The sequence below is a fragment of the Zootoca vivipara genome, chromosome 2 (assembly GCF_963506605.1).
Source record: "Zootoca vivipara chromosome 2, rZooViv1.1, whole genome shotgun sequence".
NCBI lineage: Eukaryota > Metazoa > Chordata > Lepidosauria > Squamata > Lacertidae > Zootoca > Zootoca vivipara.
In genome coordinates this window covers 14,973,211-15,114,401 of record NC_083277.1, presented here as the reverse complement: position 1 = coordinate 15,114,401, position 141,191 = coordinate 14,973,211, and the positions used below count along the sequence as shown (strand labels likewise).

At 48.0% G+C, this 141,191-nt stretch overlaps 4 protein-coding genes, 1 long non-coding RNA gene and 1 other non-coding gene across 11 annotated transcripts; 4 read left to right on the top strand and 2 right to left on the bottom strand.

Annotated features, from left to right (window-relative positions):
* The first annotated feature begins 32,265 nt into the window (after positions 1 to 32,265).
* On the top strand, positions 32,266 to 41,691 carry LOC118081427 (uncharacterized). Its single transcript, XR_004692065.2, has 3 exons — positions 32,266 to 33,750; positions 37,270 to 37,439; positions 40,176 to 41,691. It is a non-coding gene; the product is annotated as an uncharacterized LOC118081427 (long non-coding RNA).
* LOC118081646 (small nucleolar RNA SNORA38) lies at positions 38,713 to 38,851 on the top strand. The gene has a single exon (XR_004692113.1). It is a non-coding gene; the product is annotated as a small nucleolar RNA SNORA38 (small nucleolar RNA).
* Positions 41,692 to 43,521: 1,830 nt separating the features above from the next.
* Positions 43,522 to 55,257, top strand: LOC118081303 (nuclear factor 7, brain). Of its 2 annotated transcripts, XR_009557074.1 has the most exons (7): positions 43,525 to 44,149; positions 45,243 to 45,338; positions 47,299 to 47,532; positions 50,223 to 50,245; positions 50,335 to 50,474; positions 50,579 to 50,833; positions 52,865 to 52,985. XR_009557074.1 is itself a non-coding variant. In XM_060271179.1 (6 exons), the coding sequence occupies exons 1-6, from the start codon at positions 43,751 to 43,753 to the stop codon at positions 53,377 to 53,379; spliced, it is 1,407 nt and encodes a 468-aa protein (XP_060127162.1). In that variant the 5' UTR covers positions 43,522 to 43,750; the 3' UTR covers positions 53,380 to 55,257. The 2 variants fall into 2 exon arrangements, 1 of the variants encoding a protein (XP_060127162.1); XM_060271179.1 differs by lacking the exon at positions 50,579 to 50,833 and having other exon boundaries at positions 43,522 to 44,149; positions 52,865 to 55,257.
* A 758-nt stretch (positions 55,258 to 56,015) lies between these two features.
* On the bottom strand, positions 56,016 to 79,275 carry MDC1 (mediator of DNA damage checkpoint 1). 4 transcript variants are annotated; one of them, XM_035107302.2, is made up of 15 exons: positions 79,098 to 79,274; positions 78,615 to 78,754; positions 77,622 to 78,095; positions 74,104 to 74,197; positions 71,230 to 72,698; positions 69,402 to 69,497; positions 68,390 to 68,476; positions 66,049 to 66,516; positions 64,412 to 64,479; positions 63,763 to 64,314; positions 62,708 to 62,842; positions 59,721 to 59,903; positions 57,916 to 58,044; positions 56,485 to 56,595; positions 56,016 to 56,376 (listed from the first exon to the last, which is right to left on the bottom strand). In XM_035107302.2, exons 1-15 carry the CDS (start codon positions 79,139 to 79,141, stop codon positions 56,122 to 56,124), a joined length of 4,305 nt encoding a protein of 1,434 aa, XP_034963193.2. In that variant the 5' UTR covers positions 79,142 to 79,274; the 3' UTR covers positions 56,016 to 56,121. The 4 variants fall into 4 exon arrangements, with proteins under 4 accessions (XP_034963193.2, XP_034963194.2, XP_060127161.1 ...); XM_035107303.2 differs by having other exon boundaries at positions 79,031 to 79,113; XM_060271178.1 differs by lacking the exons at positions 56,016 to 56,376; positions 56,485 to 56,595; positions 57,916 to 58,044 and adding an exon at positions 58,858 to 59,442 and having other exon boundaries at positions 79,098 to 79,275.
* Positions 79,276 to 88,577: 9,302 nt separating this feature from the next.
* Positions 88,578 to 107,580, top strand: TUBB (tubulin beta class I). Its single transcript, XM_035107776.2, has 4 exons — positions 88,578 to 88,830; positions 101,755 to 101,863; positions 103,156 to 103,266; positions 104,502 to 107,580. Exons 1-4 carry the CDS (start codon positions 88,774 to 88,776, stop codon positions 105,557 to 105,559), a joined length of 1,335 nt encoding a protein of 444 aa, XP_034963667.1. The 5' UTR covers positions 88,578 to 88,773; the 3' UTR covers positions 105,560 to 107,580.
* A 6,327-nt stretch (positions 107,581 to 113,907) lies between these two features.
* FLOT1 (flotillin 1) lies at positions 113,908 to 140,607 on the bottom strand. Of its 2 annotated transcripts, none has more exons than XM_035107777.2 (13): positions 140,507 to 140,607; positions 137,958 to 138,018; positions 135,897 to 135,972; positions 132,463 to 132,553; positions 131,418 to 131,561; positions 129,542 to 129,661; positions 127,957 to 128,052; positions 125,058 to 125,210; positions 122,390 to 122,571; positions 119,663 to 119,708; positions 119,427 to 119,564; positions 117,955 to 118,119; positions 113,908 to 117,310 (listed from the first exon to the last, which is right to left on the bottom strand). In XM_035107777.2, exons 2-13 carry the CDS (start codon positions 137,998 to 138,000, stop codon positions 117,275 to 117,277), a joined length of 1,290 nt encoding a protein of 429 aa, XP_034963668.1. In that variant the 5' UTR covers positions 138,001 to 138,018; positions 140,507 to 140,607; the 3' UTR covers positions 113,908 to 117,274. The 2 variants fall into 2 exon arrangements, with proteins under 2 accessions (XP_034963668.1, XP_034963669.1); XM_035107778.2 differs by having other exon boundaries at positions 113,908 to 117,307; positions 140,507 to 140,595.
* Positions 140,608 to 141,191: the final 584 nt, after the last annotated feature.

The window sequence follows — 141,191 nt, the reverse complement described above, 5'->3', positions numbered from 1 at the left end:
TCTCACGTGGCACCCCAAAACACACCTTTGGGGGTGATGTGTGAGATAGTGGCCCCAGAAAAAGCGCTTTTGGGGGGACAACAGCACAACACGAAAGAGTGCAAGAGCATGGTACCCAAAATGGCTACCACAGCCTCAAGCAAAAAAAAAAACACACACAGGGTGCCCCTTTTTTCCAACGCAGTTTCACAGTTATGAAACAGTAACAGTGCTCAAAGCTATCCCCCATCGCTTTTCCAAAAGGAAACAGTAGGGACAGCGATTTTCAAGGTTAGATACTAGAAAACAACAAACTTCCTTGGAGCCAGTGTAGTGGGTCCTAATCAGCCATGGATCTCTCAGCTCCTGGAGAGCCCTGGTGTCCTGCAAGGCCCTCAAAAACAGGATGGAAACTGCCATGCCCCTTGGGAGGAGGGGTTGGGGAGAGCATCTGCAAAGAACGACTCTGAAATATTTCACCCCCAGGTGTGAAATGTTGCAGTATCTCTCTCTTGCCCAAAACATGTAGCCGCTAATCGAATCGCAGAGTTTTGCAGATGGGCCTGTGGCCAGAAGCGACTAAGGAAGGTGATGGGAGAAAGCCTTTGCATGCTGGGTAATGATGGGCAGGCACAAAGTGGTATTGTTCTTCCGCTCCCTCAGGAAGAAGTGTGGTGTCCAGCTGGTAAAAAAAAGTGCTGGGGCTATGAGCTGTGGTTAATCTGAAAACCTTCCTTGCTATTTTTCTTTTTTAAAAAAATGTTTAGGGGTACTCTCCTTTTGACTCAAGAAAATCACCGTTTTATAGTTCAAATCGGGGAAAATAAATAAAGGTAAATGGACAAAAGTACAAAGATTCACAAAATGTGAAGAAGAGGAGGAAGAAGAAGAAGAAGAAGAAGAAGAAGAAGAAGAAGAAGAAGAAGAAGAAGAAGAAGAAGAAGAAGAAGAAGAAGAAGAAGAAGAAGAAGAGTTTGGATTTGATACCCCGCTTTATCACTACCCTAAGGAGTCTCAAAGCGGCTAACATTCTCCTTTCCCTTCCTCCCCCACAACAAACACTCTGTGAGGTGAGTGGGGCTGAGTGTGTGTGACTAGCCCAAGGTCACCCAGCAGCTGCATGTGGAGGTATGTGTACCCCTGCATCCCCCAGGAAAAAAAGCACTGGTCATCTGTAAACCATAGACTGGGAGCGGTCAACAAACCATTTCCTCTCTCTGAAGAACCTGCATCCCTTTCATGGGTTATCAGCAGCCTCGCCACACTAGAATTCCCATAATTCTTTAGGAGAAGCCATGTCAGTTAAACTAGCAATAGTTTGTTGATGCTGTTACCTCCACATCAGAATCTCACCTCAACATCTGCTGGAAGGAGGACCGAAACCACCGCCCAGAATGGCAAGTTTCAGCACATCTTAAATTAGTTGACAATACTCAACGAGGAAGGGTTGGGTGGTAAATCTGAGGCACTCCTTGGTCAATATTCCTGGTCCGCAATATCCCTAATTTCCATAGCTGTCAAGTTTTCCCTTTTCTCATGAGGAATCCTATTCAGCATAAGGGAATTTCCCTTTAAAAAAAGGGAGAACTTGACAGCTATGCTAATTTCCCCACAGGCCAACTGTGACAGGTGAGTGGGACCACCCACCTGCCAATAACCTTACATTATAATGATGTTTGGTCATTCACATCTGCTGATATCTAAAGGAACTCACTCTAACTGTCAATCAGCTGATTGGCAGTTAAAGGGAGCCTCTTTGGAGTCCATCTGGAGGAAGCAGTTTAAATTCAAACCGCTCCCTCCAAGAGGAGCATTTTGCCCTCTGCATATGTCACAGTCCTTTAACATTGATTCGGGGAAAGCAGATAACGAATGAATCAAACCGGCACAGAGAACTCAAAAAACTAACAAATTATTCCATTTTTCATCACACAGAGATCAAGTGGACTCTAATCCACAAAAGCTGAGGTCCGGCTCCGAGGGACTTTTGGCAGTTCCCTCCCCGCGAGAAGCGTGGCTACAGGGAAGCAGGCAGAGGGCCTTCTCGGTAGTGGCACCCGCTCTGTGGAACGCCCTCCCATCAGAGGAAGGAAATAAACAACTATGTAGCTTTTAAAAGACATCTGAAGGCAGCCCTGTTTAGTTTTTAATATTTGATGGGTTTTATCGTTTTTTTAAATATTCTGTGGGGAGCCATCCAGGGTGGCTGGGGAAACCCAGCTAGATGGGCGAATAATAATAATAATAATAATAATAATAACAATAATAATAATACAGTCATATCTCGGGTTGCGTCCGCTGCAGGTTGCGGGTTGCGTACTGTCAGTGTTTACTTCTGGGTTCCGCCGCGCAGGCATGTGCAGAAGCGTTCTGCATACTTCACACGTGCGCAGAAGCGTTCTATTGGTGCTTCGCGCCTGCACGGAAGCGCCGCTCTGGATACGTACTTTCCGGGGTGAGAACGGCACCCCGGAACGGATCAAATACGTATCCAGTGGTACCACTGCAATAAATTATTATTAATGTGTTGTTTTTTAAAGTGCTGCGAGACTCTTTACTGCAAGATGTCCTTACTGCAACAGAGGTTACTAACATGGGTACATGGAAGTGAAATAACGAATATTGCATCTCCATGCATGAGAGAAAAATACGCTGGCCGATCCAGATCGTCACTCATTCTCTTCTTTGGTTTCTTTCTCCCTTCCTTTCCATTGGATTTTCTGCAGTCTCAACATTTTCTGTGGACACTACATTTGCTTTTGGCCCCAAAAGCACACAAAGATTAATAGGAAGCCTGCGTCTGTGATGCAAGGCTGCAGGGCCTTATCTCTTGCTGGGAGAGAGAGAGGGGTCGCTCTTCCAGATGGCATGTTTATTGAGCATTTCACCTTGATTCCCAGGAGCTTTTTCCTCCGCTTGCCCCTCCACCAACAACAACCCAGGTCCTTTTTCAGAAGATGCACTTCCCAAACCCCTCCCCTAATAACATTTTGGGAGCTGCAGCAAACCACAAAATGCCACACATACCCCGACCATAAGAAAAAAGGAATGAGTGAAGATCTACATCAGGAAGGGGGGGGGAGAGATCTACACTTGCAACAAGGAGGCAGTGAAGAGCTACATCGGGAATAGAATCATAGAATCATTGTAGAGTTCAAAGGGACCCCCAAGGGTCATCCAGTCCAACCCCCCTGCAATACAGGAATCTCAACTAAAGCAGCCATGACAGGTGGCCATCTAACCTCTGCTTAAAAAACCTCAAAGGAAGGAGAGGACACAACCTCCCAAGGGAGTCCGTTCCACTGTGAAACCTCCCTTAGTGTCAGTAAGTTCTTCCTGGTGTTTGATCAGAATCTCCTTTATTGTAATTTGAAGCCATTGGTTCAAGTCCTACCCCCAGGAGTGGGAGAAAACAAGCTTGCTCCTACACCATGTGACAGCCCTTTATATATCTGAAGATGGCTACCATATCTCCTCTCAGCTTCCCCTTTCCCAGGCTAGGTAAAGGTAAAGGGACCCCTGACCATTAGGTCCAGTTGCGGACGACTCTGGGGTTGTGGCGCTCATCTAATAACAACAACAACAACAACAACAATTTATTATTTGTACCCCGCCCATCTGGCTGAGTCCCCCCAGCAACTCTGGGCGGCTCCCAATAGAATATTAAAACAGTACAGAATTAAATATTAAAAACTACCCTAAACAGGGCTGCCTTCAAAAGTCTTTTAAAATTAGGATAGCTGCTTATTTCCTTGACATCTGATGGAAGGGCGTTCCACAGGGTGGGTGCCACTACTGAGAAGGCCCTCTGTCTGGTTCCCTGAATAATAATAATTTATTATTTGTAAAGGAAGCTTTACTGGCCAAGGGAGCTGGCGTACAACTTCCAGGTCATGTGTCCAGCATGACTAAGCCGCTTCTGACGAACCAGAGCAGTGCACGGAAACGCCGTTTACCTTCCCGCTGGAGCAGTACCTATTTATCTACTTGCACTTTGACGTGCTTTCGAACTGCTAGGTTGGCAGGAGCTGGGACCGAGCAACGGGAGCTCACCCCGTCACGGGGATTCGAACCGCCCACCTTCTGACCGGCAAGCCCTAGGCTCTGTGGTTTAACCCACAGCGCCACCCCCGTCCCAGGCTAGGCATACCCAATTCTCTCAACCGTTCCTCATAAGGCTTGGTTTCCAGACCCTGGGCCATCTGGTCTGCCATCCTCTGCACAAGTTCCAGCTCGTCAACAAACATCTTAAATTGTGGCGCCCAGAAGTGGACGCAGGGAGGGAATCGGATCAGTCTTGCCGGATGTCGAAGTCGGAATCAAAGGGGGAATCTCTGAATCATGCCGCGAGAGTGCAGACCCCAAGATGTGAATCTCTCTCTGAATCATGCCGAGAGAGTGAAGACCCCAAGGGACCCCAGAGCTCAGCCCAACACAGCATTCCCTCCCCAACAGTGGGAGGAGACCAGCAGCGCCTCCTATTCAGCAAGATGAGGCACGGAGTTGGCAGATCTGGCCTCTAAGGACTGTACCACAGTCACTCCTACAGCAGCAGCGATGGACAATGGAGGCTGGATATCTGCCACCCCTGTGAATCCTGTCGCCTGAGGCAGTCGCCTCACCTTGGCTCCTGGGTGGGCCGGCCCTGCCTAACCACCCAGGTGCCGCCCTCCCTTTCCTAAGGAAGCCAACAGACCTGACTACTAAGTCTCCACAGCCACCTATCAGGAATGGACCGTGGGGATTTGCGGGGGAGAAAGAGATGGCTGAGACATGACCTAATGTGTCTTTTCCAGCAATGACCTTCGCATCTTCAAATGCAAACAAGAAACCAGAGAGAGAGCTAATAATACGCAGCTAGGCTTGCCTGGTGTAAACAGTCCGCTGCCCTGGCTGGGGAAGCAAGGAGCTCGGGTGACACCCGCCTGGAGCCAGCGTGCACAGCCAAGAATGCACCCAGGACGGGGATAATGTTACTGGGCTGCTGCTGTCCTTGTTCCTCCATCCCGAAGACGCACTGAGCAGCGTGCGGACAATTTGCAGCAGGAGAGAGGCGTTGGGGACGAAGTCTGCCCCCAAGTGAGACTATCCCTTTGGAAGCTCTGTCCCTTAAACAAAGGCTTTATAAGGGGATTGGGCAAAGCCCTAGAAGTCGCCTCAGCCAATGGCAAATGCTAAATGGAGACTCCATGTTCAGGAGCAGCGACTGGTGTTCAGATCTCCACATTTCCAAATCAGTTTGCAACTTAGCTGCTTATAAAGTCCTTGTAAAAATTCACCGGCATTTTAATGCAGATCGCTTATTTTATTTTCATTAATTTTCAGTTAAGGTGGTTCATGTACACATTTTTGTCTGCAGCTCTCCCCCAATCTGCACATTTCTGCAAAGCAACCTTTCCTAATTGAACATATTTTATTACACATGTTCTATTTTCACTAATAGTATGCATTTTTGGTCACACTTTCCCCAAATGTATGCATTTTTATACACATTACCTGGCTGGAGAACTGCTTTGCAAGATTCGGAGAAGGGTGTTGTTGTGTATTGAGTCAAAGGATTTTTTTATCTGCATTACTATTGTCTGTATGTGCTTTAGGGTAAAGTAACTGCCTTTTGGTTCCAGAAGGTACAGCTACTATTGGTTCATTTAAGCTGCTATATTTGGATCCTCTGTCTTATTGGTTCCCTCCAAAAGGCAGCACTGTGATTGCCTGATATTGTTCCCTCCAAAATGTATCCCTTTCTAGCTAGTTCCCTGTCCCTATAAATGTAGCCTTCCTGCCCTCAGAGTCAGTCCTGTTTGCTCTGAATAAAGAACTGTTCTATTGAAGATGCATATCTGGACTTCTTAAGCCACGACACAACAGGTGTATCTTGGAGGACGGTTGTGTTTCAGTTCACACATTGTTTCAGAAAGTGCGAAATAGGCAGGTTCTCCATTTTGTGAAAATTGAATCTAATTCTGGGTCCTATTTAAGGTGCTCAAACTAGTGTCTAAAGCACCAAATGACTTCGGCCCCCAAAATCTGAAAGACCGCCTCCTTCCCTCCAGACCCTCCTGAGTGTTAAGATCAGCAGAGGGGGGCCTTCTTGGTATGGTCGTTCTGCGGAAGTTGGGGGGAGAAGAGAGGGCAATACCTGTGATACCCCCCTAAAGTTGTGGAATTCACTCCCTACAAGAGCCCTTCTGGCTTCTTCACTGCTCAGATTTTGGCAAATGCTGAAGACTCACCTCTTTACTCTTCGACAGCTGTGTTTTCAGAGTCGACCCAATTATTGTGCCAGTAAGGGGACGCAGGTGGCGCTATGGGTTAAACCACTGAGCCTAGGGCTTGCCGAACGGAAGGTCGGTGGTTCGAATCCCCGCAACGGGGTGATCCCCCGTTGCTCGGTCCCAGCTCCTGCCAACCTAGCAGTTCGAAAGCACGTCAAAGTGCAAGTAGATTAAAAAGGTACCGCTCCGGCGGGAAGGTAAACGGCGTTTCCGTGCGCTGCTCTGGTTTGCCAGAAGCGGCTTTGTCATGCTGGCCACATGACCTGGAAGCTGTATGCCAGCTCCCTTGGCCAATAACGCGATATGAGCGCCGCAACCCCAGAGTCGGTCACGACTGGACCTAATGGTCAGGGGTCCCTTTACCTTAAATCTGTTTTTAATTCTAAATTTATATTGTCACAACCTGCCTTGTGTTGCTCTTTTTGTTAAAACTGATAGCTCTACATCAGACTGATTGATTCTACAAGATCAAAGCTGAACTCTGCCGCTTGCTTATGCCGTGCCTTGGGAGCTGCTGGTGAAGGGCAGGTAATAAATTTTACAACAATATTTTCTCCTGGTGCCCCCTCACCTTAGGTGTTCCTTTGACCCACTGTTACCACCCACAGCCAGGCCTTCAGGCTTTGCTCCTTGTCTGCCCAAGCGTGATTGGATCACCTTGGCTGAAGCCAGTATTGATATGGAGGGAAATGAAAGCATTGGTTTTTCTGTTGCTATACCTCAAGCTACCCTCCCTGATAACCAAGTCTGTAGCTGGGGTGTCTCTGCTGTCCAGAGTTTCCTGACTGCCGCATGGGCGTAGGCAGGGGGGGCAGGAGGGGGCAGCTGCCCCCCCTAGAAGCAAAAAAATTAATGTATTTTACAGACCATAACCAGCACTTTTCCCCTCCAAAAACTGAAGTGGAAAAGGCTTTGCTTTAGCAAGAGCAGCTAAGTCTCCGCTTGCTGGGGGGGGGGGGACACAGCAGTAACAAAAACACATCAAATAAATAAAGCAAAGTGGCTACCAGTAGTTAAGCAGTTAAGACAATGGAGCATATATCCCCAGGCAAGATTTGATAGCTGACCATTTCACCCTATTGTTCTTAAGTGGGACTTGTTAATGAGCATTCAGGAGCATTAAGAGTTCTATTGGCGATTTAATGAGGGTGCAGACTCAGAGGATTCAATTTGACTAAGGTGGCTCTGCAAGGCTAAAAGGAAGTGAATAAGAAAGGAGGGGGCTGTAGCTTTGACAGACACAGTGATGTTTATAAAAAGCATTGGTGTTCCAGTCTGCCCCTCCTCCTGCATCTGTATACTGTAAATCAGGGGTGGCCACCTCCCAAGAGACTCTGATCTACTCAGAGTTTCAAACTGGGGGTGATCTACCCCCTTTTGGGGGGTTCAGGTCAAAGCTGTTGAGTTTTTTTTTAAAGGAAGGGAAGCCCTGTTTTGGGGGGTTTAGGTCAAACTTGTTGAGCTTCTTTTAGGAGGGAGGGAGGCCCATTTTTGTTTAGGGCTTCAGGTCATAGTTCAATTTTTTTGAGGGAGGAGGAAAATTTTGGGTGAGCTTTTTTTAGGGGTGCCAGTGACCTACCAGTGATCTACCACAGACATCCAGTGATCTACTGGTAGATCACAATCTACCTGTTGGACGTGCCTGCTGTAAATCAAGCAGAGAGAAAGCTGCTTACAAGGCTCCTGTACATGCAGAGTTCCAGCATCACAGCGTCACCCAGAGGCACCCACAAATATGAGTTATCCCTCTCTCTATTTCTTCCTTCCTTCCTTCCCTCCCTCTTCCATCCTTAATAAAATAGGGGGGGGCAGATAAGCCCCACATAGAAAGCCCATCAACATGGGGGGATGACTCTTTCAAATACGGTATTTACCAGTAATTGGGGGGGGGGAGAGGCACCTAGGCCTCTAGGAGTTGGCTGCTATGCCTAGGAGTAGGACAATTCAAGAAAGCAGAACGATGCATATGGTATGGTAATATATCAATAGAATCGTAGAATTGTAGTCGGAAGGGACCACAAGGGTCATCTAGTCCAACCCGCTGCAATGCAGGATTTTTTTCCTAAGGTGGGGCTTGAACCATGGTTGAAATATTATGCTGATATGCAGCAACGCCTCGGAGCTGTCGTAGCTGCGGCCATGCCTTGCCCCGCCCTCGCCCGCCCTTCCACCCCCTCTCGCCTGCCCGACCCTCCTGTCCTCTTGCTGCAGAGTTCCAGCATCACAGCGTCATCCAGAGACACCCACAAATATGAGTTATCTCTCTATTTCTTCCTTCCTTCCCTCCCTCTTCCATCCTTAATAAAATACGGGGGGGCAGATAAGCCCCACATAGAAAGCCCATCAACATGGGGGGATGACTCTTTCAAATACGGTATTTACCAGTAATTGGGGGGGGGGGGCACCTAGGCCTCTAGGAGTTGGATGCTATGCCTAGGAGTAGGACAATTCAAGAAAGCAGAATGATGCATATGCTATGGTAATATATCAATAGAATCATAGAATTGTAGTCGGAAGGGACCACAAGGGTCATCTAGTCCAACCCCCTGCAATGCAGGATTTTTTTCCTAAGGTGGGGCTTGAACCATGGTTGAAATATTATGCTGATATGCAGCAACGCCTCGGAGCCGTCGTGGCTGCGGCCGTGTCTTGCCTCGCCCTCACCCGCCCTGCCACCCCCTCTCACCTGCCCGACCCTCCCGTCCTCTCCAGCCAAGCAGGGTAGCCGCCAACGCTACCAGCCCCAGAAGCACAAGGTGGCCGCTGCTGCCACCGCCACGATGTCATCAGGCCCGTTGGCCCTTTAGCCCCGCCCACTTTGTGGCCCCTCCCCTTCTGTGCCTTGGCCCCGCCCCTGAACGACCATGGCTTGGCCCCCCCCTAGTTTTGATCCTGGCTATGCCCCTGGACTGCCGCTCGATGGATAATGTCCCAGAAATGGACCGATGCTCACAACCCAGCTACTGCAGTGCCTTCCAAGAGGAAGTGGTGGACTTCAGAATATGTGCAAAATATATTACTCCCACCTTTAAGGTTGCATATGTGCCATGCATTTAAAGAACAAGACTTCCCTCGAGGAATCCTGGGAACTTTACCGCTTGCAAAGCTATAATCCCCAGGGTTCTTAGCAAAACTGTTAGCTCTACATCAGACTGATTCTGCAAGATCAAAGCTGAATTCTGCAGCTTGCTTATGTCATGCAAATTCAGCAGGCAAAGACAACATGATTTATTCCACTTCTGGAAATTACAGGGAGAGACCAAAGTGCTGTAAAGGACTGAAACAAAACAGAAATCTCTGACTACAGGGAAACCTTGGCGCGCACAAGGGAGGGAGACTCTCAAATTATCTAAGGAACAGACAAAACAAACTACTGTGTTTCCCCTTTTTTTAAGACACCGTCTTATAACATTTTTTTCTCAAAAAAACACAGGGTGGCTTACTTTTGGTGGGATGTCTTTTTTTTTTATTACCGGTACAGTTTTTACGGTACACAAACACACACCCATGCGTGGGGAGGGAGGGAGGAGAAAGCCAGCCATCTGCCACCGACAAGAGATGGCAAACAAGCTGCCATCTGTGGGCAAACACTCCCCCATATCGGAGCCCAGTGGCTGTCAAGGAAAGGGGGCTTTCCTCTCCCTCACCCCTAGAGATGGTGAGGAAGGAGCAACACCACGCTTCTCCCAGGATGCAGCGACTGGTGGCTCCTTTCGAGGGTGCTTGTGCAGGGGAACTTCACAGGAGTTTTTGCTTCCCGCCCCTCATAGCGCCCATCTCTCAACATGTCGCCTTTACCGGCACCCAAAATCAGTGCCAACGCTTTCCCTCGCATCCAAGCCAGAAATTAAGGAGAGGGTTTTTGCAGTTGCCTTTGCAGCTGCAGACATCTTCTCTGATGTTTCTTGGGCCTCGGGAAACTTTGTTGCCAAGGGAGCTCCCCAACCAAACTCCATGCAACCTTTCCCCTCACCGCCCCCTGACGCCCCTTTCTCTCCAGATCCGTGATCTGAGCACCCCTGACCCCTTCCCCCTCCCCAGGGGAGCGCGCGCCGGGGGTAGGGAGGGAGAAGGGGAAGCGCGAGCCCTTCCTTAGTGCTTCAGCCTTGAGGACTCTCGCTGGGCGCCTCCTTCAGCGGCAGGCTGTGCTCGGGTCTGCCGGGAGCTGGCCCGCCAGGCCCGGACTCATCGAGGCCGCCCTCCGGTGTCGCCCCTTCGCTCCGTGCCTGGCCCCTCCCGCAGGGCTGGAGCTAGCCCTGGGCTTGCCGGGCGGCGCGCTCGCAGTGCTTCTGCAGCAGCGGCAGCAGCGGCTCTTCCTCGCGCTCTTTCCCTGAGGCTCCCGCAGGCAGGATGGTTGCCGTAGCCCCGCAGCCCTCAGCGGGCCGCGGGGCACGTCCGTAGCTGGTGCGGGGTGGTGCCCTTTGCCGCGATCGGGAGCTGGAGGCCCCTCTTCCTCTCACTCTCTATGGACGGGGGAGCGGGGGCGGCCCCGGGGTGCCCGGCTCAGAGAGCCCCAACCGGGCCGTGGAGAGCTCAAGAACATCGAGAACCAGCAGAAACTGCTGGAGACGCAGCGGCTCCGAATCGAGGAGCTGGGCTCACTGCTTCTTCCAGGGAGTCTTTACAGTCTCTTCCTGCGGCAGAGGGGCTGCCTGTCACCGGGACCGCTGCCCTCAGGGAGACAAGAAACAGGGTCCTCTTAAATGGCGTTTTTAAACACCATTTTCTTCCCCGTGCTTGCCGCCTCCGCTGCGTCGGAGTGCTGCAGAACAGCTGACTGGAGCATGGCTTCACAACTGAGCGCGCTCCTGCAGTGCCGGCTGCAAGGAGTGACTCTGTGAGTGGAGGTTCCTGTGGGGGTTGGTTTCCGCGGTGTGGAAGTATGTCTTATTTTGGGGGTATGTCTTATATTTCTCAAATGCTTAAAAACCCTGCCATGGCTTACTTTATGACTACGTCTTAAAAAAGGGGAAACACAGTACTGGATATAACGAGACAAAAAGCCTAAGGCACAAATCACATATTTAAGAGCACAGAGATGCAGTTTGCAGTTTTTAAACAGCCACAAGACAATAAATGGTGCAGTATAATTCAGAAGTGCACTGTGCTGCAGAGGTCTCAACACCTGGAGAAATCTTAGTGCTTTAACATTTTCAGGACACTCCAGTTCTGAGATAACGTGGAGCAGCCTTTCACCCAAAGATCTAGATGAGAAAAGTCTTGTCCTTGTGCATCTCACAAGAAGCATCTCACGACAAGTGTTTTGTTTCCACTGATCCGGAAGAATGACTAAAAGGCTCCAAAAATGTAAAACATGCGCTAACACACAGTAAAAGGGGGGGGGGGTTATCTCAGACAGAAATCTTACAAGTGGGCCCTGACAGAAAATGTTGCCCTTTGAAAGCTCTGTTCGAGATTCCAGACTCTGCAGTCAGTCAACATGTCAGCGGCTGTTGAACACTCCCCCCCCCACTTGTTGCTCCCAGGCAGGAACTTAATATTGCAAGTGGACTGCTAGAAACAGACATATTCTAAGATCAGGGTAAATTTGGGTTGAATGGAGGAGGTGGATACAAGCGAGCATTTTGGTGCCATGACATCAGGTGGAGGTTGAGAGAAAACTTACGTTTCACAGGATGGGAGTCGCTGCTTTGTTTCAGATTTTTTAATTAAGTTGCTTATAATTTTCTTATTGTGTTATACTTTATCCTAATGCCACCTTCTTTTATTTCTTGGTTCAGGAGCTGCCTAGAGAGCTTCTGTTAAGGGCTGTGTGAATCTAGGATGTAGTTTCTCCCCCCCCCCACTTCTCTCCACATTAGCTCTTCAAAATCCCTGTTTCCCAGCAAAACTCTGCTGCCAAGCCTGTTAGCAAACAATGTGGCACTTTTCCCTATTCTTTACTAGTTACCCTTGACTACAGTAGCTGCCTCCTCCTTTTCTTCTTTTTCTGAGGTCCCTGTTTCCATCTTTGGATAAGAGGCCTTTTTTTTTAAGGAGCAGACTTGTACATTAAAGTGCAGCCCAAATATATTTACAGGCATCTCCCGTTTGCATAAAATCACATATATCATCCAAAAAGCCTGTAAACACTCTCTAAACTTCTGGAAGCCCTAGAAAAACCCTTTAGAAAACAAACAAACCAACCAAAAGCACTTACCAGACCGGCATGAACTAAGGCAATGGTGGCACTCGGTTTTCCTTTGCCAAAAATCCACAAAAATCCACCACGATTGCTCCCACCAAGCCTCTTTTCTCAAACTCCCAACTCTCCGCAGACCTCAGGGGTCAGTGCAAATGCTCCTGGGATTGCTAGCTGCTTTTCTGCTCCTTTCATGCCTTTTTTTTTGTCCTTTCCGCAGCTGAAATTGATTTCTTAAATTATTTCCCAGTGCTGCTCGCCCGCCTTCTGCATGTACCAAAGAGGAGAGGGGTTTTAATCCAGACCTACCCCAAGGGCTCCCTCGACTCAGCCGGCCCTGATTCACAGATACTGTGGGTGACAACTGTTTCCACAGCTCCCAGAAAGAGACAACTGTGTGTCCCGGACAGTTGTGAGGTGTGGGCTTTGCCTGCGTGTGGCAACTGCTGCCGAAGGGGAAACAGGTGGGGGACGCTGTGGAGAGGAAGACAGAGGGCAAATCTCTCCTCCACAAGCCAACATGCACAGAAAATCCAAACTTCCACCTTTTTGTGCTAGAATTCCTTTTTCCTCTGTCCCTTCCCTTTCATGCCCCACGGTAGTTTGCTGTCGCTTCTGATTTACACTTCCCAAGGACACCATTTCATACTACATGGCTCAGGGCAGATCTCTTTGTACAATCAGCATGAGAGCCTTTTTGGAGCAGGAGTAGCAGTACATTTGACCTTAGCAATCCCACCCTAAACCAATTGTTATACAGTCATACCTCGGTTTAAGTACGCTTCAGTTTGAGAACTTTCAGTTTAAGTACTCCGTGGACCCGTCTGGAACGGATTAATCCACTTTCCATTACTTTCAATGGGAAAGTTCGCTTCAGGTTAAGTATGCTTCAGGTTAAGTACGGACTACCACAACCAATTACACCCCCAGACTTCGGCCCTCCAGATGTTTTGGACTACAATTCCCATCTTCCCCGACCACTGGTCCTGTTAGCTAGGGATCATGGGAGTTGTAGGCCAAAACATCTGGAGGGCCGCAATTTGGGGATGCCTGAATTACATTCATACTTCGGGTTAAGTACGCTTCAGGTTGAGTACTCCGCGGACCCATCTGGAACGGATTAATCCACTTTCCATTACTTTCAGTGGGAAAGTTCACCCCAGGTTAAGTACGCTTCAGGTTAAGTACAGACTTCCGGAACCAATTGTGTAGTTAAACCAAGGTACCACTGTAGTTTGTTTGGAGGGGGAGGACCCCACTACTAAACTCTAGGGGAAAGTGGGACATTCCGGGATCAAATCAGAAACCGGGACGGCTTCTGTGAATCTGGGGCACTTGGAGGGTTTGTAGAGTAGAAACACTCCATTCACTTTCTAATGAAGGAGCGTCTCCACCCCCATCGTTCTGCCCGGACACTGAGGTCCAGTGCCGAGGGCCTTCTGGCGGTTCCCTCGTTGCGAGAAGCCAAGTTACAGGGAACCAGGCAGAGGGCCTTCTCGGTAGTGGCACCCGCCCTGTGGAACGCCCTCCCACCAGATGTCAAAGAGAAAAACAACTACCAGACTTTTAGAAGACATCTGAAGGCAGCCCTGTTTAGGGAAGCTTTTTAATGTTTAATAGATTGTTGTATTTAAATGTTCTGTTGGAAGCCGCCCAGAGTGGCTGGGGAGGCCCAGCCAGATGGGCCGGGTATAAATAATAAAATGTTGTTGTTGTTGTTGTTGTTGTTATAGTCCATTTCTATGGGTTTCCAGACTTCTCCCAGAATAGGAAGCAGGAAGGAGACTAGAACGCAGAGATGTATACTACAGTGAGTAGCTCAGTTGCCCAGCATAGCAGCAAGCTGGAGGCCCAGGAAACGACAACAGATGTCTTTCTGACTGCAGGTGGTGAGAGTTAGGAGGAACAGGGATGCCACAACATCCTCATGCCACTCCCTACGGCCTGAAATAGGGTTGGTTTGCAGCCGTAGGGGAGTTCCTCACTGGGCAGAGAGGGGGAATCCATGTATGGCTCTCTCTGTACAGCTGCCAAGTTCCTAATGCCTCAAGTGGCCTTGCTTCCATTTCTCTCCTCTCTTCTCCGCAAGCTCCTTCTTCCCGTTTCAGAATATCGGCCCAGGCAGCTTGCCCCCCTTCAGCCAGCCATAGGGCAGCACTTTGCTTTTCGATGGTGGTCTGGTGACCTGCAAAGTAAGGACGTTGCGCTGGACTGCGGGTGGCTGGGTTGCTGTAGCAGAAGATGTCTGCACACTAGGCAATGTTAGCTGTCTTCTGTGTCCTAAACAGGAGGATAGGCAACAGCAGGAGGTGAAAGAAAGCAGGAGGAGGGGAGAGAAAGAAAGGAGAGAAATGTGTGAAAAGGTAATGGGAGAAGATCTTAGCAGGGAGGAAATGGGAACAGGCAGACAGCCGGCATCCGAGGCCTGAGAAAGGTGAGTTATGGGACAGGATGGAAACAGAAAGGATTGAGAAATGCTTCTTGCAGAGCTGCTGTCGGTCAGTGTTGACAATACTGAGCTAGAAGAACCTATGGTCTGGCTTAGTATAAGGCATTTTCCTATTTTCGTAAGAAGCATTGGAGGACAACAGTATTTTTGTTGGGGAAATGGCACGGGGGGGGGGGAGAGTTCCAGTCCTGACCGTACAGCTGCTATTTTTAAAGCAACAACCATCAACATTCTGCAGCCACACATTTCCACATATTGTCCATCCAGGAGGGTGCCCCCAGATTTATTCACACAAACCAGCCGGGACCAAGAGGGAGGCAGTCAGGCGTCCGTGGATTCTGCGTTGACGTTAATGAGATCTTAAACAAGGCCGTTTGCTTGCAAGGTCAGCCGGGTGGGATGTAAATGTCACACCAGCAGCAGCATTCGCCAGGCTCCCAGGGGAAAGATAACACCATGTCTGCCCATCCTGCTTCTAACTATCTACCATCCATCACCCATGTCTCTCGGTCTGCTCAAAACGGCTTGCTACCATGCAGAATCTTTTGTAAGGTGGATGTAGTCGGCGAACCCAGGAGTCCTGAGCCTCCTCCGCCCCCTTTGTTCCGAAACCTGCACCACTTCCTCCTATTTTCAGTTCTCAGTTTTCCAGACAATTGAAAGGGATCTCGCCACCTTCACCTGTTTCAAGACAGACATTGTAGGTTTTTGTGTTGTTCCAAAAACCCGTAGAACCCCATTTGAACAGAAGTGAGGGTGTTGGGGAAACAATGTGTACGAGTACCCTATAGGAAGCAAAAGCTTTTTAAAAACCACTTTTCAGTGCATATCAGTCTCCTGCCTGGAGTGTGTGTGTATTATGCAAAAATGGAACGATAGATTCATAGAACTGTAGAGTTGGAAGGGACCCTGAGATTCATCTAGCCCAACCCTCTGCAATGCACATGTATGCAGCTGTCCTATATGGGAATCGAACCTGAAACCTTGGCTTTATCACCGCCACGTTCTAGTCAACCTAACTATCCAGACAATTGACACTGATACAATAATATCACATCAGTAGTGGATTTATACTGGGACATCCACATATCATTCCACTTTATTCCTTGCTGTGTGATGCTTCCCCAATTTTTTTTTAAAAAATCACATTATTACTATCTGGAGGGGCACCCTTGCGCTACAGCACAACGAAAACAGGGCAAAAAAACCCCCAGAAAAACTCATAACCCAAACTGGAAAATGTGAGTTGTTAAAATTATAGGATTTCAGCAGGAATAATAATAATAATAATAATAATAATAATAATAATAATAATAATAATAATAATTTATTATTTATACCCCACCCATCTGGCTGGGTTTCCCCAGCCACTCTGGGCTGCTTCCAACCGAATATTAAAAACAGTACAGCATCAAACATTAAAAACTTCCCTAAACAGCTGTCTTCTGAAAGTAGAATAGTTACTTATTGCCTTGACATCTGCTGGGAGGGCGTTCCACAGGATGGGTGCCACTACCGAGAAGGCCCTCTGTCTGGTTCCCTGTAACCTCACGTCTCGCAATGGGAACCGCCAGAAGGTCCTCGGAGCTGGACCTCAGTGTTTTGGGATTGGGACTGCAAATGAAACAGGGAGTCTGCCCTTGAAACTATGGCACGTGCAAACAGTATTGAACAGTACTGACCACGTATGACCGCCCTGAGCACAAATCATCATGAATGCACAATAAGGACAAGAGCCCAGGCATCTTTGTGTCCTGGAAGGGGAGCCAGAGACGTCATTAGCAGGAGGAAGATCTACAATCCATTAACCTTGCATTCTCCGGGAGGGTAATATGAGGTGGAGGGCAGCGTCCGGACCTCAGCTGCTGTGAGCCACATGCTGTCCTGCTCTGCGACTTGACCTCTACCAACAAATGCTGATTGATGGGACATCAAGGTCTCATCTAGGACTGCAGGTCATGCATTCTTGGCCATCAGGGTGGGGGCAGAGGAGACCACTGTTTTGCAAGCAAGGGTGGGCGGGTGATGGCAGAAGGGGGGGGAATACAGTGGTACCTCAGGTTACAAGCTTAATTCGTTCTGGAGGTCCGTTCTTAACCCGAAACCATTCTTAAACTGAGGCGAACTTTCGCTAATGGGGCGAACTTTCGCTAATCTTGCAGTCCATGGCACTCTCAAGAGTCTCCTCCAGCACCATAATTCAAAAGCATCAATTCTTCGGCGATCAGCCTTCTTTATGGTCCAGCTCCCACTTCCATACATCACTACTGGGAAAAGTATAGCTTTAACTATACGGACCTTAGTTAGTTCTGCTACATGATTCATTTTGCGATGCTTTCCTGATGCTACTGCGTTATCGCTGTCCAGAGGGGCTACAGAGCAACCAAAGCAGGACACAGAAGTGTGTGTGGGGGGGCCCCTCTGGAACGTTAGCGGTTATGAAAAGTTTCGGGATTTCAGCAGGAAGTTACAGGATAAGCAATGACTGGGAATGAAGCAGCAGCGTGGATAACCCCCCAGGTTTTGGTTTAAAAGGCAAAGCGCCGTCCCAGAACCTGAACTTGGAGGCTCCTGAAGAAACCAGTGCCGTGTAAACTTAACTGGCATCAAATGAAAAAAAAGCTTTTAAGAACTTTTAATAGATCTTAATTTTTAAAAGAAAAAAAATGCTCTAAAAGCAGCCTGCAATTATGAATAAAGCTGTTTTAAGTGCACATCAAAGTCTACTTTACAGAACGTTACCCTGCACGGGGCACGAGGGCCTCTTTTAAAATTATTTTTGAGTTTTGCCTGGGTTCCCAATTTTAATCCACTCAGACCCATTTGCCATCGTCCCAAGGAAAACTATCCCAACCCTGCTGCTGCTTCAAGAACACAGAAGGTCAGAAGGGGCGGGTGTCAAGTCATGGGACAGAAATTCCAGAGAAGCATGAATTAGCATTTGCTATCTGGGCAAGGGAGGGAGCCGTGATGTGAATAAGAAGAAAGGGCCGTGAGAAGCCAAGGAGACATTAAAGAAGTGGGAGGGGGGAAACCCGGCAGGCACCACCACCACCACCCTGTGCCCAAAGCCGTGGCAGGGATCCAAGGAGAGAGAACAAGTTAATAGTTTAACGAGGGCGCAAGCTTTGATGGGGGGGAAATATGTTGCTGAATGGACGGTTGCTATGGAGGCCTGTCTGGAGGTCATTGGGATCACAGGCATTTCGAACAAGGCTGGTTGGCGTTATTGGATTAAATCCATCAGGCAAAATGTTAACGGATATATCGGGGCAAATCGGGCCAGGTGGGTGCTGGCTGGGACCATAAGGCTGCCATTTTTTAAAAAAATTTAATGCCACCTCCTGCTCTTCTGCAGGTCACCTCCATCACACTAAGGAACAGTTCACCAGCTACATATCCACACGGCAGGCTGGTGTATATGGCAATGGAGCAGAACAAGTTCTGTTTTTCTTTTAAAGCGGCAACCCCAGCAGAAGGAAGGATCGCCATGCATGCGTGAGAGCTGCAGGGGAAATGTTGTGACGTGGGATCCAAGTTCCCATGCCCTTTCCCAGAATACTCCGTTCCATTTCGCCCTCCCTCTCCCCTGCCATTTCCACCTTCCCCTCCCCGCATTCTGTGCCCGCTCTGCCTGCTCATTCCTCATTGGGCAGTTTTTGAAGGGGTGGAGTTTCTGTACGTCTAGGCCAGTATTGTGTATTCTGATTGGCAGCAGGGTCTTAGGCAGAAGCTACCTGTCCCCTCCCAACTCTAGCGATAGCCATGATGGCACCTTGGGCCTTCTGCGTATAAGGCATAGGTTCTGCAAGTGCGCAATTTTCCCCTGCCCGTTGCATTTTGGCATGCATCACATTGCTGATGAAAAGGGCAATTGTGTCAAGCAGAGGCAAGTGAACAAGCTTTTTCATACTTGCCAGTTCTCAGGTAGTTCAGGGATTGGGAACAATGTGGCCTTCCATATCTTGCTGCGTTGCAACTCCATAACCATTCAATTGAGGTTTTTAAGCATTGGAGGTTTTCAAGTAGAGGCTGGACACCCATCTGTCATGGATGCTTTAGTTGAGATTCCTGCATTGCAGGGGGTTGGACTAGATGATCCTTGGGGTCCCTTCCAACTCTACAAGTCTATGATTCTATGACTGGTTATTCTGGCTGGGTTGATGTGGGTTAAACAGTGTATGGAGGGTCATTATTATTATTATTAGTAGTAGTAGTAGTACCCCAGCTACTCTAGACAACTTCCAGCATCTAAAAATAAAAATAAAACATTGATTAAACATTAAAAACTTCAACGTGCAGGGTTGTATAAGCTTCCCATCTCTGGTGTAACGGGTATGATAACGGATTTGGAGTAGGGCCAAGACTGAAAAAGAACAGTTCAGCAGTGAAGCTTCCTGGGTGACCTTGGGTAGTGTAGTTAAAAGGTAAAGGTAAAGGGGACCCCTGACAATTAAGCCCAGTCTCAAACGACTCTGGGGTTGCAGTGCTCATCTCACTTTAAAGGCCAAGGGAGACAGCATTTGTCCGCTTCTGCAGACAGTCTTTCCGGGTCATGTGGCCAGCATGACTAAGCCGCTTCTGGCGAAACCAGAGCAGCACACGGAAACGCTGTTTACCTTCCCACCACAGTGGTACCTATTTATCTACTTGCACTGCCGTGCTTTCGAACTGCTAGGTTGGCAGGAGCTGGGACCGAGTAACGGGAGCTCACCCTGTTGCAGGGATTCCAATAACCGACCTTTCGATCGGCGAGCCCAAGCGGCACAGTGGTTTAGCCCACAGCGCCACCCATGTCCCTCGGGGTAGTGTAGTTAACTCTCTCTAAATCTTACTGTCAGAGGGCCTGGTATGGCTACTCTAGAGTAACGACTCCAGCATGGTCTTTTAAGGCTTTTATTAAGTGCTGATTATTTACAGTGTTCAGAGCAGTAAAAATGCATCCTTAAGGTGAGGTGTCAGAACTCCCGAATGGCGATTGGCGCGTTTTCTTCCAGCACCACAGCTTTGGCAGACCCAACCTCTTCCCCCTACGTTTGCGTCGCAATTCGGGAGTTGGGGGGATTGGCCTCCCCCCCGTGCGTCCAACTTCCTGTCCCACCTGCGGCCTGGGCTCCACAACCTTGCCTGAGCCTCGGACACCACTTCCTGACTCTCCGCTGGAGGCAGAGCTCTCCTTACTCTCTCCAGCGCTTGGGGATGGGCTGGAACTTAAGATGGGAGGGACTTCCCTGTATCCCTTGTCCCTCACATCCACCCCCCTCCCAGGCTCCTCTCCCCCCCTCCCTAGTGGCTCTCTGCTTGCTGGGGACGAGTGAAACCCTAAGAAGTCTGTGGCATCCGAGCCTGTGGGTGTAAAAATTTCCCCCCAATCCTGCGATCTTTCTCCTTCCCCCTGAGAAGACGGGAATCCCAAGAAGTCAGTGGCGTCAGAGCTGGTGGGAGTAAAAATGTTCTGCCAGTCCTCTCCTGCCTCTGACGTCGTCGACCTCGGTGAAACCCACACCTCTTCTTCCGTGTCCTCAAATTCCGCTTCCCATCTCCATGGAGAGCTGCTGCCTGCTATCCCTTCCTCCTGCCCCTCCCCCTCTCCCTCCCTTTCCATGTGCCAGGGCTTGGGCCTGTGGGGGAACAGGGCGTGGAACTCTTCCACTAAAAATTCCTCAGGTACTTCCGTGGCCGGTATCCACTCATTGTGGGACGGCGGAGTGTCCTCCCATGCTATCAGGTACTCCAGCCCTCTCACCCCTCTCCTTGAGTCTAAAATCTCAGTTGCCTCATTGAGCTGTCGGGCGTCTCCCGTCTCCCCCCCTCCCTCTGGAGGCTGATCGCTGCCCCTGAACCTGGTACTTTCCCTGTACGGCGACAGCAGTGATCTATGAAACACTGGGTGCACTCTCATGTCCTCCGGCAGTGCTAGCCTGAAGGCTACCGGGTTGACCTGTTGCGTGACCGTGAAGGGGCCCAGCCTCCTGGGTGCTAACTTTTTGCATCGCCCCCTGGTGGGAAGACCTTCCGAGGATAACCAAACCTTGTCCCCCACCCTGATGACCTCTCCCGGTCGCCTGTGGCGATCTGCCCCCTTCTTGTACGCTTCCTTGGCCCTCTCCAAGTGTTCTCTGAGCTGCTGGTGCACCGTCTCCAGGTCCTCTGCCCAATCCTCTGCCTGTGGGCCCTCCTCCTCCTCCTCCCCCTCCCTCTCTGGGAAAGATCTGAGGTCGCGCCCGTAGTTGGCCTTAAAGGGCGACACCCCTGTGGAGACGTGCACCGCATTGTTGTAGGCAAATTCTGCCAGTGGCAGGCGATCCACCCAGTCCGTTTGCCTCTGGCTGACGTAACATCTCAGGTACTGCTGCAGAATGGCGTTGACCCGCTCCGCCTGTCCATTGGTCTGCGGGTGCCGAGCCGTAGACAAACTGACCTCCACCTGCAGGAGGTTCATTAGCCGCCGCCAGAACCTGGAAACAAATTGGCGGCCACGATCCGAAATAACTCTTAAAGGCAATCCATGCAGTCTGAATACGTGGTCAACAAACAGTTTGGCCGTCTCTTCTGCCGAGACCGCCCTGGCACACGGTATAAAGTGGCACATTTTGGACATGAGGTCCACCACCACCAACACTGCGGTCTTGCCCCTGGACGACGGCAGGTCTGTGATGAAGTCCATGGACACTACTTCCCACGGCCTGTGCGGTGTGGCTAATGGCTCCAGCAAACCTGCTGGTGGCGCTCTGACCACCTTTGCTCGCTGGCAGGTGTCACATCCCCTTACATAATCCCGAACATCCTCCCGCACCCCTGGCCACCAGAAGTGTCTCATGACTAGGTGAGTGGTTTTGTCCCTTCCGAAATGACCCGCCGTTGGGTTGTCGTGCATCTGCTTGAGGGCCTTACCTCTCAGCTGTTTGGTTGGCAGGTACAGGGCTCCCCTGTAAAAAAGCAAACCCCTCCTTTCCTCAAAGTCTTTGGCCTGCTCCCTCCCCCCTCTCAGTTCTCTGAAGATGCGGGTGGCAAATTCGTCAGCTGCTGTCAGTGCTGTGAGTTCTGCCTCGCTCACCACTGCTGCTCCGCATGACCATGCTGATGGGGGGAAAATGTGCCTGGGCGCTGGTGGCAACTCCTCCTCCATGTACTCTGGCTTGCGGGAGAGGGCATCCGCCCTGACATTCTGCTCCCCCGGGATGTAGTGGATGGAGAAGTTGAAGTTCGAGAAGAACTCTGCCCACCGTATTTGCCGCTGGTTGAGCACCCTGGCAGTTCTCCAGAACTCCAGGTTCTTGTGGTCTGTGCACACCTGGATGGGGTGCTTGGCGCCCACCAGGAAGTGTCGCCAGTGCTGGAACGCAGCGTGGATCGCGAGAAGTTCTCTATCAAACACTGTGTAGTTGCGTTCTGGCTGGGTCAGCTTCCTGGAGAAGAAGGCACAGGGTCTCCACTCTCTGTTGGCGTCCAGTTGCAACAGAATCGCTCCCAGAGCCTTGTCCGAAGCATCTGTCTCCAGGCGTAGGGGCGCATCCTGCACCACGTGGAACAGGTGCTGGTCTGAAGCGAATACCCTCTTGAGGCTTTCGAACGCTGCTTGCGCCTCTGGTGTCCACCGGAACTTCTGCTTGCCTCTCAGGCAGTCGGTGATAGGAGCCGTGACACGAGAGAAGTTCTTGATGAACTTCCTGTAGAAGTTAGCGAAGCCTAGTAGGCGTTGGGCATCTTTGCGCGTCCTGGGGCTGTGCCAGTCCAGGATGGCCTGCACCTTGTCCTTGTCCATCGCCAGCCCCTTGTCTGACAGCTTGTAGCCCAGGAAGTCCACCTCTTTGGTGTGAAACTTGCACTTCTCCAGCTTCACATACAGGTGGTTGTCCTTCAGGCGCTGCAACACCTCCCTGACATCCTTCACATGCTGCACTGGGTCATTGGAATAGATAAGGATGTCATCTAGGAAGACCAAGCAGTTCTTGAAGAGGAGGGACCCCAGGACGTGGTGCATGAAGGCCTGGAAGCATGCTGGGCCCCCTTGCAACCCGAAGGGCATCACCAGATATTCAAAAGAGCCCAGAGGCGTGAACATCGTGGTTTTCCATTCATCGCCCTCCCGGATCCTGATCAAGTTGTACGCCCCTCTTAGGTCTAGCTTGGTGAAAATCTTGCCCCTGCGTGCCGCTGTCAGGAGATCATCCACTCTGGGCATGGGGAAAGCCACTGGCTCTGTCACTGAATTCAGTCGTCTAAAATCCACCACAAGACGGCGCTGTTGCGTGTCTTTCTTGTCCACCCAGAAGACCGGGCTGCCCCCTGCTGCCTTGCTTTCTCTGATGAACCCCCGCTTGAGGTTCTTGTCGATGAAAGCGCGCAGATCCTCCAGTTCCTGATCTGACATGGCGTACAGCTTGGCTGGGGGTATCGTTGCCCCTGGCACCAGGTTGATCTGGCAGTCAAAAGGCCTGTGTGGGGGTAGGTGGTCGGACTCCGCTTCGCTGAAGACCTCCTGCAGGTCCCAGTACGGCTTGGGTATCGCCTCACCCCCTTTGACATGCATGGTGGCCACCGTGGCTATCGGAGGCCCCTCCCCTGGTTGGTGCTGCATGCAATGTTCCAGACAAAAGTCCGACCCAAACGTGATGCATCTCTGGTGCCAACTTATGGAGGGGTCGTGGCGCGCCAGCCAGCTCATTCCCAAAACGATGGGGGGGTCTGAGATGGTTGTGACGTTGAAAGCCAGTGTCTCTGAGTGCCTTCCCACCGTCATTCTCATGGGGGGGGGTTGATGAGTGATGGCCCCTCCCAGCAACTCTCTGCCATCAATGGTGGCCACGTGCAGGGGAAAGTCCAGCTGCAGAAGCTGGATCTGGTGCTCTTCTGCAAAGTTTCTCGAGAAGAAGTTCGCTGACGCCCCACTGTCAATTAAGGCGAGGACTGTCAAGGGATAGCCATTTGGGAGCGTTAGCGTGACTTCTAGAACCACTCCTGCTCTGGGAGGGGTGGGCTGGCTCTGCTCCTCTCTGTGCAGGTGGGCGGGCTGGGGCTGTTGTCTGCTGACTGTGCCTGGCTGCTGCCCCTTGTCTCCTGCAGCCAGGCTGTCTCGTTTCCCTGTTGTGGTGCTGCGTCAGCGGGGGAAGGTACAACCGTTCCCGCCTTTCCTTGCCACTCTCTGCGATGAGGGCAGTCTCTGACGCGATGCCGGGGGGAGTTGCAGAGAAAGCAATTCCCGCCTCTTCCCTCCTTGCGTCTTGGCGCCGCCGGGGTTTGAAAAGCCCGCGCGCGCGCGCTCCCCCGATCTCCATCGGTTCCGGCTCTGGGCTTGGTCTGGGCGGGTCTGGGGGCGGTCCCTGGGGTGGGGTTTGGTGATGTGGTCTGTCCTGGGAGCGTGGGAACCAAGGTTTTGCTGCGCGCGTCGCTTGTTTGTCATACCATCTGGATTCCTGTCTCACCCCCACCGCTAGCGCCGCTTTGCTTAACTGATCCATAGTCTGCGGTCTAGGACCTCTTGCCAGCTCATCCTTAACGTCTGCGTGCAAACCCAGGTAGAAGGCTGATTTCACTGGCTCACTTTGCAGATCCCACCCCAGTTTGTGCACCAGCATGGTGAATCTCGCCCAGTAGTCCCTAACTGTCGATTTTCCTTGTGTTAAGTTATGAAGCTCCTGTTTGGTGGCCTCCATTTCACTGTCGCTAGCGTACATTATTTTTAAGGCTTCTAGAAATAATTTTGCGTTCTTCATGCAAGGATTTTTTTGCGCGATGAGCGGTCTTACCCATTCCCGGGCGGCCCCCGTCAAATGCTCTATGATAAAGGAGACTCTGTGCGCGTCATCTGGGAATTCTGCTGCATGCAATTCCAGCGCATAATTTATTTCTGTCTCGAATCCTAGGTACTCCCTAGGGTCGCCGCTGAACTTGGTGACTAGGCTCTGTCCCCTTCTCACTTGGACTAGCTGCGGCTGGGGCGCCCCCCCACCTCTAGCGGCTTTCTCCTCTTCCAACTTTTTCTGCAGGTCCAATACCATCACCCTTAGCTGTTTCTCAGTCTCCTCTTTTGTCCTCACCTGGTCCACCAGCTTGTTCAGCTCCTCCTGCGCCCCTCGCGCTTCCTCCTGAGCGGCATGCAATTGCTGCTGTGCGTGCGCTGTGAGGTTCTGCAGCTCCTGCTTCGCTGCTTCGGCCTCCAGCCTCCAATGCTCAGCCTCTTGAGCGCTCATCGCTGCACTCCAAAGTAGCCAAAAAAAAGATTCGGGAGTTGCTGTCACAGGGCCTGGTATGGCTACTCTAGAGTAACGACTCCAGCATGGTCTTTTAAGGCTTTTATTAAGTGCTGATTATTTACAGTGTTCAGAGCAGTAAAAATGCATCCTTAAGGTGAGGTGTCAGAACTCCCGAATGGCGATTGGCGCGTTTTCTTCCAGCACCACAGCTTTGGCAGACCCAACCTCTTCCCCCTACGTTTGCGTCGCAATTCGGGAGTTGGGGGGATTGGCCTCCCCCCCGTGCGTCCAACTTCCTGTCCCACCTGCGGCCTGGGCTCCACAACCTTGCCTGAGCCTCGGACACCACTTCCTGACTCTCCGCTGGAGGCAGAGCTCTCCTTACTCTCTCCAGCGCTTGGGGATGGGCTGGAACTTAAGATGGGAGGGACTTCCCTGTATCCCTTGTCCCTCACACTTACCTTCATCACAGAGCTGACACAAAGATAAAATGGAGGGAGGGAGGGAGGGAGGGACCTTGCCTGCCAACATGCGCTCTTCGGATTAAGAGGCTGGTGAACTTGAGGATGATACCGGGGTGTCCAGATGCAAAAGACAACTGCATTGCAAGGGGCTGGACTAGATGGCCCTTGGGGGTCCCTTCCAAATCTACAATAACAATAATAATAATAATTTATTATTTATACCCCGCCCATCCGGCTGGGTTTCCCCAGACACTCTGGGCGGCTCCCAACCGAGTACAGTGGTGCCTCGCTTAACGAATACCCTGCTTAACGAAATTTCCGCTTAACGAAAGGATTTTTCAAGCGGAGGTTGCCTCGCTAGACGAATTCGTTTTATGAAAAATTTGTCTAGCGAATCGCGGTTTCCCATAGGAATGCATTGAAATTCAATTAATGCGTTCCTATGGGCAAAAAAAAAAAAAAATCGAAAAAAAATCAATGCATTCCTATGGGATTCGCTAGACAAATTTTTCGTTATAAGAAAAGACCCGTGGAACGAATTAAATTCGTCTAGTGAGGCACCACTGTATTAAAAACACGATAAAGCATCAATGTTTCTATGAAAAGAGAACAGGGCTCCCGAACGTTGACTGGCTAATTTGTATGCCTTTCCCCTTTGCTAGATCGTGACTTAACATAAGCATGTGCATTTATGCTATCTATAATTATTTAAAGCATTTTTAGTCCATGCTTCGGGTATTAAAGAAAAGAAGAACAGCTCCCAGAGCCACTTACAAATGTCGGTGATGAGACAGTTGCTGCTCCCAGGCATACAACCAAAAAGGCACAACAAAAAAGGAGGTTGGTAGGAGGACGGGTGGAAAAAAGAAAGCTGGGCACTGTTGTTGTTTTTTTCACTACAAAACTCTTGCAGCGACCTGTTGGAATTGAAAAACGTCCAGGAGAGGAGCCCCCAAAGTTGCCACACTATGCTTCCCCCTCCCTCTCCTATAGCCCGATGGCATGGCTACGCCTAAGAGGCGAGGTAGGAGCAAGTTTTACAGCAGAGCAGATGGAAGGGGCCCTCTCTCCTTCTCCTGCCGCCTGATACAGGTTAGGCTCATCCATCTTTCGCTTTGTTCTCAACTCAGGCGGGCAAGGAAGGCAACGATGCAGGCCGTCTCTCGTGGATAATGAGCTAGGAAAGTTTTGCTGTAACCGTGTGTGTGTACCCCCACCACCACCACAGAATTACCGTGGAGAAACATAAACATGTTCGGGACAGGTTGTTAAAAGGAAAGATATTACACACCAGGGAGCCCTGGCAGAGCGAATCCTTTCTTTCGGGAAGCCAGAAACCGCAGCTGAACTTTCCGCTCGAAAACATGTGACAGCACGCTCTCGGCTGCGAGGGTTCTGCTCCCAGTCTGCCTCCCTTCATCGGATCACAGCCCACCTAGGCCTCTCCAAGACATTTAGAGCACTATGGTAACACTTTGAACACCCAAAGAATTCTGGGAACTGTAGTGTCAAGGGTGCTGAGGGGAATTCGGAGAGCTCGCTATTTGCCTCGCCGACTACAATTCCCGGGGTGATTTAACAATGCACCATTTTTCGCAGGGCGCTCTGGCATTTTGTAGCTCTGTGAGGGGAACAGGAATCTCTTTAACAACTCTCAGCACCCATAAAAAACTATAGCTCCCATAATTCTTTCATTATTATCATTTTTTTTAAAAGAGGGAGAAATATCGCCTTCTTCCCCCACTATCCATAATTCTACAAACATGCAGGCATTGCACTCGTGGTGCTAAGCCCATTTCCATCAAAACAAGTCAATTAGTTACAAGTCCAAAAATGCTAACAGCATGGAAAGGGGGGGGGGCTGTTGCACAAACATCCCCTTTCTCCGGGAAAAGGAAATGGGGGCTTAGCCGATGGCCTTGAGAGCGTGCGCTGAGGGTGCCCACCTGTTCCACGGCGCTGCAGAGAATGCCTCCCACTCTATCCCCATTCTGCCAGTTCCCACCAGTCCAGGCCCCATGACCAAAGAACCATCCTGGCTGGGACAATGTGCTCTTGGCGTCAGGGCTGACCATGAACAGATGCTTCGCCAACGAGCTTGTGGCATCAGCTGGGGAGTGAAATCAGAATTGGTTTCAGTAAGGCTGCAATTGCAGGCTAATCCGGCCTTCCTGGGTCATCCTGGGGACTAGTAGGATAGAGCGGCTCTGGCTGTTATAATAATAACAACAATAACTCATAATAATAATAATAATAATAATAATAATAATAATAATAATAATAACAACAACAACAACAACAACAACAACAACAACAACAACAACAACTCATTATTCAGGGGCTAAAACCGTCTTGAGCAGTGCTGGCTAACATTATGACCATTATGGATAGGATGGTAAAAATCTAAATAAATCAGCAGAATGAAAACAACCACATAATTAAGCATAAATTTCTTTATTGGTTGTAAGGAAGAATAACAAATTCAATGTACGACAAAATAAGACAAGTAGACAAATTCATGGGATATACGAGTTGAAATGGCAGAAGCTTGAATACAGAAATACGAAATGATGATGAAGATATTGATAACAGTGGATCTATGACTCTAAGCGTAAAGAAAGGTGAACTGCATAAGCTTAAAATAAGACTTAAAAAGGCGAGTGAAGGTAGGGTGGAAGCCAATTTTTAATGTTTGTGTCAATAAGAGTGTTATTAATGTTTGTGTCAGTAAGAGTGTTATGTAAATTTTTTTTTTCTTTTGTGTGTGTGTGTGTGTGGATGTGTTGTAGTGGTTGTTCTTGTTCTTCTTTTTCTTATTTCTTTATTTTTTCTGTTTGTTTTTTTCATCTCGAAGTATAAACAAAATGAAAATGTAGTATATCTAAAATGTATTTAAATATTGTTTATTGGATATCTAAATTAAATAAAGATTATTAAAAAAAGAAAAAAAACATTATGACTTGCAGGTGTCTTGGACTACAACCCCCATCAGCCCTTCTCACGGGAAGAACTCAAACTCAGATTACGATTTCTACCCAAACCTTAAAAATAATAAAAACAATAACAATTTATACCCCGCCGATCTGGCTGGGTTTCCCCAGCCACTCTGGGTGGCTCCCAACAGAATATTTAAAAATATGATAAAACATCAGCTGCCTTCAGATGTCTTCTAAATGTCAGATAGTTGTTTATTTCTTTGACATCTGACCGGGAGGGCGTTCCACAGGGAGGGCGCCACTACCGAGAAGGCCCTCTGCCTTGTTCCCTGTAAGCTCACTTCTCACAGTAAGGGAACCGCCAGAAGGCCCTTGGCGATGGGGGTGGAGACAAGGAACTGCTCCATTTCAGACTCCTTATTGTTTTGGAAGGGCCTTTCAGCATGTTGTGGAAGCAGGTGGGATAAAAAAAACAGTTGGGTGAGGCTGGTGGCTCCGATCTGCAAGCAGGACAAAGAAATGGTTTGTGCGGGCAATACCAGGGACGTGATAGCTCGCAAGACCGGCTCAACTTCTGTGTTGAATTTCAAGGGAATAAATATCCAGGGAAATTTACAGTATTTACGCGAATCTAATGCACCGTCAAATCTAATGTGCACTTCAATTTTCAAAACCTTGAAGCCAAAAAAGTATTTGCTGGCGAATGTAAATGTGCCGTCAAATCTAATGCACACCCTAATTTTCACAACGTAATTTGGCCATAAAAGGTGTGCATTACATTTGAGTAAATACATTAGGAGGGGCTTCCCCCTTATGGAATCTTCAGAAGAGACACCCGAAATAAAAAGGCCCTAGGTTGACACCAAGCGGCTAATATATGTTACGACATCAAATTAATGTGTTTCCTCCATGCATGCAAAAGCAATTTACGTTCTCCCTAACAGCCATTCTCTTTCCTTCTCCCTCCCCCCCCCAAAAAAAGTCTTGGTCCACTTCTAAATGACCTGCTCATCATAGCTGCCAAGTTTCCCCTTTTCTCGCGAGGAAGCCTATTCAGCATAAGGGAATTTCCCTTAAAAAAAGGGAGAACTTGGCAGCTATGCTGCTCATTGAAAATTCATCCTGGTTTATTTGTTGGCTATTTACATGAGCATTCATATTGTGATATGTTTGTGGGAAGGTTAGATAAGGAAAGTTCTCCTCGCACATTTTCCACTGGGGCATCTCTGGCGCTTTCCTTATCGCAAAAAAATTAAATAAAAAATTCCAACCACCGGGAAAGTGGATTTGTTGTGCAAGGCAGTGTTTCTCAACCAGTGTGCCTCCAGATGTTTTGGGACTACAACTCCCATCATTCCTGACCACTGGTCTTGCTAGCTAGGGATGATGGGAGTTGTAGTCCCAAAACATCTGGAGGCACACTGGTTGAGAAACACTGGTGCAAGGCCTCCCAATCAACTACTGTATAATTACGCAAGCTGAGAATCTGCTGGGTATGGGATCCCCCTCAAAAATAGCGACAGCCTGGAAGCTCCCACAGAGAACCTGGATGACAACCCCCTGGTGCTCTGCAGACAACACGAGATCACGTCACACGGTGCAAAAGTCCATTTGTGCTAAGAGCGCAGCACAGGGTGGCATATTCAGGGACAAGAAGACAGCTGCACAAGTGCTTAGGATCTCAACACATTTCGAGAATGTCCCTTTATTAAACTTCTCAGGGGAGTTGAAAGAGAAGTCATCTCAAGCAGTTTGAAGTGGAAGGAAAGTCCCTTGACAAGGAGAATTTCGCAAAACGCATCGTGAACATACACTCGCGCAGCTGTCTTGTTGTCGCTTCTCTGTTTCTGGCCTAAAAGGCTGTCTCCCAATTCTATAATTCTGCATTTAAATCAGGGATAGGTGATGCGGTGGCCTCCAGATATCTTGGGCTACAATCTTGGTAGTGATAAAGCGGGATATCAAATCCAAACTCTCTTCTCTATCAGCCTCGTTATAAAGCCTGCGCCAATAATAAATCCTGATTATGCCCATGTCCCTGATTGACATACCTATATCAATTAGCTGTATCTATTAGTTGTCTATATCCAAAATGGTGGCTCTGACCTTCAACATCCTACCGTATGTGGCTTAGGACCAAAATACCTCAAGAAGTGTTGAGGGTTGACTTCCATTCTCTACCTAGGAAGCTTGCGATGCTCCTATGCTGCTGTTTCGTTGCAAAAATAGTATGTACTTTTATTTTTAATGTTGTCTTCAATTGTTAGCTGCTTTGGGAATCCACTTAGGGTTGAAGAATGGAATACAAGTACCTGCAAATAAAACAAACATCTAGAAAGAGAGAGAAGACGGATGGCATTTGGACTCAAATGCAGCAGCAGAAGTTAACAATTGAGTCCTTGATGCAGGAGCACATCACTGAACACAATCACACTGTGAGTTTAGGAAGGTTAAAGAACAGCCTAGGAAATTTGGGGGTTCCTTTCCCTCTCTCTCTCCTCTTTCCCATGCAAACCTATCAGCCTCCAAACAAGCAGAATTGCATTCCAACACTTTCAGCAAAGACTCTGGATTTCAACAGCAAGGAGAGGTGTCAATGACAAGGCTGTGAGGACACAACCCTTCTTCTTCAGAGGGGAAAAACGTGGAAAAGAGGTTCAGACCAGGACTTTTAGCAATTTGAGTGCAATAAAAGCCCATGCCCATATGAGCCTCATTTCTTTCTTTTTTTGTTAAGAATCTCCCTGGAGCAATGTTAAAGCAATATCAAAATCCAGACTAGGTACAGATCTGGGACAAAGGAAATGAAGGCTCAAGAGAAATGGAGTTATTCAAGTAATGAAAGAAATGGGGGGGGGGAGGCCTTGCAAGCAGGAAAAATGCAGAGGGGATGGAACATTGGTTGCTAAGTGATGCCTCGGCAAGCAGCCAATCAGGGAGTCTCATTTCAAAGCCCCCTGGTGTATGCGTGTGTGGTGGAATTTAAGAGAACCCCTTCCCATTTTAGCCAAGGAACTGACAAAGTATCTGACAGTTTGAGGACTGGGATTTGCAAGTCAAATTGGAGGCAAATTGGAGGCAACAACAGTGGTCGTTTAGCCATCCCATGCACGCCAAATTCCATCTGATGATGATAATAATAATAATAATAATTATTATTATTTATTCATACTCTGCCCATCTGGCTGGGTTTCCCCAGCCACTGATACAGTCATAGCTGCCAAGTTTTCCCTTTTCTCACGAGGAAGCCTATTCAGCATAAGAGGAAATCCCTTAAAAAAAGGGATAACTTGGCAGCTATGGATACAGTGCAGAGATTTATTAATAAAATATATATCTTTATTGATAAAATAAACAAATAATTGATAAAATAAACCAATAAACTACATCAGTGTGGCATAGTGGTTAAGTGTTGGACTAGGCACTGGGAGACCAGGGTTCAAATCTCCTCTCAGCCATGTAGCTCACTTCTGGATCTTGGACCAGTAACCGTCTCTCAGCCTACCTCACAGGGTTGTTGAGAGAATAAAATTGGGGTGGGGGGAAATGCAATAATGTTGTTTAGTCGTGTCCGACTCTTCATGACCCCATGGACCAGAGCACGCCAGGCACTCCTGTTTTCCACTGCCTCTCGCAATAATAAAATGTAATATTATTAGTATTAGTATTATTAGTATTATTATTTTTGCAGGCTAGCGAGTCTACCGAATCATACGATTCAGATATACAGGATACACACGCGGCTGGGGGAACTATAAACGTTGGGGTCAGAGGTAAAATAAATTCAGGAAGTGCCTATTATTAGGCAATTAATAGCGCCCATTCCGCAAGGCTCAGAGGTCTTTGCTGCAACAGACCTGCTACGGCTGGTCTGCCACGCAAGTCCGCGCGGCAGCGAGTCCAGTTCAAACACGGATCCAAGTGACGAAAGAGATTCCGACTAAACGTCAGGAAGAACACAGTGAAAAACAACAGGTTTCCTGGGAGGGCGATATAGCCTCGGGAGGTTTTTAAGCAAAGGTTGGGTGGCCACGTGTCGTGCGTGATCTCGTTGAGATTCCTGCATTGCAGGGGGTCAGTCTAGACGACCCTCGGACCCCTGTACAGTTCTATGCTTCTACGGTGCGCACTACTTCGCGGTGAACGCGCTTCGGGCTGCGTCGGGAAGGCTCCCCCCGCACGCGTCCCTAATGCAATGCGGAGAAAGAGGCCATGCGGACCGAGCAGCTCCACCCCCTCCCTCCAGCCCGATTCCCGGATCTGGCAGCCAATGAGAGCGGAGGCGATTGAATTTGGGCAAGCTAAGAGGATCCCCAGCATGCATTGCAGCCCCAGCCATGGAGGCGGAGGAGGAGGAGGAGGAGTACTTTCGGCGCTTAGATCTCCGGCGGGCTTGGCCGGGTGTGTATGTTGGCAAAGGGGGGAATCCATCCCCATCCTTGCGCGGGGGACTTGCCACGGATCGGGTGATGTGCTGGGCGGGCGCACAGTTGGGAATGGTGGGGGCCCGGGGCGCCTCCCAGGAATCCTGCACCGGAGCCTTGTTAGGCTAACTTTAAGCCCCCTTAATTTAGCGGATCGGGTAGGTAAGGTTCCCACCACCGATATGGATCTGCGAGGTTGCTGGGAAAGCTCAAATGCCGAGCGCCACTGCGCAGACCTGCCTCGGTAACCTGCGCCTTGCGGGTGTGCGCTTGCCTATTCCGCCCTGCCTAGCTCGGTGGGGAGAGCACGTGCTTTTTTGTGAAGCACGCGAAAGGTCCCAGGTAAGGGCAGCTCTCCAGGAAAGGGCTAGGAAAGGTTCCTGTTCTGCAACCTTGGAGAGTTTCAGACAGTTAAGGGTAAGACCAGCGTTCCCCAACCACGTGTTCTCCGGATGCTGTCGGATTGCATCTGGCTGCCTGGAGAAGATTGAGAGGAGAGATGATCTAGCCATCTTCAAATACCTATAGGGCTGCCACGTGGAAGATGGAGGAGGATTGTTTTCTCCTGCTCAGGAAGGTAGGACCCAAACCAGTGGATTCAAATGACAGTAAGAGCTGTTTGACAGTGGAACAGACTCCCTCAGGAGGTGGTGGGCTCTCCTCCCTTGGAGGTTCATAAGCAGGGGTTTGGTGGCCATCTTGTTAGGGATACGTTATCTCAGATTCCTGCATCGCAGGGGGTTGGACTAGATGAAACACAGGGTCCCTTTCGAGTATACGATGCTGTGATCTCCCAGGTTGGGAAAAGCTGGTGTAGACCACATCGTCTGGCTCAAAAGAGCTTCGGACTTCTTGACATTCCAAGTTGCATCATTTTCTGGAAAGGTAATTGTGCAGTGTGAAGGTTTATCTGCTGGCTTATAATATTTGAGGGTTGGGTAGGTGCCACCACACTAAAGGCCTTGTTCCTATATCGCATGGAATGGACTTCCTGATAAGAGGGTATCTGGAGGGAGCCCCTTCTGCAGAATGCAGTGATCAGTTGAATATGTAAGGGGTCTTTCCATTATCCTGGACCCAAGCTGAGCCTATAAAACGGGGGTTGAGGGTGTATAGACGGGTAAGAACTGGGAGTAGATTGCAAGGAGTGAAACATAACCGTGAAAAGCGCAGAGGCTGTGCCAAGGTTTTCAACCCTACATTTTCTTGTTAAGTATCCACTAGCAATTAGAAAGTCATGGAATTTTAGTGTTGGTAGGGACCATGAGAGGGTCATTTGGGTACAACCCCCTGCAGTGCAGGAATCTTGCCCAACGTGGGTTCGACCCTGATATTAAGAGTCTCACACTTTACTGACTGAACAGAAAGGGGTTCCTCTTCCTCTACAACCAGCTCAGAAATACAGTACAGGTTTAAGTATGCTTCAGTTTGAGTACTTTCAGTTTAAGTACTCCGTGGACCCGGAAGTGTTTCCTTCCGGGTTTTCGGAGGCGAATGGCACCCTGGAACCAATTACCGTGTTTCCCCTTTTTTAAGACACCGTCTTATAACTTTTTTTCCTCAAAAAAACACACGGTGGCTTATTTTCAGGGGGTGTCTTTTTTTTTTTATTAAGTGCTGGTACAACTGGGTCCCACTGGCTCAGGACACTTGGCGCTCTCTTCCGCGCACATTATAAACACCACACTCTAGCCAACTGAGCTCTCCAGGTTTTACTGTCAACCAGGCTGGCAGCAGCTCTCCAGGATTTCAAACTTGGGGGTACCTGGGGGTTAAACCTGGGATCCTTTTGCATACAGATGCTTCCTCCAGCCTGGATAGATGGAACCAAGAAATGGACACAGCCAGATCATAGCTGTCAAATTCTCCCTTTTCTTAAGGGGAATTCCCTTATGCTGAATAGGCTTCCTCGCGAGAAAAGGGAAAACTTGACAGCTATGATTCCAGCGTAGATTCCAGCGTAGTGCTTAAAGGGTATATATGCCTATACCTTTTGTGTTCTCGTGAGGCTGTTTGCATTGTTCCATCCCTGCAGGTGATACACAATACAAATAATCTCCAACTAGTTGTATAACAGACTCTTGAAGCTGCATTCTCATTGGAACGGCTGAGTCTTTTAAAAATAGCACCCACCTTTGCGAATGCCCCTCTGGTGGTGTCTTCCCCATGGTCCAGTGGTTTGTAATATGTTACAGAACTGAGTTAGGAACTAGGACGTCCACAGCTAAGATAAGGTGCACTGAACTTGAGCTGTTTGTTTGCTGGTGGTAAGGAGTGTGGGGATAGAGGCTTGGGCCATGCCCCTGGCGCGCGCGCAACCCCAACTGACGGACCAACTGAGGGAAGGGAGGGATGAAAGGGGAGGAGGGGGAGGGGAGCAGCTTTGGCCCTCAGTGAGGAGGCCGGGGCGGCTGAATGATGAGCCGAAGCGTAACCTTTTCTCTGTCGGGGGGGGGGGAGACGCGCGCGCAAACACACAGAGACGCACACACACACACAGAGACGCGCGCGCGCACGCACACACCGACACACCGAGAGAGAGAAAGACGCATGGGGGATAGAGAAAGAGGCGCGCGCGCACACACACACACACACAGAGACGGACGCACAGGGAGAGAAAGAAAGAGACGCGCGCACACACAGAGAGAGTGCGGCTGCAGCGCTGACAAAGCACGAAGCAGCGCTGCACTTAGGGGACGATGGCCAGGGAGGGGGGCTGCGGGGTTGAGGCAACGTGTGAAAGGGAGGGATGGCGAGGAAGAAGTGGGGAGTGAACTGATCGGGGCTTTAACATGCCCGCACGCGCAAAAGGGAGGCTCGGAATTTGGAGATCGGTTCTGGCTGCTTCTCTTACAGTGCGCAAGCAACGAGCCGCTCTCTCTTTCCTCCTGCTGCTCGTGCCCTTGGTGCTCCGTGCGGCGCTGCTTCATGCTTTGTCAGCGCTGCAGCCGCCACCGCTTCCGGGCACCGACCCGACCCCGCAGGCTTCCTCCTCCTGCCGCGGCCAGCATTGCAGGAGCTGGGTCCTGCTGGCTGGTGCTCCGTGCGGCATTGCTGCACGCTTTATCGGCACTGCAGCAGCCACCGCCGCTTCCGGGCACTGACCCGACCCGGCAGGCATCCTCCTCCTGTCACGGCCGGCATGCTGGGTCCTGCTAGCTGGTGCGGAAGTATGGCTTATTTTCGGGGTATGTCTAATAGCTCTCAAATGGTTAAAAACCCTGCCATGGCTTACTTTCTGACTACGTATTAAAAAGGGGGAAACACGGTAAGTACTTAACCCAAGGTACCACTGTAGAGTGGTCTGCACGACAAATCACCCTGCCATATTTGTGAGCAGAGAAATCGGGAAAGTGGAACCATTTCGCTGAATTTCTTCAGTGGGAGGAGAAAGCATTCCACCATTTTCTAGGCGACGGCGCTTGCCGTCAGCAATGGCAGCAGTATGAATTATTTCCTTTTTGCTGAGGTTTTGCTGCTGCTGTTATAACTGTGTCGGCGGCCCGGCCGCCATTTTGTAGCTTCCACAACGCCTCAGGCCTAGCATGGTTTTGAGGCATTGTGAGTGTGTGAAGGAGAATGGTGGTCAAACCCCCCCCCCAAAAAAAACATGTTGGAGGATATTCAGAGAAAATTCTACAAAGTTGCTTGGGGTGGAAGGCGAGGGGAGAAAAAGAAAATCTCAAGAATCACTTATGAGAAAACTTTTGCTGTCCTTCACCAGGCCTTGGGGCTGATGGCAGTTGCTGTCTAAAGCATTGATGGGGAGGCTAAGGCTGCCTTTTTATGATGCTCGAAGCTTCCATCCCGTTTCTGGGAGAAATTGTGATAGGGATCCCTATTTGTCCCCCGGTGGCACCATAACAACAAGATTTTATGTAGTATATTCCGGCGTGTAAGACGACTGGGCGTATAAGACGACCCCCAACGTTTCCAGTTAAAATATAGAGTTTGGGATATACTTGCCGTATAAGAAATACGACCCGGCGTGTAAGACGACCCCTGACTTTTGAGAAGATTTTCCTGGGTTAAAAAGTAGTCTTATACGCAGGAATATACTGTATCTATGAACTTATTTATTCTTAGGGGTGAGCTGGTAATGTAGAGCAGAAGCATTGTTTCAAGTGTATCTGAAGAAGTGTGCATGCACACGAAAGCTCATACCAAAATAAAAACTTAGTTGGTCTTTAAGGTGCTACTGAAGGCAGCTACATTACTGATATGTTAGTAATAGTGCTTACATAGGTATTTTTGATCTGTAAAAACCTGTGGCCTCAAAAATTGCTAATCTGGGGGCTATGCTTAAAGCTTCAGTCAGGTGTGTGACAACATAAGAAAATGTTTTCATCTGATGTTGTTCTCTTCCCCTTCCCCTTTTCTCTTAAATTATATCACTTTGGGAAGATGTATTGTATTTTGAATCTCCCAGATGAAGAGAATTGTAGATCCGGGAACAACTGCCTTAAACGCCTTCTCTGAGCACCCCTTCAGCTTTGAACTTTATGTACAAATGAGTGGATGTGGATGGTTTTGGATGTTAAAACATCCCTTCGTGGGATGCACCCATACCTCAGGTATGTAAATTTAGAGGAGGGATGGGGAACCTTTTCAGCCTGGTGGGCCGCATCCTTCACTCCTTTCCCCCAGCTGATCACCTCAGAACATTCCAGGCATGGAAGATGTGCTCTTCAAGACATGATGCCAAACACTGTGCAATTTAATCCATTGTTCACATTACACCAACAACCTGTCATACGTTGTGGAGGCAAACCTTAAATATGTCGCAGAATTCCCAAAAAATAGACCAGAGGCAATAGTACTTCATTCAGCCGCGCTTTACTTGTGCTGAAGGCAAATGTAGCGTAATGGTCACAAACCCAATGCAGTCAGGATTGGCTCAGTCCATACAAAATCCAGTTGCAGAATTTATAAACTTAACTCATAATAAGACTAAACCTTAGCACTAAGCATCCTATGTACAGAAACAGAAACACCACACCAAAAGGAAGAGAGAGGGAGAGAGAGAAGTAAGACCCAGGCTCCTTTTGGCCTACGTTTATAGTCAGCATTTATAGTCTAGCCTCTAGAACTGCGGCCCTCCAGATGTTTTGGCCTACAACTCCCATCATCCCTAGCTAACAGGACCAGTGGTCAGGGATGATGGGAATTGTAGTCCAAAACACCTGGAGGGCCGAAGTTTGGGGATGCCTGCTCTAGAATTAATAAGAATAGGAAAGATATTAACAGATGAGATAAATACTTTCTGCACTAAGAAATGCAAACAGACAGAACCATGACGCACGCTTTCCTTTCTAGTGCGGGTTGAGATCAAGACACACTGCAAAGGAAGATCTTAACTGACCCAAGTGGGGCTGGAAGTCACAGCTGTGCTCAGCTGATCTGCAATGACTTCAGGCCCCACTTGGATCAGCTATGGCTGTGGGTCACTGCATTGGGAGCTGGCATGTAACTGGAACACCAGTCAGGGCTTTAAGTCAGTGGTTCCTTTACAGGTGCCTCCTGACCTGCCCCGCACCTGATATCATATATGGATGACATCAGATGTGGGGCAAGTGGGTGTGGCTTTTGGGCAGAAATCTCATGGGCCAGAGGTTCCCTACTGCTGGCTTAAAGCTTGGTTGGACATCCCCTCCTCACATTGCGCCTGGAAGATGTGCTGGTTTTCTGCCACTGATCTCCTACCCAGCTAGTTAGAGTGTTTAAGAACGTGAAGGTGCGAAGTCACACCTGTTCAGCCAGTGCTGGGGGAGAGGGTGGGCACCTCCTGCCAGGGGACAACTACGTTTTCAGCTTCGTGATGACTGAGAAATTTTGGGTGTGTGCGATCCCTCCCACAAAGGCGTGCCTGTACTTTCCCGTGTGTTGGCACGTAAGAACTGGAGGCAGATTAATCAGGATGGAGGCTATTTTGTACAGGGCTGGCTTGCTACTCTAGGCTGCCCCTGAATCCTCTGTTCCTACAGTTTTCTGTGTTGCACGCCAAGTATTCGAATTCTGCCGTGCGTTTTGTTTTGGCCGTTTAAGGCAGTGTTTCCCAGCCACGGGTCTCCAGCTGTTTTTGGACTACAACTCCCATCATCCCCTAGCTAGCAAGACCAGTGGTCAGGGATGATGGGAATTGTAGTCTGAAAGCAGCTGGAAACCAAAGGCTGGGAAACACTGTTTCAAGGTGTTCCTAGCCTGCCTTTTGACTTCTTTAAAAAAAGAAAGAAGAAAAGTGGCTTTTATCTTGAGACTGGATGACATGATGTGCGGCCTCTCTCCATTTACAGAATTTTATTTTCCTGGGATTTTTACCTTCTGCACCCTTCCCCCAACATGGTGATTTCCAGATGTTTTGGAGTATCATCCCTCGCATTTGTTGGGGAAGGTTGCTCTCTGTTGTTTTCTATATTGAATTGGTTGATTATATATATATATATATATATATATATATATATATATATATATATAGTGGTACCTCTACTTACGAATTTAATGCGTTCCAAACGCACATTTGTAAGTAGAAAAAAATTGTAAGTCGAATCCCATAGGAATGCATTGGGAGAAAAAATTCGTAAGTAGAAAAAATCCTATCTAAACCGCATCCAAGATGGCGGACGGAGCTCCATTCGTAAGTAGAAACATTCATAAGTAGAGTTATTCGTAAGTAGAGGTACCACTGTATATATATATTTTTAAAACTCCTTCAGGAGGAAGGGCAGGATATTAAATAAACGAAGCAAAATAAAATAATTCCTTCCTACCAATGACAAACTTAGTTGGTCTCTAAGGTGCTACTGGAAGTAATTCTTTTACTTTGCTTCGACTATGTCAGACCAACATGGCTACCTACCTGTAAATAAACAAAGGTTATTGTTTATACTGCTTTGAAAGTTGTAGCAAAACAGAACAGTGAGGGTTATAGTAAAAATGAAGTGTGCTCTGTACCTGGCCCTTGGAGACACTTCTCACTTGCCTTGCCCTATAACAGCCTAGCTCAAATATGTCCTTGAGCTCTCCAACTGCCTCTTGCTTCTCTGCATGGAGGATAGAGGTTGTGTGTGTATATAAATGAGCTTGAAGTACAAAGGTAATATTTGCACTGGTTGCCACACACACTTTTGCCTCTGTCTCTCTCCCTCACCACTCAGGTGAAGCGGAAGGGAATGTGGGGCTCGGGCTAAGAAATGTTCCTCACACCTGGGGATAAAGGGGAGCTCTCCTGTTTGCAAGAGTTTGGTGGGCATGTAGCTCTTTTATTTCCTATATAACGAATGAATGACACTTGTCCCCTGCTTTGTCCATAGGTGCTGGCAGTGTCAAAAATGGCAAAAATGACATGTTGGCAAAAATGACATGTTGCAAGAAATTTCAAGTTGGAGGAATGCAAATCCCAGAAAATGTGCAGAAGAGGGCATGTTCCATCTGTGCTGCCGTCTTGCAAGATCCACTTTCAACAACCACCATCCCACACAACGGGGTTTGCACTCACATGTTAGCATTACCTTCCCACAGGGTGAATTTGATTGAAATCAAATTGATTTAAATGATTAATCGTGATTTAAATCCCTAGTCAGTAAGACTGGACTTAACTCTTTTCTTTTTAACAGAAATTCTCATTCTTGCTGGTATAATCTTAATATTTACAACCAGATGAAGGTTTCATTTTTGGAATAAAAAAATTTCACAGTAGTTTTTTACAGTTATATAAAAAATTTCTGGTTTGGTTATACCGTACTATTAGAAATCTATAGACAGATAACTTGTTAAACCTCACAATAATTTCGTAATTGACTGTTTATATTTGGACAACTTTTCTGCTGTACTTTATTGGAAGGAGAAAAATAATCATTTCCTTAATAATTTATTTAACTAAAACAATAACATTATAGCATATGTATCCATGTTTGTTAACTGATGTGATTAAACAATTAAAAAAAACACACAGCTTAGACTTGAGTTTTAGCATGCATGGAAAACTTAAAACAAATCCTTATTTCCTGATTAATACCCTTTGGACTATAATGTAACTTAAATAGAAAGATTTTTTCCTCCAAAAGCATATTATTTTAAAAATCCATTTTAAATTTTAAAAAATCATTGATTTTTATCCACCCTGCCTTCCGAATTAAAAGTGTATTTTTGAGCATGTATTTTCTCTCAACATAAGCACATTTCTCAACGTATTTTCTCCAGATATATAATCTGATAACATTTATTTCAGTTGAGAATGGCATCAAAATCCTGTGGATAGCTAAAGTCCAATCCGGTCATGAATCAAGGAGGTGTGGAACTGGTTAGTACATATCAGAATCCCTCCTTTGCTGCATCATTTGTGGAAAGACCTGTGGAAAGCTGTATTAGCTGAATTCATCTATGTACCTTTGCAAACTATCCTCAATAAAGTTGCTTTGTTCATCTAGCAATACATAATTGTGTTTTTATTGAGGGTTTCTAGCAATCTCTTCTCCTTTGGCCCTTTCCCTTGGATAACGTCAGTAAATAGCTGAAGCTGTTATAGGAAACCAATAATTTTTGAAACCTATGAGAGTGTTACTAAATTTTGAAGGCAACTGGATTTCAGCCAATTTATATATCTAGAGCATTTTTATTCTGCTTTACAACCAGAAAGGCTACCAGAGTGACTTGCATAAAGTCAATCCGAGACAGTCCCTTTATACAGGCATACAGACCAAAAGACACAACACACAAGGAAAAGGGGATGGGGAAACAAACTTCCGACACCCAAGTCTCCAATATCTCAGAAGGAGCACAATACAGGTAAAACTCAGAAAATTAGAATATCGTCGAAAAGCATTTATTTCAGTAATGCAACATACTTTTTAAGAATGCTTTCTTTTGGAAATTCAACAGTAATACAATAAATAGTTACAATAATACAAAAATTAACATCGCTATTATATTTCATTAATTACATTCCATTTATAATTGACCCGCCTAACGACAAATAAAAGGCTTGACATATCTTGCTTTGCATGTCATGCATCTATCTCATATGTTGGTATCACCTTTTAAGTTGCATTACTGAAATAAATGCACTTTTCGACGATATTCTAATTTTCTGAGTTTCACCTGTATCTATTGCAATGCATGCCCTTCCTCCATCCACACTTCAACTTGGGTCTTTCAGCTCCAGCCCTCTTCATTTGCTGATTGGAGACAATACTGGAATTCTGAATATTACTGGGTAGTGGTGGGTCATTTTGCAAGTGTCATGTTTTCCTATACATTTTTTCATTTAGACTAGAAGGAATTATTATTACTACTGTGTTAGCTTATCTAAGAATCTCAGGGCTGTATGCATAGTGCTAAAAACACTATTAAAACCATAGAAATAACTACAATGAAAACAGCAGGGCAGCAGCCTTTTCATTAAAAACAGTCTGTTTCCAAAAACCTGTTGGAACAAGGGCAGCAGGGAGGAAAACATTCTGGTTTCTCTATCTAGGGCAGGAGCTTCCAAGTCTGGAAGGAGCCACTGAGAGGAGGCTGCCCTGTGTAAATGTCTTGCTAGAAGAAAGTTAAACAAATGTGTGTTTCTTTAATCACCTAAAATGTCCAAGCATCCAGAAGTCAATGGGGGGGGGATTCTGGGATCAGATTGCACCTGTAGCTGACTCAGGTTGTGAGTGAAATTTGGCTGGAGTTTCAGGGCGCCGAGATTAAAAAGTCTAGTAAAGGGCAATATGGTTTTGAGTCCTTACTGTCATCAATCACATTTCAACGCCTGAAGTACTTACCATTCCTTCGTTGTGTACAAAATAACAACTCACAACGGGGGCAAAGCAACTGCTTATATACATTTCTGAAGTCCTGGGCCACTCACACTCCCAATGTGATTGGCTCTCTAAACTTCCAAGCTGCGAATCATGAAGCAGAGTTTAAAGGCCAATGGCGGAGGCCCAAATCCTGAATTGTTTTGTGATTGGATATCATGTATCAAATCAGAACACGGGGGGGGGGGGGCTCAGAATCCTTAGTCCAGACTTGAGCTCAGGCAAGCACAGACCACTGAATACATAACATACTGTCCCTTTAAAAAGCAATATTATTTAGTACAGTGGTACCTCGGGTTACAGACGCTTCATGTTACGGACCACAGGAAATCTGGAAGTACTGGAAAGGGTTACTTCCAGGTTTTGCCGCTCGTGCATGCACAGAAGTGCTACATCGTGCTTCGCGCAGAAGCACCAAATTGTGTTGCATGTGCGCAGACGCAGCACTACGGGTTGCAGACATGCCTCCGTCACAGATTACGTCCGCAACCCGAGGTTCCACTGTAGTTAATTCTGCCTCAAAGCTGGCGCATGGCAGGGCTGTATCTCATAGCTGCCAAGTTTTCCCTTTTCTCACGAGGAAGCCTATTCAGCATAAGGGAAAATCCCTTAAAAAAAGGGAGAACTTGGCAGCTATGCTGTATCTGCAATGTAGAAACCCCATGTCCCCTTAGTTAACAAAGACAGGCAAATGCAAACAATGTCACACCATGACACTGTTCTCTGATCGGCTTGCGGACAACAGAAAAGTTGCATTTTAATTATAAAAGCATGGCACCATACAACAGTAAACAAATCCCAGCATAAAAATTCAGCGCCCACCCTAAAAAAAAAAAAGCAGACTCAAAATAGGCTGAGAGCTGCACAAGGTCAATAAAAGTACACAGAAGACCGAAATTCCAGCTGATTTCAGAAGTTAACCTCTTTGCTATTGCAAAAGACTCCAAAGTTCTCATATGGCTACAGCAAATGTCACTCTTTGCTCCACTTCTACGGTGTGGCTCCTTTAAGCAACAAGAGAAAAGCAAAAGGAGGAACTAGAGAAAAGAAAGCGAAACTGGACTCTGGCAAATCTGTCCGCTGAGATGGCGGAGGGTTTTCAGCAAGCTCTGACTTGTTCCGTCTGCCTCGATGTGTTTACTGAGCCTGTGTTGCTTAGATGCGGGCACTGCTTCTGCCAGAAATGCATCACCGCCTCCTGGGACAGCCAAGGGGGAGCTCCTAGCTGCCCTGACTGCCGGGCCCCCTGTCCTGACAGGCATTTCACACCCAACCACTTGCTGAGAAACTTGGCCCAAAAGGCAAGAGAGGCCCAGGAAGACGGAGAAAGTGCTGAGCAGGGGTTGCTCTGCGCACAACACGATTGCACTTTGCAGCTCTTCTGCATCACCGATGAGGACCCCGTTTGTTTTTGCTGTGTGAATTCGCCTGCCCATGCCGGGCACAAGTTCAGCTCCTTGAAAGACTCTGCTGAGCACTACAAGGTGAGCGTGCAACAAGACACTGTGAAGGAGGGGGTGCTTTATGTAAAGTGAGACAGTTGCCCTCCAACAGCTGGTTTGGGCGCTGTTGTGAAAGGAAAGGTAACTCCTTGTTATTTGTTATTTAATAATAACAATAATAAATTTTTATTTATACCCCGCCCTCCCCAGTCAAAACCGGGCTCAGGGCAGCTGACACCAATAAAATTACAATAAGACTAAAAAAAAGAAAAACAATTAAAATTAATTGTTAATAAGGGTTAAAATACAGTTTAAATTTATAAAATTTAAATGCAGCCTCATTTTAATAACGTAGCCCAAGTCGAAACCATAAGGGAGGAAAACATAGGGGTCAGACTGAGTCCAGCCCAAAGGCCAGGCGGAACAGTTCCGTCTTGCAGGCCCTGCGGAAAGATGTCAAATCTCGCAGGGCCCTGGTCTCCTGTGAAAGAGCGTTCCACCAAGTCGGGGCCAGTACTGAAAAGGCCCTGGCCCTAGTTGAGGCCAATCTAGCCACCTTATGGCTCGGGATCTCCAAAATGTTGTTATTTGTGGACCTTAAGGTCCTCCGCAGGGCATACCAGGAGAGGCGGTCCCGTAGGTACGAGGGTCCTAAGCCACATAGGGCTTTAAAGGTCAAAACCTTCCATGTGTCCCTATTTTTCCAGGGACAGTCCCAGATTGGCGGAAGCTGTCCCGGTTTCCAGTTTGATCCCGGAATGTCCCGGTTTTCCTTAGGACGTTCCTATTATCATGGGAGAAATGTTGGAGGGTGTGCAGTAGCTAGACCACCTTTAGGAGGCATCTGAAGGCAGCCCTGCATAGGGAAGTTTCAGAAAAGGGCAATCAAAATGTTTAAGGGGATGGAGTAACTTCTCTGTGAGAAATGATTACAACAACACTTAGGGCTATTTAGTTCAGAAAAGAAAAGGTAAGGAGGTGGCATTTGCACAATTTATAGCCTGCTCTTCATTGAATATCTGCAATCCCGGAACGTAGAACAAAAGTAATAAAAGGAAACAGAGAAAAACAAAATGGGGGGACATGGCAGGTTCCCTGACCTGCCTAATTTCACAAACTCTTCTTCCTCCCCTAGCGGAAGCTGGACAAAGTTCTAGGTGGCCTGGAAACCAGAATTAAACAACAAGAGCAGCAAGAAGGACGTCAAGAAGAAAACATACGTTCCTTGAGAGTAAGAGGCAATAATTCCTTTCTTCTTCTTCTTCTTCTTCTTCTTCTTCTTTCTTCTTCTTCTTCTTCTTCTTCTTCTTCTTCTTCTTCTTCTTCTTCTTCTTCTTCTTCTTCTTCTTCTTCTTCTTCTTCTTCTTCTTCTTCTTCTTCTTCTTCTTCTTCTTCTTCTCATTTTATCTTGCCCAAGGCAACCCAAAATGACTTACCAAGCAAACAGAAAAGCCCGTATAGATACATTAAAACCAAGAAAAGAATTCATTAAAAACACCCCACCCACTTTTAAAAGGCCACAGATAGTTAAAGGCCAAAGGCCTGGTCATAGACTTTTTTCTTTTTTTCCTTTTTTGCCTGGTGCCTAAACGTATGCAATGAAGAAGTCAGGCAAGCCTCCCTGGGGAGAGCATTCCACAATGGTGGAGCCGCTACAGAGAAGGCCTGTTCTTGTGTCTATAGGCAGGGACATTGCATTTTGGGTACTTAAGATGGTGAACAGCCACCATGGATGGGAGCTTAGTGGCACTTTTGAAAAGGGACTAAACCAGGCTTCCTCAACCTTGGCCATTCAGATTTTTTTGGCCTACAACTCCTATGATCCCTAGCTAGCAGGACCAGAGGTCAGGGATGATGGGAATTGTACTCTCGAAACATCTGGAGGGCCAAGGTTGAGGAAGCCTCGGACTAAACTAAGCTCCCATCCACGGTGGCTGCTGCTGCTGCTGCTGCTGCTGCTGCTGCTGCTCCTCCTCCTCCTCTTCTTCTTCTTCTTCTTCGCCTTCGCCTTCGCCTTCGCCTTCATCTTCCTTTTTATGTATACTTTTCAAATTTATACATTTCATTAATTTTACAATCCATTTAACATTTCAAAAATTGACTTCCTTCCCCCTCTTTCTGTGGTTCCTTAAATTTATTTTTTAATATGTTCTGCATATCCAAATTCATTTAACTTGCTCATTTAATTATCTACTGTAAACATATACTCTCATAAAACTACAGTAATCCTGCTAATGTTTTTACCTGTTTACTATTTATCTGTAAATATTCAATAAACCATTTCCATTCTTTTTTTTTAAAAAAAAAGAAGAAGTTTGTTGCCTTGATTTCTTATTCTTCCAGTAAGTTTCGCCATTTCTGAATATTCCTTAAGTTTTTGTATCCATACTTCCTTTACTGGGCCTTCTTCTTCTTTCCAGTTTGGGGCAAGTAACGTTCTCGTTGCTGTAGTAACATACATAAATAAATTTCTATACAGTTTACGTAGTTCTGTCCCTATAATTCTCAAAAGAAAAGTTTTGGGGTTTTTTCTTTTTTTGAAAAAGTTATTTTGAACATCCTTTTCAATTCATTATATATCATTTCCCAGCCCAGCTGCTCATCATCTTAAGTACCCAAAATGCAGTGTCCCTGCCTATAGACCAGGCATCCCCAACCTTCGGTCCTCCAGATGTTTTGGACTACAATTCCCATCATCTCTGACAACTGGTCCTGTTAGCTTGGGATCATGGGAGTTGTAGACCAAAACATCTGGAGGGCCGCAAGTTGGGGATGCCTGCTGTAGACCTACTAAATCTTCTTGGCTGGTCTGTATAAAACTGAAAAAATTATTTTGCATTGGGTTTACTTCAAAATGGCAGGCACCCACTATGGGTGGGAGCTGAGCTTGGCTCCCAGCTGAAGGATGGCACCATCATTGCCTGCCACTGAAAAGCACGTATGGATCTAGCAAGCAGACCATTAAATGGGGATGTGGGCAAGTTGGGCTTGTGAGGGGGCCTTTCCAAGGCCTCAGGGTATTCAGCCAGTACCCAATCTGGTTGGTTTCTGGTGCCGGGCCTAGATTAGCAACATCCCCTCATTTTTACAAGGTATTTTTCAATTCAGCTGTTTGTTCTCACTGAACGGGTAACTGGGTTCTCACTTCCACCGCCACAAAAACCTCCCAATGGAACTTCTTTCCATTGCAGAACTCAGCTGATTCCTTTCGCAAGACAATTGAGGACGAGTTCACTTTGCTGCAGCGATTCCTGAGCCAGAGGAAAGATGCAGTACTGGCCCAGCTAGATGAGGATGAAAACGATGGACGCCTGAACATGATGGCACATCTCTGGGAGATCCGGGAGGGCCTGTCTGCAGACAGAGAGATGATGAGCCAGGGAAAGGCCAAAATGGAACAGACGGATTCAGCTGCCTTCCTCCTGGTGAGGCCCAAACCTTGGCACCTCTTTAGTGTAACCATTGCTGAGGGTTTCCCAGAAAATTTTGGACTGGACAATTGTTGGTTTCCAATTGAAATTTATTATGTCTTATGATCTAAATTGGTGCGTTTACTTTGCTAAAAGCTTTTGACACTGCCTTTGTTGTTAGTAATGAACTTTTGTTGTTGTCGTTTAGTCGTGTCCAACTCTTCATGACCCCATGAACCAGAGCGCGCCAGGCACTCCTGTCTTCTACTGCCTCCTGCAGCTTGGTCAAACTCATGTTGGTAGCTTCGAGAACACTGTCCAACCACCTCGTCTTCTGTCGTCCCCTTCTCCTTGTGCCCTCCATTTTCCCCAGCATCAGGGTCTTTTCCAGGGAGTCTTCTCTTCTCATGAGGTGGCCAAAGTATTGGAGCCTCAGCTTCAGGATCTGTCCTTCCAGTGAGCACTCAGGGCTGATTTCCTTCAGAATGGATAGGTTTGATCTTCTAGCAGTCCATGGGACTCTCAAGAGTCTCCTCCAGCACCATAATTCAAAAGCATCCATTCTTCGGCGATCAGCCTTCTTTATGGTCCAGCTCTCACTTCCATACGTCACTACTGGGAAAACCAGAGCTTTAGCTATATGGACCTTTGTCAGCAAGGTGCTGTCTCTGCTTTTACGAAATGGCAGATTTTCCACAGAAAGATAACATGCTAGAAGGTGGGCTGCCCCACATCACTGTCTATAATCAATCACACAGAATAGGTTAAGGATTCAGAAAGGGGAGAGGGCTAAGACTCTTTGGAGCAAGGAATGGCGTTTAGGTAGGTGGAGTCAACACAGGAGGAGTGGTGACCCCCGTGGTCCCTTCTAACTCTACAATTCTATGATTCTAGGACCCCAAAAGCCAGTGTGGGAACAGTTAACCCCATAAAACACTTGCAGCCAAGCTAGCTCCTCAGTTTGAGCAACTTGTCTGACTTGGTACCAGGCCCCAACCCAATTTTCAGCCCTATCCCCTTCATACATACTGCTAGTGCTGCAGGAGCGTCTTCTCTGTGGAAGGCATTGAGGCATCGCTCCAAGCAGTTGTCGTCTTCTTCTTTGGCAATCACTCGTAGCCGAGTAAGATTGTCTTCCATGAACACGGTTTTAACGACGAGACCGTAAGTGACTGTGGAGGCCAATTCTGGGTCCACACGTCCTTCCACAGTTCCCGGGCGGGAGTTGATCACGGTGTGGATTTGCCAAGTGTGCCTTCCTCATACCTCATTTCTCCCTTTTGCCCCGAGTTCAAGCGTCTTCAAAATCAACACCACCTTTGATAAAGGTTGTTCTCCCATTGGAGCGCTCGCAGGCCGGTGTTCCCCAGTTGTTGGTGCTTATATTTGAGTTGTCTTTGTCCATGGAGTTTTCTTGGCAGGGATACTGGACTGGCTTGCCAGTTCCTTCTCCAGGAACGTTTAGTCAAAGCTCTCCACTATGACCTGTCCATCTTGGGTGGCCTTGCATAGCATAGCTTCTCTGAGTTATTCAAGCCCCTTCGCCACGACAAGGCATTGATCCATGAAGGGGATCGTGAAGCTGAGGCTCCAATACTTTGGTCACCTCATGAGAAGAGGACTCCCTGGAAAAGACCCTGATGTTGGGAAAGATGGAGGGCACTAGGAGAAGGGGACGACAGAGGACGAGATGGTTGACAGTGTTCTCGAAGCTACGAACATGAGTTTGACCAAACTGCGGGAGGCAGTGCAAGACAGGAGTGCCTGGCGTGCTATGGTCCATGGGTCACGAAGAGTCGGACACGACTAAACGACTAAACAACAACAACAATATTTGAGTTGCACCAGTATACTGGGAGCCCTCCACCTAGGTGTTCGTCTACTCAGGTGAAATATTAATCGCTAGATGAGGAAATCTTACCATTGGTTCCACCCTCATCATTCTTGTCTATGAGACTCCACCACATCCCAAGGTCGTGTGTGAAACTGACATGAAGAAAATCTGTTTCCGTGTCAATCTGGTCTCCTGTATGAGGGGGAGGTCATCTCTCTGTGTCTTATCAATTCAGGTGGGAATATTGGAGAGGCTTGAGTGCCTTCAGTCTTTGGGAAGGCAAGGGGGTATGGTTGGTGAAATATACTCAGAGTCCTGTAGTGACTTCATGCTCTTTATCGCAGCTTGTAAAACAGTGGATGAAATGCCCCCCCCCCCCAAACCTCAGGTTTTTATATGCATTATTTACACAATGAGTCCCGTCTGATTGGCTGATTCTGCTTCCCTCCTGGAGCCTGATTGGTCTTTTCCTGCAGGCCAATCAGTTGTTGCATTCTACAAACCTACGAGCCTAATAGACTGGTTAACTTCTTCCTGGAGCCTGATTGGTCTTCTGCAAGCCAATCAGTTGTTGCATTCTAGGATCCTACTTGCCTATTGTTCTAGGATCCAAGCTTAGTACATAACAGTTGGTTAGGGTTGTGGGCTGAAAGGAGCCCCACACTCCGAGGCCCCTTAGGAAACACAGACGAATTAGCAAACAGGATAGCCAGCATTCCAAGATTCAATGGGAGGCTAGTGGGATCTAATGGCTTTGAGGAAGGCAAAATTAGAGTGAATGACGGGGTGTATAAGGGTTCTGTTATTTTCCAAAATATGAAAGGAGAGATTCAAGCTTCCTAACCATCTCACCTTCTTTCCCCCTTCCCAGGGTGTCCAGAAGCTCCTAAATAAGTGAGTATGGTGTCTTTCCTCTAGTTTCATATGTGAGAGAGCAGGTGGTGACTTGCTGTAATCTGGTGTTCTGCTCCTCTTCCCACTAGGCTCCCTGCTGAAAAGGAGGCTGAGGGCGTAGGAAACCAGGTTGACTGTCCTGTTGTCCGCAGGGAACTTTGCCTGGGCAAGTTCAAGGGTCCACTGCAATACCTAGCATGGAGTAAGATGAGATCCATCGTCAGAACAGGTAACTGAAAGGAAGTTCAGGAATGATTGAGAGTAATGTCAGATCAGACAAAAGGAAACCATTCTTCGTATCACACGTGGTTAACACATGGAATTCTATGGCAGATGATGTGGCGATGTGCAAAGAGAATTAGACAGATTCGTGGCACGTCTGTTGACTTGCCGTGGCAAGTGGAACAAAATGTTGCATTGTGGTGTGCTGCTGTTCAGAGTTCCAGACACTCGGTTCCAGGCAGAGGGCCTTCACGGTAGTGGCGCCCGCCCTGTGGAACACCCTCCCATCAGATGTCAAGGAACTAAACAACTATCAGACTTTAAGAAGATATCTGAAGGCAGCCCTGTTTAGGGAAGTTTTTAATGGTTGGTGTTTTATTGCTTTATTATTACTGTATTAATAATATTCTGTTGGGAGCTGCCTAGAATGGCTGGGAAAGCCCAGCCATATGGGCGGGGTAGAAATAGTAATAATAATAATAATAATAATAATAATAATAATAATAATAATAATTATGTTGCCCCACCTGCAGTCTTCTATTTCCCTACCCCAAACAGTGGGGGTTGTGTATTTTGGTTACATGCCACTGTCGCGGTCACTCTGACCTGCACATCACCCCCAGACGTTTTACGGTCTATTGATGATGTGCCAACGACGAAATAAAATATCGGCTGTTACTTAAAATCACTTCAGACCAGGATAAGGTTAAAGTAAAACGAAGTTGCTTTATTGTGCGTTCATAAGCTTAATGGTTGCAGTACAAATCTTAGATTGTTCCAGATTACAGATGTTCCTATACCGGCCTATTGCCTCTAATTACAAATTACCGGCCTATTACCGCTAAAGTCAACTAAATAAATATTTGTAAATAAGCTCACAACTCAGTATCCCGTCTGACTAAAATCCACCATCTATTCTCCACCTCAATATTTTAAACCAGCTCTCTCTGCAAATAACCAACCAACTACCTCACAAGCTCCCACTAACTGACCAACCTCAACTAACCAACTTCCACCACCAACTTCAACTCAACTAACTGACTCCAGGGGTGGGGTTTTTATACTCTGCCAGAGCCCTCCCCCCTGGGTTCTAACTATTCTATTAGGATTAACCCTTAATAACCTGGCTAACTTTAGGCTGATCGCCACAGCCACCTACATCCTGAACACCTGATAATCAGAATAAAGGACATGATAGTGAAGTAGAACCTCAACATGCGGAGGCAGGGTGCTGCTGGGGACCAGTTTCTAGGAACCAACGATGGGAGAGGAAGTTTCATGCTCAGAGCCTGCTTGTGGGTTTGGCTACTGTTGAAGACAGGATGCTGAACAAGGCGAGCCTTTGGTCTGATCCAGCAGAACCCCTTCTTCCATCTCTGTGTCCTTATGTGCATGGAGGCAGAGCTTGCATTCTGCAAGGATTCAGCAGAGGGGTGACATTGTTATGTACAGCTGTGTTTACAAGTGGCAACCATTCATGTATAATGTGGGAAAAGGCACTGTGACGCCGTCCAGGCTATGGTTTAAACCTGCCTGATGACTCCAGAAACACCATCCATTTACATCCTTGGTTCAATTCTGGCTTCTGTTTATTGATTATGTTTATTTGGGTTTGGAACTGGCTTCGATATAAGAAGAGAAGATGCATTGTCATTTCTTGAAAAGCTTCCGTCTAAGCGGGGATCCCACTCTTTGCTTCACTATATTTCCAGACTATTCACCAACATGAGGGCTAGGAGCTTGCATTTTAACACGTTAAACACCAGATTTCATTTCATTTCACTTTTAATTTGTACTTCTATAGCATGATACACAAGGCGGCTTACAAGCTGAAAAAAACAACAAAGACCACACACCTTACATTAAAAACATAAGATACATTGGCTCTCATTTTATGTTTTTAATGTAAGAAGAGAGCCAAAGGAAGGCACCCATGGCCACTTGTTTATTTCCCTTTTGGTAATCTAGGATGGAGCTAGTATAAAGGTAAAGGGACCCCTGACCACTAGGTCCAGTCGCGGACGCCTCTGGGGTTGTGGCGCTCATCTCGCTCTATAGGCCGAGGGAGCCGGCATACAGCTTCCGGGTCATGTGGCCAGCATGACAAAGCCGCTTCTGGCAAACCAGAGCAGCACATGGAAATGCCGTTTACCTTCCCACCGGAGCGGTACCTATTTATCTACTTGCACCTGACGTGCTTTCAAACTGCTAGGTGGGCAGGAGCAGAGACCAAACAACAGGAGCTCACCCCGTCGCAGGGATACGAACCACCAACCTTCTGATCAGCAAGCCCTAGGCTCCGTGGTTTAGACCACAGCGCCACCCGCGTCCCTATATTGGAGCTAGGGTAGGATGCCCCAATTTTATTGAACTCACTTCTTTTCCTTTGCTTATCAGGAGTAGATCCAATCACCTTGGACTGCACCACTGCTCCTCCTGAATACACTTTCTTATTACAAAACTATCGTACGGTGTTTGGACTGCTTAAGAAACCCTCGAACTACCCAGAGATATTTCAGGACTCTCCTGTTGTGCTGGGGAAAGAGGGGTTCCATTCAGGAAGACACTACTGGGAGGTTGAGGTCCAAAATAAGGGAGACTGGTTGATTGGCGTAGCCTTGGAGTCCATCCCGAAGCAAAAAGGCAAGGATCCCACTTCTCTGACGGACAAGATGTGGTGTCTGGAGCCAACAGAGGAGGATAGCGAGCCTCAAAATGGATCGTCCTGGTGGAAGGTCGGCGTGTACCTGGACTACAAGGGAGGCCAAGTTTCTTTCTATGATGTAGCAGCCGGGTCTCACCTCTGCACACACACGGCCCGTTTCAGCGAAAAAGTCTACCCTTTCTTCCAACCTACACCAGCTGCTTTCAGGCAAAAACGCACCATAAGCTTGAAAACCTGCCACAGTTAGGACATTGAAGCAACTCTTAAGAGGGTATTATTATAAAAAAGGAAAGGTAGGTGTTCAACCATTAGATAAAAGTCCAAAATCCATACTAAGGCAGTGCTTTTATTAGGCCAGCTGAGATGCAAACTCCATGACTTCATCATCAGCCAACTTCCCTTCCACCTTGCCTTATTTGCTGTCAAACCTGATGAAGAGCTCTGGGTAACTTGAAGGCTTGCGCACTATTTCGTGACATTTTAGTTGACCTATAAAAGCCATTGCCCTAATGTGGATTTTGGAACGATGTTCTTAAGTGCACCACAATTCTCCAAGCAATGAGAGGTGTGTGCCCCTGGGAAAGAGATCGTTGGTGAATTCAGGCCTTTTGTGATATATACAGTGGTACCTTGGTTCCTGTAAGGGGAACCCTGACAGTTCCCAAACTTAATCCGTTCTGGAAGTCTGTTCCAAAACCAAAGTGTCCTAAAAACCAAGGCGCACTTTCCCATAGAAAGTAATGCAAAATGGATTAATCCTTTCCAGTCTTTTAAAAACAACCCCTAAAACAGCAATTCAACATGAATTTTACTATCTAATGAGACCATCGATCCACAAAATGAAAGCAATAATCAATGTACTGTACTATAAAATAAATAAGACAGTATTGTAGGTGATAAAAAAATTAAATCAATTTTTTTCTTAGGTGCACGGATGATAGTCATTGTTTGGATGGGGGGGGGGGCTTTTATCCATTTCTGCAGTCACACAATCAATCAATCAATCAATCAATCAGTAGCTGAACTGGGTTCCACACAGTCACAAAAACAAAGTCACAAGCCACAGTCACAAAAATGAAGTAACAAGCCAAAGTCACAAGCCACAGTCACAAGTCAGTCCCATAAAATGAAGAAGTCACAGTCAAAAAAAATGAAAAAGCCACACAAACAAAAAAGCAAAAGCTCCAAATATCACCTCTGTGTTGCATTGGTGCTCAGGACTCAACAGCCGACAGACTCAACAGGAAGCCTCTGATTAGCAGCGGGGGACTCAATTTACAAATCGAACACACTCCTGCTATTAAGGCAATCGATTATTATCCCTTCCTTCCTGCAGGTGAGGAGCTGTAACTTGCTTCATTCACCCAGTAAATTCATGACACGGGAACTTTCAGCTTCTCAGCTCAATTTCTTAATTGGGCATAATGTAAGAGCTCTACTAGATTAGCAATCTGATAGATCACTTAAAAAAAATCAAGTAGTGGGCAGGAGATATGTATGTGTGCAACGTAGGCTGGAATCCTGGAGGAAGGCAGATGAGGCCACCTGTCATTTGCACTGAAATAAAAAGTTTCCATTGGGTGTGATGGGGAGCTCTAGCTTTTCTTTCAGGGCAAGAAGCAGCAGGCATGTAGGCCCCGATCCAGAATGAAGCAAAGGAGTAAAAAGCCCTTCTAAGTCTCACAACCACCAGGGATCGGTGATCTGGGTTAGGGCCTGCTATTTACTTTTTTAAAAAAGCCATTCATATCATTGGTAACTGTTTCAAGCAGGCGAAGGCAACACAGCATATTTGCCGGACTACAACTCCCATCATCCCTGACCCTGCTAGCTAGCTGGGGTTGATGGGAGTTGGGAGTCCAACCATCTCTGGAGGGCATGACAAGGACAAAACTAGTTCTTGTATGGTCTTGCCCTTTAGGCATAGCTGCCAAGTCTCCCGTATTCCCCGGGAAACCCCCGTTTTTCCAGCTGTTCCCAGCTGAAAAAACAGATTTTTTTGTTTCCCCCCGGTTTACTTACCGGCCGGGGGAGGCTCCTTCTGCGCATGTCTGGAGTCTCTGGACATGCGCAGAAACGTTTTCTGGCGCGGCGGCCATTTTGGAACTGGGCGGAGCATGCTCAGAAGCAACTTTTGATGCTGCTCTGTCCAGTTCCAAAATGGCTGCAGCACAGTGGCCATTTTGGAACTGGGCAGAGCAGCATCAAAAGTCGCTTCTGAGCATGCTCCGCCCAGTTCCAAAATGGCGGCAGCGCTACTTCTGGTCTACTACTTCCGGTCCCATCCCTTATTTTCCTGGAAGGAACTTGGCAGGTATGCCTTTAGACACACTTGCTTGTATTGCTTTTGTACTAATGAAGCGTGTCAAAGATGGGCTTTCCTTATAACCATGAGGGGTAGCTCTTTCTTACTACAGTGGTACCTCACGTTAAGAACTTAATTCGTTCTGGAGGTGTTCTTAACCTGAAACTGTTCTTAACCTGAGGTACTACTTTAGCTAATGGGGCCTCCCTCTGCCGCTGCCGCACGATTTCTGTTCTCATGTTCTTAACCTGAGGTACTATTTCTGGGTTAGCGGAGTCTGTAACCTGAAGCGTCTGTAACCCGAGATACCACTGTACATCCAAAACGTATCAGAGAAAGGGCTCAGAACTCGTGTTTGTATTGTGATTGGATTGGATTTGTTATCAATTGGGATGTTTTTAACCGAAAATAAAAATTATTTATAACAAAAAAACTTGAACCTGCTGAGGCAGAACTGCAGAAAGCCCTGCATGAAAACAGTTCGCCTTCCATACAATCCCCCCCCGCCCCCTGGCACAGCCACAGGAAATACGCACACCCTCCCTTTTCCGCAGATACACGATTCCAAAGGAACCAGGTTGCTTTTTATACCCATTTTATTGACAGTGGTAAAAAAACAAAACACAAGAGAGTTATTTACAAGTTTAAGGCAACGTTGCCATGTAACGGGGCTGCGCTTCGGTATCAATGCCGCCTCTTGGCTGTGCTGGGCAAGGCTGTGCTTGCTGGCGCCGCAGCCGCCCTCTTCGTCCTCGTCCTGGTCGGGGGAGTGGCAACGGAGGAGGCGCCCATCCTGTCCAGCCGGTGGGCATCCATATCAAGCTTCTGCTGCAATATACCTGTCAGGATGAACTCTGCGTTGGCGATGGGGAGCTTGGCATCCTGTGCTGCTTTGCAGCGGGGCAGGTCTTCGGGACAGGAAATCACAACGCACTTGTCCTTAAGCAAATAAATAAAAAAGGTTGAGAGTCAGGTCTCAAGTATCCCTTTTGCCTCAGCATTTCTGCCAGCGCCCCACAGGATGCCATATAAACACGCACTGCTCACCTTGTAGGCTCGAGGCATTCTGGGTAAGAACTTCCCGCCGCCACACTGCACGATGTTCCTCATGTCCTCCAGCTCCAGGTTGACGTTGGGCGTAACGTGGATCTCATAGCCCTGGAAGAGAAAGAGACAGGTCTGTAGTGTGTCAAAGGGGCATGGGAACCCAAATCTTAGCGAGGAAGGGTTGAGCCAGAATTGGATTACGCCTGCGACTCAAGATTAAAGCTTACGTCATAGAAGTGATATATAATGAATGGAAAAATATGTTTTAAATAACGTTGGTAAAAAAAACAACAACCCAGAAGCTTTTCTTTTGGGAATTATAGGGACAGAAATACCAAAATTGTATAGAAACTTATTTTTGTCTGCTACTACAGCGGCAAGAATGTTACTTGCCCCAAAGTGGAAAGAAGCAGAAGTCCCAGAAAAGGAAGAATGGACACAAAAACTCATGGAATATGCAGAAATGCTGAAACTGACCGGAAGAATAAGAAATCAAGATAACAAGCTTTTTTTATAAAAGAATGGAAATGGTTTATTGAATATTGACAGATAAATTGCAAACAGATAAAAACATTGGCAGGATTAATGTAATAACCTGCAGTTTTATAAGAATATACCATCTTTACAACAGGTAAAGAAATGAGTAAATTAAATGAATTTGGATATGTAGAAGATAGGAAAAATGAATTTAAGGAACCGCAGAAAGAGGGGGAAGGAAGTCAAATTTTGAAATGTAAAATTGATTCTAAAACTAATAAAAAGTATAAATTTGGAAATATAAAGAAAAAAGAAAGAAAGCTTACACCATAATGAAATGTGTTAGTTTTTTAACAGAATTAGCAAGGCTCTAGGTCAGGCATCCCCAAACTGTGGCCCTCCAGATGTTTTGGCCTACAACTCCCATGATCCTTAGCTAACAGGACCAGTGGTCAGGGAAGATGGGAAATGTAGTCCAAAACATCTGGAAGGGCCGAAGTTTGGGGGTGCCTGCTCTAGGTTGTTTCTCCTGCAACAGACCAATATGGCTGCTCCTCTGAAAGTTGGAAGACATTTTATTTCTACTCATCCTAATACTATAACACTCCTCTATGGGGAGGAAATTCCACCCCTCAGGGCCTGCTTTTCAAGGGCAGCGGAACTACCAAAGGGGACCCCTCTACCGATCTTGCCCCCAACCTCCCAAGGAACTGTAGGGAAGGGGTGTCACGGTGCCAACTCGCTGTGGCCTTACAGCCTGCACGAAGTGGGTGGGTTATCCATTTCTTTCCCCGCTGTGTATCAGAGAGAAATTCAAACTGGTGCAGAGTCCTCCCCACCCCGTTCCAACAGCTCTGGCGTTGGGGAAAATCCTCTGCCCGCTTTGCTGTGCATACCTGGCTAGGTAGGCCTGTGGGCGTGGCCCAAGGCAAAGGCTGCTAACCGTGACCTCACCTGGAGCACACCTCCCGCTTGCCGGGCCTTCTGCAGCGACGCGGAGAGCTTGAACTGGAAGTATTCCTCCTTCTCGGGGTCGGAAACGAGGAAGCTGTTCGGGGCCAGGAAGAAGGAGTTCTGCCGGCTCTGCAAAGAGAGGAAATAATAATAATAATAATAATAATAATAATAATAATAATAATAATAATAATAATAATAATAATTTATTGATACCCCGCCCATCTGGCTGGGCCTCCCCAGCCACTCTGGGCGGCTTCCAACAAACATTAAAATACAATGATCTATTAAACATAAAAAGCTTCCCTAAACAGGGTTGCCTTCAGATGTCTCCTAAAAGTCTGGTAGCTGTTTATCTCCTTGACATCTGACGGGAGGGCGTTCCACAGGGCAGGTGCCACTACCGAGAAGGCCCTCTGCCTGGTTCCCTGTAGCTTGGCTTCTCACAATGAGGGAACCGCCAGAAGGCCCTCGGTACTGGACCTCAGTGTCCGGGCAGAACGATGGGGGTGGAGACGCTCCTTCAGGTATACTGGACCGAGACAATTTAGGGCTTTAAAGGTCAGCACCAACACTTTGAATTGTGCTCGGAAACGTACTGGGAGCCAATGTAGGTCTTTCAAGACCGGTGTTATGTGGTCTCGGACACTCCCAGTCACCAGTCTAGCTGCCGCATTCTGGATTAGTTGTAGTTTCTGGGTCACCTTCAAAGGTAGCCCCACGTAGAGCGCATTGCAGTAGTCCAAGCGGGAGATAACTAGAGCATACACCACTCTGGCAAGACAGTCCGCGGGGAGGTAGGGTCTGAGCCTGCATACCAGATGGAGCTGATAAAACAGCTACCGTGGACACAGAATTGACCTGCGCCTCCATGGACAGCTGGGAGTCCAAAATGACTCCCAGGCTACACACCTGGTCCTTCAGGGACACAGTTACCCCATTCAGGACCAGGGAGTCCTCCACACCTGCCTACCTCCTGTCTCCCACAAACAGTACTTCTGTCTTGTCAGGATTCAACCTCAATCGTGGGGAGGTTGGAGAATAGGCAGGGGAAACCGCTGAAGGACCACCCCCTTCCCCTTAAAGGAGGCCGCCGCACACAGCCAACTGCAGAAAGGTATAAGGCCCTACCATGATACCAACTGCTCGTTGGTTCACCAACACAAGGAGAGCCCTACTGGATCAAGCCAATGGCCCTTCTAAATGGTCTCAGCCCTGTATACCTGAAGGAGCACCTCCACCCCCATCGTTCAGCCTGATATATAAAAACATAATAAAACATTACACACGTCCCTTTTCAGGGCTGCCTTGAGGTGTCTTCAAAAAGTCAGATAGTTGTTTATCTCGACATCTGAAGGGAGGGCGTTCCACAGGGAGGGCGCCACCACCGAGAAGGCCCTCTGCCTGGTTCCCTGTAACTTTGCTTCTCGCAGCGAGGGAACCACCAGTAGGCCCTCGGAGGTAGACCTCAATGTCCAGGCTGAACGACGGGGATGGAGACGCTCTTTCAGATCACTGCTATGGATCCTGATCGGTCATCAAAGGCAGCAATACACAGTATTCTCTCCCAGACTACTCCCTGGAGAATAAAATGCCACTGCCCCCCCCCCCGGCCCGGACTGCAGGAGTGGTACGTTCCTACTGTAGAGCAGAAGTAGCCAATGGCTATAGATATGGTTTGCCTACAGCTTCCATCATCTCTGACCACTGGGGCTGATGGGAGTTGGAGTCCACTGGCCCTGGAAAGGCCCCCTGGTGGCTAACCCTACCCCAGAGGATTATGGGAGGAAAGTGAAGCAGCTCACCTTCTCCAGCCAGCTGAGGGTCACGATGGGGATGCCCCGCGCCATCGCGCACAGGAACTTGACCGTACGCCGGATGCGGTCCGTCACCAGGTGGGTGCAGTCGAAGACGGACTCTGCCAAGGAGCCGCCCAGCTCCGTCACAATGTGCTCCCCTTCTTCGCCGGTCCCGGCCATGAACAACACCTGGGAGGGGCAGCAAGAGAAGGAAAGGGAAGTCACTGGGGAATATAACCCCACCCTCAGCATGCAGCCACTGGCAAGCCATTCAAATCCACGCTTCTCAAGCCCTATAGAACAGCCCCTTTTCAACCTTGGGTCCCCCAAACGCTGTCGGACTACGACTCCCATCATCCCTAGCTGGCAGGACCAGTGGTCAGGGATGATGGGAGTTGTAGTCCCACAACATCTGGGGACCCAAGCTCAAGAAACGCTACTGCAAAACTTGGGCCACGACCTCTTCTGATTTCCCTTTGTGTGTCAACACAAATACGTGAACAAAGAAACCGAGGCACGGCTTGCCGATAAGCTTCCTGTCACACTCAGCGGCCTGTGGATTGGGCTCCTAATCCAATGCTGACAGGAAAAGAACAGAAGAAGACATTTTCTATGACCCCTTTGGCACTACTATCTCCCAAACCCACATCAGAGATGGGGAACCTGATGGCCCCTGGATATTGCTGGACTACCAACTCCCATCATCACGCTGGCCTAATGGGAACAAGGCCAACAACATCTGGAGTACCACAGCTACTCTTCTCCTGCCATCCCCGGAGTGGTGGTGGAAGCGATTATTTTTTTGCTCTGTTTCTTTCCACGTTCCCTCAGGGCAGGTTTTCTCCAACTTGGGTCCCCAAACTGTGGTTTGACTACAACTCCCATCATCCCTAGCTGGCAGGACCGGTGATCAGGGATGATGAGGGCCACAGCCCAACAACAACCAGGGATCCAAGTTGGAGAAACCCTGCCTCAGGGGTACAGGCCAATGGAAGGCCGGAGCCAGCGGTTGGCATGAGCCAGAGCCAAAAGTGGATGGAGAAAGGGCTTCTCTCTCTCTCTTTTGCCCAGCCTATTTTCCCTCTCCCTCTGCCGCCCCCTGATCCCACTTCCCCCCTCCCCGTGGCCCACACGAAGCAAAGCCAAGGACCGCAAGACCTAGTATGTAGCAACAACTTCTTCCCCTGTCTAGCCATCTACGATCCCCTCCCCTTCTTCTCTTGCTTCCCTTGTGTCTAGACCAGGGGGTGGCCGACCACTCTGGCCCCACCTGCCCTCACCAAGGCCATTTTTATGCCCCAGCCCAGCCCCACTGATTTTGCAAAATACAGTGGTACCTCTACTTACGAATAACTCTACTTACAAATGGAGCTCCGTCCGCCATCTTGGATGCGGTTTAGATAGGATTTTTTCTACTTACGAATTTTTAGATAGGGTTGCTTCGACTTACGAATTTTTTCTCCCAATGCATTCCTATGGGATCCGACTTACTAATTTTTTCGACTTACGAATGTGCGTTCGGAACGCATTAAATTCGTAAGTAGAGGTACCACTGTAAAATAAAAATAATGCAGTAGACACAGCACTGGGGCTGGCAGAGCCCAGTGCTATGGTAGGGTTGCAAATTTCCCCATCCCTGGTCATCCGATTACTTGTCTGATGAATAGAAGAGAAAGTGATAGTCTTTCCTCAGCAGGAATACAGATCTGCCGAGGATGGGGGGTGCCAAAGCTTACCTTCCAAGTTCCGGACTGCAGAATCCAGGACCGGCAGCCATTTGACACCGGAAGTTGCGTTGATGTAACTTCCGGTGTTGCTTTGCCCTTCTATGGGCACCAAAAATGGCCGCCGGCGGCTTCGAAAGTCACTTGTACGCAAGACAGGAAGTGCGCCGACGCAACTTCCGGTGTCGCTCCGTCCATCTATGGGCACCAAAAATGGCCGCCGCCAACACCAGAAGTTACGTCTATGCACTTCCGGACATGCGTAGATGCGACTTTTGAAGCTGGCGGCGGCCATTTTTGGTGCCCATAGAAGGGCAAATCGGAAAGGAAAAAAATGGCCGCCGGCAGGAGAAAATAACAGAGAAAAACGGGAGACGAAGTGATACGGGGGACCACCGGGAAAGGGTAAATAAAAAAGGGGTTTTCCCGGGGAAAAGGGGAGACTTGGCAGCTATGGTGCCAAAGTGAGGCAGTGGGGTGATGACAGCCATAGGAAAGGACAGACAAGGGGCCACCTGGCCTAAGAGGGAAGCGAGGGAGCTCTCAATATGCACAAGCCCTGCAAATTTTTGAAAGGTCTGTGGCTAGCCAAAAATGTATACATGCATTAAACAACGGAAGCACATGCTTTATTCTCCGACAAAAAAATAAAAAAACATTGTGAAATTAAAAGTGCTGAACCCTGGGCTAGATTGTGCCCACACGTTTATTGTGCTGCATGCAAGAAAACTGCTCTCACAGTAACAATGCGAAACTTCATATAGCATTTTGCACGTTTCTGTACAAATACGAAATGGTCTGGACATTTCAAAGTCTTGATGTACTGTCCGTGTTATCTCTGCAAATGCCATCTTGGATTAAAACATTATCCAAATGCCATCTTGGATTAAAATATTATCATTATCAGAGGCAATGCCTTTGACCTCAGTATTCTTGGCCTGTCTATTAACTGTGCAATCGGTCTCCATTACTGTTTGACTGCAACAAAAACCATTCCTGTTATTTTAATATTATTTTAATATTTCTATGAAAGTGGTGAAGAACTTACTGGTTTTTACAAAATATTGATAGCTTTCCCCTGTTTACATTCCACTTGAGTTCAGAAGGTGGATGCTTGGATTAAAAAGTCATTAAGTAAAAAATATATAAAAATATGCACAAGCTACTGCTTCTATGCCAAGGGTGCCAGACCCTAAGACCCCAGAGCTTTCCCTCTCAGGGTGTTCTCCTTCCAACCTCTTCCTCCACCCCAAAACGTGTGTGCAGTACCTTTGGGACAGGACTGCCCAAGACCCCCGAGTCCTGGGTTTGTCTCCGGGGCTGGTTTCTTCTTCCCGCTGGCTTGCTCTCTGTGCTCGGCTTCCGTGACCTCCTTCCCGAGGATGGAGTGGACTGCGCTGGCTCCTGGGGAGAAGGGAGGCAAGCAAAAAAATTGAGGAGAGGGTCACACCGAGACAGAAAAGTTTGCTGTCTTAGCCAATCCTTTGGCTCGCAAGCCCCTCCCCGCCACAGGAACATCCCGCCTCCTGGTTGTCAAGGCCCAACTCTCCCTGCCTACAGGTTACCAAGGACTATCACACCGGAGCCAGGATTCACACAAGAGGCAAGAATAAGCCAGGTTTACCAGGTTTACTGCTCAGCAAAGGAGCATTTTCCCTACAGGAAAGGCGCGGGCAGGATTCTGGAAACCAATTACACTCATGCATCTGGCTTCGTTTTAAGAACAGGCTGCCCAACGGGATTCTGAAAAGGCCAAATCCAATTTAGCCAGTCATCTTTAGGGCCAGACATGAGACCGGCTCATCCAATAGTGTCACTAAAAGACCTACATTGGCTCCCAGTACGTTTCTGGGCACAATTCAAAGTGCTGGTGCTGACCTTTAAAGCCCTAAACGGCCTCAGTCCAATACACCTGAAGGAGCGTCTCCACCCCCATCGTTCCGCCTGAACACTGAGGTCCAGCGCCGAGGGCCTTCTGGCAGTTCCCTCACTGCGAGAAGCGAAGCTACAGGGAACCGGGCAGAGGGCCTTCTCGGTGGTGGCACCCACCCTGTGGAACGCCCTCCCATCAGATGTCAAAGAGATAAATAACTACCTGACAATTAGAAGACATCTGAAGGCAGCCCTGTTCAGGCAAGTTTTTAATGTGTGACATTTTAATGTATTTTAAATTTTGTTAGAAACCGCCCAGTGGCTGGGGAAACCCAGCCAGATGGGTGGGGTATAAATAACAATTTATTTATTTATTTCATTGTTGTAAGCTCTGTCTGTGCTTCTGCTGTAGCTCTGTCTGTGCTTCTTCCTCCTGCTGCTCCCTTACCCACCTGCCCAGATTTGGCTTCTTTCCCAGAATCCTTTGGGCTGGGCATGCTCACTGAAGAGCAGCTCGACCTCCTGCTGGCCGCTCGGGTCCTCGGGCGCGGGGCCTCCTGTTCTTCCACAGACTCGACGGCTGTTCCCTGTTTCCCTCGCCTTGGCCGCTCCCTGGGGCCAGGGCTGTCTACGGCCGTTGGTGGCCCTTCCTGAAGCCTGCTGGTGGCCCCCGTTTTCCTCTGCGAGCCCCTGGCTCGGCCTTGGCGCGAGGTGGCTGCCGGCTCCCTGTTCTTGGCCTTCTTGCCTAGGCTTGGTCCTTCTTCTTCCAGTGGCTCCGACTCCTCTTCCGGCTCTCCCATAAGTTGGGTCGGCTTCCTCCGGCGCCGAAGCCCCTGACGCCTGGCGACAGGGGCCTCCGGTTCCCTGGACTCGCCCGCATCAGCAGATCCCGCATGGCCACGGGTCGGTCGCTCTGGTACGGGAGCTGGGGAAACGGCACTGCTGGCGGACCGCAGACCGCGCCTCCGTGGGACAACAACAGAGGCTGCCGGCTCCTCCAGCACCTGTAATACGAAGGGCGATTAAGGCCTACAGGAGGTATGCGGGGAAATTCAGAGGGAGGGAGGAATGAAGGGCTGTAGCGGCCAAGTCCAAGCCCACCTGCTCAGAATTCCTTGCTTCTCCTGCCGGAGCCGAGCTCCTGTCTTCCGACTCCACGTCAACAGGAGCTAGGGAAGAAGCAGAGTGAAAAGCCGTGAGCAGAGTGGCGCAAACTTCCACTCCAGCCACCAGGAGGCAGCGCCGACTGAAGGATCGAGCTGGAAGGAGATCTCTGATTCCAAAACACGAACCCCACTAAACCCCGGCTCGACCCTCCCTGAGGATTCACGTAGAGTTGAGCCTCCCAGGCTCGTCAGCTACTCCTAAGTTGCAGGAAAGCAAATGGAAACCCACTATGGTTTGGACTCTGTCACCGCTAGTTTCCCTGCGAAGCCCCACTGGGTCTGCTGTTTGGAGACAGGGCCGGCTCCCGCATGACAGACCCTTAAGAAATCCTCCAATGAACAAACAGGGGGTTCCCCCCCACCATGAAGGGTTGTTGCCCAAGAGGAAATCTCTCACTTGGACTACTGCAATGCGCTCTACGTGGGGCTACCTTTGAAGGTGACCCGGAAACTACAACTAATCCAGAATGCGGCAGCTAGACTGGTGACTGGGAGCGGCCGCCAAGACCACATGACACCGGTCTTGAAAGATCTACATTGGCTCCCAGTACGTTTCCGAGCACAGTTCAAAGTGTTGGTGCTGACCTTTAAAGCCCTAAATTGCCTCGGTCCAGTATACCTGAAGGAGTGTCTCCACCCCCATCGTTCTGCCCGGACACTGAGGTCCAGTACCGAGGGCCTTCTGGCGGTTCCCTCGTTGCGAGAAGCCAAGTTGCAGGGAACCAGGCAGAGGGCCTTCTCGGTGGTGGCACCCGCCCTGTGGAACGCCCTCCCATCAGATGTCAAAGAGAAAAATAGATACCAGATTTTTAGAAGACATCTGAAGGCCTGTTTAGGGAGGCTTTTAATGTTTAATAGATTATTTTATGTCATTTTTCTGTTGGAAGCCGCCCAGAGTGGCTGGGGAAACCCAGCCAGATGGGCGGGGTATAAATAATAATTTTATTATTATTATTATTATTAATTATTATTATTATTATTATTATTATTATGAAGCCAGAGAGAACGTCAGGCAGCCTTGCACAGCCTCTTTCCCTGTGATAGCCAAGTGCTACTTCACCCCTTCCCTACCATCCACACAATTCTCATATATACAGCAAACCCCTCTTTACTCGGACTTTTGATGTACTGTATATTTTTAGGACCAACCCAATTCTGGAGATTGTATGCATTTACCCTGGTTTGGGCGTTGTTGTTTTTGATTGTCAAAGCCTGCCCTGGGACCTAAGAGCTTCTGCTGCTGGTGGTTATTTAATACACACAGAGAGGGAAAGATACACAATTCACAGGCAAGGAAGCGATTCCAAGAGGAAGTATCCAGGGAGCAAGAGGTGGGTCTGCTGTCAGACGACAATAAGCAGTGTCTCCACACACTTGCGATAGCCATATCTGCAATTGGGGCTCTTAACTCTCGGGGTTGTGGGTTCGAGCCCCACGTTGGGCAAAAGATTCCCGCAATGCAGGGGGTTGGACTAGAGGACCCTTGTGGTCCCTTCCAACACAACAATTCTATGATTCTCTTTATTGGACGACCAAACACTCCCCAGCCTCCAGCCATCCCCTACTGCTCACCTGCCTCGTTCTGTGCCTCTAACTTCACTTCAGTGCTTCTACCTTCGTGGGCTGTCACACCCTCCTGTTTTGGGCTCCCGGAGACCTCCTTCGCCAATGTCGAGGGTTGACTTCTGCCAACAGAGGGAATCTGCGCTGCGTGGATCAGCTGGGCTTCCTCTTCCTGCTTTTGCTGCTGGGCAGCAGCGCCCCCCGCTGGCTGTGATGCAGGCTGAGAACGGGGCAGTTGTGGGGTGCTGGTCCCTAGGCGGCTGGCCACCTGTTGCCCCTTAGAGGCCGACCCTGAAACTATCATCTGAATCGCCTGCTCGGACGGACGCGGCAAGATTAGGTCTGTATCTTCCTCCTCTTTGCCGAGGAAGTCCTGAGTGGGATCTTCTGAGAGTCGCCCGGGGTCCTGGCAGAAAGGCTGAGTGGCTTCCATCGCATAAGCATCTGAGTCGTCATCATTCAGAAAGGAGCTGTTCTCTGTGCAGAGAGAAAGAAGAGAGGCGATCCCAAGACAGTGTTCATTCTCCCCTGACTCTGATCTAGGGGATGGGGGATCTTTGGCCTGCCAGATGTTATTCCAAAAGCCTCAACCGCTGGCCATGCTGCTTGCGGTTGACGGGAGATGTAGTTCAGCCACATCTAATTCTCAGCCCCTAAATCAGGGGTCCCCAAACTAAGGCCCGGGGGCCGGATGCAGCCCAATCGCCTTCTCAATCTGGCCCACGGACAGTTCAGGAATCAGCATGTTTTTACATGAGTAGAATGTGTCCTTTGATTTAAAATGCATCTCTGGGTTATCTGTGGGGCATAGGAATTAGTCCATTATTTTTTTCCAAAATATACTCCGGCCCCCCACAAGGTCTGAGGGACAGTGGACTGGCCCCCTGCTGAAAAAGTTTGCTGACCCCTGCCCTAAATCCTCTCACCACGGCCTAATAGAAAAAAAAACGGAGGTGCATTTTAAAGTGGCCCTTTGACTAGCGTGATGACGGGGTGGGGTGGGGAAATCGACCAAGAGTCTTGCAGCAACTCAAAAGACCCGACAAATGGATAATGAAGATGATGGACTATGCGGAAATGCCAAGGCTGACTTAGAAGATCAGGCACCAAGATGATGATGAATTCAACAAAGAATGGCATAACTTTATAGAATACAATGGTACCTCGGGTTAAGAACTTAATTCGTTCTGGAGGTCCATTCTTAACCTGAAACTGTTCTGAACCTGAGGTACCACTTTAGCTAATGGGGCCTCCCGCCGACGCCACACGATTTCTGTTCTCACCCTGAAGTAAAGTTCTTAACCTGAGGTACTACTTCCGGGTTAGCGGAGTCTGTAACCTGAAGCGTCTGTAACCCGAGGTACCACTGTATATTAAAGAACACTGTAAGCACATAAAAAGTTAGCAGGATTGACATAGCACTTGTAATTTAAAACGGCAAGGGATAAAATTGAAGAGTAATAATTTAGATAAATATAATTAGATGCAGGAAAAAAAGGGAAGATAAATTTTGGAAGCCATGGGAGGGGTGGGGCGAAGTCCGGTGGTTCAGGGAACCCCATAAATGTATTGATATGGACTGTGGTTTAATGTAAACAATTGTGTGTGTGAAAATAAGAAAGAAAGAGAAAGACCCAACAAATTTTATTACAGTCATACCTCAGGATACGTCCGCTTCATGTTGTGTCTTTTCAGGTTACGGACGTGCTGTAATCCGGAAGTCCCAGAACGGGTTACTTCCAGGTTCGACACGTCCATGACCTGCGCGGATGTGCAGAAGTGCTAAATTGCTCTTTGCGCATGCGCAGAAGCACCGCATTGCGTCACGCATGTGCGCAGATGCGGCGCTTCATGTTGCGAACGGGCCGCCGGAACAGATCCTGTTTGCAACATGAGGTACCACTGTACAATCTTTCATGGGCTAATGCCCAGTTCATCTGTGCAAATCTCTTTACGTGCATTTATACAAATATATTTTCCTGGTGGTAAGAAAACTGGGATAGGGACAATTCAAACAGAGCTGACGAAGAAGACAATCTAATCTGCAAGAGTTTATGCCATGAGATTTTCAGCAAGATCTTTTGCTCCCTTACATGATGCTGCCCCTTCTCCCTTTGCTCACCCTCATGCCTGAAACCACCCTCCAAAGTTTGGATCCCCTATACCCATCAGCCCCAGCCAGCATGGCCAATCAGGGCAGGCCCAGACATTCGGTAATCAACCCCATTAAACTAAACGGTGGATCATGTAGACTGTAAGGACTGAGGCAAGTGGCACAGTCTGGAAGAATTCCATCTGGACAACCGTGGGGAAGAAGCTGCCATGGGGACACGGGTCAAGGTGGACTCACCTTTCGCAGCCCGGAGTCTGCATGGCACAGAAGGAGACTGAAAGACAAATTCCTCTGCAGCCACTTCTTTGAGAGCACAACTGGCCCCTGGGTGGAGGGTGGAAAAGACAGGAAAGGTGTTCAACCTTTTGAGAGGCTCCAATTTTTATATACAGTGGTACCTCACAAGAAGAATGCCTCGTGCAGCGAAAAACTCGCAAGACAAAAGGGGTTCGCGATTTTTTTTGGTGACTCGCAAGACAAATTTTTCTATGGCCGTGCTTTGCAAGACGACCTTTTTTCCTTTTTTTTTGGTTTTGGTTTCCTTGGTTTCCGTCGCGCTTCGCAAGACGACATTTTCGCAATACGAAGCGACTCCCGGAAGGAATTCATTTCGTCTTGCGAGGCGCCACTGCATATTAAAAATGTGTTGGACCTGTAAAAGGGTGAAAGAGTATCGGGAAATAATTCATAATGAACTGGGGAAAAAAATTAAAAGCACATTTACCAACAAGGCTTTAAATTGGGGCTACTGGGTGCCCGGTGTATCTTCCTCTGGTAGGTGGGGGGCAGGGGGCATTCAACAGTCAAGGTCCTCTCTTTTCTACATATTCCCCCCCCACACACACACACTGATGCTGCACACAGGCCTCCCGGACGGGACATGCACACCAGCCGGAGAGGGAGGGAGGGAGGGAGGGACGCCCGGCTCTCCGCCACCGATCGCCTCCTCCTGCCTTCCCCCTGGCAGTGGGCAGGCTGCCACCCCTACCGAGCCATGGCCCCCGCACCTCTTCCCTGGCGCCCTCCAGCGCCCGGCGCTGTGGTTCCCCGCGCCACTAGCCTCTATGGCTAAGACGGGCCTGGCTGCACAAGACCAGCACTTAGAAACAACAGACAATGTTGGTGCTTATAAGCTAAGGCCCAAACAGCGGCCACACAGAGTCTCACGTGTTTTCTCCAGAGAAGCCAGATTCCTCAACCGTTACCCCTGCAAAAGCTGCTTCACTCGGAATCCTGCAAAACTCCTTACCTGCTGCGGAGGGATCTCTTGCCTTTGCAGCCATGGGAGAGGAGGTCTCGGCAAGCAAGAAACACTGGGTGTCCTGGAAAGCCAAGTCGGGCTCCTCTGGGGGGGGATGAGAGGGGAAGGGGGAAAGAATGAGCTTTTTGTTTCTGATGTCAAAGGCGGGTGCGGCCATGCATATGCAAGCCAAAATGGCGGCATTCCCACAGAAGCGGGAGGTAATCAGGTTGGCTGAAGTGCAAAAAGCCCTTAGGAAATGAAAAAAATAGTCCAATGAAGGCAGAACACACTCAGTGGGTTAAGCAACACTGACTGATTGCCAGCGGGGAATGCAAGAGAGTATCCAAGGCAGAAGGCAGGGCTTTCTGACTTGAACACCGGCGCTCGGCATTGCCGCCTTTCCTGGTGGGTCCCACCTGCGAACCTGACACCCAAACAGGCACTGCTCCTGCTCAGTGCTCAGAGCGTCTCCACCCCCATCGTTCAGCCCGGACACTGAGGTCCAGCTCCGAGGGCCTTCTGGTGGTTCCCTCCCTGCAAGAAGTGAGGTTATAGGGAACCAGGCAGAGGGCCTTCTCGGTGGTGGCGCCTGCCCTGTGTAACACCCTCCCTTCAGATGCCAAGGAAATAAACAACCACCTGACTTTTAGAAGACATCTGAAGGCAGCCCTGTTTAGGAACTTTTTAATGTTTGATGTTTTATCATGTTTTTAATATTCTGTTGGAAGCCACCCAGAGTGGCTGGGGAAACCCGGCCAGATGGGCGGGGTATAAATAATAATAATAATAATAATAATAATAATAATTATTATTATTATTATTATTATTATTAAAGGGTTGCAGCTGCCAAGCCCCTCTTCCTTGGCTCTGAGCAGGCACAGGGAACCTTTAGCCCACCACAGCTTGTTCAAGAACAACCCTCATCAGTCCCTAGTACAATGGCCAACGGCCAGGGATGCAGGAAGTTGCAGTTTGGGAACACCTGGAGGGCCAAAGGTACCTCACACCTGGCTCAGAGCTGCTGAGGGAAAAGCAAGGAATTGAGGAAAATATACTGCCTGAACCAGGCATCCCCAAACTGCGACCCTCCAGATGTTTTTGCCTGGCCTGAACAAACCTGCTTCCCCATGGATACCTCTCTGGGGCCCATAATGCAGGACAGAAGTAGTCTAAATAAAATACAGTGGTACCTTGGTTCTCAAACACCTTGGTACTCAAACAACTTGGAACCCAAATACTGCAAACCCGGAAGTAGGTGTTCCGGTTTGCGAACTTTTTTCAGAAGTCGAATGTGCTCCGTTTTGAGTGTTATGCTTCCGATTTGAGTGCCACACTTCCGTTTTGAGTGTTACGCTGAGGTCTGTCTGTTTTTGCTATTTATTTTGTGGTTTTGTTTTTGCAGCTCTTTTTTTTGTTTTGTTTTTGTGACTGTGTGGAACCCAGTTCAGCTAACGACTGATTGATTGTGTGCCTGCAGTACATTGATTACTGCTTTCATTTTATGGATCAGTGGTCTCGTTAGATAGTAAAACCCATGTTAAATTGCTGTGTTAAGGGTTGTTTTTAAAAGTCTGGAACGGATTAATCCATTTTGCATTACTTTCTATGGGAAGGCGTGCCTTGGTTTTGGAACGCTTCGGTTTTGGAATGGACTTCCAGAACGGGTTAAGTTTGAGAACCAAGGTACCACCGTAAAATGAATCTAAAGGGCACCTGACTTGTGCAAGGCCCTGCTCAGGACAACTGCACAAGCGCAAACCTGGTACCACATCTCAGGTGTATTCCAAGTCGAAAGAGAGACCCAGTTTTTCGTATCGCTTTACTTCACACCCACCATCCGTGTTGCTGTCTTCTCCTGGGTGGGGCTCCTCTCCTTCTGCGCCTGTATCTTCATCCTCTTTGCAAGGTTCACGGCCGGCGCTCGCTTCCACCGCGGAGCCAGTCGACTTCTTCCCATCCGGCCAGGATTTCACGGGGACCAGCTGCGTGTCTTGCTCTTCCAAGGGTTTCCCGGGCAACGGCTCAGCCTCTCCCTCCGTCGCGTCCGTATCGCTGTCTTCAGCCACAGAGTCCTTGTGGGATGGAGACGCCGCTTCCGCATCTGTGTCGCTGTCCCCTCCTTCAACGGTTCTGGGGATCTTCTGGGGACCAGAAACGTCTGGTTTCTCAAGAGGGATACACCCTCCACTGAGCCCAGCGGCTGTGTGGTCCTCGTTTGGGCCCACATCTGGATTTCCAGCCTCCTCCTCCTCTTCCACATCTGTATCGCTGTCAACAAAGAGAGCAGCCAAGCGTTGACTATCTACAACCTCAGGTTTCCCCAGGGGCTCCTTCCCACCGAAATCGCTGGACCGTCCACTGGCAGCTTCACGACTCCTCTGGGATTCAGCACCATCCCTTACACCGTTGCCCGGGTGACTGTCGCCCGGCAGCGCAGCCTCCTCGATGGAGATCTCTCCCGCGTTTGTCCCGACGGGCTTGCAGCTTGACGGACGGGGGCTGAGAGCAACGTCTGAATTCCCCAGCGCCAAGTCGGCCATTTCCACATCTGTATCGCCACCGCTGTCCCCCGCAGCCTCGTGGGTCTTCGGAATGCCAGCTGGATCCTCCACGTCGAGGGACGGGTCTTCCACATCTGTGTCGCTGTCGTCCTCCAAAGCAGGCTTCTTAGTCCCCCTTCCATGCACATCTGGGTTAGCTCCTGACTCTTCCCCATCTGCGCCACTGCTCCCTTTCTCATTGGGCTGGCGGCTCTCAGGATGCACGACACCGTTGGCCCCTTTGCAGCCAACCCCTTCCTTTATGGGACAGGGATCGAGGCCTCCAGGATTCTCCAGTCCTTCCTCTGCATCTGTGTCGCTTTCTCCATTTTCAACCGGTCGGTGCGCCTGCAAGCCCACAGCCCCAGGGCTCTCTGCTCGCTCTATATCTGTGGCGCTCTCCACTGTTTGGTGGCTCTTCCGACAGGCAGCGTCTGGAGCCCCCAGCGCCGGCTCCTCCTCATCCGTGTCACTGCCCACCTCTAAGTCCCAGCCACCTTCCTTCAGGCCCCCCGACTTCGGCGTTTCAGGGGTGCTGCCCGCCCTCCGCTCATCCTCCACATCAGTATCGCTGTCCGGGTCGGAACTGACGAGGTTCGGCTCCGAAGGGGGTGCTGAGTCGCCGGACTTTGCTCCCGTCTCTGTAGTTCTTGGCTGAACAGGATGCCCCTCTTGGCTTGGTGCACCATCCTGGCTCTCAAGGAACAGGCGCAGGGATGGGCAAGGCGGTTCGCTGCCAGAGGGTTCCTCGCTCTCTTCATCACTGCGGGGTACAAATAACAAGCGGGGGGGGGGGAATTAAAACTCACAGCAAGTCCCTCCACTGTAGAACCTGGGGCTCTGACCCATTTACAGCTATCTTAGTCAATGAATCTAACAGATTTTCGTGGTGGATAAAGCTTTTGATGGTAGTGGCCTCCGAGACCATATATCACAGGCATCCCCAAACTTCGGCCCTCCAGATGTTTTGGACTACAATTCCCATCATCCCTGACCACTGGTCCTATTAGCATCCTATAACACTAGTCCTGAAAGACCTACATTGGCTCCCAGTATGTTTTCGAGCACAATTCAAAGTGTTGGTGCTGACCTTTAAAGCACTAAATGGCCTCGGCCCAATATACCTGAAGTAGTGTCTCCACCCCCATTGTTCAGCCTGGACACTGAGGTCCAGCTCCAAGGGTCTTCTGGCGGTTCCCTCACTGCGAGAGGTGAGGTTACAGGGAACCAGGCAGAGGGCCTTCTCGGTAGTGACGCCCGCCCTGTGGAACGCCCTCCCACCAGGTGTCAAGGAAATAAACATCTATCTGACTTTTAGAAGATATCTGAAGGCAGCCCAGTTTAGGGAAACTTTTAATGTTTGATATTTTATCATAAGCTTTTAATATCCTGTTGGAAGCCGCCTAGAGTAGCTGGGGAAACCCAGCCAGATGGGCAGGGTATAAATAATAATGCTATTTTGAAATCCATAGCATTTATCATATTGTTGCAATTACAAGTATAGACTTGAAGTGATGGATGATGGAGGAGGAGGAGAGAGAGAAATATGACAGGCAACTCCCCGTTTACGTGGGGGTTATGTTCCGAGGCCCTGCACATTTAAGAGAAATTGCGTATATTTGAAACACAATTAGAAAAGCCTGCAAACACCTTGTTCCAGTTTGCTCCGCCCATTTTTGTGACATTTTGGGGTTACTTCCGGGTTTGGTGCAATGCTTGTATGGGCCGTTGCGCATATACTGAACACACATAAATGGCGGCGGGGTGGGGGTGGGGTGGGTTGCCTGTACGGAAATGGCAGCGAGCAAAAATATTCCCCACTTTTTAAAAAAATAAATAAATTTTGAGCTCTATTACTCTTAACACTCTTTCATATAAGGAGCATTCCAAGGGTTTAAAAATATGTATGTAAACTGGGAATGTGTTTTAGCACTAATTAAAAAATTAACACCACCCCCTGTTGATGCCTCCAGGGGTCTGCTAACTGAAGATATACCATCGTTGGACATGGAGGCTCCATTTCTACCTACCATTGCTATGAACCACGGATCAGTCCACGGGTACGTTTAATCCTTCCCACAATGCTTACATACCCCATTTCTTCAGCAGGGACTGCCATATTCCAGGCCTGCTTCCACTGAAAAAAGGCAGCTAGAAAAAAGCATTACCTTTCGGGCACAACAGTAGCAGAGGGAGAGAAGAACACAGAGGAACTCAAAGCGGAGCATCCTCTAGCACCATCTTTGATAGAGGAGTTTGACCCTAGGGAGGAAGACAGAGGAAATTTAAAGAATCAGGAACGGCAGGGATAGGGAACCTAAACAAATTGTTTGCAATCAATACATCATATATATATGTACCGTATTTTTCGCACCTGACCACAGGACGCACCTAGTTTTTTAGAGGAGGAAAACAAGAAAAAAAAATATTTTGCTTTCTTGAATTGTCCTAGGCATAGCAGCCAACTCCTAGAGCCCTAGGTGCATTTGTGCCCCCCCCCCAATTAAATATTTGAGGAAGCTTATTTTGCAAAGGGGGAAAGCTCCATTTTTTAGGATTAACTCAAAGTTGTGCAGCTTTTTTGCAAATGGGAAAAGCCCCATTTGGGGGGGGGGGTCAACTCAGTGTTGTGCATCTTTTTTGCAAAGGGGGAAAGCTCCAATTTTTAGGATCCACTCAAAGTTGTGCAGCTTTTTTTGCAAATGGGAAAAGCCCCATGGGGGGGGGGGTCAGCTCAGTGTTGTGCATCTTTTTTGCAAAGGGGGAAAGCTCCAATTTTTAGGATTAACTCAAAGTTGTGCAGCTTTTTTTGCAAATGGGAAAAGCCCCATGGGGGGGTCAGCTCAGTGTTGTGCATCTTTTTTGCAAAGGGGGAAAGCTCCAATTTTTAGGATCCACTCAAAGTTGTGCAGCTTTTTTTGCAAATGGGAAAAGCCCCATGGGGGGGGGGGTCAGCTCAGTGTTGTGCATCTTTTTTGCAAAGGGGGAAAGCTCCATTTTTTTAGGATCAGCTCAAGTTGCAAAGTTTCCTTGCAAAGGGGAAAAAATCCTGTTTTTATGGGGTTCAACTCACAGTTCTGCAGCTTCTCTGCATTTCTACAGTTTCCAGACAGATAATCTAATCAGCCAGTCACATGTTTCCCTCTGCAGAGAACAATTGAGGCCTAGGCAAGGGGCCAGGAGGGGCTGTGAAGGGAGCTAGCTCCCTTATCTCCCTCCCGATCTCTTGCAATCAGCTGCTGAATGGGTTCATTTCAATGGCTCATTCCCTTTAGCTCTTTCTTTTTTTATAAAAAAAAAAAAGCACGATCTGCCTTTCGCCCCTGGGCAATTCGGCTCCAGGGACCACGCATTCGCTCCATAAGACGCACAGACATTTCCTCTTACTTTTAAGGTGGAAAAAAGTGTGTCTTATGGAACGAAAAATACGAGGTGTGTGTGTATACTTTTCAAGCTTATACATTTCACTAATTTTCCAATCACTTTGACATTTCAAAGCTTGACTTCCTTCCCCCCTCTTTCTGTGGTTCCCTAATTTTATTTTTCATATCTTCTGCGTATCCAAATTAACTTAATATGCTCATTTATGCTTCTTCTTTAAATATATACCCTTATGAAACTGCAGGTTATTACAATAATCCTGCCAATATTCTTATCCGTTTACAATTTATCGGTGAAAATTCAATAACTTTTTATTATTATTATTCAACTTAAACCATTTCCATTCTTTTGTTTTTTTTAAAAAAAAATGCCATCTTGATTTCTTCAGCGATCGATACATCTAACACACTACAATTAAGAATGTGCTGCATTCTTTTTCAAAAAGGAGGGAGCTGAATTCCGGAGTGCGTAACTTCCAAGCTGCCGACGTCCCGCCTTGCTACAGGAATGGCTGACCGGGGGTGGGTGTCAGGAGGTCGTACACACGAGTAGGAATCCGGCAGAGAGACATGCCTGGCCGGCATGCTCTCTCCCTCCTGGTCGGTCGTTCGGGAGACTCAAAGTCTTTCTCCAGCCTGAACGTCACAGCGACTGATGCCTCAGAGGCATCAGCGCACTTCAGGAACAGCAGAGTATGGGCAGTCAGCGTAAGAGGCTCAGTAGCGCAGCATTTTGGCTAAACTACTTTATTTACATATAATACACTCGGAGCATTCTAACTCAGCTCCTTCCTCATCAGCGAAAGAACTAAGGACAAAAATCCTACATCACAGAAACACAGTAATTAAAACATCCTGTCTCCGTCACTTCCCACAACGTGGACTGAAAACATACACGGTCATGTGATATAAACAATCCCATGACTGCAACACAAGGAAAGAATCCTAACAGGGTGTGTGTGTGTGATGCTGCACACCTGCCTTCCTGGCAATGGCATCTTTGCTACTTACTGGGAGGTCAGAACCCACTGGTGCCAACCTGGCACTCTTGCCAATGTGACTGTCATTGGGTGGGCCTCTCCACCCATCTCTTGCAGTTACCGTAAGTGGCAACACCACTGGGAGAGCAGGTGGCAGGGTGGATTTGATTTAAGAGCCAGTGAAGGCGGTGGAGGTCTTGTGTGAGTGCCTGGAGGCGGTTGGAGGATGGATGGCGGCTAACACTGAGGTCCAGTACCGAGGGCCTTCTGGCGGTTCCCTCGTTGCGAGAAGCCAAGTTGCAGGGAACCAGGCAGAGGGCCTTCTCTGTGATGGCACCCGCCCTGTGGAACGCCCTCCCATCAGATGTCAAAGAGAAAAACAGCTACCAGATTTTTAGAAGACATCTGAAGGCAGCCCTGTTTAGGGAGGCTTTTAATGTTTAATAGATTATTTTATTTTATTTCATTTTTCTGTTGGAAGCCACCCAGAGTGGCTGGGGAAACCCAGCCAGATGGATGGGGTATAAATAATAAATTATTCTTATTGTTGTTGTTGTTATTATTATTATTATTATTATTATTATTATTATTATTATTATATCAAATCGATTTAAATCACAATTTAAATCACTAGGCAGTAAGACTTTATTTATTTATTTATTTTTATTTTTATTTTTACAGACAGACTCATTCCTGTTGGTATAATCTTAACGTTTACAACCAGAGGAAGGTTTCAATTTCGGAATAATAAATTTTCAGAGCCGTTTTCACAGTTATATCAAAAATTACTGATTGGGTTCTACTGTTAGAAATACATAGAAGGATAATTATGAAATCACTGTGAGGTTTAATAAGTCAACTGTTTACATTTGGACAACTTTCCTGCTGTACTTTATTTGAAGGAGAAAAATAATCATTTCCTTAATAAACATTTAAACAATTTGTTTAACTAAAGCAATAACATTATAGCATATGTATCCATGTTTGTTAACTGATGTGGTTTGATTGTTGTTGTTGTTTTTTAAAAAAAACTTAGGCTGAGTTTTAGCACACATAAAAAACTTAAAACAAATCCTTATTTCCTGATGAATAGCCTCTTGACTGTAATGTAACTTAAATAGAGAACTATATTTAGAAAGCTTTTTCCTCCAAAAGCATTTTATTTTAAAAACCTGATTTAAGTTTTAAAAAACCTGTTACTGTAATAATAATAATAATAATAATAATAATAATAATAATAATAATAATAAATCATCGTTTTTTTTATCCATCTTGCCAGGTGGGCAGTATGGCAGATCCCCTCCCCCTTCACAACCCCCCACTTACCATCACTTGCTGGGAGATGTCGGCTCCTGCCTGCCCCATTCACTAATTCCTCCTCATCTTCCTCCTTGTCGGAATCTTGCACCAGGATTCCTCCGAAAGCCATCCTCTTCCCCGGCGCGGGTGTCTCCTCAATGGCAAAAGCACCGACCTCCCCAATCTTCTGCGTGGGTGGCACCTCCACGGACTCATCGAGAGACTCATCGGGACCGCCTGGGAGCAGCACAAAGTACTTGCACCCCACGTCCCCAAAGAGCAGGGCGTCTCCATCCTGAAGGCTGTATCGGACATGGGGGGTCAACACCATGCGCTGCCGGCGTGTGCGGTTCAGGCTTCCCTGGTCATACAACAGGTGGGGTCCCTTGTGGGAAGGAACCTCGATCACAGCGTGAGTTTTGGAAACTGAAGCGGCGGGCAAGCAGACCTGACAGCTTTCCAGACGGCCAATGACATTCTCCCCAGGGTAGATCCAGAAGTCTGAAAGGGTTAATTGATTAATCACTGGAAAATATTTATATCCTGCCCTCCATCCAAAGAACTCGGGGCAGGGAGTAATAACTTCAATAAAATAACCACCGTAGGCCAATAAAATAAAAATACGTATAAACTCTGGCGTATCAAAGATAGCTCAGCTGGGCATAATTTCCAAAAGCTACGTTTTCGTCACCTGCCACCAAAATGGCATCAGCCAACCAGATTTCAAGGGGTGTGTCGTTTCGGATGACCTTTTCACACAACCTCCACAATGAAAACCAGGAAGCAGCCCTTGGGTAGCAGGAATCCCGAGGAGGAGACAAGTTCTCTGAAATATTAACACACCTTCCCTTGTTCTCTTCTGTACAAAAGAAGATAGAAATGGCTCCTCGAACAGATCAGAGATGCATAACCCTTCATACCCAGCCTTTGGAATACAGCAATCTAGCCAATCAAACGCAGCGGAAAAAGGCTTGAGCGCTTCTTAGGAAAACTGCAACCGGAGGGGGGCACCGTCCTTACCTTTCTCGGGGCCATACTTGCCGCTCAGGAGGCGCAAGCGCCCCACGGGCTTGGGGGGCTTCCCAGAGTCGCCAGCCCCATCGGAGGAATCGTCAGGATCCCCTTCTTCATCCCAGACCAAACGCTGCGTTAGATCCATTCTGCAAGAAATAAAAAGGAGTCATAACCTCGTATCGTGGCAGGCGTGCGCGCACACACACACACACGCCCCCTTCCCCAGATCTCAGTTGCTCTGATCCTGCAGAAAACCCCATTTTCTAACGCCCCCTCCACTCAATTTTCCACCCTACCCGCAAACCCATTTTCCCAACCAACTTTTTTTTTTGCACCTTTCAATCCTAAAGCTTCACCGCCCCACTGCCACCCCCGCCAATAAACCACCAACCACCACCAATAAACCACTTCAAGCCACCAACCCCTAAAACCGAACGCGGGAGAAGTCTCTGCAAGCAAAAGCCCCAGGAGTTGGGCTCCAGCGCTCACTCTCTACATGCGACCCGCCTCTCTCGGAAGCGGCTGCTTTGCATTGGTCAGCCGCGTCGCCACTTCAAAGCTCTCCTCCTCTCCATTGGTCTGTTCACCGGTGGGAGGGAGAACGGAGAGGGTTCAACGGTTCCCCCGCTTGCCCGGGAGCCGAATGGCAGGCTCGGTAGGAATGAAGAGAATGACCACTGAGAGGAGAAACGTCGGGATAGAGGGCCACACAGGCACCACAACCATAGAGTTATAGGAACATGGTACAAAGATTTCAACTTCCGGTTGCACTGCGTGTGCCCGGATGCGGAAGTGAATGTTGCACATGCAAAAATAAAGGATAAATATTATGTTTTATCACTTCCGGCTGCCGCGGGAATGCTGATCCTGATTTCTCCGACAGGCTCGGTCTTCGCGAGAGGTTAGGGGAAGCGCAAAGGATGTTGCGTACCCCTAAAAAAAACCCAGAGGGGATCACTTTGGGATCTTCGGGGACCTGCTGCCCGAGAAGCCAGCCCTCTTGCGATCCCCAGCTGCTCTAAAAGGTGCAGAGGGGAGGGAGGGGCGAGATCCAGCCGCCCGGGCAAAGGATCTAACACAGGCACCCCCAAACTCGGCTCTCCAGATGTTTTGGGACTACAACTCCCATGATCCCTAGCTAACAGGACCAGTGGTCAGGGATGATGGGAATTGTAGTCCCAAAACGTCTGGAGGGCCGAGTTTGGGGGTGCCTGATCGAACCATAGCTGCCAAGTTATCCCTTTTTTACAGGGATTTTCCCTTATGCTGAATAGGCTTCCTCGCGAGAAAAGGGAAAACTTGGCAGCTATGGATCGAACAGAACCCAGCGAAGAAAAGCTTCAAGCTCCAGCCGACAGCGGTGGTTGCCGCTCCAAAAACAACAACAACCCCGCAATGCTGAAGAAACTCCTATTTGGATCGATTTATGACTGTTTAATACCAAAGGATTAAATAACTATAAAAAAGAACCTGGATAGAAGACTTGATTTGGATCTTATTTTATATTATTTTATAAGGTCAGTTTCTTGGTGGTGGTGTGAAGACAAAAACCATTTCTTTGCACTTATTTGAACGAAGAGTCGGACACGACTAAACGACTAAACAACAAAAAACCGCTTGGGGATCTGAGCACCCAGGTCAGTTTTGGGAGTTGAATTTTGCTAAATAATTTTGGTTTGGTTTGGTTATTTGAACCAGGGCATTGAACTTATAGCTTGAACTTGGGACATTGAACTTGATACACCAAAATTAGTTTTGTTTTTTTTCTTCAATGAGACATTGAACTTGATGTCTCAGATAGGGAATTGTGAACGATATTGAAGGACTTGGCTTGATCGCCATTGCAGACACTAATTATACTCTATCCAAGATACATTGGGTAAACTGGCCTGCCAAAAACTTGGAATCCTCCCTACTATAATTTTTTTCTTTTAATATTTTTCCTTTCTCTCCTTTTTGTTGTTATTGCTTTGATTAACTTGAACCAGTGGGTAACCACCACCACCCCTCGGAACACTCCTGAATTGGGCTTTTAGAAGAAGCTGAATAAATATTCCTTTGAAAGCTTTAGCTCTTTGTTCTAAGTATTTGGTTTTATTCCCTAGTTTTGCTTTGACCTGTGTGTTTAATGCTGGTTTTGATTCCTGGGTGAAGGGTACCTTGCTCCTTAACTATGGAGGGGGTGATCGTTTGAACCTGTTTTTTTATTTCTAGGTATCGTAGTTGATGTAGGAAAAGAAACTCACAAAGCAAAGCCATCTTACAGGCTTTCTTTTCTCACCTGTTGTGTATGTCGCTATAGAATATGACAGGAAGGTCTATAAATAGCCTTCCCTTTGTGCGGACATAAATTTGTTTTGGGGACAGCTAGTCCAACAGAAGAAGTGTTTTTACACAGGGAGAGATAGAGGAGAGGGGGAGAAGGACATCTGTTGTTGGGTAGTTGGAATTGCATTTGGGAACTCTTGCTGTCTTCTTTTTTATGTTAAAAAGAGAATGTGTGACACCTAGTGGTTATATATCACATTGGTAAAATCTGTGTTTTAATTGGGGTAAAGGTAAAGGGGCCCCTGACCATTAGGTCCAGTCGTGACCAACCCTGGGGTTGCAGCGCTCATCTCGTTTTACTGGCCGAGGGAGCCGGCGTACAGCTTCCAGGTCATGTGGCCAGCATGACTAAGCCGCTTCTGGTGAACCAGAGCAGCACATGGAAACACCGTTTACCTTCCCGCTTGGAGCGGTACCTATTTATCTACTTGCACTTTGACGTGCTTTCGAACTGCTAGTTTGGCAGGAGCAGGGCCCGAGCAACGGGAACTCACTCCGTTGCGGGGATTCGAACCGCCAACCTTCTGATCAGCAGTTTAACCCACAGCGCCACCTGCATCACTTTAATTGGGATAGATTGTGTTAATTAATAGAATTAAATTATTGAATTATAAATATTAAAATATGGCTGAAAGGAAACTTTCAATCCCGACTGGAGCTTTGGCAACAAATGCAGCACAGGGGAGAAGGGGTTTGACAGCCCAGGAATTAGAACTTGTTGTTGTTGTTTAGTCGTTTAGTCATGTCCGACTCTTCGTGACCCCATGGACCAGAGCATGCCAGGCACTCCTGTCTTCCACTGCCTCCCGCAGTTTGGTCAAACTCATGTTGGTAGCTTCGAGAACACTGTCCAACCATCTCATCCTCTGTCGTCCCCTTCTCCTAGTGCCCTCCATCTTTCCCAACATCAGGGTCTTTTCCAGGGAGTCTTCTCTTCTCATGAGGTGGCCAAAGTATTTGAGCCTCAGCTTCACGACCTGTCCTTCCAGTGAGTACTCAGGGCTGATTTCCTTCAGAATGGATAGGTTTGATCTTCTTGCAGTCCATGGGACTCTCAAGAGTCTCCTCCAGCACCATAATTCAAAAGCATCAATTCTTCGGCGATCAGCCTTCTTTATGGTCCAGCTCTCACTTCCATACATCACAACTGGGAAAACCATAGCTTTAACTATACGGACCTTTGTCGGCAAGGTGATGTCTCTGCTTTTTAAGATGCTGTCTAGGTTTGTCATTGCTTTTCTCCCAAGAAGCAGGCGTCTTTTAATTTTGTGACTGCTGTCACCATCTGCAGTGATCAAGGAGCCCAAGAAAGTGAAATCTCTCACTGCCTCCATTTCTTCCCCTTCTATTTGCCAGGAGGTGATGGGACCAGTGGCCATGATCTTGGTTTTTTTGATGTTGAGCTTCAGACCATATTTTGCACTCTCCTCTTTCACCCTCATTAAAAGGTTCTTTAATTCCTCCTCACTTTCTGCTATCAAGGTTGTGTCATCTGCATATCTGAGGTTGTTGATATTTCTTCTGGCAATCTTAATTCCGGCTTGGGATTCATCTTCTAGTCCAGCCTTTCGCATGATGAATTCTGCATATAAGTTAAATAAACAGGGAGACAATGTACAACCTTGTCGTACTCCTTTCCCAATTTAGAACTAAAAAACTTTTATCCAAGCTGCATTTGAGTAGCAAGCCATACCAGGAAGCAGCAAAAACACGTCCTCTGCATCCAATTCTTAAAATATAAAATAGAGTATGTCGGGGAAAAAGGCTAACTGGCATAGACAAGCTGAACAAGGTATCAATATATACATAATATAATTATAATAAAAATAAAAAGACGAAGTTTTTGTTTTCAAATATTTGCTTTCCTCTTTGTACTTCGTTCCATGGAAATACTGGTAGTAACACACCACATAGTCACCATTGTTTTTATGTCTGCACCTGCGATGGGCCACCTGGGGCCAGATGTTGCTGGACTACAACTACTGTCATCCCTAACCACTGACTTTGCTGGCTGGGGTTGGTGTGTGTTGCTGGAGTCCAACAACAACTCCCAGAAATACTTAAAATAAATATCCAGTGCTTTCCCCCCCCCTTAAAAAATGTTTAGGGGTACAGTACTCTCATTTTGACCCAAGAAAATCACCGGGAAAGGACATGAAGCCACCATCGAAGGAGGTCACAACGAAATTGACCAATCACTCTGCTAGATTCCAACTCCTACTTCACACATTAAACGCTCGCTTCCATCTGAGACTCAGGAAATGAGGCCGAGACTGAGGGTAGCAACGGAACTGACGATTCACTCTGCTAGTTGAAGAAAGTTAAAATTTTCTTCTCCTGTTAGATTCACAAAATGTTTAGGGGTATGCGTTGTCCCCCAGGAAAAAAGCACTGGAAATATCTAGGAAAAGGGGGTCGCAGTGTGGTGGTGTTAAATTTCTATACCACCCTTCAACTGAGGATCACAGGGCAGTTCAGAATATAAAACTGATTTAAAACAGATAAGAACAGCTACTAAACCTGGCTGCATACAAAGAAGAGATGGAGAATCCGTGATCCTACAGCAGAGCTTTCCAAGCGGTGTGTCGCAGACATGTTAAATGTGTCGGCTGCAGTGTGTGCATGTGTCCTGCAAACGTTCCCCACGCTTTCCCCAGGGCTGGATCCATGGTCAATGGTCAGGGAATATGCAAATTGTAGTCCAACAGCATCCAGGGGACCACAGTTTCCCCACCCCTGATGCAAAGCCATATTCCTTGGAATTCGACCATTTGTCCCTTTAGCCAGACAAATTTCTCTCCTATTGTCTGCTTCCTGATCTATTTTCAGAGTGTGGGTCGAGATGCCAAGGCTTGACCTGGCAAACACAGCTCCATAACTCCTCCCTTTCCCAGTCACCTGAGGACGTTTAAAGAATGCCTTCCCTCCTGCCTTAAGGGTGCTTCTTTTTTTAGGCTTGCCAAACGTCCGGAACTCCCCAGACATATCTGTAATACTGCGGTTGGCAGCAGTGTCCGGACGGAAATTGTGTGTGTGTGTGTGTGTAATGTGCAGAAATATCCAGACATATGGCAGCCCATGTTGGCTGTGCCATTTTTGCCAATTTCCCATAGAAATAGCTCAAAAACAGATCTTCACAGTTTGAAATATGGGAACCCTAATTTATTGAGCATTGCTTTCTTAATGGCAGTATAAAAGTGTCCTAAAGATGCTGTACAAAAGAAATCCAGTTATGATTCAGACAGTATTAAAAGCAAGCTGAGTAAATAGCAAATACCGGAAGCAGCGATAGAGAATGCAGTCCCAGCTGATGAATCCTAATGGCTTTTAAAAGCCCAAACAGGATGGATATAGCCTTGTGCCTAAATTATTCAGATGCTAGTGCCATAGATGTTAATGCAATTTGCTATTAGGCAAAGTGAGGTGGCCATCTCAGGAAGCAGATGATGTGGAGCTGGGTGTGGCAGTGAAGTGCTAGAGCACGAAGCCAGGTAGAGATTCTTGGAGGACCACATTTGGCCTCTGGCCCTGGGCTATATGATCCAGACACCTGACTTACCATAAACCAGCTTCATCTATGAGCGTAGCCAGGCCTTTGTTAGGGGGGACAGAACCTCAGTTTGCTATGTATTTTTTATTGATTTTCATTGATTGGGGGGCAGCTGCCCTTCCCTGCCCCCCTTGACTACGCCCATGGCTTCATCTGTTCCACCTTCAGTGAACCCATTCAACATTTGGGGTGTGGAGGAAGCCAGCTATTGCCATGTGAATTATGAGAATAGCAGTGGAAGGAAAGCTTCTGCAAAGGACATGGGAAGGATGATGAACGGCATGGGTGGATTAAGGCACAGCCTGCTGAAAAGTCCCATGGAGAAGGAAACAAGGGAAACTAGAGCAGAGAGGGAGGGATGGATAAGGTCATAAGGAGAAACAAGGGAGAAAATCAGGGAGACATTTGAGTCTGGAGTTTGAGTCTGCCACACAGCAGGAAGAAGTGACTTTCTCCATGCAACCTCACAAGAAGGGGGTACAAGAAGTTCCAGCCTGCAGGCCATTTCTGGCCCACTAGCCCTCTCAAGCTGGCATACCAGACTCCCCCCTTTCCCGCAGGCCATGCCTCTCCTGTGGGATCCTGCTCCATTAACTTTCCCTGCAGCCAGTACAGAAGCCAGACAGACTGTGGTAGCACAGCACCCGTGCTCCTTCTTTGCCAGCCAGAGGAAGGTGAAGGTAGGACTTGGTGTCTGAATGGTGCAGTGAGACTCTAGCCAGGGTGGGCCCAATACATTTTGGCACCTGAGGCAGACCCTGAAATGGCGCTCCCCTCCCTGCCAGGGAAGAAAGGGTGAAGGATGATCTACAACAGAAGCAAGACGGGGGAGAAATTGGCATCGGGAATCACTTCTACCCCAGTGGATCCTGCCACCTGAGGCAGTCGCCTCACCTTGTCTCGTGGGTGGGCCGGCCTTGAATAAAGTTTGGCATTGGGATCTGCTGCCCCTGTGAATTTTGCTGCCTGAGGCAGTCGCCTCACCGTGTCTCATGAATGGCCCAAACCTGCCTCTAGCACAGGGCAGATGTCGCTGGCCTTTCGACCCCGTTTTAGGCTAGCCCTGAGGGAAGTGCTTTCAAAAATGAGCTCGAGAGCCTTGACGCAGTGGCGTAGTAATGGGGGGGAGCAGGGCGTGCCGTCCCGGGCAGCAGGCTGGTTGGGGGTTACCACCTCTGACAGCCGCTGCGAGCGCCCCTTGCCGCCCACGTGGAGGCGAGACTAGGGTGCACTGCGGAAAGAGCTCCGGCGACTTCCGAACCCAGCTTCTCCACGGCGTCTACTCCCTGCCGGGGGAGCTGCCCTCCACTGGCAGCGCAGCCCTCGCCCGCCTCCACGATGGCCCTGAAGAAAGCCAGGCAGCGGGTGAGCAGGACCAGCCCCTGCGGAGCCAACGCAAACTGGCTGTGAGAACCGTCTTGAGCACGGTAAGGACGGGCGGAGGGAGGGCCAGAGGGAGAGGGGGAGGCCTGCCGCCCGCCGCTGCCTGCTATGTCGCCGCAGCGCCACGTCGTATCCCTCCTGTGCGTGCATGCGTCGTGAATCGTGACACATGCGCGGGGCGGACACCCCGCCCCCCGGCAGGTTGCCTTCAGGTTTACCGCCCCGGGCAGCCAAGCGCCTAGCTACGCCACTGCCTTGACGTTGACGCAAACCATAAAAGAGAGCTAGAATAAAGACCAAACAAGGATGCTGATGTGGCTGTAGGGGCAGAAGATAGAGATGAGCTTAGCAGAGACACTTTTCACTTGTTCTGCTGTTCCGTGCAGCTGTAGGATAGCCGCAGGGAGATGCATCACAATCAGAGAGAAGACGCCCGGTCACATATTTCCAGGTGCTTTTTTACATGTGTACAGTAGATGCAAATTTAGGAATCGTAACTATTGTTTGAATATATATAAAAATTAAAAAAATGTCCAGTAGCACCTTAGAGACCAACTAAGTTTGTTCTTGGTATGTGCTTTTGTGTGCATGCACACTTCTTCAGATACATGAAGAATTGCATTCCATCATGTTGGGGCCAAGACTGTGACCTGTCAACCTGAGTGCTGCCCAAGGCTGGTGAGACAGGTGGGTTTCCTAGTAGGGGCCTGTGTGGCAAAGGCACCCCAGACAAGTCTCCAGCACCCACATTTGCAGCATCTAAGTTGGAAGGAAGACCAGCGGCTCATCATGGCCTGCCAGAGAGCAGAGTTCGTGGAAGTGCTGAAGCCTCTTACATGGAAAGTAAGGTAAAGGTAAAGGGACCCCTGACCGTTGGGTCCAGTTGCAGACGACTCTGGGGTTGCGGCGCTCATCTTGCTTTACTGGCTGAGGGACCCAGACAGCTTGTCCACAGACAGCTTCCGGGTCATGTGGCCAGCATGACTAAGCCGCTTCTGGCGAACCAGAGCAGTGCATGGAAACGCTGTTTACCTTCCTGCCAGAGTGGTACCTATTTATCTACTTGCACTTTGACGTGCTTTTGAACTGCTAGGTGGGCAGGAGCTGGGACCTATCATTCACAATCAAAGTGGCGTCCCACATGGAAAGTAAGTCCCAACAAAATCAATCCCATTTACGGAACTTCTGCAAAAACATCAGCCTGCACTCAAATTATGGGGTCTTCCTTAAAAAAGCTGAACAACCTTCGGGGTGTCCTGGTTTTTATTTTCTGAAATATGGCAACCCTAGTAGAGGGAGGCTAGCCCCCTAAAGCTGCTGGTTTTATAGGGTCCCTGGGGGGTGGCAGGGAGGAATCAGGGGCGGAGCCTGAAGATTTTATTAAGGGGTCTTCATAATTATTATTGCACTATTCCTCCTAATGTTGTCAAAATAGGCTTCTAAGTGGTTTATAGGTATGATAAGCAGTGACACAACATTAAAATATAAATACCCATAATTAAAATGTAGAATAAAAGAACCCTGTTAACTCAGCGACTCAAGCATAAAATTAAAACGTTGGCTTTATTTGTATCCTACTTTCCCACAGCAAACCACACCTCACAAAGGGGGGGGGGATGCATAAGATATAGCAACATTATCTTATTAATTCAGTCAAAGCACACTGGTAACATTTTAATGAAATATAGCACCAGATTTGCAATCTGTCCATCACAATATTTAACATATTGCACAAAGACTGAACAATCTGCTAATAATAAACACCAAAACCTGCCAATAAATGTTATTGCTTTATAAAAATGCCCATTCTCAACATTTTGGTCATAGTTTGGTACACCTCTAGATGCCCTTCAGAATGCAGTCCCAATGAACTACCAGTACTGTACTGGCATTTAGTTGCCTGCTTAAAACTCCTTTGTTCTCCCAGGCTTTCTCTTCAGAGTGATCCAATTATATTAAGCTGATCTACCGACTTGTGATATTTTTCAAACTGGTTGCATGAATGTAGTCTTATTTTATATATATATATATTGTGGATTTATCCTGTTCACTGTCATGGTGAATACACACACACACATATTCTGGTACCACATTAATTTTTTTAATTTTGCAAATAAATAGACCAGGACAAAGCTACCCAGGAATAGAGAAAACTTGATTCTCAAGCCTCTGACAGTGAGCAATTTATCACTCACAATGGTGTCACTGAATGCGACCAAGGAATAGGGAGCTGAGTGGTCCTCCGGACAGCTCTCCTCTTCCCTAACCATTGGTCGTGCCGACTGCGGCTGATGCAGCGCAACACCTGCAGGGCGACAGGTTCCCTGCATGCTTTTAAGGGGGCGGCTGCATGAAATTCTGCCCTCCAATTTTGGCCAATTTGGTGGCCAATTTTGCACACCATCTAGAACCAGTGCAGACATGCTCCGGGCTGTGCGCATCAATACTATATGTGCACCACCCGCCAACATTCCGGCCCCCAAGCCCTCTCCATAGCGGCCCCCTTACTCCCCATTTTGTCACAACAAAAGGAAAATCGCAACTCCCAACATCCCCCTTCGCCTCTATCAGCCGCCACACCCAGCTCGGCCTTCCCCCTCTTTCCACCACGTGTCTCTTGTCGCTGTCATCCAATCAGCTCAGCGCCCCTGGGCCGTTTCGGCCAATCGGAGCGCGGGCCGCCCGCTACTTTATAAAAGCTTTGTGTGGCTTTCCCCAGCCTACCTCGCCAGCCTCTTTAGAACTTTCAGCCTCCGCCGCCGCGTTCGGAGAAGAGAACCTTGAACTCCCCAACGTTCTGTGTTTAAAAAAAAGAGCAAACAGCGGCGTTGGCCCAGCGCGGTCTTTTTAAGCGTACAAGCTAAAAGTGTGGGGAAGTAATTTAAAAAAAAAAATCCAAGCAAAATGAGGGAAATCGTCCACATTCAAGCTGGGCAATGTGGTAACCAGATCGGTGCTAAGGTGAGGATGCCATAAATATACATATATATTTCTCGCATGAATGCAACAGATACTATTTGGGGGATGGGTGCAGCGGGGCAATTCGGTAAAACGGGTTAAGGTACTTGCCACGGTGGCATAATCTTTCGTTTTGCACGTCGGCGCACTTAATTTTAAAATAAGGGCAGTAGCAGAAGTCTCTGACCTTTTCTTTTGTTTTCAGCGTGTGGTCATTGCTAAATATAATCCGATTTTTCGAACGCCGTGCTGCGTTCTCTAGAAAGTGCATTGTAAGCGAAGCCTTTGTCCGGGTGAAAAGGATTTGAGTGGGTGGGTGGGTGTGGGTATCTGTGTCTGCCTTTGGGCTTGCTTTATAAAGCTAGCAATGTTTACTGGTGTGTGGGTTTAAAAAAATAAAGATCTTCCTCTAAAATAAGGGAGAGGTGAGAGACGTCCTCCCGTAATAAATGCTGCGATTTAAAATTAACGGGATTAGACGCTTCGGCGGATAAGTCAAACAGAAAAATTGTATTACAGTATCTCCTCCCTCCCCATTCCCGCTCGCTCGGCTTGGTGGGGTTGGACGAGCGCGCGCGCGTTGAGATATCCTTCTAACGTTGCGTGTAGATTTAAGCGCCAAATCGGCTACGGTACGAAGGTGCGATTTGAATTTTTTGGAGGGGAAAGAGGAGGCGGGGAGCAAAAGCCCGGGTTGCTCCATCGCGACTGTGTTTTCCTGTTCTCCACCTGGGGTGGTCATTGGCCGAATAAAATGCACAAATATGCATGCATTTATCATTTAACCTAAAGGGATAGCGGGTGGGATGGGAATATATTTTTTTCGGAGGTTAAAAAAAAGCGGCAGAGTAGGGGCCAACGGTCTCAAGGATCGGTAGGCGTGGGGAGACGAAAACGCGCATGACACAGCTGGAGAAAGCCGGGGGGGGGTTAGCTCCAGCAAGGGGGCTTGACTCCCCTCCCTCCTCCAAAAGGACCCCCCATAATTGAACGAGGTTCGGATCTGCCCGCTCCTTAAGAAAGTGCAAGGCGCAGGACACGGTTTCTGGACCAGATTAGCGCGAACCACGCGGTTGTCCACTTCCTATCCGCTCGCCCGCCACACCCCGGCTTCCTTCTGGCTTTGGGTGGCTCGAGCCACGATGCTGCTTTAAATATATATATACAGTATCATTAGGGTTGGTTTTCGTTTGTTTAAGAAAAAGCCCCTCTGTTGCTCTCGAGAAAATGGCTTAAAAAACACAACCCGACACTGTTAGTGATATAAAAGCAGAGGGGCCGAAACTCGATTCCAGGTGCATTTTGAAGAAGCTGCAAAGTAGGTTGGTGGCCGCAAAGCCGGGACCCCTCGGTCAATGCAACAGCTTCGTTGTACAGTAATCTTAGATTTGGGAGGGGGTGCTTTCCCCACCCCCAGATTAAGGGGGGTGTCTGCAGAGTGTGGGCTGTAGTGCCCCACTACGTTTCTGCCTCTCCCACCCTCGTATTCGGACCGAGGAAATGTGAAAACGTGGGAGCTGATCTTTCCCCTCCCCCACCCGGCGCAGTGTATCCTTTTGTTTGCAAAAAAAGGGAGAGAGGAACCGCGAGGTCTCTGTTGTGATGTTGTTGCAATAATGGACCGTCAAAAGTTGCGGAGAACGATTTGGATTCTTTGTATCTTATTTCATTGAAATAAAACGTCTCGTGACCTAAAAAAGAAACTAGGGTTTTCGCCTTTCCTCTCCCCCACGCGCCCTTTCCTGTTTTCTGCGGAGCAAATGCCATTTCTGGCGCCCAATGGCACGCTCACCATCTTCCACCTTCTTTGTCTGCGAGGCAGGCTCCGGGAGCACATGGCTGGAGGGCTGGCGCATTTCTTCTCCTTTAAATTTCTGGGTGCTCATTGATTCTTCCTTCCCCAGCCTCATTCCCTCCCGTGACGAGGCTCCCGGGCTGCTTCCCTCTCCTCCCATTATTGCAATTGCCTTGGAAAGCTGACTCTGTCTAGTAGCCACGACACCACTTTTCTCCGTCCTTTGTGCCTGTAATGGCTGCTGCTGTCTGGTTGGGTGGGTGGGTCTCTCTCTCTCTCTCTAGCAACGGGAGGGAGGAGGGATTGTAGCATTCTCTCTAGCACTACTTACTGCAGAAACCAAGGCTGAGCATGTGTGTGTGTGACCTAAAAACGTGGCAATCTTGTGGTTTCTTCCATCTGTTGGGAGCATCAATATCTCTCTCTCTCTCTCTCTCTCTCTCTCTCTCTCTCTCTCTCTCTCTCTCTCTCTCTCTCTCTCTCTCTCTCTCTCTCTCTCTCTCTCTCTCTCTCTCTCTCTGCTGGCTTGAATAGTAAGAGCATCTTCCAAGCAAAAAAAGGAGCCTGGACAACTTGAGCTGGGCTTCAAGACATACTAACAAAGCAAAACAAAAAAATGTTGTAGTACTGCGTATGCAAATTGGAGGATAGCAGTCTGATTTGTATGCTAGGCAAGATCTGCAAGGAGTGACAGCTCTTAAGGTGTGTCCCTTACAGCAGAGCTGGGAACAATGGAAGGGCATCCTTTGGTCTGCTGCTTGCAACTTCCCCACAATGCAAATAAAATAAAGGGGAATTTTGGGATTTTCACTCCTGTGCAAAGCAGGACCCTACATTCATCGTGCTTTTTAACGGGAAATAGTAAATATTTTCCAATGCTTGCTTTCTCTCTGGTGTGAATTACAATCAAAATGGTGCAGAGCTATTGTGAGGTACATCTTTAAATGAAGGAATAAGCTTTTTAAAATAATAATAATAATAATCAGGTAGCTGATACGCTTCCCTAGCACAATAGGGGTAAAAGAAATAAAGGACATATTGTCAAGAGTTTGGAAGATGTGAAAGAAGTATGCAAGCTTTGGTTTTTCACACAACACTTCTCCACTTGGGGGTGTGTGTGTGTGTACACACAAAAATATTTCTGCTGCAGTCCAAAGCTTGTATATTACTATGTTAACCTACATTGCACCAAGGAACAATCCCCTCTCACATTTTATCACCTTAAATGAGGGGTGCAGTGGTAATCCTAAAGGCAATATTTTTAGAGCTTTGCCTGCTTAATTCTCTTCCATAGAATCGTAGAATTGGAAGGGGCCAGATCAGTGTGGGTGGATTTTACACTGGTCAAACACTCCATTTTTGTGAGCCTGGATGTGTGCATGGCTTTAAACAGGGACCCTTAGGGGAGATCACAAAGACATCTCTATACACATTGTGATGGGCAGAAGGCAGGTTTTGCCACCACTGCAAAATGAGTGACAGTTACTCATTAATATGGGGGTGAGGAAGACCCACAAAACCCAGATGTATTAAAGGATGGCATTAAGGGAGGGGGCGGTGTGTGTGTGTGTGTGTGTGTGTGTTAAACCTGACCTGCAAACCATGCTTGCTCTCAATAGAATGGTGGAATGTAAGTAAAGTTGTAGCTTGGGAAGGTTACAAACTGACTTGTGTCTGGTTAAAAAGAATGATATATTTTAAACACACAGATTGAGGTTGAGGGCATAAGGTTGCAATTGCAGGTAAGAGTCATCCAGTTTGGTGCACAGCCATGTAGATCTTTGTTGGGGAGAGAATCTGATTAACCAGCCTTCTTCCTGTTGCACCGGGCTTTATGAAATACTATAGAAATCTTTTATCCTAGGGGATAGCGGTCCCACTATTTGAATACTCAGCTGCTGCTAGGAAAATGCTACCACTTTTGTGATATTGCTTGGAGATGCACCTAAGCCAGGCAAACCCCCATGCCTGCAATTTCCCAGGTGCCCCACCCAGCTCACCTCTGCATGACCTACATTGCGGCACATGCTTTCATATGCAGGAGGGTGTGTCTGCGCATCTCTGCTGGTACCTGATGAATTAAAAAAAGGGGGAGAGCGTTTTATGTCTCCCACAGCCAAGCCAAAGAACTCCTTGGGTGCAATGTGCTCCCCTATTTCCTTGGAGCAAAAGCTTCCTACCAGAGATACATACTCTAGAACCTCTTAGAGCTGCCAATTCCAGTAGGTGCTTAGCTTGGCTTTTTTTTTTTTTTTTTGAAAAGCAGTTTCTTGCCTGCTTGGATCTGCAGCAAGGTGAGGAAGCCAGACCCCCCAAGTGGGACAAATTAAATTGTAAAGCGACATAATCTGTCAGATCTTTTGAACAGATCTCTTTTTTTAATGTTCTCCATTTAAACAAGCATACTTGGCCATAAAGTACAGATAAATTTGAGAGATCATTGTAAAACAAAAAGTAGCTTAGTTTCAAGTTAGCTTTTTGTGGGTTTTAAAAAAATGTTTTTCAAGGGTGTTAAATGTTTCAATTTGGTGTGACTTGCACTACCTTTAAAGCACACTCTGGCCCTTAAAGAATTCTGGGCTCTGCAGTTAACTCCACACAGAGTGACAATTCCAATCAACCCTGAAAAAAACTACAGTGCCCAGAATTCTTTGAGGGGAAGAATTCGCTTTAAAGGTAAAGTGTAAATGCAGCCTTGGTAACTTCAATAGGGGAGCTGTAGGGTCACAGAGCTTGTTTTGTTGCCTCGTTTTCTAACTTAACCAATGTTGGCCACTCAACTCTGGCTCTGAATTGAGCTAAGAGATTATTGTATACCAGTTAGATTTCTCTCCCATGCTATGTTTTAGACGTGTGTCTAAAAATCAAAATGTGTGAAGCGATTGTGAGTCTCCACTATCTTGAGGAGGGAATTCTCCAAAGAAAATAGCGGATGTTTTCGAATTGAAGTACAACTTCCTGCAGCAGTGGTAGAAACAGCATTAACTTTTCTGACTCTGGTCTTCATGATGGAATGAGTTAAGAAAAGAAAAGATTAGCATGGATTTTAGCCTTCCCCCCCTTCCCACTGCCAGGCCTGGGGTTCCCCTCTCCTGCTTTGAGAACATTTTTGGTTGCAACAAAATTCATTTTCTATGTACTGTCCCTCTCTTCCCTGACCCACCCACCCACTCCAGTCAATGATAAGACAATATTTAAGTTTGGAGTTGGGCAAGTATAGATGGCCTGTTGATTCTTGGTTAACTTTTCTGTGCTTCAATCCTCTTTCCCTACAGGATATACCTGTCCCTGAACGGTGTTTTGTGGGGGGGCGCGACTAGGCCACAGCCTGTCATGTCTGCACTGTTCCACCTTCACCTCAGGGCAGCTTTATTTGCTTTTGTGTCCTCCAGTTGTGTTGTTGGACTGCAGGTCACATCAGCCCCAGCCACCTGTGACTTAAGGCTGCACCCATACCAGGAACTTGAGAAGATGAGAGGCTGGTTGGGGAAGATGCTAACTGGATTCTGAACACCATAAAACACAATTCCCATGGGAACAAAGGAAGCTGCCTTCTACTGAATGGGAGCATTGCCTCATCTAGCTCAGGGCCCTCTGCATGGATGGGCAGAAGCTCTCCAGGATTTAAGAGAGGGGATCTTTTCCTAGCCCTCCTCGGAGATTCCAAGGGATTGAACCAACTACAGCCGTGCCCCATGATTCTTTGAAGCAAGCCATGGCGGTGTAAGCCATATAAAACCCAATAATGGCTTTGGTAGTGCAAGCATTCCCTAACACACCATAAACTCCCTTCTACATTTTTTGTTCCGTTTCAGCTATTAAAGCAAGAAGGAATGAGGAATGCAGGTTCCTCTTAGGATATATAAATCTGCTAATGCTCTGAGCATGCCCTTAGTAGGGCTAATGCCTTTTTTTGGGAAGGAATGACACAGAACCATGGATATTTTCACAGTGCGTCATCTGAGGTGCTCTGGGAAATAGGTTCCTGATAATTATTTGTATGTGGTACGAGAATATAGCCTGCCCTGCTCCTAAACGAACCCCTGCCACAGTTGGCTCTTGTTCATAATGGATCCTGAAATATTTAAAATATCCTTTTTGACGTAGATCCCTGTGAGATGCCTGCGAGCATTGCACAGTGGCCTTGTCACTTGATCACATGAGGACTCTGTATGATAACTTTAATCGCCTAATAGCAGTAGCTGATACAGATAGCAGGTGCTTACATAACCGTAGGTCTTAATCTACCTACTAGAACAAAGTTTCAGTTAATGTTAAATGTTAACCTATATGGGAGTGATCTCAAAACATGGGCATATAATGCTGCTGTTAAAAGATTAGAACAGCCACGTTTACGTCCCTTAATGGTCCTCAAAGTTAGGTAGATTGGTACTCTAATCCTCCCCCCTTTTTGAGGAGGGAGCTAGAGAGAGGCTGAAAAAAATTGCCTTTACATATCTGCAGTTGCTACGAACATGAGTTTGACCAAACTACGGGAGGCAGTGCAAGACAGGAGTGCCTGGCGTGCTATGGTCCATGGGGTCACGAAGAGTCGGACACGACTAAACGACTAAACAACAACATCTGCAGTTGCTATGATTCTGTAAATGAAATAAATGGGCCCCTGACCATCAGGTCCAGTTGTGTCCGACTCTGGGGTTGCGACGCTCATCTCACTCTAAAGGCCGAGGAAGCCGGCGTTTGTCCGCAGACAGCTTCCGGGTCAACCAGAGCAGCACACGGAAATGCCGTTTACCTTCCCGCCAGAGCGGTCCCTATTTATCTACTTGCACTTTGATGTGCTTTCGAACTGCTAGGTGGACAGGAGCTGGGACCGAGCAACGGGAGCTCACCCCGTTGCAGGGATTAGAACCGCCGACCTTCTGATCAGCAAGCCCTAGGCTCTGTGGTTTAACCCACAGCACCACCTGGGTCCCTGTTGCCATGATTCTACTTTGCATTAATCTGGAATAGCTGCAATCCCTTGTTCCACACGAGTTAGGGGGGAATCCTTGCAGAAGCCTGGGAAACGCAGCAAAAGTTAACCTCCGCCACTTTGATTGTGAATGATAGGATAACTTAAGTGGTAAGTAAGTCACCTTAAAGTAATTGTGAGACACTGCTATGGCCATGCCAATTCCTTGCTCTAGAACAGGCTTCCTCAATCTCGGCCCTCCAGATGCTTTGGCCTACAACTCCCATGATCCCTAGCTAGCAGGACCAGTGGTCAGGGATGATAGGAATTGTAGTCTCAAAACATCTGGAGGGCCGAAGTTGAGGAACCCTTGTTCTTATCCCCCCAGCAAAGGAGAGCCCACCACCTCTCCTAAGGTGCTCCACTGTCTCAGCACCTCTTATCTTAAGGAGGTTTCTCTTAGAGCACGGGTCAGCAAACTTTTTCAGCAGGGGGCCGGTCCACTGTCCCTCAGACCTTGTGGGGGGGGCTGGACTATATTTTGGGGGAAAATATGAACGAATTCCTATGCCCCACAAATAACCGAGAGATGCATTTTAAATAAAAAGGACACATTCTACTCATGTAAAAACATGCTGATTCCCAGACCATCCGCAGGCCGGATTTAGAAGGCGATTGGGCCACATCTGGCCCCCGGGCCTTAATTTGGGGACCCCTGTCTTAGAGTTTACCTGAAATCTTTCATTGTAGCCCCCACTCATTGTTCTTGCCATCTGTTGCAACAGAAAAGGAAGTGTGCCGTGTTTTCTTCATGGGAGCCTTTCAGATAATTGAGGATGTCTGGGAAGGATGTATTTAACTGAACAAGCATTGAAGGAGAGCATGGAAGGATTTAACTTGGCCAATAGGCGCTCTCCTGTGCAGTCAACTTGGGCAACTATCTCTTAACTCCCTTCTTCCCAGTGTGAGCAGCAAGAGAGGCTCCTCCCAGAAGGTTCTCGTTCTGTCTCTCTCTCTCTCACGCACGCACACACACAATCTGCTTCACAGGCAAACCTGAGGTGCATAAGGATACAACTTTTGACATAGGAGAAAGTAGTAGAACCTGTGAAGCTGGATGGTGAAGGATTCAGGACAGAGCAAGTGCTTCGCACAGCGCATCATTAAACTATGAAACCAACCGGATGGTTTCAAAAGGGGATTAGGCAAATTTGTAGAGGTTAAAGGCTGTCAGTGGCTAGTGACCATGGTGGCTGCTCTCCCTCTGTAGTTGCACGCTCCTGAAAGTTGTATGCTCCGATCCAACAGGCTTAGTTGGCCAAAGAAGGCTTGTGCTGAGCTCCTGGCTGCCTTACTTCTCTTGAGTAGAAGCAGGCAGCAATCTTGTAAATGTCCCTCAGAATTAAAAAGTCATTTGTGCTCTCTGGGAAGAGCCTAGAAGATGTCTCCCTTCATCAACATTGGGTAACTAGATTTCACACAGGGTGAAAGTCCCTTGAAGTTCAGTAGCGCTGTTTTAATTTTTCCAGGGCAGAGTTAATTTCTAGCTGTGTCCGCCGCCTTTGTTTATCCTTTCCTTCCGAGCAGCTGTCTTGGTAAGACAGTCCCTGGGGTGTGTGTGTGTGTGTGTGTGTGTGTGTGTGTAAGGGTGGTTTGGGCAGTCCGTGTCCCTCCAGTCAACCATTACCCTGGCGCTGAAAAATGTGTGGAATGTTTTGTCCAACCACCCACAGCTGTGGTCTATGGGGAGGGGGGGGGGTGTCTTCAGAAATGGAAAATTGAGTTCTGTTTTCCCCAGACCATGAGATGGATTCCTGTGGCAGCTTAGGGCCTCCCCCCCCCCCATTCATCACAGGGGATGGACAGATGGGGCTGTATAGTAACCCTTTCCCTGCTGGATCTGATTTCTATAGAAGTGAAGGGCCTCCCTGAGGGATGTGAGCTCTGTGTGTGTGACACACACACACACAGGAATTTGCACATAATTTGCATAGTTTTTGTCTCCTCGCTCCTTAATGAACTCAGCTCTCTTCTCCAACATAGCAAGCTTAGGCAAGGGGGCAAGTCCTCCTGTTTGATGGATAAAGTGAGGATCAATATTAGGGGTGCAGGCAAGATGGGTCACGACACCATCACCCGTCATGATCACAGACTAACATCTCATTGGTTCTGTAGGGCTCTACCTCCAGGATTAGAGGAAACCTTGTTCAGGACACAGTAGAGTTTCCCAACGCCTTCCTGCATCGTCCTCTTATCTGGACTAGGGGGAAGGCACCAGGCGGTGCGGGAGATTAATTTATCACCGCCAAATTTCCTTCTGTCCCTGTCAGATTCCAAACCTTATTGCAGGATAAAGTAACCCCAAGTGCATATATATATCTGATGCATTTATGTACTACCTAGAGAACCTAGTTCTGTGGGCGTTTTACAGACCCATTAAAAAACTTATGTATCTCAGCTTATGTATCTCAGCTGCCTAGTCTTGAATGGCTGAATAGCTGACGGAAACCTGTGTTGCTGCTTGCGCTGGGAAGGAGAGATCCAGAGCCATTGAGTTGTCCTAATGTTTGGCCTTTGCTCCCTTTCTTAATTCACAAGATACCTTATTTCATTCACGCTGGCCTTTGGGTAGGTCTGTTTTCCTTCCCTGGGTCTAATTGGGCTCCCTCAACTAATTCTTCTCTCCTGTTTGGGACTTCCAGCTTCCAGAAGGAGCTCTAATCCCACCCCACCCCGCTGGGGAATTGATCCACAAAGGCCGGATACAAGCTGCTTAACCTCAGTCCTTTGCCATCTGTCCAGTCCATGCAGTTGAAAGCTTATTGACATGTGTGAGAGACCTTGCTCATGTTCGAAGCAGCTGGCCTGAAGACCCTGGGGCTGGGGGAAGGGGGCGGAAGAGGCATCTGAAGGGGGGGGGTTTGTCTGTCCCGGCTAGGTTAAAGGGGATGGAGGTGTCTGGTGTGTAGTCATGTTGGCAGGTGCAACACCCATAAGTGTGTGTGTTTCGGACACATGCACCTTGTTAGAACCTCAAGAGCAGCAGGTGGCTTGCACTCTTGACGGGGTTATATTTAATGTCTGCATGCCAAGGATCTTGAGATTTAAATCGGGAGCTAGGCTGGTGGCTCAATAGGCCCGCAAAGTATTTCCTGATTGCCAGCTTGGCTGTGGGGATGGGCATGTACTCAGCAATGGTGTTTTGGAGCAGCGTGCTAAAAAATAACTTGCCATGGTCTGTAGCAACACAAAATCAAGAGGCTAAGGAAAACTTGTCTTCTCCTGTAAAACCCTTCCCCATCCCAATCAAGGCCTTCTGCCATTTTGGAAATTAATAATCATACATACCCCACCCATCTGGCTGGGTTTCCCTAGCCACTCTGGGGAAATTAAAAGCACAAAAAGTCAAACATTAAAAACTTCTAAACATAGCTACCTTCAGGTGTCTTCTAAAAGTCAGATACTTGTTTATTTCCTTGACATCTGATGGGAGGGCATTCCACAGGGTGGGTGCCACTACCGAAAAGGCTCTCTGCCTGGTTCCCTGTAACCTCACTTCCCTTTTCTGATATTAATACAATACTGATCCATTTCCCTCCTCCTGCTCTTTATTGCGCCTCTCTTACTCTCCTGTTAGAGGACCCAAATCCATTGTTTGTTTGTTAGATATATAATACTCTTAATTTTATTACTGAAATTGCTTCCTACAAATTCTGAGGAGCAGGAGAGAAACTATCCAAAGTGTTCAAGTTTATTTTCTTCAAATGCAATCAGTTAAAACTCTTTCAAGACCAGGAAGTCGGGTGGAGGGGAGCGAGACTAATGACAGGGTTTTTTCAAGCTGTGCTTTGAGGAAAAGTTTTTTGTGTGGTTTTTCCCAAAGTACAGAGTAATGGGTGGATCAAGATGAGTTGTCTATCCACATCAAGCTATCTCTGCAATTTGAAACCGCAGGGGATTGTTGGGTATGTCGAAACGCCTGTAAACCACTTGGAAATTGCTAGGCGAGATGTCATGTGAGGTAATTTAATAATGTTTTTAACAATCCCCCTGCCCCAACACTAGCATAACTTGCACTGCATTGCAGGCCACAAATGTGGTTCTAGGGGTGGCTGCTGAGAAGAGCCCCCTTAGCTGGGACATTTTTTGGGGGGGGGATGAAATAGATTAGTCCAGCATCATGTTTATCCATTTAAAATGCTTCAATACTGCTTTTAAAGCGGGGTGGGGAGGACGCTCCGAAGTTGGTGTGCAGTTGCAATACAGTAAGGCAACAAAATTGACAAAGCCAGTGAAAATAAGCAACAAACATTCAGCCAAAAATACAGAACTACATCAAAAAACCATCAGTTGGACCACAGCTCAAGAAAAAGCAGGCAAAAACCGAGAGGGGCTTCAGGGCTCTTCTGAAGTATTGGGGCCTGTCAGACCACAGCTGGTAGTGTTGGGGAGATGTAGGGTCACTGCTGAAAAGGCCCCCCCCCAATCCCTTGTTAAATATGACCCCTGATTCTGTTACTGAGGCTGGGCGATGGCTCAAGTTGCAGGGAAAGATGGAGGTCGCCTCAGCTGTTGGAAACCGCTTGTTCTTGAGACGACAATGCACTTTAATAGGCTGGACCAGTACTGTGAAGAGACCCTGCCCTCTTCAATGTGAAACCACCGGTCCGATGGATTTCACAAGGCAAGAGTTTGTAATTGTGGTTTGGAGCAATGTTATTTGGTCCCTGGGTCCTTATATGGTGTTGTACTACAATTCCCATCACCCCTTAACCACTGACTTAAGCTGAGTGGGGCTGATGGGAGTTGTAGTCCGATGACATCTGGGGCCCCATTGTTGAAGGAAGTTTGCTTTAAAGCAAAATGGCGTCCTGCTGATTTCCAGCAATGGAGCCAAGGGCTTCTGGGAGTGAGGGCCAAAGAACACAACTTCACTTAGGAGTGAACCGTAACTGAATGAAATAGGGAGAAGGATTATATTGGGAGTGCTGCTTTCAGGGTATGTGTGTGAGACAGAGGCTCTGATTATGAAGTTTGCGCCCCCTTAGTTTCTCTTGAGAAGGACGTTTACTTTTTCTCGAGCAGGGAAAAGCCAATGGGCACTACTGAGCTGCAGCTAAAAGTCATTCCCCCCCATGGCTCGCCTTTCGGGGGAACAAGGCAGTGTTTGTGTTGGCTGCTGCAGCTGCTGAGTCAACCCATCTGCCTCCGAGGGAGATATGAACAGTCTCCTTTAAAATGACTGGATGGGGGAGAGGAGCAGAGATGCTCCTTTTAAGGTAGTGTGGAAGTAGTCTAGCATTTTCTCTCTCTCTCTCTCCCCCCCCCCCCAATTCGTCTTTCTGCTTTTCCCAAATCTGTATCCCAGGTCTTGATTTCAGCTGACATAGGGCCACAGAACTAGATTTCAGTGTTCAGGTTCGACCTGGAACAGCCTGAGGTGGTCATGAGTAGCTCTTGAGCATGTGCAAAGTCCACTCCTCTCACCACTGAGCAGCCGCTGTGCAGTAGAGCATAGCTGCTAGATGAAGAGTGGTACGTTCCTGTCAATTAGGACTACAACCGTTTGTCATTAAAGTTTTGTTGTGGTTGTTTTTTAGAAGAATGGTGTTGCTAACCATTTTGGGCCTGTGGGCACATTTGCAAAGTGGAGAACCTCTTGTGGGTGCCGCACATGTACAGCAATCAGTTGCACAGTGCTTACAAACAGGTGAAAAGCAACCAGAGAAGGCCAGTCATGCTGCACACAGCAGTCTTCCACGATACTGGTGCAGGCACTAAAAAGGCCCTGCCTCTTGCGATTGTCATTGCCCTCCAGTGTTGTCTCCAATCTAAGTGGAAGGCCCTCCTCTCCTTCTGATCTTGGAGAGTGGGCTGGGTAGCATGGGAGGAGATCCCATTGGTATCCTGGGCCCAATCCATTTAGATAAATCACCTCTTTGAATTGTGTCAGGGAGCGAAGTGGCAACATGGCAGGATGGTCCGGCTAAACATCCTAGCTGGTGCATTCTGGATGCTTGCTGCTTCTAAGGGTGCATTAAAGACAGCCCCGGGTAGAGCGCATTGCATTAACCCAGCCTTGATGTGGCTTCAGGCATGTGTTGCCTTAGCCAGAACTGATTTCCTGGTGTGTTGTGGTCATGTGGTGCTGCTTCCATGATTGGGGTGTGTCCACGGCCATTAACTTGAATCTTCCTTTTCTTCTTATTCCCTGCAGTTTTGGGAGGTGATTAGTGATGAACATGGGATCGACCCCACTGGAACCTACCATGGCGATAGTGACCTACAGCTTGACCGCATCAGTGTTTACTACAATGAAGCCACAGGTGAGTATTCATCTCTTTCCCCACCCCCCAAGGTGTTCTGGAACATTTTGATTCACAAAGTTAGTTTTGCAAATGGCATGCGTAACTCGCTATCTGAATAACCTGCCTTTTCTCTGGCTCCCTTACCATTTCTTCTCTTTATTATGCCTTTTCATAGAATGATAGAGTTGGAAGAGACCACAAGGGCCATCCAGTCCAACCCCCTGCCAAGCAGGAAACACCATCAAAGCATTCCTGACATATGGCTGTCAAGCCTCTGCCCCCCCCCCCTTTTGGGTCCTAGCTATAAGTAGGAAAACGGAATATGGAAAGTTTCCCAAGTGTGAAGGCGTGTATATTGGATCTGTGCATTTCAGGGTCGTACTGCCAGAGCTTGCTTGGTGCCACCTTTTCAGTCTTTAGAGAATTTCATCTTTCATTGTGTTAGCTTTAAAAAAGAATACAGCCTCGGGTTACAAACGCTTCAGGTTACGAACTCCACTAACCTGGAAGAGTTACCTCGAGTTGAGAACTTTGCCCCAGGATGAGAACGGAAATTGTATGCCGGCGGCGCAGCAGCAGCAAGAGGCCCCATTAGCAAAAGCGCATCTCAGGTTAAGAACAGTTTCAGGTTAAGAACGGACCTCTGGAACGAATTAAGTTCATAACTAGAGGTACCACTGTAATTTAAATGCAAGCTCCTAGCTCTTAACTGCTGAGGTGGGGGGAGGGAGGCAAGCCTCAAAATGGAACGTTGAAAGGTGTTGCTGGACCAGAATAACCCAACCAGCAGAATTTTGGGGACACTTCCCCCAGAATGAGCAGGGGAAATGACTCAAAAGCTCCCTACGCTTTCCATTTTGCTGCTTGCCTCTCTTGTATATGGTTCATCTACTCCCTTCCTTTTGCTATGTAGGTATAAGCTTCAAATTGTTTTTCATCCCTTAATACTTTGCCTACCAGGGAGGCTATATGGGAGGCTATCCCCACATGCAGGCAATAAAATAGATGAAGCATCCTTGAGCTCAAATGAGCCTTTAAGCCATGTCGTCAGCCCCAGCACACATTTGTTCACTCTACAAAGTGTTTCTTGCAAACAGCTGGAATGTGCTTGTATTCTAATGTACTTTCCTTCTCAAAGATCCTTGGTGACTTACTATTCTATTCTACTGAGAAACCTGAACATTATTAAAAGGCTTGCATTTAACTTGAATGGATATGAAGCTAGCAACATAGTTTCTTTTATGGAAGGGCCAATGGATGGGGAACCACAGTGCTCTTTCTCAGGTATCCTTTTTCCTTCTTTCTCCCAGGTGGCAAATACGTCCCTCGTGCCATCTTGGTTGACCTGGAACCAGGAACTATGGACTCCGTGAGGTCTGGACCTTTCGGCCAGATCTTCAGACCAGACAACTTCGTGTTTGGTAAGATGCAATCCCAGACTTTGCTGTTTCTATCTGTAGTTGGGAGGGAAGGTGGCGGGTAGGGCTGCAAACAAACCCACTTTCAGCTAGTTTCAGGGAGAGTGGAATTGCCACAATTCCTCTTCTGCTTCTGTTACTTTCTTCAAGTTGTGCATAAGAGACACCAGGCTTTGAGAGTAACAGAGAGTGATGCCAAGGAGCCATTTCTCACCACATGTTTTCTCCCCCTGTAATCAGCCTGGCAAGGGAAGCGCCGCTGCGTACACAATTTTTGTAGGCAATTGGCCATCTCTGAGCTGCCCAAAAGCACGGTGCCCAAACCAGCATTTTAAATGACGTTAAGCCCTGCCTTCCCAATGGCCTGAGCAGCGCATCTAGGGCATGGCTGGGGAAAGTTGCGATCCTTCAAAAGTTGTTGGACTCCCAACTCTCCATCAGCCTCGATAAGCATGGGCAGCGGTCGGAGATGGTGGGATTTGCATTCCAGCAAAATCTGGAGGGCACCAAGACCCCACCACTGCTGTAGAGGAGCAAGTACCCCCCCAAGGGGTACTTGTGGATATAGCCCCTTTGAGCTGCATCTCAGATGACTTCATCGCATTGGGTGGATTGGTTTGTCCTTCCAACTTAAAGTCCCAACAATCCATACTTACCGGCTTTCCCCCCGTTTTGGGCCATATTCATGTAGTGAACTTCTTGGCCTTATCCAAGCAGAAGATGCAAATGAGCTGCACTGGTTTGGTTTTCTTAAAACAGGTTGCACAAGAGAGTAGTTCCTTGCTACTGGGGGGCTAAAGGATTTACAGTACAGTTGTACCTTGGAAGTCAAACGTTGCAAAAAAATTAAGGTGCACGTTAGATTTGTGTAAATACGGTGCAGTCATGCCTTGGAAGTCGAACGGAATCCGTTCTGGAAGTCTGTTCGACTTCCAAAACATTTGGAAACCAAAGTGCGGCTTCTGATTGGCTGCAGGAAGCTCCAAAAAAATTAGTTTGCAAACCGGAACAGTCACTTCCAGGTTTGCAGTGTTCGGGAGCCAAAATGTTTGAGAACTAAGCTGTTTGAAAACCAAGGTATGACTCTTATCTAGTTTTAAGTTCAGGGAGACACACTGAATGTGAATGATGTGGGCTGGGAAGCTAACAGAAGAGCAGCCACGGGTGGTGTGGTGTGAGAATGAGCCATCTTAGCCCAAGCTTCATGGTTTCTCCCCACCTTCTCCTGCCTCCTACAGGCCAGAGCGGAGCTGGCAACAACTGGGCCAAAGGCCACTACACAGAAGGCGCTGAGCTGGTGGATTCTGTCCTGGACGTGGTCCGGAAGGAAGCGGAGAGCTGCGACTGCCTTCAGGGTTTCCAGCTGACCCACTCCTTGGGCGGCGGCACCGGTTCTGGCATGGGCACGCTTCTGATCAGCAAGATCCGCGAGGAATACCCTGACCGCATCATGAACACCTTCAGCGTGGTGCCTTCCCCCAAGGTCTCCGACACAGTGGTGGAGCCGTACAATGCCACCCTCTCCGTGCACCAGCTGGTGGAGAACACTGACGAGACCTACTGCATCGACAACGAGGCGCTCTATGACATCTGCTTCCGCACCCTCAAACTCACCACGCCCACCTACGGCGACCTCAACCACCTGGTCTCAGCCACCATGAGCGGTGTCACCACCTGCCTCCGCTTCCCCGGGCAGCTGAACGCCGACCTCCGCAAGCTGGCTGTCAACATGGTCCCCTTCCCCCGCCTCCACTTCTTCATGCCCGGCTTCGCGCCCCTGACCAGCCGCGGCAGCCAGCAGTACCGGGCCCTAACGGTGCCTGAGCTGACGCAGCAGGTCTTCGACGCCAAGAACATGATGGCGGCCTGCGACCCCCGCCACGGGCGCTACTTGACAGTGGCAGCCGTCTTCCGCGGCCGCATGTCCATGAAAGAGGTCGATGAACAGATGCTGAACGTTCAAAACAAAAACTCCTCCTACTTCGTGGAGTGGATCCCCAACAACGTCAAGACGGCCGTGTGCGACATCCCTCCAAGGGGCCTCAAGATGGCGGTCACCTTCATCGGCAACAGCACAGCCATCCAGGAGCTCTTCAAGCGCATCTCCGAGCAGTTCACGGCCATGTTCCGGCGCAAGGCCTTCCTCCACTGGTACACGGGCGAGGGCATGGATGAGATGGAGTTCACCGAGGCCGAGAGCAACATGAACGACCTGGTCTCTGAGTACCAGCAGTACCAAGACGCCACGGCGGAGGAAGAGGAGGATTTCGGCGAAGAGGCCGAGGAGGAAGCTTGAGGCGAGTCTGCTGGCAGTCCGAAGTACAAAAACAAAAAAGTAAACGAATCCGCACAAAATAAAAATTACAAAAAACAACAACCCTGCATCTCCATGTTCTGTTTCTTTTTCTTTCCTCTCAAGCCTGTCAAACCTCTTCCTGCGTCTCTTAATGGGCCAGTCTCCCCATTTTAAGCCTGCCTACACTCTCTGCATTTCTTCTCAGTGGTGGGAACAGCCTGTGGCTGATTTAACAAGGAAACGGCTGCTTAGAGCAGGCATCCCCAAACTTCGGCCCTCCAGATGTTTTGGGACTACAATTCCCATCATTCCTGACCATTGGTCCTGTTAGCTAGGGATGATGGGAGTTGTAGTCCCAAAACAGCTGGAGGGCCGAGTTTGGGGGTGCCTGGCTTAGAGAGTCCCTTGAGAGCGGCTCAAAAAGAAGAGGTTCTGTCTATCCATGATTATATTTGGTCATTAGTGGTGTTTGTTTTCCAGGTGTTTGTTTTCCCTGATCTACCGCAGTTAATCAAGTGAGCTGTTAAGAAGCAACAAGGCTGTGAGAGCCTTTTAATTGCAAAAGGGTGTGAGTATGTTGGATCAGTTCTGACATGGGGACCCATTCCAGATAAAAGTAGAAAGGTAGTTGACTTTAAAACGGAAGCATGTTCCTGAAAGGCAAGTTTCTTTCTTTCTGTCCAATTTGGCTTTAGTAGAAAATAATAACCTGACTTCTGCTAATCTGAGCCACAGGACAATGGTTTTGTCCTGTAGGAAGTTGAGTGTCTAGTTTTGGGGTAGCCTGCAGAATGGGTGTTTAAATGGTTTGAAGTCTGGTGGATTGCTTGGTCTTCCCTTATATGTTGGTTTCTGGAAAATCTGCCCCTGGATCACCTTGCCCCTGGAACATCTTAAAGCAATCAACTTTAATGTAGAAGGCATTTGTTGGCCAGGGGAACAAAATTCAAGTTCTCTTTGCAGGAGCCACCGGGTCAGATGTCTTTACCTATATGGTGTGCCTGCAATATAAAAACACTTAGCATACTAGGCGCCTGCCTCTTCATTTAATGCTCATTGCCTATTTGTATCCCATTCTTCTTTGTGAAGTCAACCAAAACTGGTGTGAAAGCCAAAGAGGGTTCTTTACCTCTCCCCCCGATTTTGCCAAATAGGACGTAGACCAAAAGCCTGACCTTCAAACTATTTTATTAGAACTTTTGTTCTAGCCTTGGCTTCTCAAAAGCCCTGGAGCTATAGGAGAAAGAGCAAAGCCCTCTTTTTTTTTGGTCCTGAATTAACATTTTGAGGCTTGGACCCCTACCATGGCAAGGGAGTTGTGCCGCAACCCAAAAGGCAAGCTGCTGTTTGAATAAATAACTACCATTAAAAAAAAAAACTTTGTCTGAAAGGTGGCTACAAATCCTAAGTCCCCATGGCTTAGTTTGCTTTTGTTCACAGTTGTAAAAGTTTGAGGTAAGACTAAAGATCAGTGAGGAGTGATGGAAGTTAGCACTTAAAAGGGCAGCAAAGACCTGCACACATAGAGCAGATGGAGAAAGGTCTGTCCAAATATTTTGGGTGGTTGTGGGGAAGAGAAACTGCATTAGGAAAGAGGAACTGAATTAGGTTTTCTTTCAGTGAGTTCTTTATCCATGAGAACACTCAAATGTCTGCTTTTTAAAAAAAGCCTATTTTTTGTTGTTGATGTAGATCAGTCTTCTATTGTAGTATCCAACCTGCAGAAAGTAGCTAAGGGAGGCATATTGTTCCAAGGGATCGTTGAGCCAGTGGAAAGGGACATCTAGTTCTGAATCTGCCTAAACAGGGTTATACATCTGAAAGGTCACACTGCCACCACAAAGCCTGGCTTTTTCAATCTCCTGCTTGTTGCCTCAGCATCTTTTTTTCTCTTCCTTTTCACTCCTCACTCATTTCCTCCCTTGCCTCATCTTACTCTTTTTTTAAAGGAAAAAAAAATCCCTGCTTTTTCATATTGAAAAGTTGTCTTGTGAACAAATAAAAGGGTTTCTTATGTTTTCCTTTCTGTGTTAAGTGTCATCACTGCCCCTCTGCAGACCCTCATCCTTGCACAGTAAATGACAAGGGAAAGGCATCGCCATAACTTTGAAAAAAGTTGGTTTATCATGAAAAGCAGCTGAGAGAACCCATAAAGCAGGGGTGTGGAAGCTGCAACTATAGAGGATCATTTGTGTTAATTCCTATTTCCCCCGACCATGGGCCATACTTGCAGGGGTTGATGGGAGTTTAGAGTGCAACACTGGGTTGCCCCCACGGGTTTGCCATCTCTTGATATAAAGGAAGCTTAACACATTGCAAAGGGCATTTTAGAAGTGGTGTACCTGAAAGGGTTGAAAATAGTACCAAGTTCAAAAACTGGTCTGAGAACTTCAGTGTCAAAAAAGCTTGTATGTGTGCATGAGAGTTTATAACCTTTATTCCTTGTGCTGGAGGAGGAAGGAATATGAGTTGCAAGAGTGGGTGATTGACAGCTGCAGAGCAGTGGGTATGATGATGAGTGACCATCTTAGAACGAATTTTGCTTGGGGGCTGGTGGTCCCTGCAAAGTGTGTAGATTTGAGCAACAAAGGCAGCCAAAATTAGCCAAATGTACAGCAGGGAATGTGGGGTAGGTAATTTATTTTGGCCATTGGCCCATATTAGAACAATATCAAACAATTCCATCAACTTTGACCAAAACAATATACATTTAAAACAGGTCACACGATTCAGCAATACCCAATTTAAACTACTATCTGATAAAATTTGTCAATACAGTATATCGAATAGGACTCTGGGTTCTCTCCAATAAAATACAACCTATTTCTAAGACCTTTAAATGATTCATAATTATAATTATCAAGGATGCGCAGTGATCCGTTTCTCTTATAAAATAAAATATTGATCAGATATCTAGCGACCGCAAGGGATCTGCTTAGATCTTCATCGTTCAGAAGGTATATTAGTTGGGCATCCTGTGTTCTGTCAGTAATTCTTAATAAAAATGGTGACAGATATTTAGCTCGGGCTTCCGAATACAATGGACAGCAAAAGAGTGTGTGGTGTAGGGATTCTATAGAACAGGGGTCCCCAAACTACGGCCCCCGGGCCGGATGCGGCCCAATCGGCCTTCCAATCCGGCCCGCGACGACCCCCGCCGCCCGCTGCTGCCGCCCGCTCTCACGGCGCGCGGCGCAGCGACAATCAAAAAAATCGCCGAAAATCCTTTGTGCGCATGCGTACAGGCCTCTCCCGACCCGGAAGAGGTCATTTCTGGTGCACTTCCGGGTCGGAGGCCCATACGCATGCGCACAAGCGATTTTCGGCTATTTTTTTCCGCCCGTGTGCGTGTGCGCATGCGCACGGGCGCGCACTCCCCCGCCCTCCGGCCCGCTGCGCGCGCACTCCCCTGCCGTCCGGCCCACCGCGCGGGCAGCGCGGCGGGCACCGGCCCGCCGCTCGGTAAGTCTGGGGACCCCTGCTATAGAACCACTCCTGCAGTCGCATAGAGGAGAGATCTGGCCATTGGAGAGTCTATTTCCCATAACATTTGATGGAAAAGCGTTGAATCTGGCCTTTATAAAGGAATACCTGTGCCTCGTTACAGGGAATGTGCATGTTGAATTTAACAGTATAAAAATAAATGCCCCTTGTTTCTGGGCTCATCTGGATACTTGAAAGTATTCTTTGAACTTCATCTGTTCAGAGCAAAATAGGATGAACGCTGTCATGCTGGTTAATACTCACGGGAGATTACAAAATGGACCTTGCTCATTAGGATTTGTGCTGGGCACAGAAAAGCGAAGCGAAACATCCTCTGGTTAACAAAGCCATTAAATAATGAACGAAAAATACTCTGAAAAGCAGTAGTGTATCGCCAACATCAGTTTAGCACCAGATGAGATTAAAAAACATTTAAGTGCTTGCTTCAGTTCATAAACAATTAAAAATCTCCACGATAATATTTATGTGGGAGCTAGATGGCCTAACTTGGTATAAGCAAGCTTCCTATTGCAATACGAAATGCTCCTGGGCATGTGAAGAATGCCTCCACTCCCATGTCAACACTGGACTGCTTCATGTAACTTCCTCATGTAGTGGTTGCTGCTAGGTGAATGGGTGACTTGCCTGAGTGGCTGGGCCAAAACATACTAATGGAACAGAAACACTGCGGCTGAAATTGGGACACGCAACTACCAGATTCAAAAGGGTTTGAGTGAAGTAAAAGGAATAGAGAGCGTAATCCTACACACAAGTGCCTCAGAACACATTTACCCACTAGGAAGGAACTGCAGCCTGTCCCTGTCCCTTTCATGTAAAGTAAATGAATGCCAGTGTGGTGTAGTGGTTAGAGCAGGGGTTGAGAGCCCATGGTCTTCCCTGACTATTAAGCCTGTGATTGATGGGGGAGTCCCAACAACATGTGGAGAGTCTGGATTTTTAAAAAGTGTTGGGAACTAGGATTTGGGAGATCCAGGTTCAAATTCCCACTCAGCCAGGAAGCTTACTGGTTGAGGTTGGGCCAGCAACTACCTCTGCCTCCCCTTATCAGAGTGGAGAGGATAAAATTCATGAAAGGTTTGAGAGCTCCTTGCAGGAAAGATGCAATCACTAAATGAGCAGATAAATAAAAAGTACTGGCGTTTATATTTACTCCCAGCCGTAGTTGCGTTCCCTTCCTTCGCACGTTGTCTCAGCTCTACGCCCGTTTTGGAATACCCTAATCCCGTGGCTGGATGATGCTAATAGGTGTAAATAATAATAAAAAGTAACTAATAACCCATAAAGCTCGCGCATGCCTGGAATCTACATAGGAATGCCTGCCCCTGTGGAGTGCAATGAGGCAAATGCACTCTGCACATGCTCAGGGGCAGGCGGGAAGGCCTCAAGTCTCGGAGGAAACCATTTCCCCCAGTTCTCCCGCCTATCTCTCTGAGGCTGCAACGTTGCGAAATGCAAGAGAGAGGCGCGTGTGTGCACGGGAAGCCGCCGAAGAAGGAGAAGAAGAGCAAAAGCGGGCGAGGAGGAACCAAGGGCCGGCCGGGGCGCTGCGAGGGGGGGGGGAGCCGCCTGCGAAGGGGGGCGCCGCTCGACGTGGCATCGCGGGAAAAGGACACGGCCGTGTCGCTTCTGCGCCGGCCGAGACTCCCGCCAGGCAGACGGAGCGCGCGCAGGGCTAGGCGGACACGGGGGCGTTCTGGGTTGTACTACTTCGGGCTGCAGGGAGGGGGGGTAATCTTTTTAAAACAAGCAAGCAAGCAACAAAACCCGCTCCTCCATGTGGTAAACTGGTACGTCACGGAGAAATGTTTTCCCAAAGGGCAGCTTTTATTAAACGCAGGGAGACTGACTGTAATGATAATAGTAAGCCCGCGCTGAAATAGTACAGCCCAGACTCCTGCCGCTTTCGTCCCGCCTGCTGCAAAGGGAACGTATAATTGAAATAATAAATCCTTATTTATACCCTGCTCATCTGGCAAGGCTTGGTCGCCTAATCTCTTATGTTTGTTGAAACCCCCGCAGCACAGAGACTAGCCACGCTTTCCTTTTCGTTTTCACTGTTTGCAAATGGAAAAGAAAGAGGAACGCAAATGGTTTTGGGGTTGTTTGAACCTCCATCCCCGACACAAAGCATTGTGCGCTGACATAAGCAACAAGGATACCCCGCCAGAATGGATATCGTTTGTTCAAACTCCCTCCACCCACAAAGAGAATGAGAGCTGCTGCATATTCCTGTTGCTGCGTGGCAGGTAGAAATCCAACAGGTGTGGCTTCCCTAAGGCCTGGCCTCTCTCCGGCCCAGGCAAAACAGCCACACCTGTTGGTTTGCTGCCTGCCACGCGGTTGCTTAAGGGAGCAGGAACCTGGCAGTGGGAGAGAGAGTGGGGAGGCAAGGCTGTTTAGTGGCAATCCTATTCGGATCAGGCTATTCTAGGGAACCCAGAAAGTCCTTTCTTTCTCCAAGGCTTTCCAACTCTCCTCACTTCCTGCGTCTCCTCCGCAGATTCAGCACACACACGATCCAAATCCAATTCTGGCGAAATTCATTCTCCTTAGTGACTTAGTCCAGCCCAGCTCCTTGGAGGAAAGATGGGATGAAAACCAAAGCATACTTAAACCGAGGTATGACTGTAATATGATCCCGGGGAGTGGTGTGGCTGTAATTGTGTTTTTGTTTTATTTTTTTATGGGATGGCATTCAATTTTGTTGTACTATGGGACGCAGGTGGCGCTGTGGGTTAAACCACAAAGCCTAGAGCTTGCCGATCAGAAGGTCAGCGGTTCGAATCCCCGCGACGGGGGTGAGCTCCCATTGCTCGGTCCCAGCTCCTGCCAACCTAGCAGTTTGAAAGCACGTCAAACTGCAAATAGATAAATAGGTACAGCTACAGCGGGAAGGTAAACGGCATTTCCGTGTGCTGCTCTGGTTCGCCAGAAGCGGCTTTGTCATGCTGGCCACATGACCTGGAAGCTGTACACCGGTTCCCTCGGCCAATAATGCGAGATGAGCACCGCAACCCCAGAGTCGGTCACGACTGGACCTAATGGTCAGGGGTCCCTTTATGTACAATGACAATAAAGTTTCTATTCTATTCTACATTGAAAGTAATGGAAGGTGGATTAATCCGTTCCAGACAGGTCCGCGGAGTACTTAAACTGAAAATACTCAAACCGAGGTGTACTTAAACCAAGGTATGACTCTATTCCATTCCATTCCATTCCATTCCATTCTAAATGTAATAAATACATACAGTACAAAGGATCATTTTGGTTTGGTATCAGGCAGATTCCTATGTCCATGGCTTTTTCCACTCTGGGGATTTTAGGTTCCCAAGAACCTTTTCTCCTTCTGGGAAAACAAGGCAGTGGATGGGTGGACCCCTTGGCTTCAGATAGCAACATCCCATGCCAATCCCAGAGCATTCAGCGCCTTGCATAGAAGGCACACATTCCCCCTGGTTTCCCTCCTAACAGGCAGGAACTGAGTTTGCTGCAGAGTCACAGAAGCTAAAGGAACATCTGCAACCATAATTATTCCTTGCAAAATTCCTGAATTGCATTTTAAACACAAGGATTTGGGTAGCCCTATGGATAAGGTCAGCGAGTGTTTTGCGACAGACAGAAGGGAGCCAGCCAGGGCTGGAGGAAAGCAATGTGCCAAGGCAGCTGCAAACGTTTGATGTTTGGGTTTTAGGTGGTTTTTCCACTGGAAAATGCAAGCTTTGGCTCTCTCTTTTTTCCTGGCACGGCTCCTGTCTCTTGATTCTACAGGAGCAGCTTTCTCTCCTGGTACATCCCTGGGGCAAGGAAATCTTTATTGTTGAGTCTCTGCCTGCCACGTTACATGGGGATCCTGCTAGACAGAAGAAGGTGCCAGATAACCTCTCCTGGGACACATTATATATACAGTGCTACCTTGGTTTAAGAACAGTCCGGGTTAAGAACGATTTGGTTTATGAACTCCGCAAAACCGGAAATAGTGTCCCGGGCTGAGAACTTTAACTTTGGTCTAAGAACGGAATCCGGTGGAAGGGCACCGGCGGCGGCAGGCCTCATTAGGGAAAGCGTGCCTCGGTTTAAGAACGGTTTTGGTTTAAGAACGGACTGCCAGAACGGATCAAGTTTGTAAACCGAGGTACCACTGCATAAGGGACGTAAATAGGTATTTCGCTGAGATAGGAAAAGGGGTAGGCCGTAATTGGTTTCTATTAAAGGAAAGAAGCTGGCTTGAAAAATATTTATTCTCCAAAAGGAGCCCACCAGTGCATGCCTTTGAGGGAGAAGCCCAGGTCCCCACTCAGAAGAATGAGCAGCAGGGTCCCAAACACAGCAGGCTACCACATTTTGAAATAGTGCAAGGCAAATAGCATTTCTTTAAACACACCCACACAAAGTCTTATTAGTCATAAGTTACCTAACTGCAGTCACTTCCAGATGACTGCTGGTTTATTGAGCATTCCTCTTGACTTGGTTTCTTTTAACTAACCTTTTTCTTGAACTGGTATGCATTCACGTCATTGTCTTTGTTGGCAAGTCCACGAATGATGGGTTTTTAAAACATTGTTTTGGTGTTTTCTTTACATCGTAATGAATATAAGTTACGTGAATAGTAACATAAGTTAACGTATCTTGCGTGAAGTATCACAGTGAGATAAATGATGTAGGATTTGGCAGAAACTGAGCTGCAGTGGAAGGGAGACAGCGCTCATTGTGATGAACACAGAGCCAGGATGGAATTCGCTGCCTTTTCGCATCCCAAGCGGAAACAAAGGAAAGTGCCTGGTGGATTCAGCAGGAGCTGCTGGATGCGGCTTCTGCTGCCTGAGGCAATTGCCCCATCTACCTAATGGCAGCGCCCATGCACACTGGTTGTGGCTCGGAGTCCAAAAGCGAAGGAGCCGCTTTGTTCCCTGCTGTTCTTGACCGAAACCACACTTGTCACGTTCCTCCCAACAGGCCTGCTGTGAAACCGCCAGCTCCTTCCAGCTGGCGTCTAAATCACTGGACTGTAGTCACACAGTCGCACGCTCAGCTCCGGCCAAACCATCGCATAATCCCGCTGAGAGGAGCACAGCTCCATCAAGTAAAGATCAGCGTGATTGGAGGCCAGACGTGGCTGGTGCTGACCTTTGCAGCTGCTCCTGCTGCTTCCAGGAAGACAATTGACAATAGACACACTCGGGGTTAGCGGCGGAAGGAAAAGCAGGATGAAAAGGCAGCTGGACAAAAATAGGCCTGCCTACATTTCTCACCCCAGCCAACATGGCAGGGGTGAGCAGATCAGGGTCTGCTGGTAGGGTGATCTGCATCTAAACAGCATGGGTGGCTTTTTGTGTGCAAAAACTTGAGATTAATTAATGGGTTTACTTATTGACATCATTCGCAACTGTTTTAGTATGGTTTTTTTTATAAAAAAAAGTGGCATAGCAGTTGTCCATTCGGCAGAGTTTTCTTTGAAGTGTAGCATACAAATAGATGAATCAAATTGAAATAAATCAACAATAATAATAATGGCGGCAGCAGCAGCAAAGTGGCTTTTTGTTAGGCTGCACAAACGAAGAAAGCTAACCAGGAGTTAAGAGACAAAAACGGAGCTTTATGTATTTATTTCATTTATATCCCACCTTTCTTCCCAGGAGCTCAAGGTGGCGTTCATGGTCTTTCCCCTCCTCTTTCAACTGTGGGGTAGGTTAGACTGAGAGGCAGTGATTGTCCCAAGGTCACCCAGTGAGCTTTGATCTCCCAGGTCCTCGTCTTGGCACTCTAACCACAACACACCAGCTGTCACTTCAGGCTTGCTGGGAAACACCTGCTCTTCCAAGCCTTTTTAGAATTTAGTTACGAGTTCATTGTTGCCAATTAAGTGTGCTGATCTTAAACCAGAATTTCAGTGCAGGCATCTCTCCCAGGCCACCTTGCCCAGAGCTAGCAGTCCTGGCATGGCAGCAGGGTCCCAAAGCAGTGCTAATCAATTGCCCACTTGCCACATTGAACTGCAGCTAATGGAGCCAGAAGGGCTGCAACTATTTCCTAGAAGTCAGTGGCAAAGTTGCCAGGGGGACGTCTTCTCTCCAGTTAATTAGTAATAAATGGCACAAGGTTCTTATGAGAGAGTTGGAGATGACACACCCTTAGTTTCCCCCCTCCTCCAGCCAGAGGGAGGGTGAAAAGCCAGATGAGCGAGAAAAACAAAAGCATTTTGGGGAGGCAGACTAAAAGTTTTTCAGTAAGATGGGCTGGGAAAGAGAGACTGCTGGATACATTTTGAGGTGCTATTGACACTGGCGGACATTTTTAGTTTTGGAAGGCAGGGAGGGGGAAGAAGGCAGGGAGGGGTGTGTTTAGTGTGGGCTAAACACACACACACAGAGAGAGAGAGAGAGAGAGAGAGGCAGACACAGGCAGTAATCTTGGCTTTTATTATAAGCGGAGGATCTTGGTAGCAGAAAGGACGATGGGGCAACTCTTTCTCCTTGGCAAAGAGTTAGACAAGGCACGGTGCTGAGGCCTTACTACACAGCAAGCAGGGCAAGAGTTGGGGCAGGCACAACCAAGCGGCTTCTCTGTTAGGTACAGGGTCAAGGGTGCTCCATCCACAATCAAGCGTGCTTCCATCTCAGGAGTGAGCAGCATGCAAGCGAACATGATTTGCAGCACGAGGGAAGAGGGCAAAAAGCGACACAGTGAAGTCTGGCTACTCACAGCTCACTCTGGGAAGCTCAGACATGGCTCAAAACAGCTGAAATGTAAGGACAAGACCGGAGTCTGGCAGCAGAAAAGTGGGTGGGTGCGCTCGTTAAATGGTCTTTTATTAGGGTTACCCATTCTGAATGAAGCAAGAGCCGATTGTCTCTGTTTTGACAGCTTTCCTCAGAGGGCCAACCCACCTCACGGCAAGGATTGCCAAGGCAGATCTGAACGTAAGAGGCGAACCGTGTGGCGCAGGGTCCCCATGTCCCACTGCACTTGGAATGCTCTCCTTCAGGAAAGCTCCCTGCGTGCAGAAACCTAGCATGTCAAGGGGAAAGGCTAGGCCAAAGCCACAGCCAGGTTTCGGCAAGTGCCATAATCTTGGCTCAGAATCCACACTAGTAAAAGGACAGCAGCACCTGTCATCTTGATTGTGTATCCCACAAGCCCATACATGCACCCACCTCCTATTCCAGTCACAGGACTGGTGGCAACGTCGGCTTGTTCCTGAAGCTAACACAGATATAAGGCACAACCAGATGTTGATTTTAAAGGGGGGGGAGGGGAAATAAATACGCATTCATTAATACGCACCTACCAGAACAGCGTTTGGCCACCTGCCCACCATGCCAAAAGTAGTGCGGAATGTGCCTTTGACTTCATATACCTGTGGCTTAGTGCAGAGCGGCTGTAAACACATGCAAACCCTTGAAAAAACGAGATAGTGTGTGTGTGTGTGTGTTTTAAAAAAGTATAAAAGCAACAACAAAAGGGAGCAAGATTATTTGAATTTTGCCAAGTGGGGGGAATCTCAGCCATGCCCAAGTACTATGGCACAAAGGGAGAAAGGGTTGAATTAGCATGGGCATACATACACAGGAAAATATAAGTGGTTTTAGGTCTATGGAGCTAGCAAGAACTGTGTCCATGCCCAATGGCGTAGAACTGACCCTCTAAAACGTCTCCACTCGCAGAAGGCAGTTCCTTAGAACATCCACTGGACCCACCCTACATAAACTCGAAACACCTTGTTCGCAAAGCATCCAGCAACCAACCAACCTCTAAAGGGCAGGCCTTGGATTCCCCTTCCTCCCAGATTCCTCTTTGCTGCCTCCCCAGTAATTCCAGAAGCAGACCCTTCCTTAAATTCTCCAAGAAAGGTCACTAGCAGGAGGTACACATTGACCCGACGAGCTCAGGCAACAAAGCAAGGAAGTGGCGTCAGCGGTGCAGTTGGTGGGGAAACGAGAGCAAAAGAAGCATGGCGTGACAAGTGATAATGGGTGCCAGGGTGCTTACAAAGGTAACATTGGGGTTGACACTGGGAGACAGCAGGGTGACAGACCTCAGCAGTTTCAAGGATTGTTGGCCAACATGCAACAGTTCAGTCCATTAAAGGTTTGGCGATTACAGGAGGGCTCAGGATGGGGAAAGAACTTTCTATATGTGGACACATACAGATGATGAGGGTCATGTTCAGGAAGGATTTCCCCCTCTCCCTCCCCCTCCGCAAGTCTTCCGCATTCAGTTCATCCGTCTTGGCTTCTGCTGATTCATCTGCTGGAAAGACGGAAAAGACAAAGTGCGACAGAGTAAGCCATAGAAAAACGGGGAGTTAAGAAAAAGCACCCGGGGTTCCTCAAATTCCGCTCTCTCCTTGGATAACCAAGGAGCTGCGATTCAAAAACTCCCATCCCCACTATCTTCTTCCGCAGAATATGGCTCCCTGGTTCCCCTTGCTGGGGGAATGGGAGGGAGGGGTGCTGGGGAGAAAAGGGGCAGGGATAGCTCCTTACTCGTGCTTCAAAACGCCTTCCCGCTGCAGCTAGAAATGGACCAAGGCACCAGATTAAATATTCTCTCCCCCCTGCCCTCATCTAAGAATGAGTGGAGGCTGGTCCATTAGGGCAAATGGGGCACTACCCCACCAAGCTCAGCCACCTGCCTGCCTCCCCACTTACAATCTGCCCAAGAGGTGCTTTGGCTGTCAGCATTCTCCTCCTCAGCGTTGCCTAGGTAGAATTCAGCAGGGAGGGAGGAGAATGGGGAACAAAACCAAAAGTAGTTGGCTCCGCCCACTGTTGGCTCCACCCACCATTGGCTCTGGCTCCACCTACTCTGCCACCCTGCCTTCTACCTTCCGGTCTCAGGAGGTTGGGGAACCAGCCTCCCCTGTTAAGAACCTAACAGCTCTGGCTTGGTACCTGAGAGATGCTAACGCCAGTGAGTTTCTCCACGGTGTCAGGCAGCCTGCTCATGATTTCAAGCACCTCCCCCGTTATCTTGGCAGCCCCCATGTCCCCAGGTCCGCTCGATACCATGGTGATCTTCTTCACCGAAGTCAGGGGCTTGCTGATCTCGTCGGCCATCTGTCGGCAGAAGGAAACAGTAGAATACAGTCGTACCATGGATCCCGAACGCCTTGGAACTCGGACGTTTTGGCTCCCAAATGCCGCAAACCCAGAAGTGATTGTTCCGGTTTGTGAACGTTCTTTTGGAACCTGAACGTCCAATGGGGATTCCGCGGCTTCCGATTGGCTGCAGGAGCTTCCTGTAGCCAATCGGGAGCCACAATTTGGTTTGCAAACGTTTTGGAAGTCGAACGGACTTCTGGAACGGATTCCGTTCAACTTCCAAGGTATGACTATATGCACACTTACATGTGTGTATCTCTTTCTGTACACACACACACACACACACACACACACACCGTATATTCCGGCGTATAAGACGACTGGGCACATAAGACGACCCCCAACTTTTTCAGTTAAAATATAGAGTTTGGGATATACTCGCCGCATAAGAAATACAACCCGGCGTATAAGACAACCCCCGACTTTTGAGAAGATTTCCCTGGGTTTAAAAGTACAGTGGTGCCTCGCTTAACGAATACCCTGCTTAACGAAATTTCCGCTTAACGAAAGGATTTTTCGAGCGGAGCTTGCCTCGCTAGACGAATGCGTTTTACGAAAAATTCATCTAGCGAATCGCGGTTTCCCATAGGAATGCATTGAAATTCAATTAATGCGTTCCTACGGGGGGAAAAAAGTCGAAAAAAATTCAGTGCATTCCTATGGGATTCGCTAGACAAATTTTTCGCTATAAGAAAAGACCCGTGGAACGAATTAATTTCGTCTAGCGAGGCACCACTGTAGTCTTATACGCAGGAATATACAGTATATCTTTTACTTTCTCTTTCTTTCTTTCTTTCTCTCTCTCTCTCTCTCTCTCTCATATTTGGCAGAGAATCCGGTAACTGGCACAAAACTGGACAGCTCTGCCAGAATCGTTAGCATCTGAACAGAACCAAGAACAAAAACAAACATCTAAGTTCTAGAACGCTGCAACATTTAGTTGATTAACAGATAATAATAAAAAAAGACTGGCTAAGAACATCTGATTGGTCAGCAGTTTAATACACACACACACACACACACACACACACACACGCACACGCACACATCAGAAGGATGTATAAACATGGCCCAAATAACTGGTCAGCAATTTCTATTTTTTACCAGAAGGAATTATAAAAAACGGAATTATACAAGAAACGGCAAACAGGTAACTAAAACCACTCCCTGGACCAGTTTGCTCTCTATCCTGCTGCCATTTCCAACACCTCCCGTATTTGTTTGAGGTATAGCGTCCACTTATTGAGAGAGCAGGGACTCACCTCCGGGATCTTCTCCAGAAGCATGTCAACCATGGCTACTTCCTGGTACTGCTGGAAGGCCTCTGCCTTCTTAGACATCTGCTCGGCATCAGCCCGGGCCTTGGCCTCGATAGCGAAGGCCTCAGCCTCACCCTTCACCTGAAGACGAGGAGCAAAAGGGACCGTGAGTTGGCTTCCATCCCTCCTGCCCGGAAACGTTCCTCCCACAACGCGGGGGGATGGGGACACACACTCACCCGGATGGCCTCTGCTTCAGCCTCCGCCTGCATGATCAGCTGTGTCCTGTCGGAGAAGAAAGAAGGAGGGTCTTCATCGCTGCCCCGTGCTCCCAACAGCCAAAAATAAGGGGGTATTATCCGCAACCTTTTTGCTTCACAAAACGGAGGTCAAAACCAGGAGGATTGAGGATATAGCGAGCTCAGGGTGTCAGGCTGCCCATTACATGGGAACGGTAGAAGTGTCACACTCTGAGCACACACAAAGTGTTGTTGTTGTTGTTGTTGTTGTTACTATTAATCTGTATACCACCCTTCATCCAAAGGATGGTTTATAGCATATCAGCATACCATACCTAAATATCAATATCTATCTATCTATCTATCTATCATCTATCTATTCTGTACAGAACTGTGTGTGTGCACATGCATGTAAGGATTTTTTGTGTTTTGTGTGTAATCTGGCAAAAAAGTAATTACAAATCTCAGGAAAAAGAACAGGTTGCTTGTTTGGGGGTGGGAACAGGTACAGTGGGGAGAAAAGCAGTTCTCCCTGCTCTGAATTGTGACTAGGCTGTAAATTAATATTTAAAGATTTTTTAAAAAAATAATTCTGAGGGGGCTTTTTACACACAAAACACACACACACCCAAGTTTATACGTATACAAATACTGATACACATTTGTAAATGACAGCTACTGAGCTGTACATTTTCACTGTGTGTTTTGTAATTGTTGAATACTGCTCTTTTAATATCATTAGAATATCATTAGATAAATAATACAATGCGCTAAGGAGCCCAGCTAGCCCAAGCCAGGGCAAAGGTTCCCACGAGCGCAGTGTGGCAGATTTCCACCCTGTACCCCCAACAAAGGTGACCTGGGAAGGGTCAGGAAAAACCCCCAGAACAGCAGGCAGAGGAAGGAGCAGAAGGGGAAGCTGGAAAGCTTGCTCTGACAGAACGATCGCTGTAGCGCAATACCGACTTCCTCCCATGGAAATGAAAAATATGCATTATATCCGTGTAAATGATACCATTCAGTGCCATCTATATCTCCGGGGGGCTTCTGCACCTGTTTTAGCGTCTGGCAAAAACAGAAGCAGCAGCTCTGGCTGCCTTTGCACAGGAAAAGATGGGGCACGCCCTGTGTTGAACTCAAGATGAACTGTTCCGGAAGCACATTTTGGTAGTCAAGATAACCCCACAATTAATTGGTAGTCATAGTAACCGTGAGCTCTTCGTTCTCGCAAGTGAGTGGGAAACAAACTGCGTACCATCAATAGATTGGTAGTCGCTGCAGAAATGAGCTCATAAATTATTATATTCCCATATAGTCTAATTGGGTTGCTTTGATGTTACGCTTATCTGGGGGACTGGAGTGCTGGGCTCTGAGCCGAGAAAAGGGGAGCTATCTGTAAAATTTGGGCATTTGCCACTTATGCCCTCACCTGGGCCAAACTGATGCCCTGGCCAAAGTGCTTTGTGTAGAAAGAGTATACAAACATTTGGTTGGGCAAACTATCTCCTTGCTGCAGCGTCCATCCTGCATCTGCAAAGGTTGGGAGACCTTGTAGGCTGATTTGCTCTACAGCTTTCTAATAAATAAATAAATAAAATAAGTAAGTAAGTTACAGGGAACCAGGCAGAGGGCCTTGTCAGTAGTGGCGCCCGCCCTGTGGAATGCCCTCCCATCAGATGTCAAAGAGAAAAACAACTACGTACCTGACATTTAGAAGTCATCTGAAGGCAGCCCTGTTTAGGGAAGTTTTTATTGGCTGATGTTTTAATGTATTTTTAATCTCCTGTTGGAAGCCGCCCAGTGTGGCTGGGGAAACCCAGTCAGATGGGCAGGGTATAAGTAATAAATTAATTAATTGATTAATTAATTAATTAATACCCTACCCATCTGGCAGGGTCTCCCCAGCCACTCTGGGCAGCTCCCAACAGAATATTAAAAACATAAAACATTAAAAGCTTCCCTAAACCAGTGTTTCTCAACCTTTTTTGGGCCACGGCACACTTGTTCCGTGAAAAAAATCACGAGGCACACCACCATTAAAAAAGTTAAAAAATTTAACTCTGTGCCACCCTATATTATAATTATGACTGTAAGAAACACTTGCCAAATATTGCTTTCCGGCGGGTCATTGTTGTATATTGGCGGCCGCCAGGCTCGTTTGCACTGAGCTTTGGGAAAGAGGAGGAGAAATATTGCTTTCCGGCGGGTCAGTGCTGTGTATTGGTGGCCGCCAGGCGCGTGACAATGCAAATCGCCCTTCTCATCGCGGCACGTCGCGGCACACCAGCCAGCGTCTCGCGGCACACTAGTGTGCCGCGGAACAGCGGTTGAGAAACGCTGCCCTAAACAGGGCTGCCTTCAGATGTCTTCTAAAAGTCAGATTGTTGTTTATTTCCTTGACATCTGAACAGAGGGCGTTCCACAGGGCGGGCGCCACTACCAAGAAGGCCCTCTGGCTGGTTCCCTGTAACCTCACTTCTCGCAAGGAGGGAACTGCCAGAAGACCCTCGGAGCTGGACCTCAGTGTCCGGGCTGGACGATGGAGGTGGAGACGCTCCTTCGGGTATACTGGGCCGAGGCCGTTTAGGGCTTTAAAGGTCAGCGCCAACACTTTGAATTGGAAACGTACTGGAAGTCAATGTGGTGGTTTCAACAATCCTCCTTTGGTATCCCTGCGCCCAACTACTCCCGGGAACCCTCCTTTGGGCCTGCGAACGCTGCCCGTACCTCTCAGCTTCCGCCAGTTTCTCCAGCCGGAAGCGCTCTGCCTCGGCGGGCTTCTTGACCTTCGCCTCCAGCTCGCGCTCCTTACGGATCATCTCCTGCTCCTGTATCTGAATCTGCTGGGCTCGCTCCACTACCAGCACCTGCATCTTCTCCTCCTCGATCTTCTGCTTCGTCTTGGCTACCTGCAGAGCATGGAAGAGACACAGGAGGGAGAGGCTTGGGGTCAGGGAGCAGCTGGCGAGGTTTGGTCAAGCAGGCAGTGCCTTGGAATCTGAACAGGTCAAGGCAGGAACCGGCAGCGGGCTGGCTGAGATGTAGCAGGAAACTACCGTTTAGCATGCCAAGAGTGACCCTTGGGCTAGTGTACTCCCTTCACCTGGTGTGGATGTGAGGACAAGTTCAGAGGTTGAACCATACTGCTTCTCCCAGGATTGTCTGAGCAGTTTTCTGCTTGACCTACGTTTTCTAGACGTGGCTCCAAGCTGTTTTCTCCTGGTCCCGCACCTTCACCAGGGAAAACCTGCTCTTTAGCTTTAAATTGGAGTAAATTGCAATCTGGAGAAAACCCCAGTTGCTGTTTGCTCCGACTGAGCACTAGAGTGTGGTTTTCCCAGGGGGGGGGGGGGGGAGCAGCGAGACAAGAGGAAGTGGTTACTCTTAACTACATTTGGTGGAAACAAGCCAGCTTGAAAAAAATTCTCCTCTTTCTTTCTTTTCCTTCTCTCTTGCTTTCTCCTTCTTTAGAGCTCTCTTTTTCTTGCGTTTTCTCCCTTCTGACTTTGCTGTTTTATCTCAGTATATTATTAAGAGATATTTTGTAATGGGTATGTATTTCTGTGAACGGTATCTCTGAATAAATATCAACTTTAAAAAATGGATTGTTTTCACTAACTGTTAATTATGTATATTTTCAGTGACAAACATCACAAACCTAAAGAAGAAGCTGCGCCGATAACATTCCTACAAAAACAGAACAAATGGAAGGCAAGGAAAAGGGCATTTAGGCAGGATCTTTCTCGGCAAAGGAAAATGTTGAGATTTGGGGGATCATTCAGCAGAGAAGGGGCGGGCAGCCTTTTTCAATCCAGGGGCCACACTGCTTTGTGAGCAGCCTTGCGAGGGCCACATTCCCATAGTGGGCGGGGCCAGAGGCAAACAACACATGTGACTCTTACCTCTTGATAGCAGGCTACATTCCAGCCATGCAAAAAGTCAAGCGCGCGCGCACACACACACACACACACACTCGTACCTTGGATCCTGAAGGCCTTGCAAGTCGAATGTTTTGCCTCCCGAACGCTGCAAACCCAGAAGTGAGTGTTCCAGTTTGCGAAGGTTCTTTGGAACCCGAAAGTCTGATGAGGCTTCCGCGGATTCCGATTGGCTGCAGGAGCTTCCTACAGCCAATCAGAAGCCACGCTTTGGTTTCTGAATGTTCTGGACGTCAAACAGACATCCAGAACGGATTCCGTTCGACTTCCAAGGTACGACTGTACCGTATTTACACAAATCTAACAAGCACCTTAATTTTCGCAACATAATTTGGCCAAAAAAAAGGTAAGCATTAGATTTGATGGCACATTTACATTCACCAGCAAATACTTTTTTCAAGGTTTCAAGGTTCTGAAAATTGAGGCGCACATTAGATTTGATGGTGTATTAGACTTGAGCAAATACGGTACATCTCTCTATGCAGGCGGGCGAGAGGCACTGAGTCACAGTTCAAGGACTCATTCCAGACAGGCAAAATAACTTAAGGAAGGATGGAGCAGGGCCGGGGTCTGAAGGGAAAGGGTGTGGACTGGGGAGGAGGCGGAGTCTTAGGGGCCAGACAGAGGGGCCTGGAGGGCCACACTCCCACTGAGGTTCCCGGCCCCTGCAGTAGAGGAAGTGGGTTTCTAGCTACGTAAGATTAATTAAAAGTACAAGGCAATCAACTATTCTCAGGCAAAGTATCTCTGTAGGCTGACCAGATCTCTACACCTCCAGGGGGGTGAAGTTCCAGAAAGCGGCCAGCAATACTCCTGTGCAAGGTGGATTTGATTTAAATCAAATCGATTTAAATCACTAGTCAGTAAGACTCGATTTCAATCTCTTTTTTTTCACAAAAAGACTCACTCTTGCTGGTATAATCTTAATATTTACAACCAGATGAAGGTTTCATTTTTGGAATTATAAATTTTCAGAGTACTTTTTATAGTTGTAAGGTTTAATAAGTTAACTGTTTATATTTGGACAACTTTTATGTCGTGCTTTATTGGAGGGAGAAAAACAATCATTTCCTTAATAACAATTTAAACCATTTATTCAACTAAAACAATAACATTATAGCCTATGTATCTATGTTTGTTAACTGATGTGGTTAAACAAAAAAAAAGAGACAAGTTTTAGCACACATGAAAAACTTAAAACAAATCCTTATTTCCTGATGAATAGCCTTTGGACTATAATGTAACTTAAATAGAAAGATTTTCTCTCCAAAAGCATTTTATTTTAAAAATCTGATTTAAAAATAAATAAAAAAATCCGATTTAAATTTAAAAAACCCAAATTTTAAATATATATATACCATATATATTTAAAAATCATTGATTTTTATCCACCCTGCTCCTGTGACTTATTTCCCGTTCCTCTGCCCACCACCTTCCATAACTAAAGCTTGCCTCACCTGGAGCTGATAGGCCAGGTCGGACTCTGCTTTCCGCGTGTTCACCTCGTAATCGTACGTGGCCTTCTTCAGCTCGTAGTCCCGCTGGGCTTTGGCCATTTCTGTTTCACTCAAGTACTGAGCAGACAATTTCTCTTGTTTGGCCTTTGCTTCCTGCAGGCGGAAACAGGGGCGACAGCTCAGGGACAGAGCACATGATCCAGGTTTAATGATCAGTTTCGGACCCTCCACTTGCACGGGGTTAGATGGTTTGGCAACAGAAAGAGGCAACTGGATTTTTCCCCAAAAGACGGCTGGAAAGGTAACACCAGCCCGGGGGGGGGGGGGAATGGCTCACCTTTAACAAAACAATAACAGCAAATAAAATGCTAGGAAACTTTTAAATGGGGGTGAGGCCCACCTTGGGAAAATGCTGACCTGGAAGAGAGATGCCTCAGGTGGCGAATTCCCAATGGGAATAGCGATGAGAGAAAAGTTCTTGCGATGATCCCTCACAACATCACCAAGCAGGAGATCTCAGCCCTCTTTCCCACTCTCCTATTTGCACCATTTGAAAACTCCCAAGCTCCAAACAGCTGCACATTTCAACATGTAGCGCAAGTGCCATATGGCCAACCCACATTTTGAAACACACATAGAGTCATACCTTGATTCTCGAACACCTTGGTACTCATACGTTTTGGCTCCCGAACGCCGCAAACCCGGAAATAAGTGTTCCGGTTTGCAAACCAAATGCTTTTCGGGAACCGAACATGTGACGTAGCTTCCGCTTGAGTGCAGGAAGTTCCTGCAGCCAATTGGAGGCCGTGCCTTGGTTTTGAAATGGTTTCGGGAGTCAAACCAACTCCTGGAACGGATTAAGTTTGAGAACCAAGGTAGAACTGTACTTGTTTAGGTGAGTCATTGGTGTGTGTGTGTGTGTGTGTGTGTGTGTGTGAGAGAGAGAGAGAGAGAGAGAGAGAGAGTAGCATAGCGTTGGAGGAGGGCCTTTGCAAAATATCTCAGCTCCCCCACAGCGGCTGGGAACGGCAATGAGGGGTGACACTTCTCTAGCAATTTACTTAAAAGTGTTTCTAAAGCGCTTAGTGTTTTTAAAAATTGCTGAAGCAGTATCCAAAAATAACACTGAAGCAATAAAGCAGGAGATGGGGGGGGGGACGGGGACGGGGGAGACACACCAGCATTATAAAAATGGGAATTCAGAAATAAAAGGGAATAATCTTATGAGTTAGGGAATACCCAGAGGAAAAAATATGGGCAGAATTCACATAAGGAGCCCTGAGGAAGGACTTCTGCTTGCGCAATGGGGTAATAAGAATAAGGATCTTATTCTTTAAACCCTGCCCATCTGGCTGGGTTTCCCCAGCCACTCTGGGCAGCTTACAGCATAAAAAAATAGTAAAACATCAAGCATTGAAAACTTCCCTAAACACGGCTACCTTCTAATGTTTTCTAAAAGTACTGTAGTAGTAATAATAATAATAATAATAATAATAATAATAATAATAATAATAATATTTATACCCTGCTCATCTGGCTGGGTTTCCCCAGCCACTCTGGGAGGCTTCCAACAGAAGATTAAAATACAATAGTCCTTCAGATATCAATAGTCCTTCAGCTATCAAAAGCTGTTTATCTCCTTGACTTCTGATGGGAGGGCATCCCACAGGGCGGGCGCCACCACTGAGAAGGCCCTCTGCCTGCTTCCCTGTAGCTTCACTTCTCGCAGTGAGGGAACTGCCAGAAGGCCCTCAGAGCTGAACCTCAGTGTCCAGGCTGAAAGATGGGGGTGGAGATGCTCCTTCAGGTATACTGGGCCTTAAAGGTCAGCACCAACAATTTGAATTGTGCTTGGAAACGTACTGGTAGCCAATGTAGGTCTTTCAAGACCAGTGTTATATGGTGTCGGCGGCCACTCCCAGTCACTAGTCTAGCTGCCACATTCTGGATTAGTTGTAGTTTCCGGGTCACCTTTAAAGGTAGCCCCACGTAGAGCACATTGCAGTAGTCCAAGTGGGAGATAACCAGAGCATGCACCACTCCGGCGAGACAGGTCCGTGGGCAGGTAGGGTCTCTACCAGATGGAGCTGGTAGACAGCCGCCCTGGACACAGAGTTGACCTGCGCCTCCATGGACAGCTGGGAGTCCAAAATGACTCCCAGGCTGCGCACCTGGTCCTTCAGGGGCACAGTTACCCCATTCAGGACTAGGGAGTCCTCCACACCCACAGGCCCCATCCCCCCAAAACTGTACTTCTTTCTCGTCAGGATTCAACCTCAATCTGGGCAGCTCCCAACAGAATATTATTAGTAATAATAATAATAATAATAATAATAATAATAATAATAAGCAATAAATAATGAAGCGTTAAAAACTTCCGTAAACATGGCTGCCTTCAGATGTCTTCTAAAAGTCAGATAGTTGTTTATCTCCTTGACATCTGATGGGAAGGCATTCCACAGGGAGGGTGCCACCACTGAGAAGGCCCTCCGCCTGGTTCCCTGTAACCTCACTTCTCGCAGTGAGGGAACTGCCAGAAGGCCCTCAGAGCTGGACCTCCGCGTCCGCTCTTAACGGTGGGGGTGGAGACGCTCCTAGAATACTGGGCAGAGGCTTTCCTCCCATCTCCTTTCACTGTACACCCCTGGAATTTTTCTCTGGGGATGGGAGAGGAAAATCCCACCCAAAGGCTTCACAAGATGTCTGAAGCAGCTAACAGGTGGTGGTTCACATATGGCAAGGGGGAAGGGCATTCCACAGCGCATGAGATAGAGCCAATCTTACAGAGCCGCTTTCCTACTTTCTGGTGGGCATCTCCAGAGTAAATAGAGAAAATCCTAAAAGACCAAGATTAGCAGGAGAGGCCGGTTCACTCTAAGGGCCTGGTCCCAGAGCTCACCTTGATGCCAGCATCCCTCTTCGCTTCGGCTTCTCCAATCCTGGCATCCTTCTGCACCTGAGCAGTCCGAGCTTTCCCCAGAGAGTGAAGATAATCCTACAGTTGGCCCAAGAGAAGGGGTTAATATTATGGCCAAGAAGTGCAAATATACCAAGGTGTATTTGACGCTGGAATTTGCAATATACTGATTACCACTTGAACTTTTTTTTTTAAATGCCATTTTCATCCTGGTATGTAAGAATAACAAGAAGGAACACCCAGCAAAACCCTGGGTGCAGCGTTCGAATTCTCCCATTGCTCCAGGCATATTTTGCGACAGGGAATTTCATCCGCGTGAGCAGTTTCTGAGCTCTGTGCCTAAGATTTCCAATTAAATCTACAGAATGGATGGAAAGAAGGATTTTTTTCTGCCTCCCCACTTCCAGCTACTCTCTGAAGCCTGGAGAAGAGACCCTCTTAAGAATATTAGGGCGGTAAGCAGGGGAAGGACTAGACCATGTGAAAAAAAGAACATAATATTCTAACTGCAGTTCATTCATTTTTAAGCTTTGTATTCTTGTTATAAAAAAGAGTGCCTAGACATTCCGTTGCTGTGCCCATAACCAGATTTAAGGTTCCATTTAGCTCCTAGCTTTCATATCTCAGTTTCTAACACTCCCTGGGTGCCACCCTGGGCTCCTTTGGGAGGAAGGACAGGATTATATATATAATAAGAATAAATAAAACAAAACAAAGTAACATTTCTCAACAAAGCACAGAGGAAACAGAGAGCATTGCTTTGTTTCACCAGTGCCTCTGAGGAAGTGGATATCGGGAAAAGTACCATTTTAGTGCACCATATAAATCCTCTCTTCTCTCGTTCTGCGTTGGTGTGTTATAGCATTAGGAAACGTTCCATATTCACTAACTAAAGTAATATGTTAAGGTTTTTATTACTTACTAGCTGGCCCTGCACGCGTTGCTGTGCGTTAGTCTGTGAAATGGAGGGTAATAGCCCCCCTTCAGATACCCCAGAGCCTCAGAGTCCCCCTGAGTCGAGGCGAGATACTGTGGAGAGGGCAGGTTTCATCCCTGTGCCCCCCCGTGTTATGACCCATTACGTATCCCTGCCCTCTATTGCCCCCCCCCACAACAACGCTCGGGGAGTGGCCTGGATCGTTGTGTCAAAATTTCAGGGCGATCGGTCAAGCGGTTACGGAGAAAAGTGTAGAATGCAGTTTCACGGTTTTTACATTTTTGTATATATAGATTGACTTTTGCCAATGGAATTCTAACCCCAGTCACTTTATGGAAAGGGACCAAAGCCCCTGAAATTATATTGATATACCTAAAGCTAGTTCCTAGAGGGACAAAACAGTGGGAGAGAGAGCTGTTACCTTCATGCGGAAGAGGCCAAAGCTCAGAGGTAGAGTGTCTACCTAGCATGCAGAAATTCCCAGGTTCAATCCCTGGCATCTCCAGGTAGGGCTGGGGAAGAATTCTACCTGAAACTCTGGAAAGTTGCTGCTTTCAAAGCAGAGACTATACTGAGCTCTGGATGGACCAGTGATCAGACTTGGTACAAGGCAGCTTCCTGTTTTCTTACCTGGTCGTCGTGTATGTCTTTGAGGGTGTAGCTGACCACACTGATCCCCATGTTGACCAGGTCAGAGGAGGCAACTTTGAAGACCTGCTCGGAGAACTTCTTCCGGTCCTTGTATATTTCCTGATGGGTGAACAGAGACAGCAGAGGGTACAGGTGAAACTCGGAAAATTAGAATATCGTCAAAAAGTGCATTTATTTCAGTAATGCAACTTAAAAGGTGAAACCAATATACAGTGGTACCTCGGTTTACAAACACAATTCTGTACTTAAACTGAAGTGTACTTAACCTGAAGCGAACTTTCCCATTGAAAATAATGGAAAGTGGATTAATCCGTTCCAGACAGGTCCGCTGAGTACTTAAACTGAAAATACTCAAACCGAGGCGTACTTAAACCGAGGTATGACTGTATGAGATAGATGCATGACATGCAAAGCAAGATCTGTCAAGCCTTTATTTGTGGTAATTGTAATTGTTTGTCGTTAGGTGGGTCAATTATAAATGGAATGTAATTAATGGAATGTAATAGCGATGCTTATTTTTGTTTATTTTTTATTATTGTAGCTATTTGTTTTATTACTGTGGAATTTCCAAAAGAAAGCATTTGTAAAACTTAAAAGAAAAAGAAAAAATAATAAGTTGCATTACTGAAATAAATGCACTTTTCGACGAGTTCCACCTGTATTATACCCGGAGAGGGAAAGCAGTCAGGAACAGGAATCGAGTCCTAGACTTGCCCACCTTTCCACCCCAACAGGGTCCATTTATTTCAGATTTCCAGGACTTGGTCACTTCCTACAACCACTCGCAATTCCAACCTGATAATTGCCACCTGCCCAGATTTTAACTTGTCTGAATTAATTTTAAGATGTATTTTAATTAACTGATGTCTATTTTTATGCATGTTGTGTTGTTTTTATGATGTTAGCCGCTCTGAGCCCGGTCTTGGCCGGGGAGGGCGGCATACAAATAAAAACATCATCGTTATTATTATTATTAGTAGTAGTAGTATTACAAAAGCAGTTGCTTCTGCAGAGTATCTAAAGGGCTGTTACATGGCGGGGAATGGAGCGAGCTTGTTTTGTCCCGCTCTGGAGGAGAGGACCTGAACCAACGGGTTCAAGTTACAAGAAAAGGGATTCCGACGAAACATCAGGAAGAACTTTCTGATGTTTAGAACAGTGAGAACTGTTCCGCAGTGGAACAGACTCCATCGGGAGGTGGTGGACTCTCCTTCCTTGGAGGTTTCTGAGCAGAGGTTGGATGGCCATCTGTTATGGATGCTATAGTTGAGATTCCTGCATTGCAGGGGGTTGGACTAGAGGACCCTCGGGGATCCCTTCCAACTCTGCAATTCTATGAGACACCTGGGAACTCTTAAAGCAGGCTTCCTTATCATTGATGGCCATGCTGGTTGGGCATTGTGGTAGATGTAGTCCCAAAGCCCCACCAGGTTGGGGGAATGAAGATAAAGTCCCATCTACATGGCTGGAACAAGGGCACCTAAGCCAGTGTGGTGTAGTGGTTAAGAGCGGTGGACTCGTAATCTGGGGAACAGGGTTCGCGTCTCCGCTCCTCCACATGCAGCTGCTGGGTGCCCTTGGGCTAGTCACACTTCTTTGAAGTCTCTCAGCCTCACTCACCTCACAGAGTGTTTGTTGTGGGGGAGGAAGGGAAAGGGGAATGTTAGCTTCTTTGAGACTCCTTCGGGTAGTGATAAAGTGGGATATCAAATCCAAACTCCTCTTCTTCTTCTTCTTGATGCAGGTAACGCCACACATTTCCCAGCAGGGGGCAGCATGATGTATACACAGTGACCCAAACTCATCCCTTCCAGCAGAGGGCAGCAAAGATTGAACATATTCTGGCAGAACTCACCTCTACGGTCATGTGGGCCATGATGGCTCTCTGGTGCCCCTCTAGGGTCTCCAAAGCAATCTGGGCAATCTCGAGCTCAGATTTGCCCAGGAACATCTGGCAAGCAGCTGACAGCATCTCCTTGTTCTGTCCCTGAATCTTCACCTATGTTGGGGGTGGGGCGGAAAGAGAAGAAAGCAAAGAGAAAGGAAGACACCCCCTCCTTAAGTTTCCTAACAATTCTCACATCCTGTTTTAGGTAATTGTCAGACTGGAGACATTTTCCCTTTAAGAGGAAGAGCCGTTTCTGGAATTACTGCATGCAGGGAGCTTCTGTAGCCCAGCACATCTTGCTTTTTGCTAGCCATTAAGCTGGAGGAAATTTAATTCAGCAAACATCAGCACAAGGCCGGCGTCATGCCCTAGCATTTATTTAGATGATTATACACTGTGCCCTTTCGCAAGCCACAGGCTGGTTTGCAACAAAGGCAAATGAAAAAACCCCCAGAAAGCAACACAGTTCTTAAAATACAGACTGCAGGCTGATGTGGAAGAAGTGCGGTTTTGCAAGTATTTGGGTCCCAGGCTGTAATGCTAAACTTCGAATCCCCCCCCTCCCCGGGCAATATTGTGAGGGCCGGGGAAAGAGCTGAGGCAAGTTTTGGAAAGAGGAGGAAGAGAAAGGAAATTAAACTGATCCCCTGCAGGGGGTGGGGGTGGGGGCAGAACCAAGCCAGATGGGCGGGGTAGAAATAATAAATTATTATTATTATAAGAGGAATATAAAATTGTTCCAATGGAGGAAATCAGAAATGGCCTTTTCCTACAGAACAGGGGTGGGCAACCTGCGGCCCTCGGCTGAATTTCATGTGGCCCTTGGCCAAGTTTCCTGCAGGAAAAATGGTGCATGTGTGTGACAGAATGAAGATAGAAGGGAGCTGTCCCGAAAAGGCGGCCCACCCACATTTTGATTCAGCCCAGGCCACTGCCAGCATAGGCCCCCTTCCTCTCAGCAGATGAAATGTTCCAATTAAAAGGGAAACAAAGCATGCTGGGAAATGGTTACCTGCGCAATGCCTGTGACGGAGATGGGGACTCCGTGTCGGGTGTATACTTTTTCACTCTTCACATTCAGGGTCAGAGTATTCAGTGAGATCCTGCAGGCAATGGGAAGGGGAAGGAGAGGGTGAATAAAGAAGAAGAAGACACATACACACACGGATTTCTCAGTGGTGACCTGGACCTGCCTTCCTGCGAAGGCCAAGCCAGAGGGACTCAAGGTGGCGACCTCCAGATGTTGCTAGACTACAACTCCCACAACCCCTGTGTATTGGCTACGCCGGCCGGGGCTTCTGGGAGTTGTAGTCTAACCACATCACCCTGGCTACCGTGTTTCCCCTTTTTTAAGACGTAGTCATAAAGTAAGCCATGGCAGGATTTTTAAGCTTTTGCAAAACATAAGACATACCCCGAAAATAAGACATACACCCATGACATGTGGAGCGAGACCGCCGAGCGCCCCAGCCAGCCAGCGGGACCTAGCACGCCAGCTGTGGCAGCAGCAGGAGGGTGAGGCCTGCATGCTGTCCCGCCGCCCGGAACTGGCTGCTGGAGCGCGGAGCGCCCAGCAACTCAGAGCGCCGGGCGGAGTGCCGGAGCCAGCGGCCTCACCTCCACCCGGCCAAGGAGGCCTGCCATCCCACGGCGCTGAACCAGCTGCTGGAGTGCACAGAGCGCCCAGCAGCTTGGAGGATCCAGCAGTGCCGAGCGGAGCGCCGGAGCCAGCGGACTCGCCTCCACCCGGCCGAGGAAGCCTGCCATCCCGCCACCCTGAACCGGCTGCTGGAGCGCGCGGAGCGCCCAGCAGCTCGGAGAACCCAGCAGCGCCGGGCGGAGCGCCGGAGCCAACGGCCCCGCCTCCGCCCAGCCGAGGACGCCCGCCATCCCGCCGCCCTGAACCGGCTGCTGGAGCGCGCGGAGCGCCCAGCAGCTCGGAGAACCCAGCAGCGCCGGGCGGAGTGCCGGAGCCAACGGCCTCGCCTCCGCCCAGCCGAGGACGCCCGCCATCCCGCCGCCCTGAACCGGCTGCTGGAGTGCGCAGAGCGCCCAGCAGCTCGGAGAACCCAGCAGCGCCGGGCGGAGCGCCGGAGCCAACGGCCCCGCCTCCGCCCAGCCAAGGACGCCCGCCATCCCGCCGCCCTGAACCGGCTGCTGGAGTGCGCAGAGCGCCCAGCAGCTCGGAGAACCCAGCAGCGCCGGGCGGAGCGCCGGAGCCAACGGCCCCGCCTCCGCCCAGCCAAGGACGCCCGCCATCCCGCCGCCCTGAACCGGCTGCTGGAGCGCGCGGAGCGCCCAGCAGCTCGGAGAACCCAGCAGCGCCGGGCGGAGCGCCGGAGCCAACGGCCTCGCCTCCACCCAGCCGAGGACGCCTGCCATCCCGCCGCCCAGAGCAAAACAAGCGCATGCTTTCCCTTGGCTTGTAAGGCTCTTGCTGCAGACAAGTGTGCTTCACGGCACTCCAGCCTCTGTTGTTTTCCCCAGCAGAAAGTGCCATGGGGGCACTCATCCATACCACAGCAGAGTGTGTCTGCTTCAAAGGATGAGTTTGCCCCTGACGAGGGCCAAGTGTGGCTTGCTAGCCCAGTATTTCTGTGGTCCCTGCTCAGGCATTCCTGTATTGAGATACCCAGTTCTGGTGACAACTGGGGTGTCTTTTAAAACCTCCAATTTACAGAGCTACCTGACCTTCTGTAGGCAGCTGCATTCTGATCTGGTAGATTCTAAACTTGCTCTTTTTCAGTCAGTGGGATACTTCCAGACTGCTTCTGCTCTATCTGCCCTGGCTCTGTCTTCCAGCCCTGTCTCGAGGGCTATTGTTTTTCAAAACAAAAGTCTGCAATCCCATACAGTATCCCGTAAGTGAACATATCTAACAATTGCTCATAAAATTATGCTGATGCCCTTCTCCTTCCTCAGAACAGGTCTCTAGCCAAATCATTCTGAAGTTGAAATTTAAGACACAAGCTAGCCTAATGGCTGGATTTCCAAAAGATAAAAACACAATTCTGACAACCCTTTGAATAAGCAGCATTTGCCATTTGGGCCAGGGCATGGGAATCTGGTATCTGTGGACAATGGTGAGTGGAACTGGCGGCTGCTGCAGCGCCGAGCACTCAGAGAGCCCAGCAGTGACCCGAGCCAGCGGCCCGGCCGAGGAGACCGTAAAGTAAAAACCATAATAAAAAATAAGACATCCCACTGAAAATAAGCCACCCTGTGTTTTTTTGAGAGAAAAAAGTTATAAGACGGTGTCTTAAAAAAGGGGAAACACGGTATCCCTGGGCCTAAGGTTGCCCGTCAGATATATATTGCTGGCACGGCCAACATGGCACGACATGGCACTTCTACTCCTTGCTTAATCCAAAGGCCTCTTTAACTGACTGTCCTTCACTTTCACAGGTTTTGTCCCCCAATTGTAGACACCAGGGACGGATGGATTGAGTACAACCACCTCACAACAACCCGGTGAGGTGGGTTGGACTGTTCAACTTCTCTCCTGCCATTTCTTCTATGCAAACTGCATCCTTCCCAGAATCCCTTGGCGGCAGGCCAAATCTTGGCTTAGATCTAAATCTTGGCTTAGATGTAACTGAACAACACATCTCTTTACAGGGAGGAGTTTTCATTGTTCTGGCGCTCTTTTAAGCACAAGAATTCAGTGCACAATCTAACAGGCAGAGGGATGTTTGGATTTGAGAATTTAAATTGTTGTTGTCTGAGCCGGGTGCGTGTGGAGGAGAGCTTGTTTCTAGCCCTCAACAGAAACTCAGAAGATGCCGTTTCTAAGTGCATATTTTTGGTGAAAGAAACTACAGTGTGCAGGAGCGGAGTAAACAAAAGCCATTGTGTTGCAATATTTGAGCTTTCTGACTCTGACTGGGGAGACTTGAACTCAGCCAGGTTTTGTGCATGGGTGGCGCTGCAGTCTAAACCATTGAGCCTCTTGCTGATTGGAAGGTCGGTGGTTCAAATCCCTGCGACAGGGTGCACTCCTGTTGCTCTGTCCCAGCTCCTGCCAATCTAGCAGTTCGAAAGCACACCAGCGCAAGTAGATAAATTGGTACCGCTGCGGTGGGAAGGTAAACAGCGTTTCCATGCACTCTGGCTTCCGTCGCGGTGTTCCATTGCACCAGAAGCGGCTTTGTCATGCTGGCCACATGACCCGGAAAGCTGTCTGTGGACAAACGCCGGCTCCCTCGGCCTTAAAGCGAGATGAGCGCCGCAACCCCATAGTCGCCTTTGACTGGACTTAACCGTCCAGAGGTCCTTTACCTTTTAGCGCACGGTAGTGCTTTAAATGTATGGAGCAGATGAGGCCTTACTGGTGTCCTCCAGAGAAGGGACTCAAGATCCAGGTAGGGCAGGAATATGTTCATGTTAGCAGCAGCCTTGCCAAAGCCCCCTTGTCCCTCCCAGGGGTGCTGCCCCAGAAGAACTCACCTCTGGATCTGCTGAATACATGGCAACACAAACACGCGTCCTCCAGCTATCATGACAGGGGGACTGCGGCAGAAACCTGAGGGAAAAAGGTTGAATTGATGCACCTTAATGCAACACACCAAAATCACTGACGTAAAGGGGCCTCCTATAGTGGTACCTTGGTTCTCAAACGCCTTGGTACTCAAACACTGCAAAGCTGGAAGTGTGTGTTCTGGTTCGCGAACTTTTTTCGGAAGTTGAATGTGCTCCATTTGGAGTGTTACGCTTCTGATTTGAGTGCCACACTTCCAGCAAACATCCGCTCTCATGATTCCAACAATCTCTGCTGGAATGTATAAACACAGTCCTGTGAGAGGAATATAAACCCAACAACGCTCAGGTCTGTCTGGTTTTGCTACTTATTTTGCGTTTTTGTTTTTGAGGCTTTTATTTGTTTTGGTGACTGGGACTGTGTGGAACCCAATTCAGCTACCGACTGATTGATTGCGTGACTGCAGTACATTGATTATTGCTTTCGCTTTTGGATCAATGGTCTTGTTAGATAATAAAATTCATGTTAACTTGCTGTTTTAAGGGTTGTTTTTAAAAGTTTGGAACCAGTTAATCACTTTTGCATCACTTTCTATGGGAAAGGGTGCCTTGGTTTGGAATGCTTTGGTTTTGGAACGGAGTTCTGGAACAGATGAAATTTGAGAACCAAGGTACCACTGTACTTCCAAGAAAACAACAACCCTGCTTGTTAATGATCAGGGGAAGAGAGGAGGAGGAGGCGAGAGAGAGAGAATCATAGAATTGTAGAGATGGAAGGGACCTCGAGGGTCATCTAGTCCAACCCCCTGCAATGCAGGAATCTCAGCTAAAGCATTCATGACAGAGGGCTGTCCAAGCTCTGCTTAAAAACCTCCAAGGAAGGAGAGTCCACAGCCTCCCGAGGGAGAGAGTTCCACTGTCAAGCAGCAAATGAAAACTGCAAAGGAAAATGAAAACTGCACAATAGGATTCCCTGGAAAACCCTAAGCAGGGTGGTTGGAAAAATGGAAGCGGGGGGGGGGGGGGACGGGGGACCCAAGCCCCAAAATGATTCTGGTGTGAATGGATGGAAGGGCAGAACTACAGCCTGTTTTGAAATACGGTACCTTCTGTAAAGGGACGCAGGTGGCGCTGTGGGTTAAACCACAGAGCCTAGGGCTTGCCGATCAGAAGGTCGGCGGTTCGAATCCCCGCGACAGGGTGAGCTCCTGTTGCTCGGTCCCTGCTCCTGCCAAACTAGCAGTTCAAAAGCACACCAGTGCAAGTAGATAAATCGGTGCCGCTGCGGTGGGAAGGTAAACAGCGTTTCCATGCGCTCTGGCTTCCGTCGTGGTGTTCCATTGCACCAGAAGCGGCTTAGTCATGCTGGCCACATGACCCGGAAAGCTGTCTGTGGACAAATGCCGGCTCCCTCGGCCTTAAAGCGAGACTCGTACTGCTCAGAGATTGGGGTGGCATGAAATAATATAATAGCGGGACCTACTATAATATATTACCTTCACCAGTGGGAAAGAATACGGTTTAAAAGAACAGAGAAAGAGACCTAAATGCAGACACACGCTGCCTGCTAACCTTCCTCATGCAGCATTTTGTCTTATTTAATACCCTGCCCTCAATCTGAACTCTTAAAGGCCAGCGTACAAAACAAAAGAGTACTGAAAAGAAATCAAAATCTAATCGGAGCAGCAGAATATAACCAGATTAACTCAATTAAAAGGCTGTGAATAAATCATTTTAAAAGGCTGTTATAAGCTCAAGGAAGCCCACATAGAGCAGGAATAGAAAAGAAATCAAGTAGGGAAAAGAAATCCAAGGAGACAAGAAATTCCCAAAAAAACCTCTTCACCAAAGGTTGAGTGTCCTCAACCACCATGTGATAATGATTATAGGAGGGACAGGAATAGTATATCCTGAAAGAAGCCCACGGCTGGGACACTGAAGAGGCATGTTCCACGCTGCAACATTTTGTTGCAGGTCCCAGGCGTACCCACCTCTGTGGTAAGAGGGAGGAAGAGGAAGTGTAGAACTCACCTGAGACAACCATGGCCTCATTGGGGCCACAGGTAAAGAACATCCTGAAGCCTGGGGGGGTCTAGAAAGGAAAAAGAAACATGGATTATTTCCATGGAGACCCGCCATTCAGCTCTCCTCCATTATGCTGCTTTCTGGCCTCCCAAATGTACCAACTTGCCCACTCAGCTTAAATTGGGCCTGGAAATAAACTGAATACAATTTTGTCCCAGGGGAAAATGAGTGTGCAGTGAAGGCCAAAATGAAAGTTAAGGCTTGGCTTAATTTAAGCTCAGCTTTAAAGACAGCATCGCAAGAATTGCCAAGATGGATCACACCAAAGGCTGGATCAGACCAAAGGTGGCTTTTAAAGTTGTTGCAACAGGGACTTATAGATTCATTAGAGGTGTATTCGATACTCCTCAATTCAGAAATGGCTGAATTCACTAATGGGACTCGCACTCCTAGGAGACTGGACCAATGTGATCTGGGTAGACCATGATTTGGATCGGATCGTGTGATCCCTTTTCAACGGTTTCTGAGAGCTGCGGGGCTGTTTGGTAACGGTTTTGCTTCCTTGTTGTCTAAAAACCTCCAGAACGGTTTATTCTGTCACCCACAACCTGGAACAGCGGTTGCAATTGGAGCCTTGAACACAACACAGCAAGTTGCCCTGGGACTTGCCAATGTTCCATTGCTCTCAGAGGTAACTATATCGGGGGGGGGGGCATGCAAAATCTGGAGCCAGCAATGTGAAATGTGTAAAAACAAGCAAGCAAGCAAGCACACAAACAAACAAACAAATGGAAAACACTGTTAAATAAAGAGAGGCAGTACAGCTGCCCTTGAGTGGCATTGTTCCATGTAGACCTGGAAGGAACCAGAATTGTGCAGCCACAGGTGAGTGCTGGGCGGTTGTTGTTGTTGTTTTTGGGGGGGGGGACTTTTTGGCTTCCATGGGGCAATGGTGAAGCCCAGCAGGCCTGAGACCACCACAGCCTCGTGGGTTGACTTTTGTACTCAAGGACACGTCCCAAAATCTTCTGCGCCTCCTGGGAGTTGCGGTGGGGCCTACAGAGGCTTCCTGACGTGGAAAAGGTTAATCCTTTTCGGGCAGGAAGCCCGGAAAAGCAAGACTTCTATGGGCGCATCTCAAAAAAAAGCTGCAAGCAGAGGAATACGGTACAGCTGGAGACTTGGGAGTGCAGGAATGCCTGCAAGGAGAGGTCGGGTTTGCATGGAGATCCCCGGGCAACTCTTTGAACATTTGCTTGATCAGGAGGCCATCTGATCATGCTTTTTGGGGAGGGTGTCTGGGCAGGCTGATAGGGAGGCAGAGGCTTCGTACAACATATGTCTAAAGCGTGCGCGCGCACACACACCCTGCCAAAAAACTAATAGTAATCCTGGGAACTGTAGTTTGCTAAGGGGGCTGGGAATTATAGCTCTCTGTGGGGCAAACAACAGCCCACAGGATTCTTTGGGCGAGTGCAAGGGAGGTGTGCGTTAAATGTATGGAGTAGGCAGCCAGACTACTCTGGCCCCAAGCTGTTCCTGTTGCATTTATATTCCACGTGTTCTCCAAAGAGCTCGCTCAAGACGGTGTACACCCCCCCCCACTTTATCCCCACAACAACCCTGCAAGGTAGGTTGGGCAGGCAGAGGGTGACTGGCTCCCAGTCAACCAGTGAGCTGAGTGGGGTCTTGAACCCTGGTCTGCCAGGTCCTAGTCTAACCACTACACCGCCAAGGGATGTTGTATGGGGAAGCTGACGCTGCTGGGACTGTCCGCATGGGCCAGGGGGTCAGGGATAATGGGAGCGGCAATCCCATACGGGCACACACACCTGCCCTGTAGGGCTTTGAAAAGAATCACAGAATTATAGGATGGCAGAGGTGGAAGGGAGCCCCCGAGGTCATCTAGCCCAACCCCCTTGCAATGCGCAGAAATCGCCAGCACCTTGAATTGAGCTGAACTGGATCGGACAGTGAAATCAGCACAGCTGTCCTTTGATCCAGTTTCCGGGCAGCCCCAGCTACACAACAACGCATTACAGGAGAACCACACACACACACTGGCCTTCGACAGCTTCTCAATTCATGCTACATGCAAGAATCCTAGCATTTCCCCGCTTCCCAAAAAAACAGACCACACTTGTTTAGTAAATGCTTCCAAAGGTCGCCTCGGGCTGTGCATTCGCTCCGGGTGCGGCTGTGTTATTTATTTCCCTTGAAAAGGTGTAATTAATCGGACTGCTGTTGCACACTGCGCTGGGGCGCTTTTGAAGCTTTCCTAAGGCGGGAGCACGGTGAGGACTAGTGGGTTGAGGCGAGATATGCAGGACCGGGGGGGTGGGGGGTGGATGGGGAGGGCAGGAGGTGCTCTCCAAAAAAACAACAACAAGGCCAGCAGGGCCACGGCCGTTATTATAGATATATACATGCATGCTTTTAAAAAAAAAAAAGATTGCAAAGGGTGAATGCGAAATCCCAATGCACGAGGGAGCGTGTGGGTTCTTGCCAGCCTCGCACCCGCTTTGCAAATCGGCGCCCCCTTCTTACTCACTCACCCGCTCGCCCGCTGCAGCTGAATCTCCAAGGCGGCTTGTTTCTTCCTGCCTCCGACAGGCACACCCTTCCTGGCTCTCTGACACCACCACTTTCCCATCAGCCCGCAGTGTGCTTTCTCTCTCTCTTCCCCAGCTTCGCCGGCAGGAGCGCACCGAGGATTTGCAGCCCCCTGCTGGCTGCTACCTCGCAGTTGCAGGCGCTGCTGAGAGACGAGAGACCACAGGGCAAGGAAAGCTCTTTGCTTTGGGGTGGGGTTTTTTTTTGGGGGGGAAGCTTCTGTTCAGTTTGATTAGACGCACGCGCTCTAACCAACTGAGCCATTAAGATTTGGTCATTTTTTTTTTAAAAAAGAGTGCAACTTAAAGGATGCACAGCAGGCAGAAAACCAACAGGTACGGCTTTGTTTAAAACTGGGACAGACTCTCTGCTGCACAACAGGCGGGAAAACAAACAGGTCAAGCTTTGCTTTAAAATTGAGACAGGTGGGCTCCGTGCCTTTAATGGCTGCAGGGGGACCTTTACCTTTTACAGGCGGGTAAACAGCAGGTCGAGCTTTGTTTTTGCAGTACTGAGCTCCAGATAACCGTTTTTTAACATCCCTAGCTTAGTAGAACAGGGAACGCAGGTGGCGCTGGGGTCAGTGGTTCGAATCCCTGCGACGGGCTGAGCTCGGTCCGAGATCCT

Coding starts and splice junctions, on each gene's coding strand:
- LOC118081303 (XM_060271179.1), top strand. CDS start 43,751: ATGGCGGAGGGTTTTCAGCAAGCTCTGACTTGTTCCGTCTGCCTCGAT. Junction 45,339..47,298: donor AAAACATACGTTCCTTGAGA/GTAAGAGGCAAT, acceptor TTTCCATTGCAG/AACTCAGCTGATTCCTTTCG. Junction 47,533..50,222: donor ATTCAGCTGCCTTCCTCCTG/GTGAGGCCCAAA, acceptor CCCCCTTCCCAG/GGTGTCCAGAAGCTCCTAAA.
- MDC1 (XM_035107302.2), bottom strand. CDS start 79,141: ATGCAAAGCAGCCGCTTCCGAGAGAGGCGGGTCGCATGTAGAGA. Junction 62,843..63,762: donor AAGAAGCCAAATCTGGGCAG/GTGGGTAAGGGA, acceptor CCTTCTCCCCAG/GAGCCAGCGCAGTCCACTCC. Junction 58,045..59,720: donor CCCTCAGCTGGCTGGAGAAG/GTGAGCTGCTTC, acceptor CTCTCTTTGCAG/AGCCGGCAGAACTCCTTCTT.
- TUBB (XM_035107776.2), top strand. CDS start 88,774: ATGAGGGAAATCGTCCACATTCAAGCTGGGCAATGTGGTAACCAGATC. Junction 88,831..101,754: donor GTAACCAGATCGGTGCTAAG/GTGAGGATGCCA, acceptor TATTCCCTGCAG/TTTTGGGAGGTGATTAGTGA. Junction 103,267..104,501: donor ACCAGACAACTTCGTGTTTG/GTAAGATGCAAT, acceptor TGCCTCCTACAG/GCCAGAGCGGAGCTGGCAAC.
- FLOT1 (XM_035107777.2), bottom strand. CDS start 138,000: ATGTTCTTTACCTGTGGCCCCAATGAGGCCATGGTTGTCTCAG. Junction 125,211..127,956: donor AGAGGGATGCTGGCATCAAG/GTGAGCTCTGGG, acceptor TTCCGCCTGCAG/GAAGCAAAGGCCAAACAAGA. Junction 117,311..117,954: donor CTGGCGTTAGCATCTCTCAG/GTACCAAGCCAG, acceptor CCGTCTTTCCAG/CAGATGAATCAGCAGAAGCC.